Here is a 144,179-nt window from a genome sequence, read left to right as displayed (position 1 = left end):
ATAACATATGCACAGACAATTATTACATATGTATATATTATAAAACGTAACAACAGGGCTGGAGGGATAGCTTAGTGGTTAAGACACTTGCCTGCAAAATCAAAGGACCTTGATTGGCTTCCCCAGGACCCATGTAAGCCAAATGCACAAGGTGCTGCATACATCTGGAGTTAATTTTCAACAACTAAATCCCTGATTTGCCCTTTGATCTCTATCTGACTCTTTCTCTATCTCTTTCAAATAATTAAATAAAGTATTAGAAAAAGAAAAATTAAATGTAACAACAAACATGTATAATTTGGTGTATCAATAAATTATGCATTTTCTCACAGCTAAATTGACATTTCTAGGGAGTATAAAATTCTGGCGAAATTACAGCAGCCATCCCAGAAGGAGAAACCCATTGTTTGTTGGAGGAATTATTAAGAATGATCTGATACCATAAAATAGGATTTTTCTGTTTCTATTGTAAACTATAAAGAAATTTATGAACAGAACAAATTAAAGATATGAGAAAGGAGCTAAATTCAGAGATTATCTGATTCAGGGCCTCGACCTTTCTAGCTCTTAACTCTGAGTAACTTGTAATAGAAACTTGAAACTTTTTCTCATTTTATTTTTATTATTTTTATTTATTTACTATTTGAGAGAGAGAGAGAGAGAGAGAGAGAGAGAGAGAGAGAGAGAGGAAGGTAGATATATAGAGAGAATGGACACACCAGGGCCTCTAGCCACTGCAAACAAACTCCAGACACATGTGCCATCTTGCACATCTGGCTAATGTGGATCCTGGGGAATAGAACACAAATCCTTTGGCTTTGTATGCAAGCGCTTTAACCACTAAGCCATTTCTATAGCCCTCTTCATTTTTATTTTTATCTTTTTGAAAGAAAGAAACAACATTGTTTTTACTTAGCCTTTGAAACAATAGCCTGGGACTTTACTCTTCTTCATAGATGTATTTTATTGGTGCTGTTGCCATTAGCTGACTTTATACTGTTAACACCCTGTGCTTTACATAGGGACTTTCTATGGAATTATGTGATTTTAGTTAACACCAATGTTATCGTGTCTGTCTAGAAGTCCCATGGGAGTCAATCTATGACATATGACTTTAGAGAACTTATTATTAGCTTCATGATTGTGTTGGTTTACAGAACTGGAGACCTCATCAGGTTCAGTTGTTCACTTACCTCAGTTATTACGACATAGTGTTTTCTAATCCCACAGGGCTGACTTTGTGTGTGTGTGTTAGAACCATGGTGTCTGTCTTTTATCACCAGAGTACATCTGCCTACTTCTTTTACCATTGGCCTGATTTCTTGCCTAGGATTCATCTTTCATTTCCTGAAGATATGATTAGTTAGCTGGCCCCATGCTCATCTCTATCGTATCTGTCTCCCTAGTCCTTAGTTTCATACATGTTCACACATATCAACATCATGTTAATCTGACCTTATTTTAGCAGTTTTGACCTTGATTCTGACTTCTTACTTCACTGGTATCATATTACTCCATTCCATCTATAATTCTGCCCTGCATTCATCAGCAGCAGTCATTTTTACTCTAGCACACATATTTCCATCTTTCGTTTTATTCAGTGACCTTTTGTTTTTTGATTTAAACTATTTTTGTTGTCACAGTGCATGCAATGTATCACTTCCATATCCATAATTTTTTTTGCTTTTTTTTTTTGCTATCCCACTTTGGTATGTAAATGACTATAATTTCAAGCACATTGGTGTTCTTTTCATTCCTTCTTTACCAGTGAAGCTCCAGCATTCAGAAACGAATAAAAAAATATATTCAAGTTATTATGACTCTTGGACTACTCCATCCTAGATGAATGTGACTAGGAAAACATCTCATAAAGATATGACTATTCTTTCTTTATACAATGATCAATAACTTCAAATGGGCTTCGTCCAGTTATTTTCTTAGTTGCCTAAAAGACAATTCATAATAGTTTCCTTTCCCCTCTCCTCTTAGTCTTCCAAAGTCCTCAAACCTCCCATATTGCCTAGCTGCCACTTCATCTTTACATGCACCCATTTCAAACTTACAGTACACACAACTTTCCACCATAATATCCACTGTGTCACCTTCCATATGCTCTTTCTGTGATCTTACACTCCATCAATCTGCTTGTGCATCTAACACCAACAGTGTCTTTGTGCACATCTCACATCTATTTCAAGGACATCTTACCATCAACTGTTACCATTACTTCAATTAAATTAGCATATAAATATTGTTTGATTTATCCTCTCTCCACATCTTCATCAGGAAATTACTCCATTATTTAGTTTCCTTCACAAGGAAAATCTTCTATTTCATCGCTTTTATACTTTCTTGAACCCACTTTAATCAGGACACCATTCGTATGATGCTACTCTTGTCAAGCTCCATGATGCTTGACCCCATGGTCAATCTTATATCGTTATTTATTTGTCTTAATCTGTTATAGGGCATCCACCAACAAAGCACCAGGGTGGAAAATACAGTGGTTGAAGGAGGCAGGAGATACAAGGAGGACCTCTGTATGGATTTTTTTTTTCCTTCATCTGAACAGGAATAAATTGCATACTTTTATGTTGCCTTTCTAGCCCTGATTTACCCACTTTTCAGGTAAATGTTACACACTAGCAACCACCTATCATGAGAGAACATGAGGATTGGGGATTTAAAAGCTGGGATGACATCGCTTAATTTATGAAATTTTCCCGAGGTTTTGATCCACGGGTGTCCATGCCAGTGCGCTGCAGCTTGCTTCCATTGTTTGCCAGTGAGAGGGCAGCATCGGCACTCCAGTGAACCCAAACTGTGAGTGTCGAGGATCGCAACTAGTCACAATTCAGCCTTGTGTCTGCGGGGGCCAGGTGAGAGCACCCCGGCAGACCCAGATCCTATATCCTAAATACATAAATGCAATACTACTCTAAAGTCGACAGATAGAGCTTTGTAACACTGGGAAGTTCAGCTGTAAATGTAAATGGTCAGACTCTTGATGGTCTCCCATTGAACTATGAGGGCACAGTGATAACTTGTTTCCTGCTTATGGGATACTCCTCTTTCCCAGCTCCTAACTTCACGTTGACCATGGCACACACATCCATGCCCACATGCCATGGGAGGGCTACCTTTCCTGTACACACAGCAGCTGTCAGTGCTCAAATATGTAGCTATTCCTTGAATGCTTAGTGTTTGTCACACTGGGAGTAGGAAACTCTGGAAGCAGATTGGGGTCATTTGAAAAGCAGTTTTAGTAGACTAAATGCCAAGAACCTTCTCTAGATAGTGAAGGTCTTCAATGTTGCTGAACATGTTCCTTGGCTTTTCAGTTTCTTCCTTCCAGGGGGTGGGAGCTTCCAGAACTAGATCAGAGTATGTACCTTGGACATCCACCCATACTCAAGGTTAACATTGCACACATCTATCGTTTAGGACATTTCTAAAGAAGGAACATATTGCTTGGCCTGGGATCAGGTTAACACGAATAAAATTACATTAATTATAAACTCTGAATTCTAAGTATTTGAAGATTGGTAAATTATACTATTGTACTCCTCCTTACCAGTATGCCATTACTACCACCACAGCATGATTAATACTGTCATAAGTCAGTTTAGTGCACTGGAAATTTGCTACTACTCCTGTATTAATCAGTATGACAACAGTGCCTTTTCAACTTATGTGTGTGGTACATATGGAAATGTCTGAGACAGTATCCATATGATCCATCTTATACATGAGCGATACATAAGATAGGTAATCAACGTCGAACCTCTTGATTATTACTCATCTTTTATCCTCTCCTTTACTATAGGTGTCAACTTGTCTCCTGTATAAAGGACATTGAGTGAGAGTTATAAGGAAGATAGTCCTGATATAAAACATTTACATATTTCCCAATAGCAAAATTTAATTCACACATTTGGTTGACCTAGTAAAGCAATATAATAGCTTCTAGCATGAGGTCTTTTTTTTTTTTTTCTTACACCAGGGATGAAGTTGGTTACAGCACATAATAGAATGTGTAAAGACAATATTCATGATCATTATACTAAGTAGCCTTAAAAATCTAAATGGACTCACAGCTAATCCAGTTGATTGATGGCATATCCCACATTATTGTTACTACCCACAAAGCAAAGGTGCATTTAATTCAAACTTCAGTCTATAGTAGTAATCTTTTGTAAAATCCAGTGATCTGGCATCTTGACCAATGCAAATATCCATGGGCTGCTGATATACCGCAACACAAAATATCAACCCGGTCTCAGGGCAGAGCAGAGCGGTCTGGTTGCTTAGAGCTAGAGTTTCTGTGTTCTTGTTTCATGAAGGAGAAGAGAAGCCGAAGTTTCCCTTCAAGGCCACTGCCAGCAAATACGAATGCATGCCCTTTCACTGCTTATAGACCAGGATGTTGGACACAGGTCTGACTTAAACTGCGAGCAGAATTTCCCCTGTAACATATTCAACCTACCAATTGTTTATAGGATGCAATGAAAATGGAGTTGGAAAGATGCTGAAAAAAAAAAAAAAAAGTAAAAACTTGTAGCTGATCTTGGAAGAGAAAGAAATCAGAACCTTACGTACTGCATGTAAAGTTTAGCTGTAACGTACCCTAAACCACTGCTGTCTCGTCACATAAGCATTGACACGTGTACTGAGAAAGCACTCTGAACTATTTTTGTAATTAAATACCTGGTCTTTTTGTACAAACTACAGAGCACTACTATCTTTGACTTGCCTAGTTTCTTGCCCACAGTGATTATAGAAAACCCTCAGTAGAACTGAGGTGAGAATGGGGAATAAAAGAGGATAACCCCATGGTAATACAACCAACTTTCAGGATGTTCATATATTAAAGTTGCCAATAAAATTATTCCTTCAAATGCCAATGCTTAAGTTCAAATGAAAAAAACTTAATTTGGCATTTATTTTTAAATATTATTTAATTTATTTGATAGAGAAAGACAAAGATAAAAAGACAGACAGAGAGTACATGTGTACTAGAGCCTCCTGACTGCAAATAAACTCCAGATGCATGTGCTGCTCTGTGCACCTGGCTTTATGTGGGTGCTGGGGAATAGAATCAGGGCCATCAGGATTTCAAGCTTTGTAAGAAAGTGGCTTTTACTGCTGAGCCCTCTCTCCAGCCTTAATTTGGCTCTTAGTGTATACATGAAATTTTACTTGAATTTAAAGATCATTAGTAGCCAATATTAAGCAGCATTGACTAAATGTGACATAAAATGGGTAGGAAAGTGACGCTGTGAGAGGACTGAAAGTCTTTAAATAAATAGAAAATGTAGATGTTACCACGCTGTGACTAGCCAATCCACTATAGTTCACCCATTTCCAAAGTAGAATATGAATTCATTTATTTTTACATGTAAAACAAGAGTATTTTGAAAGTATCTGTTTTAGGTAAAGTGTTTTATTGCCTTAATTTTAGTCACAGTGGTTTCTTAATAAATGCCATTTTAGAATATTTGACACATTACTTTTAAGAAATAAAATTGACTTACCAGCATGAGATAACCCTGACTTTAACATTTGATCAGAATATCCCTGTAACTAAACCCATGGGAAGGACGCCAAGCTTACACTGTTATCTGTAGGAAATGATCTCATTTTCTCAGGCAGAGGATGATCAGACTGCCTGCTTCTCTTTAATAGCTGCTGGCCCAATCCTCACATCTGCTCATTAAACCAAGTCTGCTCTCCACTTCTTGAATGCTCAATCCTTTTGATACTCACAGAATATTTTAACAAGCGAAGGTGTTTGATGAAACACCACCTTCCTTTACCCAGGGCAGTTATGAGGATGTTAGGCAAGCCAGGCAGAAAGCTGTGTCGGAAGGCCATGAAGGCCACTGAATTTGGTCTCATATCAACTTGGGTTCAAGTGTAAATATCTCTAACTGTACAATAATAAATATCACCTGCATCACTCACAGGCCCTAGATAACATTATTCATCTAGTTTCATTTGTGTGTTTTATAGGCAATACAATATAAGCTTCATGATAAAGAGAACTTTTTTCTTCTTAAATATATGACTACATCCCCAGTGCTTCAAATGTCTGCCTAGGGCTGGGAGAAGGCTTAGCAGTTAAGCGCTTGCCAGTGAAGCCTAAGGAACCCGGTTCGAGGTTCGATTCCCCACAAGGAGGCACACCTGTCTGGAGTTTTTGTTTGCAGTGGCTGGAAGCCTTGGTGCCCTCTCTCTCTCTCTCTTTCTCTCTGCCTCTTTCTCTCTCTGTAGCTCTCAAATAAATAAATAAAAATAAACAAAAAAATGTCTGTCTAAAATAGGCTCATGGAGAATACTGAAAATTATTTAAGGGGTTCATAACTGGTATCCTAGTGACACTTACACTCTTAGTAACTTATTTAAAGTCACAGTCAGTAATTGCAGAAACTGGATTAGAAAAATAGTTTCATGAACCCAACTTGCATGTGTGTCTTTTTTTGAAAGCTACAAGGCAGGAATGTTTCTTGAAACCTTTGCACTCACTTCTCCTTAAGCCTGAAATGCTTCCGGGGCAGGAGACAACAGAAGAACGGTAGTTTCTTTAGCTCTCTAGGAAGTACATCACTACTCAGGACTGGCATGAGTCCTGCAGTGTGTGAATCCATGTTTTGTTTTGTTTTTTTCTCTAAGTGATATGGAAAAGGGCTGGACATTTTTCGAGAAAAGAATGGCATTACCTAGCTTGAATTTTAATAGAAGTGCTCTAGTTAAACTATTGGGATGGGGTTCAAAAGCAGAAAACTGTTGAAAACATGCTGGGAATTTCTGAATTAACTCATGAGAAAGAAAATGGTAACTTAAACAAGCGTACTTGAATAAGTGTGAAGAGGTGAAGGATGACTATCTGTTGACTCGATAGCCAATGAGTTCTAATGCAGGAATGAGTGTATTACAAAAGTTAAGAGATGGGCTGGAGAGATGGCTTAGTGGTTAAGGCACTTGCCTGCGAAGCCTAAGGACCCAGGTTGGACACCCCAGTATCCTCATAAGCCAGATGCACATAGTGGTACCTGCATCTGGAGTTTGTTGGCAGTGGCTATAGGTCAGGCTTGCTCTCTCTTCCTCTCTCTGTGTGTGTGTGTTTTTCTCTGTCACAAATAAATAAATAAAAAATAAAATATGTTTTTAAAAATCAAGAGAGGCATCATGGGAAAGATGTTCTTTCAACCACTCCCTCTATGCTATATCAATAACAGGAACAGGACCATTTTCAAGGCCAATTATATATGTACATGCATACATACATACATATATATATTATATATATCCACATAAGCTCACTCCCTAATAAGAGCTTACCATGTGCAAACTCATTTGTTTTATCTTTCTCTCATAGGGAATAAGAACATATGATAGGTTTATGCTATTTCTTCTGTTAGATATGAAAGATTTTTACTTCTTTTTGAACTAAATATCTGGTGTTCCTTCTGGCACATAAAATTGCAGGCTTGTACTATATTTTATCTATTTCAATAACTGATTTCTTCCTATTTGGACATATAAATTATAATCATTAAGAGAGCTCCTAACTTTTCTATGTGGTCTACCTTGCTTATACTTGAGTTTCTAGTTTACAGAATTTCTGGAAGGTAGATAATATTGCTCTTAACAACTTGTAAGCCAGCATTAACAATGCTGCCTAATAAACAAACTAAGAGAAGATAAGTCTGGCGGAGTGAAGCCCCCTATTCAAGCTACATAAGCAATGTGTGATGACTCCAATATAGGTTTGCTTAATTAAAAAAAAAAAAAGTGTATGTTGGGCCGGGGCGTGGTGGATCACGCTTTAATCCCAGCACTCGGGAGGCAGAGGTAGGAGAATTGCTGTGATTTCGAAGCCATCCTGAGACTCCATAGTGAATTGCAGGTCAGCCTGGGCCAGAGTGAGACCCTACCTCGGAAAAAAAAAAAAAAAAGAATAGTATATTGGGCTGGAGAGATGTCTCAACAGTTAAGGTGCTTTCCTGTGAAGCTTAGGACCCAAGTTTGATTCCCCCAGGACCCATGTAAATCAGATGTATAAGGTGGTACACGAGTCTGGAATTTGTTTGCATTGACTAGAGGCCCTGGTGCTCCATTATCTCCCTATATGCTTTGCTCTCCCTCAAAATAAATAAATGAATAATTTTAAAGATGTATGTTTCCTCATCTCAATACATGCAGGTTATTTTTATGTTCCCCTCTGTTCCTGAAACTCCCTCATTTAATTCCTTATGTGTCAGGATGATGTGGGATGGGCCTCTAATCTGTGCTGTGGCATACAAGAGTGACAGGCGATTGTACAGCACTGGGGGAAAGTTTGGGAATGATTCTTACCTTTAGTGCTAGTAACAGCTTAACAACTGGGTGCCTAAGCCCATTTTCTGTTGTGGAATATCAATGGATAAATTTTAAAGTTAAATATTAGTCACATGTCTAAGTTAAATATTAGACTTCAGTAATTTTCAAAGAATGTGTGTCTCTTGAGGCTGGAGAGCCCAAGAACGTGCACAGTTTTGTTGTAGAATGTCTAAAATATCCAGATTGTATCCTATTGAAAAGAAATCACATAAGAGGTTTCGATTAAACACAAAAGAAAATAAGGCTGATTTTCAGATGAATAATATACTCAACTAGGGCTGGAGAGATGGCTTAGCAGTTAAGCGCTTGCTGATGAAGCCTAGGGACCCCAGTTCGAGGCTTGATTCCCCAGGACTCATTTTAGCCAGATGTACAAGGGGGCGCACATATCTGGAGTTCATTTGCAGTCGCTTGAGGCCCTGGCATGCTCATTCTTTCTCTCTATATATCTGTCTCTCTCTCTGTAACTCTTAATAAATAAATAAAAATGAACAAAAATATACTCAACTACTTGTTATATTAATGGCTATGTGGTTATTTTCAGTTGACATCACTAGTATTAAAATAGCAAAGTTCAAAATTTGTTGGGCTGGAGAGATGGCTTAGCGGTTAAGTGCTTGCCTGTGAAGCCTAAGGACCCCGATTCGAGGCTCAATTCCCCAGGTCCCACATTAGCCAGATGCACAAGGGGGCACATGCGTCTGGAGTTCGTTTGCAGAGGCTGGAAGCCCTGGCACGCCCATTCTCTCTCTCTCTCCCTCTATCTGTCTTTCTCTCTGTGTCTGTTGCTCTCAAATAAATAAATAATTAATTAAAAAGAATGTTAAACTGCATTGCACAAAGTAAATAGTATTGTAAATTATTTTAGTTTCAAACAGATTAGTCATTAATGGCTTTGGTTACTAGAAATGATTCTGAACATCAGTGAAATTTTATTAAACTAGGAATCATCAAATGAAACTAATTTAGCAATTCAATTTTAAGGACAACTTCAACTACAATGATTATCTGATTAATTATTATAAAAAAATCATATATAGAAAACTAGCCTACCTGAGAACAGAGGTAAATATAAATTGAACTATAAACAAAGAATAAATTCTGTGGAGATTCACTTCTAATATTAAAAAATAGTTTGTCATTCTAAATTTTCCATGAATAACAGTTATGCTCTGTGGGAATGCTGTGTTTGTATGAAGTGAAGAATTAACAAAAACAAATTGAAAGGGTACATGATACAAGTGACATAAAAAGATGCCATTGGATGGCTCAGAGGTTAAGGCAATTACCTACAAAGCCAAAACACCTAGGTTCAACTTCCCAGTGCTCACGTAAAGCTAGATGCACAAAGTTGTGCATGCATGTGGAGTTTCTTTGCAACCCTTACCTAATATTAGTCTCTATTTCTCCCTATCCATTTCTCTTTCTCCATTTCTCTCTTTTTTCTGTGTGTTTGTCTCTCTGCTTGCAAATAAATAAAATTTTTTAAGACAGAAGCTGTCACATGCGTCGTTTACTTTTACGTGAAATTTTCCTAAGAACATTCTTCAACAAACAAGCAATTGAGTAGCTAGGGTTATGTAGTAAACGAAACTCATGGGCTTGGTGTTTCAAATGATAAACTTTGAGGTTCCGTTGGTGGGAAATAAAAGGACAGGTGATCAGATATGTGGAGGATACTATAGAGATATACCTAAAAATTAATCTCAAGTTGTTGAATGATCCTTGAGGAATATAGGAATAGGTAACATTGCAAGGATACTAGTGGAAGAAAAATTAAGTTGGATGCAGAAAAGGGCAGTAATGCTATCATTTCTTTCTATTAGATGAGGCAAAGTGTGAAATGTGAGTTGTCTAATTAGAAGAAATATGTGAAATTTCTTTCTGTTTCTTATTGCTTGCAGCCTACATTTTAAACAGGAGGATTTTACATCAAAGTCATGCTTATATTTATAAGAATGATTCAGTTCCTATTTAACACTGAATGAATAAAAAAGAAAAATAAAGGAGTGGGACATAAATTTGAAAATTTTCTTTGAATCCAAGAAGTATTGATTAGTATTTCTGTTAGTAATTGAAGAGAAGGCACATTATGACACAGAAAGATAATATTCCAACACTCCAACAATTTATTTATACTTTAATTTCTTTGAAAACTGATTTTTTTTTTTTACCAGGTGTGGTGAATGGTGGATCATGCCTATGATACCAGCACCTGGGAGGTTGAGGCAGGAGGATCACCAGTAAAAGGCTAGCATGCACTGCTTAGCTAGTTTGATGTCAGACTAAACAACTTAACATGGCTCAGTCTCAACAATAATAACAAATCACACACACACACACACACACACACACACACACACACACATAAATTTATGTGTGGAAGAATAAAACCAACCTAAATGTAAATGTAGGCACATAAAGCAAAAACCAAGAGCTTATATATTCTTTTTTGTTGTTGATTTTCTAGGTAGGGTCTCACTTTAGCTCAGGCTGACCTGGAATTCTCTATGTAGTCTCAGGGTGGCCTCAAACACACAGTGATACTCCTACATCTGCCTCCCAAGTACTGGGGTTAATGGTGTGTGCCACCACACCGGCTGAACTTATATATGCTTTTTTTTTTTTCTCTATTTTCACTGCTTTCACTTCTGCAAAGATAGAAACCAAGAATCCTTGGGCAAATTTGTCCAAATGATATATTCTATAAATCATGAAGGGGGACCAAGGACTCTGTCTGGATGCCTGCATCTCTAAGATAGATCTGGCTTCATTGAAGATGGCCACCATACTGAAACACCTTGGGACAGACCACTTTCTATGTTTTCCATAAGTATAAGCATAGTTATCATAGTAACCATTACATTCCAGATGAGAAGACCTTTCCACGTACTTCTTCCTCTTATCATAGCATTTTGTTCACATTAGTATTAATGCTATGAATAAATAATATTTTGTACCACTGAGTCACTGAGCTGACAATTAGGGATACAGGAATAAACGATGGTCTATTTACTAAAAGGTTTATATTTTGATGGTATTGGAGAGCAGAGAAGAAATCTGATGTTTATGATATTTGCTCCTAAAAATGCATGTGCTGTTTTCTACAAGGATATGCTGGACATGCGCATGAACAACAGAGAAGGAAAACATGAAAACAAAAAAATTTAAAAAATTAATTTTATTAATAATTAAAATAAAAATATGCTCTTATTGGTATCATTTTAATAGCTAGAGAGGAAGGATTTCCATATAACCATAAATTATATATTCGAGTTAAAATTCAATAGCTTTAGGGCTGGAGAGATGGCTAAGCGGTTAAGCGCTCGCCTGTGAAGCCTATGGACCCTGGTTCGAGGCTCGGTTCCCCAGGTCCCACGTTAGCCAGATGCACAAGGGGGCGCACGCGTCTGGAGTTTGTTTGCAGAGGCTGGAGGCCCTGGCGCGCCCATTCTCTCTCTCTCCCTCTATCTGTCTTTCTCTCTGTGTCTGTCGCTCTCAAATAAATAAATAAATAATTTAAAAAAAATTCAATAGCTTTAGTGAAAATTAAATAATCCTTAACAATGTAAACAATCTATAACACTTTAAAACACATGAAAATTTCAGTTTTTGATAATTAGGAATATTAACATAATTCTGCTACTTAAATTTATCCAAGGAAAATCACATGCTCTCAGCCCCATGTTGCTGAGATGGACATCTAACCAGACACAGTTAATGGGAGGAATGGGTTTAGTTCAAGCTTACAGCTTCAGGGGAAGTTCTATCTGTAAGGTTCAGGAGTGACCAAGGACCACAGAGACTACATTGAGGCAAAGATGGAAGTTTTAATTCAGGAAAAACATGAGCTTCCAGGACTGACTCTCAAGAGTGGAGCAGTCAGTCTGGGTTACAGATAGTGGCTTTATAGGTTTTTACAATTGAGGGAAGGTGAAAAAGGGAAAAGAATTTTCTTGTTAGGGCAGCAAATCTCTGTTCTTTTACATTAGCCCTATGGAGAGTCCAGGAGTGACCTGATGAGAGATAGGGGACAGTAAATCTCTGCTCTCAGGGTGAGATTAGAATTGATCTGGTGAGAGATAAGGAGTGGGGGTAAATCCTGTTCTTGAGGAATGGGGATGATCCATTTCCTTATATCTCCCTGTAGCCATCCTGTTTTTCTTTTGGTGACTCCCTTTTGGGAATCCCATTTCAACCTAACACTACCCATAGCAGAAACTGGTTCCCTTTTGTAGATCCAAGCCGAGAGAAACAACTGCAGTGAGGAAACAGCAATAATGAACATCCAGAGTATATTACGGCATGCTTCCTAGTTGTGTGTATGTGAGAGCAGGTTGTGGAGAAATTATCACTGAAATTATGTTCAGAGACATGAAAGAGATATTAGAGAGGGTTGCTGTTTAAAAAAAAAATTCAACTATGTGCAAGCGTAACACTTTGTACATAAATAACATTACTAACTTTACTAACCAAATTCTATACTATAAGAAAACCCCTGGGGAAGTCATCTAAAAGATTTACTGTGGCTCAAATTTTCAGAAATTTCAATGAATGGTCCCTATAATCATATTTTAAAGTTCGCAATACTACTTAAGTGTGGGAAAAGTGACCCACTTTTCCTCAACTGATAATAACTCACATACAATTTATAAGAATTTTTTAAAGTGTTGGAGGTATTATTTTTTATATAGGCATGTTTTAAAATACTTATTTAAATTTGTGGTCGATAGCATTAAAATAATTATTTATCAACTCCCAATGTTTACAATAGTGGAAAATGAAGCAACAGATATCATTCAGTTCCACTACGGTGTCTAAGTTGCTCATGAATTTAGTACTTTGATTGATGTGAAGATAAGTGGCTCTACTGGTATCCAAATCCAATAGCACTTCTTAGGCTGAAAGCATCCTTTCTTCAGACACAAAAATGATGGGTGGAATTCAGAACCTGATAGCTGCTCTCATGATAGCATAAAATTCAGAAATATGCGTTTGCCTTCTGCATAAAAGCTACACAATATGCCATGGAAACCCCAATGTGCACAGATGTTTGATCATCTAATCTACCCTGGGCCTTCATTCCATTACCGTGTGCTGGGCATCGTCATCTGCAGACAGTTACAGGTCTCCAGACAGCTCAGCTAAAGAAGATGAAAGGACAAGGTGAACTCGCATTTGCCCTCTCATTAAATTTCCCAAGCTGCTATGTTTAAGTTCCTATTTTATGGATCACTTAGGCAACTATTAACCTTTAAAAATACATTAGCATTTTTATTTCAGACTTTCAGGTAGACACAGCCTAAATCATAAATAAATGATGGTTGGAAGTCCTGACTTACAAATTGATATTCATGTGTTCAGAACACATCATTCCTATTTCCACATTAATGGTATACTCCAAACAATCTTTCTATTGTTTGCTATTGGCTGGTAGAGATTATAGTATGTTACTCATAAACACAATGCAGCTAGTTGAAGTGCAGTGGTAGAGAATTATTGATTTTCTCTTCCTTTCATATTGAAGCATGACAATGAGTTAAATGAGCAGAGATTAATTTGAAAGTAAAATTGAACCCAGTTGTCTTAGAATATCATAATTAAATACATAATAATAGAGCTTTAAAATTTCATGTTTATATCTTGTATTTATTTATTTATTTTTGATAAAGGGAGAGAGGCAGAAAGAGAGAGAAAGAGAGAAAGAGAGAAAGAGAATGGACGCACCAGTTCCTCCAGCCACTGGAAACGAACTCCAGACACATGTGCCCCTTGAGCATCTGGCTTAAATGGACCCCGGGGAATCGAACCAAGATCCCTTGGCTTTGCAGGCAAGCTCCTTATCTGCTAAGCCATTTCTCCAGCCCTAATGTTTCTTTTTTAATTTTTACTAGCTATAAAATATATTTCCCAATCATGGATTCTTTTTTGTTGATAATCACAAAAATATAAAATAATCTTAACATCATCTTAACATCATTTAAATAGCTATCAAACAGCTTCCTTTCATTACCCTTCTGAAAATACATTGTAATATTAAATTTGTGACATTATTTTAGATAAATAAATATTATTCTTATTTTATTTTTTGTTACTTTTATTTATGTATTTGAGAGTGACAGATAGAGAAAGAGGCATAGAGAGATAGAGAGAGAGAGAGAGAGAGAGAGAGAGAGAGAGAGAGAGAGAGAGAAAGAATGGGCAACACAGGGCTTCCAGCCACTGCAAATGAACTCCAGACACGTGTGCCCCCTTGTGCACCTGGCTAAAGTGGGTCCTGGGGAATTGAGCCTCGAACCAGGTCCTTAGGCTTCACAGGCAAGCACTTAACTGCTAAGCCGTCTCTCCAGCCCCATAAATATTATTCTTAAAGATATGCTGTGGTCTAATAATCATCTACTTTATTTTTTTTTAATTTTAAAAGGAGAGTTTTTATTTAGGCCAGCCAGCATCTCTCTCTCCACAGCTGGATACTGAGGAAGAGAACAGCAACAGCCTATCTCTACAGTGAGGATTTACTTTTTTATTTATTAGTTTTGTACTCTGCAAATACAATCAATTTGGCACCATTACTTGGCTCACCCATTACCTACCCCCTCCCCTTTACCCCTCCTTGTTGAGCTATATGGGTAATGCATTGTGGAGTTAGCCCACAGTTATGGGTAGGATAAATGTCTCTGCATATCTTGACCCAACATGTGGCTCTGACATTTTTCCCCCCACTCATATGCAAAATTTCACTGATCCATGTTGGGTTCATTTTTGGTCTGCTTCAGTGTTGAGGTGTTGGGGACCTCCAGGTCTCTGAATCTCTGATTTGGTTGGAGTTGATTTTTCTCTGTGTTGGTCTCCTGCACCCTTGTGCTGGTATCTGGCTCAACAAGAAAACAGCACCCTTGTTGTTTCGCCAATTTTTCTTAGTTTCAGCCGGGGCCCTATTGAGGTATGTTGGGGTGGGTCTCTCCTTAGGATCTACATGTATCTGAAAAAGAGAAGCAGGTTCTCCAACGAAGAGTAATTTAGCACCAGAGAAATGAGATAACCCTTACTTTTTTTTTTTATATAGAGAATTTAATAGGTGTAGGCCTTCTAGTTGCCCACGATTGGTGGTAGCTCATTTACTTTATTTTTGAAGAATGTGTCAATCACTTAGAGTTTGGGCACTAAAACAATCATTCATGGGATACAAAGATGCCCTTGCAGGTTTTTGAAATACTGCCTGGAAGATTCACAGCCCAGGTTCAGTGCACGGGGAGCAAGGCTAGTCATGTTGTTCTCAGAGTTCTTTCACCCAGAACTTCTATGCAGTTTATAATGGACATCCATCCCAACTTCAGACATAAACACAGAATCCCTAAACATGCCTAATTGTCTTCAATGAATATGCTTTCCTATGTGGTTGGGGTATGATGATGACAAAAATAATGTCCAAATAAGCTGAAAGGTTGAGAATAGAGCAATGAAATTTAACAGTCTTATTTCCATTAGCAGCATATGTATGCAGATAAACTGTGAAGAACTGAGCAGGTATCAGGGGGAAGAAAGGAGTTAACATTCGCACCCAGTGAAGGATAAGTATTGTATTGGTGTAAATGTACACTTTTCAAATGAGTTTTTCTTTAGGAAATTTAATGGCAAAAAATTGAGGCCTTGATTCATCACAGTTGAAGCAAGGAAAGATGGATTCAAAAGTGACTCCCAGGTAGTATGTGAGTGGGGAAATAACTTACTGAAATGTGAGGAGGTATCATGAAATTTAAACTAGTTCTTCCAGTAAAAGTTACATTTTCTGTGAGGGATCCTATATTACAAAGTGGAGAATCTGAAAGAACACTGGGTTTTTAAATTATGCTTCCTAGATACAGTATCAGAAGACAAAGAGAGTTTCTTTCTACTCAAACAGTCATTTTTGCAACCCATTGCAGTTAAGAACTTGCAATATGGTGGTGTAAACATGGCTACAGCCATTTTAGTATTGAAAGACAGGGGATGACTATGATGTCCTGAGAAACACTCAGTGAAATTTGGCAATGTGCGCCATGATGATAGGTTATTATTGGTGGGAAAAGATGGACATGATATTTTGGGTTAACACATGAGACAACTCAATTCATTTCTTAAAACAAATGTTAGGACTATTACTTAATTTAGGAAATGGATACCAGTTTCCAGTAATGACATCTTTACATTTGTATATTTTCATATAGGAATAATTTTTCTGATTATTTAATTACATGAAATGTAGAGGAATGTTTTGTTATAACAAAGAAAAAAGTCAAGAGGTTTTCTCTTTTAAAAATAATGTTATTTAATTTATTGAATGAGTTGAAAATATAATTTTCAGGGATGGGAAAGCTTCTCAGTGGTTAAAGGCACTTGATTACAATGCCTGCTGATAGAGGTTCAATTCTCCAATACCCATATAATGTCTGATGTGAAATGTCTGGAGTTCATTTGCAGCCTAACAAGCAAACCTGATTTGCCTCTTCTTTCTCTTGTCAAAAAATTAATAAATATATGAAAAAAAATTAGTGTGATGAAAGAAAAGATTGTTAAAACATACAACTTTCTTTTGTTTAGAATCTTTTAAAATAATTGAATTTTTTTTCTAATTTTTATATTTTTGACTTTAGGTCTACAGCGTGTTTCTAGTGTTTTCGTTGTGTGGATGCTGTCATACTGGAGAACAAAACCAGGCCCTAGTAGGTTCATGAGGTGAAGTCTTTTCTCCTTGGAAACTTTTAAACCTTGAACACAAAAACATTCTGAAAATTCATCACTGTTTAGTCTGGGTTCACACCATTCAATATGGCTTTAATTAGCTTTCAAAGTCCCCAGAACAAAATAGAGCAGTGGCAGAAATAAATGGTCTAAAGGAAAAGTACAGACTGTGCTGAAATGCAGAGCTGATTGTTCAAGAAGTACTGTGTTCTCAGCACAACCCAGTACTGGCTTGTCGCCTTTAGTTCAAGTTGACTTAAGAGATATGTTCCTTCTATTTTCTAAAGAGCAGAAGTAAGCTAGGTATAAATTTAACTTTGAAAAACTGCAGCCCATAAAGCTTTTTTTTTTTTCCGTGCAAGAGTTTATTATGTAAAAGGAAACTAAGCTTTTAAAAATCATTATTTTTATATCTTTTCAGAGTCATCCATTTGTGATTAATCTACTAGTCATTGAAAAAGTTGGTACCATCACTTCCGTCCACCCCTACGTCCTATCCCCATTCCACTGAGGGCCCACATCAGTGGGATTGCTGGTATTCACCATGGGGTTGTGCGTCATGAGTTTTAAGAGTAGCAGTCAGAATTTGTGTGTGGGAGCAATGCCTCTGTATCCTCCCACCCTGTGACTCTAACCGTCTTTGCACCCCTCCTCCACAAAACTCACTGAGCCTTGGTGGGTGTGTTTTAAGTCTGCTTCAGTGTTGAGCTCTCAGCAGATTCTGGATTCCTGCTTTGGCACATTTTGTGTATCCTCAGTGTCTGTGTACATCCATCTGGCCCAGGACGTCAGGTTCACCATGGAAGCAGAACTCTTCCTCCTCTCACTAATTCCTATGTGGTTTCATCTGAGACATAGCTGATGTCCACGTGGTGTTCATCTCCTGCCAGGGAGCCAGCTATCTTTTCTCGTGTTGTTGATAGACTTTGTTTGTCCTTGGTTCAGGGTACCTTATGAGAAAGAACAGATTTCCCAAAATAGAGTAAGATCAGTATAGGTTAAATGGGATAAGCATTGTTAATTTGCAGAGATTTTAATGGAGTTAGTCTCTCTTTTGGCCAGACTAGTGGGAGTGTCTCACTGCCGTCTGTAATCTTTGCTTCCATAGGATTCTGACTTGCTTCCCATTTCCAGTATGGGTTCCTTTCCACTGAGCACATCTCTTAGCTAATCATAAAGCTATTGGTTACCCACCTAGGCTGAGTGCCACTATTGCACAGGAAATCAAGTCTTGTAAGGCTGGTTGCTTTCATATAGCAGTGTCCCCTCCTTGCTCACAATGTTATTGGCCATTTTCCCCCAACAGCTGACTAACTATCTGGGGACTAGCTTCCTTCCAGATTCCAGCTGGATATCTTGGTATTCTTTGTCAGCAGCAAGTGATGTCTTCAGCAATAGGGCCTTGCCTTTTACTTCAGGTGAGTAATCAAGTGCTTTGACAGAAGCATATTTTGTTTTGGGGACCTCATAGTCCTCACTGATTAATAGTTCAATGTGTGTTGTAGCCAGTTTCTGGAACTGGGAGTTGCAAGCCACAGTCAAATGTTTTAAGATTAGGGTGTATCCCAACCTCTCCAGGACCTTTCTTTCCAGATGATACCTCCACACTCCACACATTGAGGAACAGTTAATAATGAGCTACCTCATACAAGCACAGAAAGACAAATGGCACATGTTCTCCCTCATATGTGGTTCCTAATCTGGTACAGATTGGGTGACCAATATACCTGGCAGGTAACACAAGACACAGATAATAGGGATGAAAGGATTTGGGGTAGGGGAATGGGATGGTAGGCACATAGATATACACAAAATTAAATCCCAAATGAATTGGTAACATAGATATCTCCCTCCTGGATAGCAGACTAAACGCATGTTTATTGACTTGTCTGCATTCAGTTCATTTAGAATTCCTGGGGTTGGAATTCTTGTTAGATTATCACAGAGCTTGATTCCATCTGCCCAATTTGCTAACTGATGGGTCCCCTAATTATCGATCTACATGAATTGTAGTGATTACAGTCTCTGCGCTCAGAATTCTCATTCTTAATTAAGTTGTAAGGGTCATAAATTTTGGACCATGACTTGTTCAGCAAGACACAGTTTAGAGTTATCGTTAACCAATCTGATCCATAAATTATCTTTCTTACATTTTGAAAGGAAAGGAGGCTGCTATGTCATTTTAAATGTGCCAGATATAGTGTTTATTAGCTTAGCTGCCTTTGTTTTTGTATGCACTAATATTTTGGAAGATAAATAGATGCTTCACTTACTTTGATTGTTTTTAATTTCAAGACACTTTGGAAAAATTATCTTGCTATAAAGTTTGAGTTAGCTATAGCTTTTCTGTTCTGATACAAATAAGCTTCAGTCATCAAAAATCCAGTAATTCAAAAACACCATGTCATAGTTATAGCAACAAAATCATTTCAGAATGAAACTAATTATCGATTATCCCCAGGGCTTCTGAGATCAAGTAGGCCTCTAACTCATTAATTATGTCCTCAGCTTTTCAGAGTTTTTGCAATGGCAAGTTCAATTCGCTTAGGAGAGGTATTGCTTTGTAAGATTTGCAGATGAGTCAATTAGACAGTCATTAATTGGGTGGCCATTGGAACCATGATATTGCTCAGTTGGGAAATCATCTACTCCAGTGACTAATGTCTACTAATGCCAGTATTAATGACCTTTGAGTCTTTTCTCATGCATCAAAGGGAAAACAAATTACAGAACCATTCAGGGAAGAATAGATTTTGCTGAACTGGTATGTTTTCCTCAGCAGAAATAAAGAAATTTCTCATAGAAATTATATTTTGAGTACACCAGTAGTTATATTTAATCTATCTATCTATCTGTCTATCTATCTATCTACATATATATCACAATAAACTTTAATTATAATATATTAAATATTGGCATTATGCATCTGATAAACAAGTATACTTCAGAGTCCGCATGCAATTATAAAACATAAAAAGCTATTACTTCTGTCTCTATTTCTTTATGTATTCTTAAATATATTTTTTTATTTTTATTTTTCAAGTGGAGAGAGAATGAAAGAGAGGATGAGAGAAAGAGAAATAGAAATAATGGATTTGCCATGACCTCCTGCCCCTGCAAACGAACTCCAGACTTATATACTACATTGTACATCTGGCTTTAGTTTTAGGGGATCCAAACACCATCACCATCTTTGCAATGAGTGTCTTTAATAGCTGAGCCATCTTTCCATCCCTATCTATTATTATTTATATCAATAGTACTATGTTTACTAAAAAAAAAATCTTCTTATTTTTCCTTTTAGCCTTATCTTTTGTTTCACATATCACATGAATGCATCTATATAAAGTGAAAAAAAAAAACAAATGAAATGACATGATGGATGCAATGCAATTTGGTTAACAGAAATGGTTTCCATGACCCTCATAATAGGAGGAAAAGGTGATGCCTTTTCTTTGTAATTATTAAATTATATTAACTTTATGTTTGATAGTGGTGGCTCACACCATGACGTTTCCATGGAGCTAGAGAGATGGTTTAGTGGTTAAGTGTACTTTCTGTGCAAACACATAAACCTTAAGGTACATCAAACCATCCAAGTTCAGATCTTCTGAATCCACATACAACCTGGGCATGACTATGTAATATCACTCTTGTGGGGACTAGAGACCAGAGTATTGTTGGCGCTCACAAAGAGCAAGCGCAAGAATCACTAAGGCATCTCACTGGAAGGAGAGAATATCATAGAGAGAGAGAGAGAGAGAGAGAGAGAGAGAGAGAGAGAGGAAAAGAGAGAGAATAAAAAGAGAGAACAGAACAAAAATGCCCATGTGGAAACAGAAGTATAATCAAGTTCATGGAAATAATTTAACAGCCCTTTTCAAATATGATTTACATCTTTTATAGAAGTATAAGTTTAAGAATAAGAAAGATGGGCTGGAGAGATGGCTTAGTGGTTAAGCACTTGCCTGTGAAGCCTAAGGACCCTGGTTCGAGGCTCGGTTCCCCAGGACCCACGCTAGCCAGATGCACAAGGGGGCGCACGCGTCTGGAGTTCGTTTGCAGAGGCTGGAAGCCCTGGCACGCCCATTCTCTCTCTCTCCCTCTATCTGTCTTTCTCCCTGTGTCTGTCACTCTCAAAAAAAAAAAAAAAAGAATAAGAAAGATGATATTTAATGTGTTTAACCTTTTATGGATTTTCTTTCATATTTTACAGCTGTTTAAAATTTCCCCAAAACAAACATAGGATTATTTTTCTTCAAGATGCTGTTGTTATTTCCCTCCACTTTTCCCTGTCTGTAGAAGATATTTCACAAAGAAGCTAGGAGCAGTCATTTTACTGCTGCCTAATTCATAAACATCGTTGGCTGCACTGCCCGGCCATGTGTCCACATCAGCAAAACTGAATGGCTTCGTATTTCACCCCCCTCTTTATTTACCAGTTTGTCTGGATAGTCTTAAACTCTACAGCCAACCCAGAACACAATTAATTTGGGGGAGATAAAAAGTCACTCTTCCTATGGATTTTTGGCAGTTTAAAAAAAAAAAAGGAAAAAGAGGGAGACGTACAGCAGTGATAATTGGTGTGCAGGAGGGGATGTGATGTGACTTTAAGTAGAAGGATCCATGTGATTCCAATGAGTAGGATTTTAAGACGTACTTGAAGGAGTCAAAGAACTGCCCAAGTCATGCAGACAGAGTCTGGATACTCTAACAAGACAGAACCTGTGCCAACGATCTGAAACTAGTGTTCATCTGTGCAAGCCAGGCCTGTTTGGCCACAAAAGGGGGACTCGCAGATCAGTAGATAAGGCCCCTGAGGTCACGAGGGAGGACGACATGGGTACTTCTAAATGGAAACGTGGGTTATATGGAAGGTTACAGCAAGGCTATGGCATTAGGTAGTATTTTAGTGGGATACCCCTGCTGCAATTTTGGAACATTATGTAATGGAAAAAGGTGACACCAGAATCAATCTTACAGCATTCAGGTTAGATGTGTAGGTATAACAAGTCATAGAGATAGCAAGGAGAAAAATGAGTCATGGTTAGAGTCTGAGAAGGTTTTTCATGTACCATAATGAATCCATTGTTCTCTTAGCTGACATAAATTATATAATTAGTGTGTACTCTATAATTAGCATTTTCCCCATTTCCAAGGCTTAACATAAGGACTGAGAATTTTATAATTGTCTATATCACGTGGCATTGTTTATATTATTGCAAGTATGTACTTTAGATTCACATATTATTTTTATTTGTTGTTTTATTATTTTTATTTGTTTGAGAAAGAGAAGGATGAAGAAAGAAGCAGATAGATAGAGAAAGAATGGGCATGCCAGGACCTTCAGTAGCTGCAAACAAAATCCAGACCTATGCATAAACTTGTGCAACTGGTTTACGTGGGTTCTAGGGACTCAGATCTTAATCTCAGACTTTTTTTGGCTTTTTAGGCAAGTGTCTTTACCACTAAGCCATCTCTCCAGCCCTAAATTTCCACATATTTTAAACATCTCAAAATATTACTAGTTTCTTTATTATGTTTACCTCCTAGTTACCCATATATCTTTTTTCTGCTATTCTTCTGTTCTTCTTGTATTGTTATATTTTTCCTGTGGATAATATTATGTCTAAGAAATGCAGTAAATAACCCCCACCCAAACCTTGCTCAGGCAAACAACCCCAGTGTAACTCACTGGATCTAAATAATGACATGAAAATAAGAGATTAGGTGGGAAGCAGGGATTTGTGGAAAGGAGATAAAAGGTGGTAAGTTGGGTGAATACAACCAAACGTGTATGTATGTATATGTGTGTGTGTGTGTGTGTGTGTGTGTGTGTGTGTGTGTGTGTGTGTGTGTATGTATATATAACTAAAATTGAAAACTGGAAAAATATTTTAAAATTCCCTTTGAAGGCAAGGGACAATGGTTCAGCCTTTACAGTGCTAGCCACTTAAGCAAAATGACTACAGTCAGACCCTGGGCATCAACAAGATACCAAGAGGACATGGCGTCCCAACCATAATATGAGTCCTTGAGACAGAGAGATGGGATCCTGAGGCAAGCCGGCTAGCTAGACTAGCCAAATCAGCAAGTTCTAAGATCAAGTATTTTTGATAATAATGCTCCATTATATTCTCTTGCACTCACTCCACAGCCCAATTCTGCTTAACACCTTCTTACCAACCACTTTCTCTTTTACCTTTTAAACATAATCATTCATTTTGTTAGTTAATTACTTACTTACTTAGTTAGTTAGTTAGTTAGCTAGACAGAGAGTGAAAGAAAGAAAGAGGCAGAGAGAGAATGAGAGAGCATGGGTGTATCAGGGCCTCCTGTCACAGCCAATGAACTCTGAACATATGTGCCATTTTGTGCATTTGTCTTTTTGTGGGCACAGGAGAATTGAAATTTGGGCTGCAAGGGTTTGCAAACGAGTGCCTTTAGCGACTGAGCCACTGTTCTCAACATTTCAGCAAATTTTGACTTTGCTCAGCATTCATCACAGTCTGAAAAGAATAGATTCTCTGCCCAATCTAAAAAATATTTGAGGATAAAACCAAAGGGGTGGGCTTAAATGCAATTCTATCTGTGGTTGTCTATGGTTTTAAAAGCATAGCATGTCCACCCTTCCTAACCATCAATGATTTCGTCATATGCTTGTATTTACAGCCATTTTCCATCCAGCGGATAGCCTGCACCCTAAAGCAAGGGGCGCAGGTACTATTCATGTATCACCTGACAGCACACTCAGAGTATACCTGCAGAATTTTATTTAAGTCATATTTTATAGTGTAATGCTTTCTTTTTCTCTAATAACTTTAGTTCACCAACATTCCAGTAATATATTTCTCAAAGTCAAATTATCCCATATCCTAAATCTTCAGCCAAAGATGATGTTTATAATGCCTTTTGCTGGTTTCACATTTCCGTATAGATGCACTGGGCTTCCTAGTCATTCTTGTCTCTGCTATCACCTCCTAAAATATAAAAATAAAAACTGTCTACGTCAAGGCTAAAGGACTAATAATACCATATCTATTCTTCTCTCGGAGGTATCAAAAGTCAATATAGACCTTGTTCCTGTTGTTAGCCAGCCCAATCCGGGACCATTGTACTCTTGCCAGACATTTGTGCAAGGCCTGACCAGTAAATTTTATTGTTTGAGAAGGGCTACATTTTTTACAGTGCCTAATGCCTTTTCTTGATTAAAAAAAAAAAAATTAATTGGTCATAAAGAACTGGCTTAAGAACCGAAAGGAGAAAATCAGTTAATTTCCTCTGTGCTGACATTTTTATTTTGCTTTACTGAACTATGAAACAGGATAGGAAAGGGAGTGGGATTGGTAAGATGAATTGAAAACTGTACTTAAGGCTGTGAATTATGACATTTTCTTTGGAGGTCCAGACATGAGCTCTCTAACTGCACGTTTTTGGAAGGTGGGATGATGTGTGTGCAGTCCATGAGTGATGGGGAAATGGCTTCGAGGAAATCTTCTGGAGAAGCAGCAATTTTTATACCTCTTCTCATGGTGCATGGTGTAGTGGTTTATTTTTTAGGGCAGTGTGCTTACAGTGCACTGGCCTGAAATAGTCCAGCTTCTCTTCTCTCCTCATGTCCCTTTTCTCCATAGCATAGGGACGTAATTACAAGTCTCAGTTTTCAAAGGATTTCTGTTTTTTGTCGAGCTGACTTACGGCACATCTGACTTTGCATTTTTTTTTTTAATTTAACAGTTACACATTTACATTTTAAATAAAATTCTTATTTAGGGTTGTATAACATGACAAAGGGTTAGATGAAATTTGGCTATGTCTAATTTTAAGATGCTTTCATGGTAATTCATTTGCCTTTTTAGTTTGTTTCAACCTGGTTTCATAACAGGAAAAGGTGCCCGTGAATGAGCAAACAGGCACATTTATGCACATGCATCCCCGAAACAAAGCTTTGCATGGCATCCACACTCACACTGTGTTACCTTCATTTGGATAGGTTTGGCTGTTGGCATGGTATGTCACATTGCAATTTAGAAGCAATTAAAAGGTAATGAATGTGTTGACCTGAAAATGCTTCCTAGAAGGCATTTCCCTGTCCCTGGAGAAAGTGGATAGATTTGTGCATCTCTGCAGTCCTCTGCAGTAATATCTTCAATCCCTTCTGCTACGTTTACACAGAGAGTTATGAATACTTCATTGGTGCAACGAGAACACACACACAGATTACAAAACACTTATTTATAAAGCTTGGGCTACTTTAAAAGCCAAATTGATCTCTCCTTCTCTTTCTCTGACTATCTCTATCTCTCTCAAATAAATGATTTAAAAAATGGACTAGAGAGATGGCTTAGCAGTTAAGGTGCTTACCTGCAAATTTCTAAAACCTCATGTTCAAATCTCTAGTTCTCACCCAAGCCAGACGCAGTATCATAAGCCACAGTGTCGCACATGCGCACAAGTGGGCACATGCATCTGGAGTCTGTTTGTAGTGGCTGAAGGCCTTGGCATAACCATTCTCTCTCCCTCTCTCTCTCTCTCTCTCTCTCTCCTTTCTCTTTCTCTCTCTTTCTTCTTATGCCCCCCCTCTCTCTCATAAATTGTGTAGATATACCACATAATAAAACCATAATTGCCACTGTGAATTCCTTCAGACATACAACTGGCATTATGTTTCATAGCTTTGCGCAATGGCAGAGTTCTGTGAAGAAGCGCAGGAGCAGGGTGCTCTGATCACCTGTCCATTGTTCACAGGTGTCTCTGTGCACTGCAGATGGTGAATATTCAAAGGGTGTACGCAGAATAAGATGGGAACCTAATTAATAGGAAGCTGCTATCAAAACCAACAACAAAGCAATGGACATCAATCAAGACAAGGAAGCATCAAAGTTTTGTTAAATGCCATTGGTACAATGGTATATTAACATCATACTATTTGATCAAAATGATTGTATTGTCTTCTAAAGATCATTTTATGACCTATCCTGTCATTTTCTGGGTATATAGTTCTTAGTAGGGTGTACTTTAGTGACTTTACCATGATAGCATACAGATTTTGAACATTATTAAAAGTTTAATTCTAATTTGAAAACCATCAGCATAAAATCATGTCTATGCTTCTCATAGTCTCCTTCTAAGTATCTCATTTTCCTTGTTGCTTCAGAATTAGAAACCACAACTAAGAACATTTTGGTCTAGAAAAGCTAGGTTTTTCTTGAGAAAACTTGATGAGGCTTCTGAATTTTTTGTTTAAAAATACAATTAAGAAATTAACATGAAACACTCATTTAAAAGTGTTCAATAATATAGATACTTTATATTGAGGCACAATTGACAGATTGTCTACACTTAGGGGAACTTTGTGATGATTTGATATACACAAATGCAGACTAAAAAAGAGTCACAATCAAATCAGTTGGCACATCCATCACTATTGATAATCTGTGTCTAAATATGAATGCCCAAAGGATACTTAAGCTATACTCATCAAATATCAAACCATCCAGTCTCATTGACAACTACCAGCCTGTTCTACTCATTCACACTTGCTCATTTTATAAGTAGGTGGTTAGTATTACCCTGCTTTGTTACTATACCAAAATATTTCACATCATGTCCTTGATAAAATAAAGAGGCTTGAAAGTCCAAATAGCGTGGAACATTCTCTTCTTGAGGACCACATGCAGAAGTGTGTATGAGTGTAAGTTGGTTGCATGAGGAGTCATGAAGACAGTGCAGCCAGTGTCTCCTGAAAACTGAGCTAAAATAGTTCCTTCCGGGTTGGGGAGATGGCTTAGTGTTTAAGTGCTTGCCTGTGAAGGCTAAGGACTCCGGTTCGAGGCTCGATTCCTCAGGACCCAGGTTAGCCAGATGCACAAGGGGGTGCACACATCTGGAGTTCATTTGCAGTGGCTGGAAGCCCTGGCGCACCCATTCTCTATCTATCTGCCTCTTTTTCTCTCTCTGTCACTCTCAAAAAAATAAATAAAAATGAACCAAAAATATTAAATAACAAATAATCCCTTCCTAACATGTATTTTCCAGGGCGTGATAAGATATCATCCCTCTAGGCTCTATCACTTCTTTTTTATAAGTATTTTCTTAAATTTTTTATTTATTTATTTGAGAGCGACAGACACAGAGAGAAAGAAAGGTAGAGGGAGAGAGAGAGAATGGGCACGCCAGGGCTTCCAGCCACTGCAAACGAACTCCAGACACATGCGCCCCCTTGTGCATCTGGCTAACGTGGGACCTGGGGAACCGAGCCTCGAACCGGGGTCCTTAGGCTTCACAGGCAAGCGCTTAACCACTAAGCCATCTCTCCAAGCCCTCTATAACTTCTTGATGTCATGGGAAGACCTTTCTGGCTCATGAACTGTTGTAGTCAGTTTGCATTGCTGGTAGAAATCATCTATTCAAGTGCAGCTTGTGTGAAAAATAGGTTCATTTTTTTTCTTACAGGATCAAGGGGGAAGCTCCATGATGGCAGGGAAAATGTTGGCATGAGCAGAGGCTGGACACCACCTCCTGGCCAACATCAGGTGGACAACAGGGACAGGAGAGTGTGTCAAACACTGGCAAGGGCAAACTGGCTGTAACACCCATAAGCAACAATACACTACCATGAGGAAGTGTTAATTCCCAAATCTCAATCAGCTGGGAACCTAACACTCAGAACACCAAAGTTTATGGGGGACATCTGAATCAAACCACCACACAAACCGTGTGTGTGTGTGTGTGTGTGTGTGTGTGTGTGTGTGTGTGTGTGTGTAACTTGGGGAAGAGCTAAACCTGACCTAGAACTCACTCTGTAGTTTCTGGCTTACCTCGGACTCACAATGGAACTCCTACATCAGTCTCCCAAGTGCTGATATAGAAGGTTTGTGCAACTATGCCTGGTACATTTAAAATGGGGCTAGAGAGATGGCTTAGCAGTTCAGGCACTTGCCAACAAAACCAAAAGACCCAGATTCAACTCCCTAGTACCCACGTTAAGCCAGAAAAATGCAAATTGCTTTCCAGAACAAATATGCTTAACTTTTCTCTTTGGGATCTGTAACCTTTATATACTTTTTGGTTATTCTTTCAAATATTGTTCACAAATGTTTGTTTTTACGACTGAAGTGTGTTTCAGCAAATAGTAGATTTTATAGGAAACCTAATTATTAATGCTGGAGCTACAAGTGGAAGCAGAAGACATGTATGGTTTTGAATAGCAATAGCAGACAAAATGTAAGCACTATGTTAAACTATCTGTACTTTTTTTTATCTTGAATAAAAACTATCGTAAATGTAATCACCTTAATCTGCTGATTAACTTTGAGGAGTCAATTTGTTTGTTTAAAAAAAAAACCTCCTGGCTGTTGAATATCAAACAAATACATTCTGAATCTCATTGTAAGAATTTCCTTTAATGATCTGAGAAGTAGAAAGGAAGATCTGCATTCATCAGTGTTAGATTGTATGCAATGATTTGTCTATAAAGACTAAGTAAATAACTCTTTAAGTGTGAATTAGCTTTAAAGTATAGCAGCTGGACAGAAGGTCTTTTTAAATTTTTATATATCACTTAAGGAAGAGCAGCAAGATGAGAGAGAAAAAGGGAGAGAGAGAGAGAGAGAGAGAGAGAGAGAGAGAGAGAGAGAGAGAGAATAAATGTGAATATGGGCCAGAGAATATTTGCACCAGAGCCTCTTGCAGGTGCAGATGAACTCCAAATACATGTACCACTTTGTGTGTTGGACTTCACATAGGTACTGGAGATTTTAACCTGGGAAATCAGAATACAAAAGGGGTAAAAGTAAATAAAAAAGCCATTGAGGGTTACAAACAACTTTTACCCCCAAATGCTTCTACACCCAGTCCTCAAGAAGCAAAGGTGCCATACACTCTGGACTTTCAAACCTCTCTATTTTACCAACGACCTAATCTCAGATATTTTGGTTTCATAACAAAGAACACGCCTTAAACCACTGAGCCGCATCCCCAGCCCTAGGAGTTCTCTGTAAGGTTCTGTTTTGAATCAAGTCCAATGATGTAATATTAACATAGCTGCTGTACATGACAGTAGGCAATTTTCTTCCACTACTTCCAACTCGTCCGTCTAGTATGGGCTCATGGTTGACCTCACCTTGCTTTATCAAAGTTGGGTCCATTTCCTTTGGGCACACCTACGTGGATCCACATTTAGTGTGCCTAGACTTATACTTCTGAATACTTGCAAAGTGTATTTATTGTAAAGATATTTCAAAAATGAATCTGCCAAAGTAAAACTCATTCCGTATCCTGAAAGAGTGGAGTAATTAAAGGCCGAGAAGAATGTAAAGAAAAGTAAATAGGAAAGCCACAGAAGGCTACAAAAGAAAAGTCATAGAGTAGACATCAATATCTAAATGTGTATTTTTATATGTGTTTGTAAAAGAGAAGTGATGCTACATTGTATAGACAGATGATAGAAATAAGGATATATAGGTAGATAGGTGTTTAATAAAGTGAATATGATAATAAATTTCTGAATTTAAATATTAAAAGAAATATTTTGAGGGAACCTGCTTTTTTTCCATGTTAAAATTTATTCCATTGGGACTAGAGAGATGGCTTAGTGGTTAAGGCACTTGCCTGCGAAACCTAAGGACTCAGGTTCAATTCCCCAGTACCCATGTAAGCTAGATGCGCAAGGTGATACATGTGTATGGAAATTGCAGTGACTAGAGACCTTGGAGTGTCCATTCTCTGTGTCTTTCTCTCTCTGCTGCTTTCTTTAACTTTCTCTAAAATAAATAAATAAAATATAAAAGTAAAGTTTAAAAAAATGTACCTTTGGACATGTACATGTCTATACAGTGGGTGAAAGTGCAGTTTGCTTCTATCTGATAAAAATGAGCAGAGTAGAGTGATTGAGAGAATTAGCTAATTGGGACAAGAAATAATTTATATTAATCTCTCAAAATTGAGTTTATTCATGTGACGATAGGTACAACCCTATTTGTACCTCATAAGAGTCCTGAGAGATCAAACAAGAAAGAAGTCAGCACTTGGCTTCTCCTGATAACCATTCACTTCTTTGTTCTTATTACTTTCCACCTGAGGCTATTTCCATGCCCATGCTATGCTTTCCTCCTATACAAACAGTATTCCTCCATCTGAGGAGGCACTTGCTAACTGTCCAGGGCACAGACTTCAATTCAGTGACTGAATTAGTCAATTTCCACATGACTATTCTTTGAATTGTGCTTGTCTTCAAAATTACCTTTTATTTATTTATCTTTTTCATTTATAACCCAGACTGTGAAGATGTCTTCGCAGAGATTCCTAATTAAGATAGAAGTCTCTGTTCAACTAAATTTGCAAATACCTTAGAGTCTATTCCCACTTCAGAGCTCTGAAAAGCCAGCTGCAATGCGGAACAATCCCGAACTAAACTGCTCTAAACACAATATCCTCTTTGGCTGATACTGTTTTTGAGATTACTGTTGTATAGTGTATCTCAAATTGCTGAGTTGCTCCTAAAACGATACCAAATCCCCTCAAATGGTGCCATTTACTGCCGTCCCCATCATTACTAGCCGTTAGCCAAGGTGCTAGGATTCTTGCAGATATTTCTTGAAATGCAAATACCTATTTCAAAATGTTCTTTTGGTAAGCATTTTTTAAAAGAGAGCAAAGCCACCTGAGAATAAAATGCAAGCATAAAAGATGGGAGCATCCTGCCTTCCACAACAGAAAGCCAGACTCTAACTCATAGACCTTCTGTCCCTGCTGTCCACTGTGTCCTTCCAGGCATCACTTACTGATGGCGCCTCGGCATCATCGGGAGCAGTGCCGAGGCTGCCGGGTAGTAGCTCCGGAGGGCTGGCTGCACATCTCTTTCCAGTTCTTTCTCAGAGACGAAACACTGGCAGCTTGACACTGACCTTCGTTGGCAGGGAATTTACGTGCCGCAGGAGACGGTAAGCGGTACCAGTCCTATCGCGTCTCTTTATTTTGGGGCAGTTGCAGACACTGACATGCACACCACCCGAAGTGTTCACGCTAACGCTTTCAATTCTTACATCTTGGCGCGAGTTCCTCGCTTCCCACCTGGAAGGATGCAAGGTCCTCCTCAACAGCGCCGTGGGCTGTCATGTGTACTTCATTAGGATAGAATAGTGAGCGTATAAATGGAACCTGTCTTCGGAGTTTTATTAGTTCACTCTTTCAGTCTCTTTCTTGTCTACAGGAAAATGTAAATGTTTTAAAAGTCCCTTATAGCCTTGTAATTCCTCCATTTCCAGGTTTATAATTTTCTTTTTAACCTTACTCATCTCTTTATTCCTGAGGTGGTCCAGCTTTGTCAGTTAAAATGTTCTTTCATCACCTAGATGCAAATAGCAGTATTGTCACCTTCCACGTCACTTAAAATAATATTTCACTGTTTAGTAGAACTTGGGTACCCTGCCTTAAATAAAATCTATTTTCTCTTTTACTTTATAAAATCATATATAACTTTCTCCTTCATACAGAATAAACTGTTGTGAGTTCTAATTATTCGTTGATAATGCTGGGCAGTTTTCTATACCCTGAATATCAGATTATTAATGGGTTGTTCCAAAAATATTCTTGTTATTGATGATAGTACCCTGGGAGAATGGAATGAAATATTGGAGGTAAGTGTTCCAGAAATCTCTATAACTTTTGGCCACTAATCAACTTTTCCTAATATTTGATGAAACACAGAAAGTTTGGAGCATTGGAAAAATGTAGGAATCTCATTTAAGAGCATAGGCATTTTAACTGAGTTTATGAGAGATTGTGCAGTGAGAGTTATTAATGCAGAACCAAATTGCTTTAGAGCAGGCAAAATAGTGGACGCTTATAATGGATTCCTCTAGTCATATGTCATCTGAAAAGCTCATATTTTCATGAAGTGAAGGAAATGTGGGTAGGAGGGAAGCTCAGGAAAGGATTTCTCATTTTAATCCCGGATTAATTCCACTGCATGGTCAGAGTGTGCATCGTAGCATATGCTGGCTGTTGATTCACAGCCTATTTAATGTGATATGACACACATGTTTAAAAGCAATTTATTTCAGCTGCTTCCAAAAGCTGCCAGCAATCTTATTAAGACAGTGATCTCTGAAGAAATACATCTTACTTTCTCTACAGGGTTTACAAATATAGGTATCTCAGTAATCCTGCCCCTACAACGAATGTTATCTTTAATGCAATGTTATGCTGAGCAATCATAAACCTCTTTATCTCCAACTCTACACAAAATATATATCAGGGGGCATATACTATTGCTGTGCCTGTGTTACTGAGGACTAAATACAGAATTGGGTGTGAAAAGATGGAATATTATCATGTATAATGCAATATTTATTCATCTAGCAAATGTTTACTTGCTGCCTGTGGTAAGCAAGTTATGGCTTCAAGGCCTTACGGTAAATAGGGAAGTGGTAAAGGCGTAGAATCCTTCACTCTGGAATGCAAAAATTAAATTATAGCAATAATGGCACACTGTGAAGTAAAGCAGTGATTCTTGATGGTATGAATAGATGCAGATAGAGGTCAAAATATTCTAGAGTTTGTCAGCTGTTTGGGAAAAAGAATACAGCATGCAACCAAAGGCTAAAGGCAAAGAGATTGGAAAAGTACCAGAAACAGGGATCTCAGAAGCAAAAATTCACACACATATCTATCTAAAAAAACAACTGCATTTGGAGAGCAGTACTCTATAGTATCAGGTACAATTAGCTCGCGGTCAAAATTGTATGTGAACAGCAAAACAAATATTATGCCTAATTATTAACTATGGATAAGGAGGGGATGGAATGAGAGGACATGCCCATCGCAGAATATATTGCTCTTTCAAAATATAATAGCATTTGAGGTAATAATATTTTCTGGTGGCTGATTGGACAATTTGAGCAGATCATATGAAATAGAGAGATAATGAGACCCTCAAACCTGAATTTAGGTTTTTACATGTTTTTTGCTGTGTTTGGCACCATTTCTTCTGTTCTATCCTATCCCCAGTAATGACATTTTTATTCTGCTTTCATTATGATTATTATCAGAATTACTTAAACTATGTATATTTTGTTCTAGTTTCTTAATATTTTTATTTTACTTATTTGATAGAGAGAAAGAGACAGAGTAAAGCAGATAGAGAGAGAATGGGCACTTAGGCATTGCAAACTAACTCCCGATGCAGGAGCCCCCTTGTGCATCTGACATATGTGGGTCCTGGGGAATCGAACCTGGTTATTTTGGCTTTGCAGGCAAGAACCTTAACTGCTAAGCCATCTCTCCACCTCTGTTTAACCAGATTTTAATTTTGGGGTTTAATAGCTAGCAAATCTCAAAGAAGTTTTTATAAGGGATATTGTAACTACTCATGCAGTCATTTGGTATTGCAAACATATACGTCCTCTTTATTTTTTGCATTACTTTGAAGAAAGTACAGCAAATTATCAAAAACATGTTGTAAGATGATAAAAATTTTTGTCTTAAATTAAAAAAAGTAACAAAACAATTACCCTGAATTCATCAACCTTGAATACATATGGACAACAGAGCTTAACTTTGGACTGAGTGTGTGTCGTGTGCTCTGTCGTCCCATCACTGAAGTGGCTGAGGCCTTGGCTATGTCGGGAGGCCCTACCTCAAACGAAAACAATACACGACAGTGCAACTCATAAATGTATATGAATATCACGTGTCTTTCAAAATAAATCAGATAATGAAAAAAACAATTCCTAATAATGCACCATTGTACACGATTTTTGGTTTGTTGGTTTTGAGGTAGTGTCTTGCTCTAGCCCAGACTGACCTGGAATTTTCTATTAGTTTCAATGTGGCCTTGAACTGGCAGCAACTCTCCTACCTCAGCCTCCTGAGTGCTGAGATTAAAGGCGTGTGCCACTATGTCCAGGTGAACATGACATTTTATTTGAAAACAATGACCAAAATGAACAGTAGATGGCCATAAAAGCGATATTTTTAAAAACAATCAATACATAAGATTGGAAAACATATCTAACATACCCAGAACACTAAAACAGAATGATTGTTGCCAAGTAGCATTCAAAAGGGATTAAAAGAGAGATCAGGATGCATTTTTGAACCATAAAATATTATATTTCAGGCATAATTAACCTAGAATGGCAGCATACCTTAGTAAACTAATTATATTCCAGTGGGGGGGGAACTGTTCTTGCTTACTAAGTTAAAAATGCAAGTTATATTATGTAGAATAACCCAGGAATTTGCTGATTTCTACTGAAAAACAATCTGAGTTTAGCTACTTTAAATATCAAAGGAATATGCTTTGGAATGAGTTGTAAAATCAAGTTGTTATAACATTTCCCACCACTTTTGATGTTTGTTGACGACAGTGACCTAGTTCTAAGAAGTTTATCAGAGAGTCACCATCTGTTTCGTGTTCAGGTGAGCTTCCTACTAGTACGTAGGGACCACAACTCATTCTGATGTTTCAAGGACTCAGAGACGCTCTGTACTTACTATGTTCACTAATCTCATCCGTTTCCCAGACCTCGTTCAGCAGAGCAATGCCTGCAGGCCAGTTGTCTGCTTGGTGAGAAGCACTTATGAGAATACCTAGTTGTACATCATCTGGGGCATTTCTGGATGACAGCTTCAGACTCACATTCATTTCTGAAAACTTATACTAAACAAGGACAAAATATTTACTGCCTAGCTTTTACAGAAAATACTTGCAAACTCCTAGCCTATATTAATATGTCAAAACCAGAATTTTGCAATAGAGAGAGAGAGAGTGTGTGTGTGTGTGTGTGTGTGTGTGTGTGTGTGTGTTGTATGCACATATATGAGCCCATGTGGACCACCATGAACTTGCCTACAGAGGTGTAGTCGAAGAGCAGACACACATTTCTGTTGTTTTCCAGCCTGTTCTCACTTGAGTCAGGTCTTTAATTGATTCCAGAACTTCCTGTTTTCCATGGGTCTTTGCTCCCCTAAAGGGCTGCCACTATAGATGGATGTGGCCATGACCACCTCTTCCTGAGGTCCTGAGGACTGAACTCTAGCAGAGTCACAAGCCTCCTCAGGTTCTTATGCTTACACAGGAAGAGCCCTTAACCACTGAGCCATGTCCCAAGACCCAATTTTGCTATTGTTGAAGCGAGTACAGAATAATCCTTGGAGATGTACTTACCAAATGACTTCATTACTAATAATTTTGAATAACAAACATATTACGTTCCAAAACATAACTTCTGTTATACTGTTTAAGATCCTGCAGAACATATTAATGTGTTCTCTTAATATGATGTAACTAATCACAGCAAATTGCTATTTAATATGGAAATTTGCATTTTGCCACAATCTGACATGATGGAATGAGCTCCACTGGACTAACAGCTATGATCAATGACAGAGAGAAATGAAGAAAAGACTAAGAGAAAAATTTCTACAGCAGTCACCAAGGGGTCTTACCAGTAAATATTATATTTAGATAAATCTCTCTTAGCTCAGCATGATGACATAAGCATGATGAGCCAGCTCTAAAAACACAAATATTTTTATTTTTTTTTCATTATTTATTTATTTATTTATTTACTTATTTATTTATTTGAGAGTGACAGACAGAGAGAAGCAGGCAGAGAGAGATAATGAGAATGGGAGCATCAGGGCCTCCAGCCACCTCAAACAAACTCGACACGTGCGTCCCCTTGTGCATCTGGCTACAGTGGGTCCTGGGGAATTGAGCTTTGAACTTGGGTCCTTAGGCTTCACAAGCAAGCACTTAACTGCCAACCCATCTCTCCAGCCCACAAATTAATTTTTTATCACCTGTAAATTATCTCAGGAATACTGCTTGAGTATTAATTATAACAAAACTTCATTTTTTTCACATTTATGTGTAGCTATAGATTAAGAGAATATCCACTCTTGAAAAACATAGTAGTCATTTTAATATATTTTTCTACATTTGACTTTAATAAATATGACCAATAAAATATATTCTGGTTTGGAGCTGTTATGTTCCCCAAAGCATATGGATTAAAAGTTTGTTTTCAGCTGGGTATGGTGGTGCACACCTTTAATATCAGCACTCAGGAGGTAGTGGCAAGAGGATCACCATGAGTTCAAGGCACCCTGAGATTACATAGAAAATTCCCAGGTTAGCCTGGGCTAGAATGAGACCCTACCTCAAAAAACCAAAACCAAAAAAAAAAAAAAAAAAAAAGAAAGAAAAAAAGTTTGTTCCTAAATGCAGTGATGTTCAGAGGTATTATGCACATGTTACCCCAGAGCTGAAAGCACAGAGGGGAAGTTCCCTGAGATTCACTAGCTGGCCAGTCTAGCTATAGCCATTGTCTGTTCGTTGCTGGGACCAAACACCTGACCAGGAGCACCTTATGGAAGAACAGGTTTATTTCAGGCTTACAGTTTCATCATGGTGAATAAGGTGGCTCACTTCCTCACATATCCACAACAGAAAGAGAAGAGCAAGCACCTTTGGGATCTGAACACACAGGAGGATTGGACTCTTCACCCCAAGGTAAACCCTCAGCAATAAGCCTCCTCCAGCAAGGCTACACTTCCCAAAGATTCTACCAGCTGAAGCCCAAGGAGAAAGATTAACTAAAAAAATACCTGGGAAACATTTACATTCAAACCACCACACCAGTCAATCCAGTGAGCTCCAATCTAACGAGAAATCCTCTTTCAAAAATGACTTGGGTGCTGCATCTGAGAATGGAACTCAAGATTTTCCTCTGGCACGTGCATGTGTGCACATGCACACACACACATATGGACGCGTGTATGCAGACTTGTGTCTATACACATATGAACACACATTCACCTACCTAACCACATAGCACACACACATACACCAGAGCCTCAGAGGCCCCCAACACCTCAGCACTGAAGCAGACGAAAAATGAACCCAACATGGCTCAGGGAAATTTTGCGGAAGAGTCACATGTTGGGTCATGATTTGCAGAGACATTTATCATACCAATAACTGTGGGCTAACTCCACAATGCACGACCCATTTACATCAACAAGGAGGGTCCAATGGGAGGGGGTAGATCATAGATGAGTCTAAACAATGGTACCAAACTGCCTGTATTTGCTGAAAAGAAAATGAATAAATTAAATTAAAAAAAAAAACCTGAGCAGTATATTCTGTATTTTTTAATTAAATATTTTATTTATTTAGTTGAGAGAGGAAGAGGCAGATAGAATAAGAGAGAGAAAGAGGAAGAGAAGGAAAGAGAGAATAGAATGTGTGTTCTAGGGCCTCTATCCACTGCAATTGAGCTCCAGATGCATGAGCCACCTGGTGCATCTGGCTTATGTGAATACTGGGGAATCAAGCCTGTGTCCTTAGGCTTCACAGGCAAGTATCTTAACCACTAAGCCATCTCTCCAGCCCAAATTCATTATTTTTATTCAATAAAGGTAGTTCATTATTTTCTAACATGATTATCTTCTGGTTAAATCAAATAAATTTTCACATGGGGTTAGGCTAGTCAGTAACATGTAATATAATAATTTTCTATTAGAAATAACGGAGAAACTGGGCATGCTATCTCATGCCTGTAATCCCAGCACTTTGGAGGGTGAGGCAGGAGGACAACAGGCTAGAGGCTTGCCTCAGTAAATTGCAGGATAGTGTGGGCTAGACAGTGAAGCTGTGTCTTAAAATTAGTTACCCTTTCCATGTAGAATAGGGAATTTCTGGAAGACACGCCTTCTGTTTAAGTGAATGGTCCTTTGTCAATACCTTGTGTTATTTCTACACTGAATAATAACTTGTGATTAAAGGTCTTTACACTGCTAGGGAAATGCTGGGTTTTTTTTTGTTGTTTGTTTGTTTGTTTTGTTTTGTTTTTTTAATAAAACTAGGTTTTTCCTGCCAAGGAAATTGAATTTAGTTTTCACAATTGATGAAGGTTGCTTTGAAAACAAACAGAGAAATAAAATGACTTAAACATGAAGTCACTAATGTGATTCTAGCCTTGTGACCCCTTGAACCACTCCATTAGAAATCCCACTTGGCTGTGGCTCTTTCCCCATCGCAGTTTCTTGAGGTCAAATCAAATTCTACTGTAATCCTGGATAATGTCTTCCAATTTCTTGTTCTGTGTGAATGTGGAAAAAAAATGTATTTGTTAATTAACTGAAAGGCCATAGGAAGGGAATGCTCATTTATCTGAAAATGGAGGTGATTACAATTGTGGCTGTTTAAAATCTCAAGTAAGAACTGAGTATCTCACCCTTGAGTGGAGGATGCAAGTCACTTTCACAGTCAAAGGCTCGATGTCCAGACTGAATTTAGAGGTTCGGAAAATGAGTTTCTAGATATGGTACTTCACAGCAATCTCTGTACTTGCTGTCAAGTTTCCTACTGAGTGTACTTTTCAGCAGAGGTCCAATTGTAATCCCTTTTTTCATAGCCCAGTTTGCACCTATCACAACACCGCTTTATTTTCATCTTACCTGAACTTGCTCTTCACCCAAAATCTTACAATCAGATGATAATTTCTTTTGTCAGAAGCAACACCTGACTTGATTGTAACTGGCTATTTATTGTAGGATGAAATTCTTTGGCAGGTTTACTAATTTTTTCACTACCTGACTGAGTTCAAACAGCTTTATTGTGACTTTTGTATTTATTTTATCTTTGTTTTCTTTCTTTTTACTTTTTTTTAACATATTTTCTGGAAATCCCATGGTGCTTATCAATATTTAAATTGCATTTAATTGAAGTATAAAGTACTTCTTATTTGTGTCCTAAAGCTGCTTATGCTCATTGAGAGTCTTGAGCAATGAATTTAAAATATTATTTTACCAAATGTCAATATATATTTGGACCAGCTTCAATTTGAAAATATGAATAAATATTGTGTGGATTTATAATAAATTTTGTCCATTGGATGACTCAAGTTCTTTTTATTTTCTTTCTTTTCTTTAAACTTTTTAGAGAAAATGAGAGAGCGAGAGAGAGTGAGAAGGGAGGGAGGGAGGAGAGAGAGATTAGCAGTCCTCAGCCACTGCAATCTCACTACAGATGCTTGCACCTCCTAGTGGGCATGTGAGACCTTGTGCTTGCCTCACCTAGCTTACATGGGATCTGGAGAGAGAGCCAACATGGGTCTTTAGGCTTCACAGGCAAGTGCCTTAACCACTAGGACATCTCTCCAGCCCTTACTTTCTTTTTTGAAAAAAATAAAAAATAATAATAGGAAGCTAAGTATCAAAGAAAGATATTTAAATGCAAATTCCTACTAAACTGTGGGGTTTTCTTATAGAATAAAAACTGGTATCTGGAAAAATGACATTCCAACTCACCCATTTATAGTGAGTAATGCACAGGCACACCTGAGTTCTTAGCATGGATGTTCTCAGAAAAACTGTTTTCAGTCTTTGTATCCTGTAAATCATTAGTGCAAATTACTGTGCTAATAAACTAGATTTTTTGTTCATTTCACCATTAAATAATTTTTTTAAAATTTTTATTTATTTATTTGAGCATGATAGACACAGAGAGAAAGACAGAGAGAGGGAGAGAGAGAATGGGCGCGCCAGGGCTTCCAGCCTCTGCAAACGAACTCCAGATGCGTGCGCCCCCTTGTGCATCTGGCTAACGTGGGACCTGGGGAACCGAGCCTTGAACCGGGGTCCTTAGGCTTCACAGGCAAGCGCTTAACCGCTAAGCCATCTCTCCAGCCCACCATTAAATAATTTAAGTAGTTTTATTTTTTTCACTGTGCTTAAGGTAAAACCCAGAACCTTGTGTTTTCTAGGCAAGCATTCTACCAATGTGCCCACAAGCTTGGTCTCATTCTTGTTTCTTATTAAAAACAAAACAAACAAACAAACAAACAAAAAAACACTTTATTTATTTGTTTGAGAGAGACAGAAAGAATGGGTGCACCAGAGCCACCAGCCACCACAAAGACACTCCAAACAAATGTGGTGTCACTTTGTGCATCTGGCTTAGGTGGGTACTGGGGAATTAAATGTGGGGAATTAAATGTAGGCTTAGCAGGCAAGTGCCTTTTTGTCTTAGTTTTTAGACAAGGTTTCATTCAGACAGTCTGAAACTCATGATTCTCTTGCTTCAGTCTCCCAAGTATGGGCTGACAGGCATGCATGGTAACTGCTGGCTTTCTTAGAGTTTACAAATGACTTTTTGATGAAAAAGAAATTATTCTATTCTTATTTAAGCATACTCATTAGTAAATTACCAGCTAGACCCCTAAGAAATTTAATTGTGGACATTTCTAAAACATAATAATAATTTATGATTATTTCTTTATGCATGTTTTGTGTAGCACTGTCGGATACCTGAGTCATTATCATTTTATCTTATTATAGTCAAATGCCATGTTACAGATAGGAATCTTTGTTATTAGACAAAAGAGCTGAGCTGATGTTCGTATTATAGCTGTAAGAGATTGTTTCACGTAGACCACTCCAGGCTGCCAAGCCCTCAGCTCGCTGGAGTTAGAATGCTTCAGAAGTGTGGTGGGCTTTTTGATCACCAGATACCTTTTGCCTGTGTGTAACACAGAGGGTCTGTTTTAATATATTCTTGAGGTGCACTGTGAACTCTAGATACCTATAATGACAAACCTCTTAAGATATAGCTGTAATGTTGAGGTGAGAGGTTTTATAAAAAAGTTATTGTAGGGCTGGAGAGATGGCTTAGCGGTTAAGCGCTTGCCTGTGAAGCCTAAGGACCCCGGTTCGAGGCTCGGTTCCCCAGGCCCCACGTTAGCCAAATGCACAAGGGGGCGCACATGTCTGGAGTTCGTTTGCAGAGGCTGGAAGCCCTGGCTCGCCCATTCTCTCTCTCTCCCTCTATCTGTCTTTCTCTCTGTGTCTGTCACTCTCAAATAAATAAATAATAAAAAAATTTTAAAAAAAAGTTATTGTAGAAATCTCTGCATTCCGATTTCTGCCAATCTTAGGAAAGGAAGTTAATTGTATTTAAGCCTCTTGAGTTACTCTTACAAGATGATCATCCTAAGAGGTAAAGAGACATGTAACTTGGGAGATACCAGAAGTTGCTTTTGCCTTTCTTGGCTCTAAATTAATGTTCAAGACTTTTTTTTTTAAATCAGAACTAGGAAAACATCAGTAAGGTATCATTGGTTAAATATTGTTATGCCAAGTACCTGAATATATTTTTCTGATTAATTTTTGAAAAGTGACAATACTTTTCCTAATTTCAATGATTCTTGTTGAAAGCTAAGATGAACACAACATAGTTATCATTCAAACACTTAGCTTAATAAGATTATCACTTCTGTTCAGTGGGGTTTCAGCTCCAAGCAGCTCTTCTGAGGGCTTGCTTGTGTCTGGCACATGCTTTCCCTAGAACATAACAACTCTGTAAAAGCTGTGAACAACCAATTATATGAAAAACAAATTATGATGTACCATGAATGGCTTCAGACTATACTATGAGTGAACATGAACCTTAAACATCTTTATACTAGAATTATGCCTTAAAGGCACAAGATTCTGTTATAATGTCATAAATATTATTTGTAGATACTGATTGAGAGAAAGAAAAGGGTTTGCTTGGAATTTCTACGCTTGGGTGGATTTTGAGAATTAGAAGTATCTTACTTGGTTCATAATTATAAACAGTAAATTTTCATGGACTATTTTAAGAATGTTCTATTTGATATGTTTAGACAAAACTGAAAATAATGGAAAATGCTAACAAATTATAGGGATGCATGGGAGCTTCCAGGCTGGAAAATGCAACCAGAAACCAGGAGAATGATAGATCCCAGATCCATTGTGAAGGGGGATTCTGGGCTTATGATTCTTCTAGAATTGTCCCTATGTAACTCTTCATTGCTCATTTATTTATGGTAGTAACACCAGTGAGCCTGGAAAAGACAATTTATGATTTTGATTGAAAGGGGTAGGAGGGACTTTAATATCATAATTTATACTTGTCTTCATAACTATCAATATTTACTCTTTATTATAGATTACTCATAATAAGAGGAATTTTAATAGGCAAAAATGAAATATTTACTTTGTTTGGAGTTGAGTTGAACTTTTCAACATTATTAGGAGGAAAAAAGAAGAGAAATAGCAAATATAAATAAAATATTTGTGCAGCTTGGAAGATGGCTCAAGGCTTAAAGGTATTTGGCTACAAAGTCTGCTGGCCTGGGTTGTTTCGTTTGCCAGCCACACATGTAAAGCTGGTCACAAAAAAGAAAAATAAAATAAAACAAAGAAACAACAACAACAAAAACATAGGAGAAGTATCTGGCATTCATTTGTAGCATCCAGAGACCCCAGCGCTCACAAAAGCATGCACGCGCACACACACACACGCGCGCACGCACACACACATACACACACACACACACACACACACACACACACACACACACACACACACAGGCAAATAAATAAATAAAAAAGACAGTAGACACTGAGGTTTCTCAAAACTCAGCAAAACAGAAAATAAGTGGCTGCTTAGAGCTCAACACAAAAGATTTCTAATCCATAGTCCAAGGCTCAGGAAACATTGTAGAAGAAGGAACAGAAAAAAAAAAAAAATATACAAAAGCCATAGGATGAGAAAGCTTATTGTGAGGCATTCCCCTATATAAAACTCACCTGGGTGGTCATATTCCCACAGTGCTTGCATCCTCACAGAGCAGGCCTTTGGTGGAATGACGGGGTGGCTAGGGAAGATAAACCTATGGGAATATGACCATTTTGCAATATGTTCCCAATAAAAACCACAACATTGACATAGCTCAGCCTCAAATTTTGTCCTCTGGACCTGTGATTTCTCTCTTGGAGTGGTGAGTGATGAATGCATCCACATCTTCTTTCAAGACCCTCTTGCCAGAAGCATGTTTTCATTTTTCTTGCCCAAAGCACTGAGGCAAGCTATACCACTAGAATTCCTGGAGGCAAAGAATAAAGCAACTAGGTGCTGTGGGATCCAGAGAAGGTCCAAGACAAAGAAACTTCTCCAAAGGGGGGGGGGGAGTAAAACATTTTTGTGAATTTTTCTAACAAAACAAGATTGAGAGAAGGCACTCCTTCTTCAGAAGTGAGGGATAAACTGAGTTTGTCAAATGCCCTGGTATCACGGGCATTGTGCTATGGACAAAAGGATAGCTGACTCTCTGTAACTGGTGACTCTCTGGCAGGTAAGAGAATGACTAATACAATCCTTATAGCCTCACATTTCAGGCACTGCTATAAAATAAGAGGCGGATTAAGATGGCCACATATCAATAAAAATTGAGAAGTGTTGGATGGCCTGGACAATCTTCCCCATGAAAGAAAGATAGAAGAGAAGTTGGTGTGGAGCAGCCAAACCTATTAATCAGTGTTTTTTTTTTTTTTTCTGGGGTTAATTAGGGCTATTTATGATGACTGTCAACCTGGCTTTATCCTGTCAGAACCACTACAGGAGGCAATTTTCTGAGAGAGACATAAAGAGAGAGTGAGGAAGTTCTCAAGGGTAGAGAGACATAGAAAACTTGTAGCTTTTACTGTGATTATAAACTGGTAGAGCAACTATGGAAAATAATATTGATTTACCATATATTCTCAATTCCATTTATTGTTACAAATTGAAAATTGAAATCAGAATCTTAAGACATGGCTATACTCCATGTCTACGTCAGTGTCATTAAGAATACCAAACAGAGGGCTGGAGAGATGGCTTAGTGGTTAAGCGCTTGCCTGTGAAGCCTAAGGACCCCGGTTCGAGGCTCGGTTCCCCAGGTCCCACGTTAGCCAGATGCACAAGGGGGTGCACGCATCTGGAGTTTGTTTGCAGAGGCTGGAAGCCCTGGCGTGCCCATTCTCTCTCTCTCTCTCTCTCTCTCTCTCTCTCTCTCTCTCTCCATCTGTCTTTCTCTCTGTGTCTGTCACTCTCAAATAAATAAATAAAAAATTTAAAAAAGAATACCAAACAGAAATGACCCAGATTTTTAATTGCTAAATTAATGAACAAAAAGAGTGTGGTTTAAGACATAATGAAATAGTGTACTATGCCACAGTAAAAAAAAAAAAAAAAATGTATTAAGCATACAACCATGGAAAACATTCTGATAAGTGGCATATCCCAGTTAAAAAAAAAAAATAAAAAGATTTGTAATGTAAAATTCTATTCATGGGAGGTTCTATGATATTCATACTCACAGAAACCACCACATATTTGTGGTTTCCAAGGACTACGGGTAGAAATAGGAAGCAATTTATTGACTACAAAGTTTTCCGTTATGAATAAAGATTAATTTCTACAGTTCTGTTTTATAATGTGATACCTAGCGTGACAACATATGCTATCTTCTTCAACGTTTACTAAGAAGGTAAAACTTACAGTCATAGCATAAACGCAAAAGTAAAACTAGGCCCAGAGAACAGCCACGAATAAGGACATCTGGTGAAATGTTATACTCGTCTTTCTCTTTGATTGTGGTAAGGATGTCACAGATACCTATATTTGCCAAATTCACCAAGTTGGGTACATTAAAAGCACATAATTCTTTGTGCATTGATTATGTTTAGTAAATCTGCAAAAAATGCCAAGTGAATGATTTATAAAACAAACAAAGCATAATTCCAATTAAAATCTGTTCAATTTCCCATATTGATAACTTCAGCGCGTGCTGTTCTCTATCCTTCACTTTTCACCAGTCATGTCACCCATCACTCTCTCCCTATCCCAGTGCTGAGTTTTGAGTCAGCTGTAATATTATTTCCCATCAGACATCCCTACATCATAATAACATAATAGGAAAATATTATATGATGGCTCTTTTGAAGGTGTTATCTATGCAGGGGTCTGAATGTACATTAAAGTACAGAAACCCCAAAGTATCAAAACATTTTTATGATTCTGTTGGTGTTATTCTCAGCTTACATATGGATAAGAAGAGAAATTAGTAAACTTCACTGATTAATTAGTCAATGACTTTAACAACAGATATAAATTAGAAATATTTTTTATTTATTTCAAAAGGTATGTTCTCTGTAGTACTGTTGGTAGTGGGAATACACTACATGGATATATTTCACAGTTTACCATGGGCAAATTTTTTTAAAGTTTTAAGTCTGTGTGTGTGTGTATGTATGTCACGTGCGGTGTATGAATGTGTCAGTGTAATGTGCAGACGCACATGATCCTTTAGTACACAGCTTTGGAATCAAGAGGAGAGTACTGGGTGTCCTGTATTTGTGTTCTGTGATATTTCCATGAGACAGAGACTCTCGCTGAATGTGGAGCTCTCTGTTTCTCACACTGGCTGAGCGGCAAGCTCCAATGGTTCTCGTTTCTAAACTCCTCAGCACTGGGGATGCAGGCATGTTCTGTAATGTCTGGCATTTTACTGTATCCAGTTACCAAATCATGTCCCTCAGAATGCTGGTTCACTGAATGCCTATATTTCTGAAATGCCTGTGGCATCCTACATTTCTGCCTCTCCCTTGCTGTCAGTTACAACAGTTACCATAGTAGTTGGGCTGCCATCGGCCTGATTATTTTTCTGGCATTGACCATGCATCCACAACACCAAGATGTTCTCCTCTTTATGTAAATATGTCCGGTTTCACACACACACACACACACACACACACACACACACACACACACAAAATCCCGCTGATTTCTCTTCTTGTAATTACTATAATTAATTCATATCACCAAGTGTTAATTTTTTAATGTACATCAGTTTACATACAATAAAGCAGATAAGGGAATTGGGGCAAAGATGGATAGGGGGAGAAAGATCGTAGAGAAAAAGCAAAAAAAAAATTGTACTTCAAAATGCAAGAATAAATACTACCTAAATCTCTGTATGCTAAAGAAATAAATAAGTAAATAAAAAGCTCACTATTTACTATACACACATCAGAGCCTTTTGCCTTTCAACATAATTATAAAATGATAAACTTTGGGATAGCTTGAGTACCTTGCTTTTAAATTGGGCCGTTATTTAACATAATAAACTTGTTAAAGCATTCTAGACACCTTAGTTTCAATAGCCTATATCAAAATAATATAGCATAATGTATATTACCTTTTTTATAAATTAAATAAATATCCAATTTATTTATTGTGTATTGTTACTAATTGTGATCAAAGTAATAGGATAATAAAAGTGGATGTAAAGTCAATCTATTTTTTAAGGTTAACTTCCAGAAAACATAATAGTAGAAGGGACACTCACACAAGATAGTGTTACAGGATTTTGGGTTATAGAGAAGCCCTGGTCTGTGTAGAGAAATTTTTGGATTATTACCCATTTCAAAGAATTGAGGAAATAGACTCCAGAAAGGTCAAATTATTAATTATAAAAATTACTTAAGGAAAATGGTTATACACGTATTCAGGAATTAGGCTGGAATGGTTACACACATGTGGAAGGCAGGGTCAGCCAGCCCATGGGATTAAAAAAAAAAAAAAACAAAATTAAAAGGAACACACACACACACACACACACACACACACACACACACTCACTCACTCACTCATGGGAAGTTGCGCAGGTGAGCATGTGAATGTAACCCGTCAGCCTAACAATCACGCGGGGATCAGAGTTGACTAAAGAAATGAGACAGTGAAGAATTCGGACCTCAAAGAAAGGTAAGAAGTAATCAGAGGGAACTCCAGACAAATGAGAAATCTCGCTCCTTCCCACGTAGGCCGAGAAGGGAAAAGAGCTTACCCACAGGGGAGCAGGAGGTTCAGAGTCCAAAGAGAGACAGGTTGCACCAAGAACAAGCCCTTTTATACTTAATTCAAATGGCCTTTTGTCGTCAGAGTCAGGTGTGTAAGGGAGACCTGAATGGGTTTTGGACTCAAGAGGCTGATCCAACCTGGGTCAGCCCAACTAGGTATGCCAGATTGGGGAAGACATAGAGGGTACGGTTGCTAAGAAATTGACCCTAGTCATTTTTGGTGAAAGTGAATTAGATGGTGAGTTCTAATTTTAACAGGGCTGTTGGGATGGCCTTCTTTTTCTTTGGGCCTTTGTTTCTGACTGCCTATAAAAGAAAAAAAAAAAAATCTGCCTTCCTTCCATTGTTTTCTTTAATAGCATGCCAGTTTTTCTTTCTTTCTTTTTATAACATGCATTGCAGCTCTCATTGTAAACTGGTGAACTTCTATGCCTTGACTGTAGTATATGTGACATTGTCCGACAAAAAGGACAAAGATATTTCTGTTTTGCCTTGACTAGCCTATGATTATAAATACACACAAATATGAGCCAGATTCTCTGACACTTGCAATAACATAAAAAAAATTAGTCTTTAGTAAATGTCAGTCAGTTTTCAACTCCGTCATGTCATAAAATATTAAGCATTTTAAAATTTCTAGGAAACAAACACTATAATCTCATTTTACTAATGAAGAAAGAAATGCTCACAAAATCACAGGGTTAATGACCAGTGTAGACAGACTCTAAGTTTCAAATGGACAATTTCCATTTCCATAGATCACACTGTGAGGGAAAGTAATTGGTTTTCTTGTACAAATGTCACCTACATTAAGAGCCAAAGGGTAAGGAGCATATGACTAGGTGAGAAGGATGTTCCAAGGGGAGGGGAAGCTTTCAGGGAAAACAGTGTCACAGGTACTGTTAGTGAGTGGAAATCCAACTTTGTATCACTGGGGACACAGAGAATATCTAAGGAGCTTGGGGATAGAAAACAAGTGCATACATATCAAGAGATGGAATGCGAAAAAATCATATACAGGCAGATAATATTGAGTCCTATATTATGTGTAAATAACTAGATGAGAGATCCCCTTGGATGTTCAAGTTGGCCTAAATGATAGTTTAACTGTAGCTCAGGTATGTAGAATGAATGAGTGTACACCAAAGAAGCTGCTAAGTCTCATCATTCCTTACATGTCATTATTGGCTTGGGGAGATGACACTTAAAATACAGGAGAAATATGTCTGGGGAGAATGTAGAACCTTGAGAGAAATCGCCCTATTCATTCTCTCAACAAAATTGTAGTTTCCAGGGACCGGAGAGATGGCTTAATGGTTAAGTGCTTGCCTGTGAAGCTTAAAGACTCTGGTTCGAGGTTCAGTTCCCCAGGACCCTTGTAAGCCATATGCACAAGGTGGCACATGAGTCTGGAGTTCGTTTGCAGTGGCTGGAGGCCTTGGTGTACCCATTCTCTGTCCGTTGCTCTCAAATAAATAAATAAAAATAAACAAAAAATTGAAATAAAGGAAAAAATGCATTTTCCTCTTTGAATGTCTAGCATACTGCCTGGATCATGGCACGTTCTCAAGACTAGTTTAACCCAAGTCATAGAGCAGCAGCCAGAGATCAGCAGAGGAACACTCCATATCGCAGAATCACAGTTGGAATGACCACAAATTAAGACAGAAATACACTAGGGACAGCTTGTAAGATTTTAAGATTATTGTGATTAGAATCTTCATTAAAGTCTTTGTTTGACTCAAACTTTGAGTTTTAGGAATTGAAAAAAAAAATCTACTATTCCTAACCTGTTAGGATATGAACAAAAATAATAGTGAATCCCAAGTAAAGTCTGCACTCTGTTCAAAGTAGATAGGAAAGTTATTTTCACTTAATCTGAATGTTGGGAAATAACATTTGTTGGCTAGCAGATTTAGAATAGTTCCTCTAACTCTTCAGACAGGGTATTCCGTAATATGAACCCATCACAAATTTTTCTAATCACTTTTTCATATAACATAAATCAAGTCTGTTAGATATAATATTGTTTTTAAGGCTGTTAAACACAGCAATAAAATTAAATAATAAAAACAAAAAAATTTAAAGTGTTGACATTTTTACAAATTCTGTTACATTGTTTATGGCACAACTAAAACACATTTGTGCACAAGAAATTCAACCTCAATTTGTAGGAGGATGAAAGAATCAAATACACACTGAGATTGATTCCTTAACTTTTCAGATTCATCCCACATAATGGTGGATTTGTTTTTGTTTTTGTTTTTGTTTTTAAAGGTAGGGTCTCATTCTAGCCCAGGCTGACCTGGAATTCACTATGTAGTCTCAGGATGGCCTTGAACTCATGGTGATCCTCCTACCTCTGCATCCCAAGTGCTGGGATTAAAGGTGTGCGTCACTACACCCAGCTTAATGGTGCAAATAATTTTAAGTCAAAGTCAAAATTTCTCATTTTTAAATTTATTTAAAGTGTAACAATGAGGCTCCTTGTTTCCCTTTAAAAATTGAGTGCACTTGGAAAACTATAACCAATATTTTTACTCATTAGATGGCAATAACCTCAACACTCACTTTTAAAAATGGCACATTATAGCACACACTACTCCCTCTGACCAAAAAAAAAAGGAAGTTTGCTGTGAGTAAGGCACTGTACTCTTGAGAGTGAATGCATGGTTTCTGTAGCGAACAGTTCAGTGCGGGAACAGGTGCAAGCCAATCGTTAGAGCACGGTGTCAAGAAGCAATAGTAGAAATGCCCTTGCTGGTGCTGGAGAGATGGCTTAGTGGTTAAGTACTTGCCTGTGAAGCCTAAGGACCCCAGTGTGAGGCTCGGTTTCCCAATTCCCACATAAAACAGATGCACAAGTTGGTACATGCATCTGGAGTTCATTTGTAATGGCTGGAGGCCCTGGCGTGCCCATAGTCTCTCTCTCTCTCTCTCTGCCTCTTTCTCTCTCTTTCTGTCTGTTGTTCTGAAATAAATAAATAAAAATGAAAGTAACAACAACATAAAGAAATGTCCTTGCTTGTTCTTTCCTAGTAATCTTCTAAAATCTGTCACGGAATCAGTCACTTGGTTATTACTTTTCATAGACAACCCATCACAAACAGAATTTACATTTTAAGGAAATTATACACCTCTTAGTCTACTAAACAGTTACAGAAAAAGAAACTGGCATGACTGAGCCAAACTATTTCCATCATCACTGATTTCTGCCACAGTTTAAGGGACAGAAACAGCTCCATGTCAGTGCCCCCGGGGCAGCATGGAGCACATATATGGGAGACAACATTATCTCGTCATCCTAAGTGTTGACAGTGGGTCTGGGAGAAGCTGTTCCATCCACGTATATCAAATCTGACAGGAAGCATCAATGTTTCATTCTGTTAAGAAGTTGTCATGGACATCACTTGTGTGAGGCATAATGAAATCAGCCAGAGAAGTTAATGCACTCTAACCTCACTAGCGTTACAGTAAGTGCAGACTTCATCATCTTGGAAGTAAATGTAATATCTTCATTGATTTAACCAAATCCTGTTCATGTCTTGTACTATCCCCTTGAAAATTGTCATACATGCATGTATGCATCATCTGTCTATCATCATTATGTATCTACCTGTCTTTTATCTAAGAGTGACTGAGAAAAGATTTGAAATATAATTGGGAGACAAGAAAAGCCTTAATCTCATAATTTACTTTCTTATGTTTACTAGTTCATATTTTATTACATATGACAAAAGTAATGTCTTCAGGGGATATAGATTACATATGTGTGTGTGTGTGTGTGTGTGTGTGTGTGTGTGTGTGTGTGTGTGTAAAGAGAGAGAGTATATCTGTTCAAAAGGTTATGAAACTATTTACTAAAATTTAGGGTTTGGTTTTGTGTTTTGATTTTAAATATATCTTTATATTTAAGTAATATTTTCCCAACAATTCTTTCCTTGAGTTTTTCATGAAAATAATACTTTTACTTAAGGGTCTGTACAGTGAGCAAATTCAAAATAAAACTGAATAAGAAATGAACCTATGGAATTGAATGAAACATCAGTTCCTTTGCTATGGGTACACTTGCCTAATAAAAATAAAATGCCAGGAAGGCTTTGAAGAACAACTTCATTATTGAATGGGAAGAGAAAATTCAGTTTTAGGAGTCTAAAATTATTTTCAGAGCTGCAGGTGTCCATCAAACTGTGGTATGCATAATTTTCTTCAGGATTCTTCATTCCATTAGAGATCTCTCAATATAAATAGTTATTTCCTGGATAATAGCTTATCTATTTGTAAATTTAATAATAATATTTTGAACTTATTTACTTGATTTTTGCCTCACTGGATATATACTAATTATGTTTATACAACATAATATATGTGTGCAACATATTTCTAATGTTTAAATTCTGTTTTGAAGGTGTTGTTTTCCTTCTTGGAAGAAGGAAATATGATGAGGTTTATTCTCAATTTTTGTGTTTCTTCAAATGGTGCTCAGGTGCATTTTATTTTTAAGCACACTTTGTGACTTTTATCTTCTTCATGCAGAATATCAGAGGGATGGCTTAGTAGTTAAGGCACTTGCCTGCAAAGCCAAAGGATCCAGATTCAATTGCCCAGGATACACGTAAACCAGAACCACAAGATGTAGCATGTCTCTCTCTCTCTCTCTCTCTCTCTCTCTCTCTCTCTTTCTCTCTCTTTCTCTCACCAATAAATAAAATGATTTAAAGAAAGCAATGAACAGGTCAAATTGGCACTGGTGTGTCTCTATCTTTTCACTTTAGTAAATTTACACTTGTTTTCAAATCAGTGCAATCAAGTCAAAATACATTGCTGGTATAATCATAGGTATAGATAATGCACATAAATTTATTGGCTTTGAAGCCTAACATGAAATTTTTATTTTTCTAAAAAATATTTTCATGCCCTAAATATATTTAGTCCATTATTTTCACCTCTTATTGTTTTTTAAAAACAGAACAGTTCCCAGCATTAAGGCAAAATAATTTATTTATTTATTTTATTTTATTTTTTGGTTTTTCAAGGTAGGGTCTCACTGTAGCCCAGGCTGACCTGGAATTCACTATGGAGTCTCAGGGTGGCCTCGAACTCACGGTGATCCTCCTACCTCTGCCTCCCAAGTGCTGGGATTAAAGGCATGAACCACCATGCCTGACAAAAGTAATTTATTTTTAAAGTAACTATGGAAACAGTAAGAATAGAGTAAAATCAATTACATTATAGTTTCAAGTTACTGTTGTGTTAATATGATATTTGAATTTATTTTCAATTTTTTAAAAACATAATGAAGTAAAGAATTTTCCACTATCATTTTTTTTTATTTTTATAGTTACTTTTCCACATATTTTCCAATATATAATGTACTCATACAAAATTTTCTTTCAGTATTACTATTGGGATTCACAAATATCTGGGTTCTCTTCAAAAAAATGTAACACTTCATGTTTGCATAGGGCAGTGGGGATTGACAAAATTGTGAGCTAATATTTACACTTTTAGGATTTTACACTTTAGATCATATACCTAAAATTCTTAATGCTGACTTTGTAATTTATAATTACACAATTATATAGTAAGATATTTAGGAGGAGCTAATCATTCATTCAAAATTTAAATTTGTTGTTTTCAAAATTGTGTGATCATCAAATATGTATTTTGAAATTTTAATTTATAGCTATTTTATTCATTGTAACAAAACACTTGCTTTTGAGTCTTAATTTGAAAAGTTTATTATTTTTATTTTTTACACTTTCACAAATGTACATAATACATATTAACCCACTCCTCCCACATCCCTCTCTCATCCTCCTCCCTGTCCCATCAAAATCCCTTTTATTCCTATTTAATCTCTTTCCCACTCTCTTGCCTTTTTCATGCAGTGAGTAATATTAGAGTCACTTGCATTATTATGATGGGTGGGTGGTTACTTACTGGAGAATGGACACTCCTTCAGTGACTACGCCACTGAAGGACACAGCTCTCCTCTTCCAGCAATGATTAGTTTCTGAGAGCTTCTCTGGGAGACAGGGGAACTCATGGACCACTTCAACATCCATGATGAGCTGTTTGACATATTTAATTTTCATGCAATAATAACACATATGTGGTACATTCACGAAGTATGTCTGAGTTTTATCTTGATAATTGTATATTAGTTTTCTTAATTAGAGTTTTTCAAGTTGTATAAATTTCTTTCCCTACTGTTCTCTGTCTGTGCCTAGGTACGGTGCTTATAACTTATAACTGATACGGTCAATACCAACAGGCAGATAAAACATTTTTTAACTTCTGCAGGAAATCTACGTTGAGACTTTTGTTTTCATTATTTCTGGTGTCAGGGAAAGAAATGCATCTGAAATCTAAGTGCTTTGCGGCTCTTTGCTCTCATGTGCCTCTTCCCCTTGCAAGTTAGAAGCATGACTGTTATTACCGCTACTTTCTCTGTCTTGCAATTCAAACTTCAGTCTCTATAGTGCCTGAACTTGATTTTCTGTCCATCTTCAGGAAGAGGATCAGGAATGTAATTCACTAGGACAGTACTGACTTGAAGGTGAGGAATGCCTTGAGGGGAACTCTTGCTTTCTCAAAGTAATGAATGAGGTTGGAGAGATGGCTTTGCAGTAAAGGCACTTGTCAGAGAAGTCTAAGGAACCATGCTCAACTGTTCAGATTCTAAGTAAGCCAGTAACACGAGGTGACACAAGCAAAAGATTAAACATGCACATAAGGTGATGCACACATCTGGGGTTCAGTTCAGCCGTGACTGGAGACCTGGCATGTCAATTCACATAAAATAAAAATGTCAGTCTGATGAGCTTGTCTCAAAAACAAATTATCCAAAGTAATGAACGATGCCAACTCAAAAAATAGCTGAGAACATGTAAGGTTCACTGCTAACACAAGGTTGCTTCCAAACCACTTAGCTTCAAAATGCAGGGCTGTGCCCACCAATGGAACGTCATTAAGCAGTTAATGCTGGAATACATGTCTTCAACCTCAGTCTTCTGAAATGTATCAGTGGATGAACTAAGCTTCTGCATAGATAAGGTGCTTCACAAAGCACGAGAGAGGCAGCATGTCCCAGCGGTCTCTGTCCTTGCTGGTCTAAGAGTGTCCTCCTCAGCCCATGAATCTATGTGCTTTTTAAACTCTGACACCAGGACCTCGCCTAGGTGTGCCCTAAACATTGGCTCCTGCTTGTTCCAGTGATAATTGGTATTTTAAATTGCCTCACTTCATAATATTCACTGTAAAGCTACTATTCACAGGTACTGAGCAAGAAAATGGTTGCCATATTTTTCTTAGTTCTTTTTTAAAAATTTTTGTTCATTTTTATTTATTTATTTAAGAGAGAGAGGGAGAGAGAATGGACGCACCAGGGCTTCCAGCCACTGCAAAGGAACTCCAAATTCGTGTGCCCCCTTGTGCATCTGGCTTACGTGGGTCCTGGGGAACTGAGCCTCGAACCGGGCTCCTTAGGCTTCACAGGCAAGTGCTTAACTGCTAAGTCATCTCTCCAGCACCTACTTTTTTTAGTTCTTTACACCAATTTTGCAAAGGGCAGAATTCTAACACCAAACTATCTATGCTGAAATTCTGTCAGTATCTCTGAGCCTGTTCCTATTTGGAGGGATAGGGCTGTCTTAAACACAAAGTTAAAATAGGGTGATAGTGAAGAGGGTGGATTCTCAATTCAATGAGATCTATACCTTTGCCGGAAAAGACAGGGAAGTAAACACAATGAAGGAAAACACCATGTAATATGAGTGACCAAGTTTGGAGTCATTCAGTCTCTAGCCAAGGATACAAAATGTCAACACCAGAAGCTGAGAGAAGACAGACCGAATGCCTCATTACATGTTTCAGAGGGTGTGTGGCATGGCTAAAAACTCGCCTTCTAATTCTAGCATCTTAAATCTCCCAATCAAACTTCCCTACCTTCATGTCACCTGTCTTGTGGTCCCCACAAAAAGCAATGCAAACTTTCATGTTTGGACTGAGTTATCAGGATCTTTCACAAATGCCAAGTAAATTACCCAAATTTACTATATTGCTGGTTAATGGTCCTATCTAGCATCAAACTGAGTATTCTTTTCAATAAAACTGTCCTTATCATTTTAAAATAATCAAAGTTGGGCTGGAGAGATGGCTTAGTGGTTAAGAGCTTGCCTGTGAAGCCTAAGGACCCCGGTTCGAGGCTCGGTTCCCCAGGTCCCACGTAAGCCAGATGCACAAGGGGGCGCATGCGTCTGGAGTTCGTTTGCAGAGGCTGGAAGCCCTGGCGCGCCCACTCTCTCTCTCTCCCTCTATCTGTCTTTCTCTCTGTGTCTGTCGCTCTCAAATAAATAAATAAATAATTTAAAAAATAAAATAATCAAAGTTATGTAGGATGTACTGTGATAAAATATGATGAGCAGACACATGCCAAAAAAAAAAAAAAAAGAAAGAAAGAAAGAAATTGGGCTGAGCAATTAAGGCACTGGCTGGCAAGACCAGAAGACCCAGGTTCCATTCCCCAGTAAAGCCAGATGTGCATTGTGGCCCATGCATCTGGAGTTTGTTTGCAGTGGCTGGAGAGCCTGGCATGCTCATTCTCTGTCTCTCTCTCTCTCTCTCCCTTCTTCTTTCTCTTTCTCTCAAATAAATAAATAAAATATTTTTTTAAGTGAAATTGAGGGCTGGAGAGATTGCTTAGTGTTACGGCACTTGCCTACAGATCAGAAGGCCCCAGGTAAAGCAAGATGCGCAAGGTGGTGCACGTGTCTGGAGTTCATCTGCAGTAGCTACAGGCCCTGGTGTGTCAGTTCTCCCTCTCTCTCTTAAATAAAAAATTAAAATTAAAATAGTTTTTAAAAGTGGAATTCAAGGTTAAAAAGATTGCCCAGTGGTTAAGGTACTTGTCTGTAAAGCCTAAGGACCCAAGTTCAATTCCACAGTACCCACATAAAATCATATGCACAAGGTAGCGCATGTGTCTAGAATTCATCTGCAGTGGCTAGAGGACCTGGTATGCCCTTTCTCTTTTATTTCTCTTTCTCATTCTCTCTCTCATCAATAAATGAATGAGTAAGTTAGATAAAAATAAGGCATTTATGCATATTTGCCCACATTTCATAAGAAAACAAATGCAGGCTGTATATTAGATTCTAACTGCTTCTCTAGCTCAGGTTTGACAGCCGTGCTGCAGCTCTCAGTGCCTTTTGGCGAGCGGTGGTGGCTCTGGGCTTCCCACACACTGGAAATTGTTGAAACACAGATTCAATAAGCTTGAGAGTCCCAATAGGTTGAGTCCTGGCTTTGCTCCAGTCCCCTGCTGGGATCCTCTTGATGGCAGTTGAATTGCTTCTCTGGAGTCACTGTCACTTATTCTAAATGGAGCCCCCTCCTGTGTGGTCCATGGCCTTGCCCCATCCTCATACACACTAGTTTCTATTGCCTAGATTTTATCACATCTTCATTCTCTCTCCTTAGGCTAATAAATAATACTGGTTTCTTTATTATTTTTCAATTGCCTTTTCTATGAACAGAGAGCTGGGGAATTTTATTGAGTCTTTTTCATAAACCAGGAGCTGTACCAGGTAGAGGGGCTTAATGCTATAGCTAGCCATACTCTCCTTGGCTCATTATGTTCATTTTACTTTGAGGAGAGAGAGAGAGAGAGAGAGAGAGAGAGAGAGAGAGAGAGAGAGAGAGAGAGAGAGAGAGAGAGAGAGAGAGAGCCCCCCATATATTTAGGAATCTTCTGAACAACATGAAAATGCTTTTGGAAACATCAGATATGCACATCTAATGTATGGAAATGACAATGAGATTAACTTCGGACATACTGGTAAATACTGATGAGGACACTGTTTTCCTTCTGTGAGTGATCCAAGAAGCTGATAACTAGTAAAGGGGCAGTGGCTATGGGCCAGAGGGAAATGTTGCACTAACTGCACCTACACTGAGTACAATAGCTTTACCACGACGGTAAAGCAAACCTTCATTTTCCTATTCAAAAATGCAGTCTATGTGACAGCTGTCATAGAATTAAAGATGCTAATATTTTTCACCTATTTTATAAACCTAAGTAAAAAAACAATCGTTAAAGAAACTAAAATGTGTATGTTGCGATATGACCTAAGTTAGCCCAAATTGATGTCTAGGTTCAAGATACTTGACAATAAATGATAAGGCACCCATAAGGGATGCTTTGAGTTAGTATGAGAGCTCCAAAATGCAAAAGATAAGGATATGATAAGGATATATTTCAGCATGTATGAATCAAAGCTTTGTGGGAAAATGTTCCATGAAGCAACAGAGAATGAAGTAGATCTACAATCATAGCACATTCCAATAGCTTGCTATGGTGTGTGTAACTGATAGAAGATATGCCCCTTTCACTTGTTGTCTATATTTCACACGTTAGGTTTCTCCTATTATTTCATAGCCAACAATAGGAAGGGAAAATATGACTGAAAATTTAACCTGAATGATAGCTACAACTTACAGCTACATCTATGTCACTTCTCCAAAGCTCATGTAGTCCAGCACACATATATTTACTTGGGGCTTTGACCTGTCACATATCTTTTTACTTTTTATAGTCTACTACATGTAGGTTAAAATTTATTTTTAGAAGATGTACAGTTTTTTTTTTCTTTTTTTACTGAAAAGTCTTAGAAATACAGGAGGAACTGAAATTAACTTGATGAACTTGTATCTAAAATTTTCTTTTGATGATTGTGGTAGCATTGGTATTTTATTTTCTTCCAGTACATGATATGTAACCAAGACCTTAAATTAACTCAGATTGTTTTAGAAAATATTCCATATTAAAAAGACCACCAAAAATATAAATCATGAATATAGCTTAATTTTGAGGGTTTTATTCCATCAAATAGAGTAAAGGTTAAATAGATTAAAATAACAACAGAAGTATTCTATTTCCACTGCTAATTATATAAGTTATTTTTATATAAAGAAATTTTATTATAACACAGGTGATATCAATCCCAAGGTTCAAATCCCCATCCTTTTGTGGTCCTGGTGTTTTCTCCAAATTTGAATGCCTGCCGCAGATAACAAGTTCCTTCTGTAGGTCAGTAACTTATTCTTTTTTTTTTAATTAATTAATTAATTAATTTATTTGAGAGTGACAGACACAGAGAGAAAGACAGATAGAGGGAGAGAGAGAGAATGGGCGTGCCAGGGCTTCCAGCCTCTGCAAACGAACTCCAGACACGTGCGCCCCCTTGTGCATCTGGCTAACGTGGGACCTGGGGAACTGAGCCTTGAACCGGGGTCCTTAGGCTTCACAGGCAAGTGCTTAACCGCTAAGCCATCTCTCCAGCCCAGTAACGTATTCTTTGAAGTAAATAATTTTATTTAGCATCTACATTTGTGCTCAGTAATGTGATGAATAGCTTTAGTTCTTGCATAAATTAGGTGTCATCTTTAAACGTATTTAAAAGTCATCAGTCCAGACAAAATTATAATGTAGCAGCTACTTTTGAGAATTTGGATATTCTGTTTTGTATGTATAATATCATTATCTGGACCTCCTTTTTTTCCTGTGGAAAATATGTTAGTTGTCATAGTTTGATTCAGGTGGCCCCCATAAATGTAGCTGTTCTGAATGCCAGGTTCCCAGCTGATGGAGATTTGGGAATTAGAGCCTCCTGGAGGCAGTGTATTGTTGGGGGTGGGCTTATGGGTGATATAGCCACCTTCCTCCTGCCCGTGTCTGGCACACTCTCCTGTTGCTGTCCATATGATGTTGGCCAGACGGCGATGTCCACCCTCTGCTCATCACATCATTTCCCTCTGCCATCATGAAGCTTCCCCTCCAGTCTGTGAGCCAAAATAAAGCTTCTTCCTCCCCCCACCCCCCAACAAGCTGCTCTTGGCTGGGTGATTTCTGCCAGCAATGCAAACCTGACTGCAACATTAGTCTTCAGAATCACTCCTTTGAAAATAATTTATTATTGTCTTTGAAAATTTGTAAACTTTTGTCTAACTTTCAGTTTTAAGAAGTTATGCTTAATTTCCATCATGCCCCATCAAGAATATGTGTTACCTTGACATATCACTGGGTCTAGTAGGGTTTTTCCAGTTATCTTCTAGCCCTTTTCAGACTCATTCTTTAAGGAGAAATGACTGTAGATCCCATGCTGAGGAAGTGTAAAAAGATGTTCAACCTCTTTCAAGACATCATATATTATTTTTACACAGTATTTATTTAAGTTATTTTCCATATGGGAAAGCTGTCTCTCTGCCCTATTTATACATTCATTCATTTAATCATTTTGTTATACAAGGATGAATAACGTTAAAGGTTATGCTGTTGAGGATTACTAAAGGATCTGTGGTGTAATTTGTTATTTCAATGATTCTTTCCTTTAAAAAATATTATTTAATAGTTTTCATTCATGTATATAACATATTTTGGACATCATCACTTCCTGTTATGTTCTTATGTTCCTCATCCCCAATCTCCCCTGTCGCCCTTCCACTGAAGTCCTTTTTTCTAAATAGTCCCTCCTCTACTTAGATGTCTTCCTGTGTCTTGGTGGTTCTTCCCCATTCCCCATCCTTCATGGTTATATGATGCTGGGCCCAATATTACGCACGCATTGTGCATGTAAAAACAGTCCCTGTAAGGTTATAAATGCAATGGCCACTTCATGTCTGGAAGACAATGCTCTCCTCCCAATGCTCTCACTTTCATATTATTCCTGCCCCTTTCTCTGCCCTGTCTGCTTTGGTTTTCCCTTGTTCTAAAGATCTAACCTACCCCTCACTGGACTTGAACAATGTTCAGTACTCAGGTTCTTAGCTATATCCATAGCCCTACCTGGCTTTTGATGACATCCTTGCGTCTTATATAAATATGTACAAAGCTTATACCAAAAGATGCCTACTTTCTATACCTATTATAGAAACAGTCACCTCATCAATGTACAATAGTTTTATTTTACTGGATAATCAACTTGGAAGCTAAGATATGTATTTGTGGACCACACTTAAATTAGGCTCACTCAGACAATAAACACAGCACCCAGTATGCATCAAATTAAAGAGGGTAAATGAATGCGTATGTTTGATTATTTTAATCTGTCACTAATTAATCTATATTAAACTGAACAAAGATTTCTACTGACATCTGTGACTCCAGCACCGCCATCTGCTTCATTCCCCCACTCAGACTTTACTTCCAGCCACAGTCGGAAGACTTCTGCCACCTGCCACCTGTTTACCTAGTTGTTCAAATTCCACTTATGCATGCATGACAGCATTAGAATTCTTAATCCAATTCCTGTAGGAAACAACTGATAAGGTACAGTGCGGCGATGCCATTCAGAGTTATTTACCTTTGATTTTAAAGCTCTTCCCATTTCCAGTGTTACTTTTCCTGCAACCTTCTTCCTAGGGGTTTCACACATGGTTTCACAGTCAGATACTCTTATCCCATCCTGTATTTGTTTCTATCTTCATCAAACAGTTTTTTAATAATAACATTTTAAAAATTAGAATTCACTTCTGTTTGCTCTGTGCAATCAAGTTAAATGGATTTTGACAAATAAGTAGCTTTATATATCTATAATAAATGTATTTTATAAGCAATAAAAATAATCCTTGCTCTTATCCACTCTTCTCTATTCTCCAGAAGTCAGTGCATCATTATAGTAGACATGTTTTAAGTATTCCATAATATAACAATATCGGCTTTATGCATATAATCATTCAAATTTTGTGTACATTTAAGAATTCCCCCCATACTTATCACTTATTTTACTATCAAATATAATTCCTCTGTAGCTCTGTCGTATTTAGTTATTCTTGTCCTTATTAAGGATGCTTTAGGTGATACCTTATTTCAGTGATATGAATAAAGTTGTTATTATATTTGCTTTTATTTCCTTTTGAGTATAATATACTTTTAAAAAAAATTTATTTATTTATTTATTTGAGAGCGACAGACACAGAGAGAAAGACAGATAGAGGGAGAGAGAGAGAATGGGCGCGCCAGGGCTTCCAGCCTCTGCAAACGAACTCCAGATGCGTGCGCCCCCTTGTGCATCTGGCTAACGTGGGACCTGGGGAACTGAGCCTTGAACTGGGGTCCTTAGGCTTCACAGGCAAGCACTTAACCGCTAAGCCATCTCTCCAGCCCAATATACTTTTTCAATGTCACTAAATACACAAGATGATACTTGCTGTATCACTTGGGCGGTTATGTTTTATCACTTTAAGAAACTATAAAATTGTCTTCAGAGCTTGGCACGGTGTTGTGCTACTTTAATCCCAGAGGTAGGTGGGCTCCTATGACATAGTGAATTCCAGATCAACCTGGTCCAGAGAACAAGGTCCTGCCTCAGGAAAATAAACAGAATGAAAACGTTGTCTCTGTCATCTTCAGCATTTTAAATTACTGCTCTGAGGCTGCAGAGATGGTTTAGTGGTTAAGTTGCTTGCTTGCAAAGCCAGAGAATCTAGATTTGATTTCCCAGTCCCCATGGATGTCAGATAAACAAGGCGGCACATGTATCTGGAGTTCGTTTTTAGTGGCTAGAGGCCATTCTCTCTTTCTCACTCTTCAGCTATTTATCTGTCTGTCTATCTATCTATCTATCTATCTATCTATCTATCTATCTATCTATCTATCATCTATCTACCTATCATCTACCTGTCATCATCTATCTTAGTCTCCCTCTCTGCCTCTTTTTCTCAATTACAAATAAATAAATCTTTGAAAGGATTAAATTACTCCTTTTCCAAATTCATGCTACATGAATTATTCCAGTGAGTGTGGATTTTTTTTCTCATTTTAATATGAAGACCTTTGGGATTTCCTGGTGATAATCCTGTCAAGAGTATGTTAGCTGCTCTACTATTGAGCCTCAGAAGTTTCTTGTCATCAAGTTAATCTGAATTTAGAGAGCAGAATTTTATAAAAATTAATATCTGTATAGGCCAACAATTTTATGCATGCTGTCTTTTGACATTGTTAATCTATCATTGGTAAAAATCCCTATACTTCTGTATGTCTCTGATTTTAGAGTTGCAGTTTTCTCTGTGATGTCAATATACTAGTGAGTGTGTGTGTATGTGTGTGTGTGTGTTCACGTGTGCACGTGGATCCCATGGTGTACTTGTGAGGATCAGATGACAACTTTGGGAATTTGTCCTGGCCTTCTTGCCTCCTCCGAGGCAAGTCTCTTGTTCACCACTGTTCTCTCCAGGCTAGTTGTTTCAGGAGTATCAGGGGTATTCTAATTTCTCTGTCTCCTTTTTTAACCCTAAACGGGCTGAGATGACACTCTGCAGTGTAAAGCTTTATGTGGGATCTGACGATCTGAGCTCAGGTAATCATGTTTGCAGAGCAAGTACTGTAATAACTGAGCCACCTCCCCAGGCCTGCGATGTCAAATTCCGATTAAATCAAGTCATTGTTTCTTAGATTCACCTTGTTTTATTGTCTTGGATATATTATTTTGGATCTGTACCTACTTTTTCTTACCTTATCCTACTAATTTCCCCTTTATTTTTAACTGAGTTTCATTATGTATTTGATTTCATTGTCATTGAATATATTTAATGCATTTTGAAAATAGCTAATTATTAATGGATTCATGTCATTAATAAAAATTATATTTAAAATATTTAGCATTTTAACTGTTCTATATTCATTGTACTTGTAACTTGCTTTTCTATTTCTCCCAATTTTATGTACTTTCTTGTGTCGCTGAGCACTGTTATTGAGCATAGATTTTTATCTATTAGCATTTAAGTTTAAAAATTTAAAAACATTTTAGAGTTGGTAACATAGGAATAATACTAGGATTTCTTTTAATAACCCTATACCACCTAATATGAATATTCTTTTTCTGCCCTTTTGATATGAGTTTGCCTCTTCTGATCTTTCAGCTGTAATCTCCCACGTGGATACTGGAAACTTATGCTGTCATAAAATGTGAAGGGAGAAAATTGGAAAAACATAATGATTAGCTTGTTGTTTCTGGGTCAATTTTTACACTCTTGGCTGTGACTTTTGCATCTGACTCCCCTGTGCTACAGATAGAACATCTTCCAAGTGTGAAAGAAACTCTAAAGGTGCTAGACACTGATGAAATCACTCCCCCAATTACAATAAAGCTCCATTAAATCATTTTATATTTGGAGTGTTTGGTTTCAGATAGAATTTTGTGACAACATTTCACAACGATGCCTGTATAGTAGCTTGTAAGTACATCTTCACTGTAAAATGCGAGTGCTATTTCAGGAGAAAAAAAATCTAAGGTGCCATATGTCTGCTGCTTCTTCAAGTTTATCCTTCTTTCTCCAGTCTATATTCAAATTATAACAATTTACCAAATGGTCATTTTAATGTTTTTACCAATTTATGGCTCTTATACTTCAAGAAATATATCATGGTCATCACATTTTGATTTTTCCTACTCTCTACAGTGATCTTTCAGGGTTTTATTTTCCTGTGACTGCAATTCATGGGTAGGACATGAAAGACAATTGATTTTTAGTTTCTTTAATTCTCTATTTTTATATGGGTAGGATTGGAGCTTTCAAACTATTTATAAGTCAGATATTAAAAATCATAGTTTGTGGAGTATTATACCTAATATGTTTCATTTTGGAATTAACTATAAATTAGCTTATAATCTCATTCAATAATTATCTTCTTTACTTGTTGAGTCTATGATTTAAGTAGCATGTGTACCTTAACATAGCTTTTGATTACTGATTATATTACTATTTGATTCCTTGTTACTTTCTTTATTCCATTTTGTCACTTAACATGTTATACATGAAAATCACATTAATCAAAGTCCATATCTTATTATCATCCCAATATCAGAATAACCTTGCCTCCATTACTATCATCTGACTTTAATCTGTTTCTTGTTAATTCCTATTGTATATTTTGGTTTACATCAGACATTGAACTGGAAAATATGCCGAGATGATATGACTTCCCCTAATTACATTGTCATTCTCCAAAAGTAATTTAGTCTTTCACATAGACTATTCAGGACAGATAGCCTTCAATCAATCAAGGTTGGATATGACTGAAAGGTTAAATCCATCTCTAAAATCATGTACTAGTCAGATTTGCTTTGCCACTGAGGGCTGTGTCTTGCTGTTCCCTAACAATGTCAGACACAGTTGGTGCTTCAATGGCTTGGCCCCAACTCCACCAATTGGAGAGCCTCTCAGGGCCTTTGCAGACGGTCAACTATATTACGGGGAGTACGGGAGATAGCTTGATGGCTTCTGGCCCTGCTGTATCTTAGCCTTTTATATCTTCACTCTCTCTTTAGCTGTAGCCACATTTCTTCATGTTTTTTTCCCCTCCAAATATAATCTTTCTAGTTGTTCTCACTAGAATTGTGTTAGGATCATCTCTTCTTCACTTATGGGACCCACAAATTATATAGTTATTATCTGTATAGATAATATATCAATCTTATTCACTAAAACCAACATAAAATTATATTTTCAATGTAATTTATATTCATATGTATTTATATTTAAATGTATGCAATCTGAAAATTCAATAAATATAATAGATCTTAAATGTAAAAATTGATACAGTGTATCACTGGGAAAAAATATGAATATATTTTTAGGTTTTGAGACTTAAAGGCATATAGCAGATTAGCAATCTTCTGTCTTGACAAAGCTTGTCCTTTTGGCATGAGAACCCTTGAATATAGGACATGATTGCTGCCACAGAAGTTTAAAGTCTTTCCTCATGCTTTGCATGCAGCCTTTAAAAATGTCTCACCTATTATTATTATTATTATTATTATTATTATATTTTATAAGACATTGTAATTTTATTTTCAAATTACATTGTTCTTATAAATCTCTCATTGAAATAGTGATTCTAGGAAGCATTAGTAATACCTGAAGTAAAGTACATCGCCTTTATGCAAATGTGTATATGTGTCATGTTTTGGTTATTACATAAAATCTGTGTAATTTAGCCCAGTCAGCCTGTAACAATATGACCTGAAGAGCATCTGATTACCTCTTATTTTCCAGCAATGTAAATTATGTTAATTATAATGTGAATGACATAACTGTTGTTATTATTAAGATCAATGTTCTGTACTCGTGTTTTGAGGTTTTATTCCCCGGCACTGTTTAATGATTGTATGTACCTTGTTTGAAAACAAGGTTCATGTTTATTTCAGATAATAGTGAAATATTAAGTCACAAAGTAAGTATAGATGTTTTGTAAGAGCTGGTACTATATGAATAGTTTTCTTACATTTAAAAACCTTGGCCACAGCACTGATGTCTGTCCACTTATTTCAGTGACCACCAATCCTCCCATTCCAACAGCTCTTTTTCTTCCATTTGCTATGACAATAATTTGTTTTGTGTACTTTCAACAAAGATAGCATGAGTCATATTTATATATGTCTTTTTATTGACTAGTTGTGTTATCTTCTCCTTAATTAGATGAAACTCCTGACCAAAGCAGGCTATAAGAGGAAAGTATTTATGTCAGGGTTCTACTTTTTGAGGGGAAGTTTCCAAGTGGTGGGAAAAGGCTAGCATGAGCAGGAAGTGCCACGTATCTGCATGGAAGCATTCTCAATTTTGGGCTTGGTGCTAGCCTAGCAGACCTCAGCATCTACTTCTAGAAAAACACCTCCTGCAGTAAGTGTCCAAATTGGCATTATCAGGGGATTGCGAATGAGACTCACTCACAAACATTTGAGGTTATCAGACATCTCACATTGAAAATCACCACAGTCTTCCCCTGGTCTGTATGGATTTGTCATAATCTCATTATGGGAAATGCATTCAGACCAACTTTAAATGTCTAATAATCTTAATAAATCCCAAAACTCTACAAAAGACCAAAGTCTCCTCTGAGGCAGTCTTTTAACTGTGAGCCTGTAAACCAAAGCACCAGTTTAATGCTTGTAACGCATAAAAGCACAAGGTAAATATTCCTGTTGGAAAACAAAACAAACAAAAAAAAAAGGATAACAAAGAAAGATTGGAACTATACAAGATTTAAAAGAAGAAAAAGGAGGAAGGCGAAGAAGAAAGAAAAAAGCAAAAATAAAATAAAGTTTGTTAATATTGGTGGGGGGGGAGATTAAGCCAACTTTGAGAAGCAGGATACTCCTTCAGCATTCTTCCTTCAGGTTTCCTCCTTTCAAGGGCCATGTTCATCTTATCGCCTTAATATATAATGTCTGGCTTAATCTCAGTGACATAAATATCTCAAGAAATTGCAGCTGAAACTTGCAATCTCTGTGCTCAAATCAGTTTCTGCTCCTCAAATAATTTTGAATTCAATATTGATCAAGTTTTCAGGACATCAGAAGAATACAGCCAGAGAGGTGAATAAACTTTCTCAAGGCCAGTCCCAACAATTCCCTTTCTCTTCTCTTGTAACCTCATATACCAAGCCCCCACACTTCATAGTTCATTCTGTTAAGGTCCAATTTTGACTACAGTGGTACATCAACATCTGTTCATAGCACTGCAAAAGGTCTCTTAGTCCAAATTTCAAAACCCTTCTGTATTCCTCCTGAAAATCAAAAAGCCAAAAGACCAAAAAATGCATAGTTATTTCAGCAATGACTCTACTCCTAAATACCTATTTTCCATAGCAGTTACCTTCCATTGCTGGGACAAAACACCCAATCAGAAGCAGCTTATTTCAGGTTTATGCTTATCAGAGAAAGTTTCATCATGTCAGGGAAAGCATGTCACAAACAGGCAGTGGCCACATATTGTGTGAAAAAAGTCTGAGCACTGGGATTGGAGATACTGTAATAAGCCTCCCAGTGACACACCTTCTCCATTAAGCCTCCACCATGCAGATTGCCATGGGTATTGCATTTGAGACTTAAGCACTCGAGGCTATGGAGGACCTCTCCCATTCAAACCATCACACTCATCATCTGATATGTCTTTGTCCCAGAGAACTGGTATTCAAATAATGTCTCTAATTGTTGCTTTTTTTTTCCCATGAAAACTCACATAATTTGTATGTGGTAATTTATGGTTCTAATGGTCAATGAACTTACCACTTCTATTTTAGTGCATAACTTTTATGATTTCATACACATTGTAGATAATAAATTAAACAAAAATTCACTGTCTTATATCTCATTATCATGATTTGTTTTCTCTAATGTTATTTATAATTGAGTAAGAAAATAGAAATATAAGGTATGGAGAGATCTCTCAGCTGTTAAGATGCTTACCTGCCAAGCCTAACTAACCAGGTCCGATTCCCCAGTACCCACACAAAACCAAATACACAAAGTGATGCATGAATCTAGAGGTCATTTTCAATGGCTGGAGGCTCTGGTGTGTTTCCCCTCCCTCTCTCTCTCTTTTCTTTCTGTCTGTCGCTCTCTCTGATTATAAATAAATAAGGTAAATATTTTAGAAAACGTAGAAATATGAATACTTTGTAAAATTATATCAATGAAGACTGAAATTACATAAAAACAATTACATAACACAAATGTACATATAGTATAAATCAAAATGCTCAATAAACATTGCAAAGCAAAACAATTAAAAAGTAGAGAAAGGAAGGTAATAAAATACCAAGCTTGCTTCAATAACTATGCTGAAAGAAAAAAAAAAAAGTCCTAGATGTGAGTTCTGATTGCCATTGCAGTTAAATGCAAAAATAAAATAGAGCAAACAGTATAGCTTGTATTTTATGAGCAAGAAAGTGTACTTGTCTGTGGTAGGCTTGTTTTATGTGTCAACTCTGAATTCTCTGAGGAATGGGATGACGTGATCTTGTCCTCAGGATTTTCTACATAAAATTGATTCATGTCTGCTATTTTATTTACCTAACACATTGAAGTTTCATGTGTGTTACCCTTCCTAAGGAACCCATCAATAACACTTAAAAGGGAAACATTGTCATAATTCTGTATGGGTGATAATGTGAGTTAGAAGCTGATATATATCTTACCCAGCAGTGTAGGTGTGAGGTGAGTTAATATCATGGTGTGATAGTTAACTCTTCTCTAAGCACTGACATAATTATTTCTGCTAAGCTTCCCGGAGAAATTCATGACTGGCAATTCAGAACTACGGTAGCAAAGGACACTTGAGAGACAGATATTGTGCGTCCTCAGGTGGAAGAAGTGTATTAGGAGGATGTGCTATTTTCAAAATGTGTAAGCCTATGAATATTTCATGGGAAGTCACTTCATTAACTGAAGGTAGTATACTCATAGAAATAAACTGCGTTTCTTAATCCATTCATTCATTAGTGGATGTGATGAAGGTTGGTGTCATTCCTCAGCTACTGGCAACCTTGCTGCATAAAGAATGGAAACAAGATACATCATCAACCCACTTACTTAATCTCCTTTGGGCAAATAGCCAGCATGGGGTTGCTGGGTCACATAAGGCAGTTCTATTTTTAATTTTAATTATTGTTTATTTACTCTTTTTTACCTTTATTGTTTATGTCCATACTCAGTGTGTATACAGCGCATGTTGGTAACATTGTTAGCATCCTCCCTGTCCTCCCCCCACACCAAAGAGACCCTCCTCATTGGGGATCGTGGGTGGTGCATTGTGGGGGTAGCCATCAGTTATGGGGAATAGACAATGTCTGTGTGCATAATATCATTTTTAATTTTTAAAGAAACTTCCATGCTCCTTTTCATAATGATAGGACTAACTTAACAGTGTTGATATAAGGACCAACTCTTCTCCACACTATGGCTAGCACTCACTTTCTTTTGTCCCTGACTGACTGTCATTCTTGCTCTGATGTGGAGGTAGGTGATATTTCTTGTGGCTTACAGTTCTCTGATGATTACTTATGTTGCCCATTTTTTCCACATTATCTTTATCTAAATATATATCTTAAAAATAAATATTTATATAATTCTATTATCTAATTTTTATTTAGAGATTAGTTTTTTCCAACTTTATATACCCTAGATATTCATATTCTATAAACTGTATAGTATTAAATGTTATTTCATGTTGTAAGTTATCTCTGTAGTCAGTACAATACTACCTTTGCTTTGTGATAACTTTGTAGAACACAAAAATGGGTAAAGAATATGCACTATATAATTCCTAATTTACTGAATACTATTTTATTTATTCTATATCATAGCTGAATAAGATTATTTCTCGAACAGGATCATTTTCAGCCATCAAACAATTAATGCAATGCATATCCAAGCAGGGATCAGAGGGCAGGGTAAAGAGAAACAGAGAGCGATAAGAGGATGAAAAAGCCTTTATAGTTGATCAAAAATGGATTCTACATCAGATTTGGGTAGGAAAGGGTACGTTTGTAGATTTTAAGGCCAGCTCATCTAGGTAGTGTGTTAAACTACGGTAGCAGAGGGTACTGCAGCTATTGTGGGTGGATCTGAATCAAGCACTAGTTCCATTCTTGGCAAGGCAGGGTGGCATAGGTTCCCTTTTGAGCTTCTGTCCCTAACTGAAACTGCTAGATTTTCTCCTGAGTCTCCTACAATGGCAACGTTTATCAAATAATAATAACTTGTGTTTTATACTCTGAGAGACTATTTTATGATGGCCATGGTACTCTGAGCACTCCATTTAATGTAATACTTTATACTTTGGGTTATTTAAGACTTTTGGCTTTTAGGGAAGTACTGATTTTCATAGGTTTTCCTCCAATTTCTGTCCTCAAAGCACAATTGTTAGGAAACCATGAATTCCAGAATAGGTTTAACAGAAATTGAGTCTTCTGAATTTCTGCCAATAGTATTTTCATAAATTCTTAATGAAGGACTGGGTGTTCTAATTTCTCACAAGTGTGTGTTCAGCTTCCTATGATGGAAGGTTCTGGATTTTGGCTGCAACTTTAGTTCAGTGGAAATTCTCCAAGTAGTAAGAAAGAAACAGGAAGGAAAGCTTTGAGAGAGAGAAGTTTATACATGTCAAATTATTTAAAACTTGGACAAATGTTCTGTCCCACTTAGCCTCCAAGGCTGTGATTTAGAAGACTGGAATCTGTGAGCAAAACTAAAAGCAGAATTGCAGATAGAATGACATTTCTAAGACAGGCTAGGTTACCCGCAGGCTCCCTTGAGGTGGGGGGAGAAAAAATGGCCTCCAATCAGGAATGTTAAACTTATTACAGCAAACAGAAACCAGGGTCGTGGCGGAGGGGGATACATCCGCAGCAAGTTAAATTGACCAGATGGTAGGAGCTTTTTAAATTTTATTTATTTATTTATTTGAGAGAGAGGGGGGGGAAATGCATAGAGACAGAAAGAGAAAGAGAATTAGAGTGCCAGGGCCTCCAACCCACTGTCACCTTGTGAACTGGCTTACTTAGGTGCTGGGGAATGGACCTGGAGCCTTAGGTTTTGCAGGTGAGCACCTTAGCCACGAAGACATCTCTACAGCCTCAGGAGCTCTTCTTGATATGAGGTCAGAGAACTAAGATGATGGACACAGGGCATGGCATCTGGAGTTGACACATTAACCACCATACAGCCACTGTTATCTATCATCAGGAAGATGGTCCCCAAACATCCCAAACCGATTACTTGTCTGCTGCGATTCTAAAGTGTGTGTTTTAAGCTTTGAGTGTTTTCTGTTATTGGTCTCTATTAACATCTTATCTGGCTGGCATCTAAATTCTACATATGGTTATTTAATGAACTGTAATTTTTCACAGCTTCAGTCTTGTTTCTTGGCTATGTTTGTAGCAAATGGAGTGAGAGAGCTCTTATGGAATTTGTTTCCATTTTATAGGCCAAACCAATTGATTATATAGATTTTTTTTTTTCTGATTTGTTTTAGAACTTTTCCTTAATTTCCTTTTTCTGGATTTTAATTTAATTTAATTTTTATTGGCAATTTCCATAATTGTAGACAATAACCCTTGGTAATTCCCTCCTTCCCCCAATATTCCTCTTTGAACCTCCACTCTCCATCACATCCCATCCCCCTCTCAGTCAGTCTCTCTTTTATTTTGATGTCATGACCTTTTCCTCCTACTATGATGGTCTTGTGTAGGTAGTGTCAGACAATATGAGGTCATGGATATCCAGGCCATTTTGCATCTGGAGGAGCAACTTGTAAGCAGTCCTACCTTTCCTTTGCCTCTTGTGTTCTTTCTGCCACCTCTTCCTCAATGGACCCTGAGCCTTAGAAGACATGATAGAGATATTTCAGTGCTGTCACTTCTGCTCAGTACCATGGTGATTTCTCAGTCATCCCAAGATCACTGCCATCTGAAAAGAGAAGCTTCTCTAACCAAAAATGACAGCAGCATTAATATAGGGGTATGCACATTAAGAGAAGTGCTTACTGGGCAGTTTTGTGATAACAGTATATACATTTAGCCAGACACCAGCAGACGTTACATCCCTAGGGCTCATGACTAGCCCTGTTGTAGGCTTTCAGTATCAGGGATGCATTCCCTCCCATGGAGCGGGCCTCCATTCCAAATAGAGAGTGGTTGGTTTCTGCTATAATAAACATGCCACTATTGCACCCATCAGCTCATCTGGCCTGGCTTGCCATATTTAAACCTTGCAGTGTCCACTGTTGAGTATATCCACTGGCGATTTCTCTCTCTGTCATTGAACTGCATGTAGCATAGCTTTTTCCAGCTTTCTGTCAGCTGGTCTCCATAGAGACGGTTTTGAGCTCAGTTGCAGATGGATTTCTCAGTGACCTTGCAGCCCAAGTATGTGGAGTTTTCAGCAATAGGGTCTTACCATCTGTTCCTGGTGGGAGAAAACAAGAACCTTGTTAATGGCCTGGAATGTTGTAGGGGAATCAATGACCTCCCTGGCCAACATACTCACTGAAACCTATCCCATCTCTGGCACTGAAAATTTTCTAATAACAATCTATGGCCTCTGGGTGATCCATTGTCCAAAAAAGTAGGTTTCCATATGACTTATTTGTATCCTCTTAGATTTTGATTAGTACTCTCTTCACCTTTCCTTTCTCTTCCCCAGGCCTCACTTAGGCCTTTTTATCCCTATTAATCTATTCTTCTACTTAACATATATACAATACCATCCTATTAAGTACCCCTCTCTCCCTTTCTATTCCTTTTATATCCACTTTCTAGCTTACTGGCCTCTGATTTGTTTGAGAACTTTTTCCTTAATTTTCAATAACAGTCAATTCTGTTCTATTTTACATGGGTTTCAGCAAGGTTTTGGTAACTGGTGTCATTAATGCTATGCTGTTGATCACAGTTCTGTCCCCTCCCAGAACTCCACAGAGATGTGTGGGAGAATCTGCCCTGGTCATCAGCCATTTATACTGAGTGGTAGTAAAATGCTGAGACCAAGTCCTTTCTCCCTCTTCTTTACTATGGGAATCTTTGTGTAGCATTTGATAAAATCATACAGATAAGTGCTGCTCCTTTAACAAGGTGATGGCTTACAAATGAATACCACAAAAATTTACTTACTTAAATGCAACCATACTTCCTCTGCTTCCAAGGAATTCATCCTGCATCTCACCCTTGATTTTAAAATAATTACAGTATATTGGGCTGGAGGAGATGGCTTAGCGGTTAAGCGCTTGCCTGTGAAGCCTAAGGACCCCGGTTCGAGGCTCGGTTCCCCAGGTCCCACATTAGCCAGATGCACAAGGGGGCGCACGCATCTGGAGTTCGTTTGCAGAGGCTGGAAGCCCTGGCACGCCCATTCTCTCTCTCCCCCTCTATCTGTCTTTCTCTCTGTGTCTGTCGCTCTCAAATAAATAAATAAATAATTAAAAAAAATAATTACAGTATAATATGATCTGAAATCTATTTTTATGCTCATCTTTAAAAAATATTTTATTTATGAGAGAAAGAAAGAGAGAGAGAGAGGCAGATAGGATTGATAGAATGGGTGTACCAGGGCCTCTAGCCACTTCCAATGACCTCCAGATGCAAGCAGTATCTTGTGCATCTGGCTTATGTGAGTCCTGGAGAATCAAAACTTGAGTCCTTAAGCTTCACAGGCAATTTCCTTAACCAGTAAGCCATCTCATCAGTCCCTACACTCATCTTTTAAAACATATTTAGAAACAATAAACCTTGCCTTTATGGCATTATTATGGATTTGAATTTTTTTGTATTATGTATTTCACTGAAAGGCTTGAAAGTTTGGAGCTATGGTTAAAGTTGGTTGTTGAATTTTGAATTTTTATCTCTTCATGCAGAAAATAATTATTTTTCATCAGTTATATAACATGCATTGCTATTCCTTATCTCTGTGTCACCCTGATCTGTAGGAAAAAGGGGGCCTAATAATACCACTCAAAATCAGAATCTCCCTTTCTTAGAAATGAATATTTTTCCAAATAAAGTAAAAGAGTGATATTATCCCAATACTTAAAGTATTCCAGGTAGTCAGCTGTGGTGGGGTATGCCTTAATTCCAGCTCTTGAGAGGCAGAGGTATTGCTGTGAATTTGAGGTCACCCTGAGAAGACATAGTGAGTTCAAGGTCAGCTTGGGTTAGAGTGAGACAATACTGGAAAAAAAAAATAGTATTCCAGGTAGCCATCACTTTAAATATTATAGATGTAATTATTCTTTGTAATCTATGTAAATAATATTTACTCACTACTGCTTAAAAATATGTTGATAATTTTGGCAAAGTTCTTCTAATACTGTTTTTGCATTCACAAATGAAGTAACAAGCAAGATAGCTCTCATTTGGTGTGCGATGTTGGCAATTTACAAGAAATTGATGCCACTCCTAGTTACCCTGTCAATAGAATAGATGCCTGTGGCAATTTTCTCTTATATGTTTATGTGTACTCTGACTTTTTTGTTGGGTCAGCAGGGACAACATCAATGAGAGTTCTTGCATTTTTAACTCATTGAAATACTGCTAATGTGAGTGACCTTCAGAATTGATTTCCAATTACACTGCATCTTGTTTTAAAAATAACTGAAATGATTAATAAGCTACTAAGTAGTGTGTACCTGATGGCATGGAACTATTCAAGATGATTCAAACAAATTATTGTTTGGCATGAGATAATGAAGCAAATAAAAATGATATTTTTTAAAGCTTATCTTAGTTAGGTATAACAACACAATGCTTTTCATCCCAGCCATGGGCAGGTTGAGGTACAAGGATTGCCATGAGCTCAAGGCCAGTTGGTGGCTAAGGAGTGAATTCCATGTCATCCTATGCCAGAGTGAAATTATCCTAAAGAAACAATAGCTCCTCATTTTAATTAATATGCTAGGTCCCAAAACATGAATCTAACTGATGCTTGAAGAATGTCCTAGATTTGAATTTCATTGATTTCCACAAAACAATATTTTCCATGAACTGTGTTATCAACACTTGAAAACTTATGTGACTTTTTAATCAAAAAATAATTAGTCAGGGGTGGTGTGGCAACCTTTAATTCTAATTCTATTCTAGCCCTTGGGAGGCTGAAGTAGAAGGATCACTGTGAATTCGAGGCCAGGTTATGACTACACAGTGAATTCCAGGTCAGCTTGGGGTAGAGTGAGACCCCACCTTGAAACCCTTCCCCCAGAATTACATATTTCTTCTCAATGCACCCTCCCTTGGAGACACAGTACAGTCGCAAAGGAAAGTAGGGTGAGAAATGAGTCATATTATGTTACAATTTGAACTACTAAGATATATTTTAAATTAATTAATTACTATTATTATCAGTAATGGTGTTTTTCTAGGGGATTTCACAGTTCATCCTGGACTAGCCTGGAACACACTATGTGGCACAGGCTGGCCACAAACACCGCAATCCCCTTGTTTCTTCCTTCTATGTATTAAGGCTTAAAAGCATGTGCTAACATGCCAGCTTAAAAATATATTTAAAACTATTTAAAATTATGGTGTCATTCTAAGCTATGATTATGTTCATGACACTCCCAATATTTTGAAATTACTCTAATTATTTACTGTTTATACTAGCATGTGCAATGTATTATTCTTACAAACCTTTTTTGCCCTTTTGAGTAACACACTGTGGTTCACATTATCTTTCTTTCTTTAATATTTTTTTTTATTTGTATTTAATTGTTTGAAAGAGAGAAAGAGGGTGAGAGAGAGAATAAATGGGTGAGCCATGGCCTCCCGCTGCTGCTCCAGATGTTTGTACCACTTTGCGCCTCTAGTTCACGCGGGCCTCTCCAATCAAGCCTAGTCCTTTGGCTTTGCCAGAAAGCACCTTAGCTGCTAAGCCATCTCTCCAGCACCACACTATATTTATAATGGATGATGATATTTCCTGTTATAAACTTCAGCAGTTATCTTTATTCAAAAACTGAAGATTTTCTTTTTCTTTTTTCATTTTTTTTCTATAGATGCATCCTTGCTACATTCTCTACTTTTATTTCCAGTTTACTTTGTTTATTTTAAAATAGCTTAAGGCTCTAAATAAGAATTTTCTTCTACTGCCTTTGTTTCGTTTCATAGGTATCTTATACTCCACACAACTACAGAACCTGTTCCACACCCTTAGAATCTAGTAATGATGCAATGCGAGTGTATGCTATCACCAGCAGAAAACATAATGATTAGTAATATTTAATTCCCAAGTATGTCATTTCACATTGCAAAGCTTTCTGAAATTATTCAAATATATCTTGGTGAGGGTTTGGAAAAGCTCTGAGTTGGTAAAAATTGCTTGCCTTATGAATACAAAGGCCTGAGTTTGATCCCCAGTGCACATGGAGGTTCCCTGGCATGGAAGTACAGGACAGAGATCCTAGCTTGGTAGAGGCAAAAATGACAAAATTCCTCAGGTGGGGGTGGCCTTTGGACAGTGTATCCTTCACCATTGAGGTTCAGGCAAATGAGAGATGTTGTCTCAAAAAAGGTAGATGATGTTCCTAATGATGGCATCCAAGATGGTCTACTGGATTCCACATGCATAACACACACACACACACACACACACACACGCAGAAAATATATATATATATTTTTCTGGGGATTGACCAACTAACCAAGATAAATGAACATGAGATCAGAAATTGTCAAGATTTTAACTAAATTTAGTAGTTATTCTAAAATACTGGTAATAGGGCTGGAGAGATGGCTTAGCGGTTAAGCGCTTGCCTGTGAAGCCTAAGGACCCTGGTTCGAGGCTCGGTTCCCCAGCTCCCACATTAGCCAGATGCACAAGGGGGCGCACGTGTCTGGAGTTCGTTTGCAGAGGCTGGAAGCCCTGGCGCGCCCATTCTCTCTCTCTCCCTCTATCAGTCTTTCTGTGTCTGTCACTTTCAAATAAATAAATAGATAAATTTAAAAAAATACTGGTAATATAAATGACTTTGAGTTAGTCACTGCTTATTTCAAAACAGAATTGACAAATGCAGCAGTGACTGATATAAAGAAATATGTTAACATTGATTTTCCATGTTAAAAGATAAAATATGTGCTTAATAATGATAACAAATATATTAGGGTGTTAGAAAATGAGTTGAAGAATCAATACTGCTGTAAATTCCTAGAATAAATAGGCTCAGTAGGACATTTCTCATGGTACACTTAGAACACATGAGAAAGTCTGTAATATTTCACTCACAGTCTGTTAGTATGAGGTTTTATTATATATATATATATATGTGTGTGTGTGTGTGTGTGTATAATTCATATATATAAATTAATTTTATACTTAACCATATATTCCACAGTGATGATTTCTGCAAAGCTGAATGACAATGCCTTCCAAAATTGAGCTATCGCTACATAATTAAACTGTTCACAAATTTAAAGAAAAGAAAGAAGGGGACTAGGGAAATGGCTTAGCAATTATAACATTTGCCTGCGAAGCCTAAGGACCTGGGTTCGATTCCCCAGGACCCACATAAGCCAGATGCACAAGGAGGCACATATGTCGGGAGTTTATATGCAGTGGCTAGAGGTCCTGGTGTGCCCACTCTCTTTCTCTCTGTCTCTGTCAAAAATAAAAAAAAATGAAAATATCAAAGAAAGAAAGAAAGTAAGAAAGAAAGAAAGAAAGAAAGAAAGAAAGAAAGAAAGAAAGGAAGGAAGGAAGGAAGGAAGGAAGGAAGGAAGGAAGGAAGGAAGGAAGGAAGGAAGGAAGGAAGGAAGGAAGGAAAGAAGGAAGGAAGGAAGGAAGAAAGGAAGGAAGGAAGACAGGAAGGAATATTCACATACTATTCACTATAAGTTTGCTTTAAGTTTGGTTTTATTTAATGTAGGACAATTTGGACATGGTTTGATAGTAAAGATATATATGTTTTTAAACATCTTATTTTGATTTACGTATGCAAGAGGGAGAGAGAAAGAGGGAGAGAGAGAGAGAGAATGGGAAGGCCAGGGCTTCCAGCTGCTGCTAACCAACTCCAGAAGCATGTGCCCCCTTGTGCATCTGAGTGAATCATGGGTCTTTTGGCTTTGCTGGCATGTACCTTAACCACTAAGCTGTCTTTCCAACCCCAAAGATAGAATTATTTATGCACATAATTTTTTGGCTTAACAATTTTGAGATAAATAGATATACACACTTAGTGCAACCCAGGTTCATCTGTTTAATGAATCAACCTGTAAATCCTCTCACAGGTACTTTTTTTTTTTTACTGGGAAGACATGAACACCCATCTCCAGGCTGCTTGATGGGAGACTTTCTTCCTCTAAGAACTTGAGTTCCATTTATATAACCTTATGGTGGGATGTAACCTTTTCTCCAGGCTTGTTGACTTCCTGGTTTTCCTGATCTACTTCCCCTGCACCTAGGAGGGAATATTTCAATTGCTGCACAACATTGGTCAAAAACCAGCCCCCTCAACATTTCTTTATGGCTCACACAACCTTGGGGAGGTTTTAAGTTTCAGTTTTCACAGACTTGACCGCCTGGTCCTACAGAGCCTCTCTTCTCTCTTCAGGAGTGAAATTTTCCACTTGGAGGAATTCTTAAATAATTTCCAAAATTGGCTTTCTGTTTTGGGTCCTCCATCCCCACCCATGGCCCTTTTACTTGCTATCTTGGAATCAGAGAACGTCTCAACAAACAGGCCATTTGACAGCTTGATCACAAACTCCCAGACTACAGAAATGTGAGAAATATCTTTCTATTGCCTATAAAGAAGACAGTTTGTCATATTTTGTTACAGGAACACACTGTGGCTAAGGCATATATTTTAAAAGGAAAATGCATTGTCCTATCTACGTTGAAAGGTTGGCAAGGATAGAATCCTCAATACATGAACATGACGATAATTACAATGTCAAATTACCTTCAGTTTTTGCTCAGTTTTAGCACCATATACCAGAAATTATACATGACATATATTACCCTATTTTATTCTCACTTAGAGCTAGTTTGTGTAGCTTTGATTATTTGCATTTTATGTACAATTGAATTGCATGCATATTACATGATCTATGCCCTAATCAAATCAAAACATGACACAGTTTGTACTCCTAGTGGATTTACTTGACTCCAGTCCTTCTACCGTGAGGTTACAGACACTGTGGAAAGACATTAACTTGTATATCTTACTAGGGCTATTCTCTTAGATGTTCATAGGAGTAGAATTTAAGTCTCTGTTTCTTGGTATCTGAATAGGGTGTAGCAACATGTAAAACATGATTTAAACGAGTGAATCTGTATACTCTAGTTTGATATTGGGAATCAGATATTTTGGTTTAAGTCCTGACTTTATGATTGTGTTAATTATGAACACATTTCACAACTTCTCAGTCTCAGCTATTTACTGGGTGATGAATGAATGAATGTACTCTTCTGTGACAGAGCTATTTTTAGTCTTAGGAATCTGCTTTATATTGTATATAATAGATTGCATATTAATGACTTTAATATATGGTGCATGAAGCACCGAGAAAGAAATGTCTGCTATGAAAAATTGGGATGATATTTTATTGATGTGTAATGGTAATATCTCTGTAAGTCTGTGCATTTCTTGTTGGACATAGCCTGTCCTATATCGGTTGTATTTTGAAGCATTAAGAAAACTGATATGAATGTCGTAAAATATTCATCTTCAAGGCATGGTGGCACATTCCTATGATCCCAGGACTCTAGAAAGTGAGGCAAGATGTTTACAAGTTTGAGAGAGAATATACCATGCATTGAGACACCGTCTCAAAAAAAAAAAAAATCCCCAAAACACAGACAAAATAAATCAAAGGAAGTAACAAAACAATAAATCAGTCTATCCTTTATTTAGTTTAAAACTATTTCTTAGCCAGGCATAGTGGCACATGCCTTTAATCCCAGCACTCAGGAGGCAGAGGTAGGAGGATTGCTTTGAGTTCAAGGCCACCCTGAGACTATATAGTGAGTTCCAGGTCATCCTGAGCTAGAGTGAGACCCTACCTCAGCAAACCAAAAAAAAAAAAAAAAAAAAAAAAAAAATTTTTTTTTTTTTATTTGAGAGAGATGGAGTGGGGGGGGGGGAAATGGGTGTGACAGGGCCTCCAGCTACAGCAAACAAACTCCAGATGCGTGTGCCACATTGTGCATCTTGTTTAAGTGGGTCCTGGAGAATCAAACTGGGGTCCTTTGGCTTTGCAGGAAAACACCTTAGCCACTAAGCCATATCTCCAGCCTGATCCTTAATTATTATTATTATTTCTATTGGTCTGGAATTTTAATCATTTAAGTAATTTATGGCCTCCATTCCTAGTATGTTTTAACAGTAAACATTAACTTAGCTATACAATTCATTATTATATTTTCTCTTTTTACTTCCGTTAGAGAATGTTACTACACATTGCTTAAGGATTCAAAATTCAACTTATCATTCAATTATTTCCTTTATTTTATTTGCTTAAAATAACGTATATTCAAAGGCTAATATGCACTTCTAAAATTTTTCATGTTGAAGTTATGCCCAGATTTCAGGAACCCCAAGAGACCACGAGTCACTGAAGAGGCCGAGACATGCATACAACAACAAATAGCTTTATTTCAGGCTTAAATTTGGGCTCTAGACTTTACCAAGGCAGTGGTTCCATCCAAGAGCCCCAAGTAGTGAGGCAGCAAGGTTTTTATTGTAGTTTTAGGGTAGGGAAGGGATTTCCAAGTAGGTGTGAACATGATTGGTTAACATTTACAAAACATGAGATGCTTCATACTTATTGGTTGACAATCATCAAGGAAGCTTGACTCAAACTGCAGGAACATTAAGTACTTTTCCAGGGCCTCCTGATTGCTTAGATTTAAGGGTGGTTAGGGCCTCATGACTCTTTGTGCTTTAGGAGAAACTGGCTGCCCCAGTCAGGAAAACTGAAACCTAGACCCGTGCCTACTGCGAAAGCCTGTCATGGCAATCCTGTGGTCAATCTACAGAGTTTAACTCTTTGGCTCCTTCAAAGTCTATAGAAGAATATGGTATAAATAACACTTTTTTGTTGAAAATTTGAGTGTAAATAATCATAACGTCTTAACATAATTACTAGGCCAGTCCCTGACCCCCACAAGCATACTGTAGGTTGGAGAGGGACAGGCCTGTGGTAGGAATTTGTCTTCCTTGACTGTGAACTAGTCCTCACACTCAGTGGAGAAAACAATATTTCCACAGGGGCTACATGATCTGAAATGGGGATTTATACAACTTTAAACTTTGAAAAAAGGAACATTGATTACAAAAGCATCCTATTATTTATAAAATGGTATTGCTTAAGAGATAACAATAAAAGTATATAAACTATACAGAAAGTATAAGCATATATAATATATGGAAAAGTAAATTATGTGATAGTAAAGCTATCGTCATGAAAGAAAATATTGACTAAAACACATAATAAAATATTTTAAAAGTATTAATATATTGAGGTATAAAAACATCCATATATATAGCCGGGCGTGGTGGTACACACCTTTAATCCCAGCACTCGGGAGGCAGAGGTAGGAGGATTGCCATGAGTTCAAGGCCACCCTGAGATAACAGAGTTAATTCCAGGTCAGCCTGGACCAGAGTGAGACCCTACCTCGAAAGACCAAAAAAAAAAAAAAAAAAAAAATATACTGTATATGATGCACATATAACATATAACTGTTTTGCTCTATAACATAAAAACATTCATGTCAGTATTCTTGCATGCTAATATATATAGTAAGTTTTCCTTTCATTGTTTTCAATTTTGAGAGAGAGAGAGAGACAGAGAGGGAAAGAAGAGGCAGAGAGAGAGAAAGAGATAGAAAGAGATAGAGAGAGAGAGACAGAAAGAGGAAAAGAGACAATGAGCACTCCAGAGCCTTTAGCCACTGAGAATGAATGCCAGATGCATTGTGTCACTGTGTGTCTGGCTATGTGTAACTTGGAGATTCAAACAAGAGTGCTTAGGTTTCACAGGCAAGCGTCTTAACCATTAAGCCATCTCCTCAGCCCTATAATTGGGCCTATCACATATTTGGCTTATTTTAGTAAATGCAATCTTATTCTGATAGATTTTACAATAGGTATTATGATTATATATCTACATATTTATAAAATTTTGTTTCTATTTTATACTTTTATTATATAATAGCAAATATGATTGATACATTGCATCCTATAAAATACAAAAAGACTCATTTCTTATACTGAATATTATTCAGCTTTTGCATTTGTCAATAAAATGGAGCACTGATTTTATTTGTAGTATTTAATTCATTGCTCCATTTTATTACTCCATGCAGATTATCCCAGAAATAGAATCCTGTGCTGGTTTATGTGGTTACAGAAATGTGTGTCAAAACCCATCTGCCTGCATGTGTCCTGGAGATCAAGTTCAAATCGATCATCCTCCCTGGCCTCGCCACACCCTCCTGCTCACACAGAAAGGGCTTCTAACCACTGAGACAGCTCTCCAGGCCCTCATTCCATTCCATCATTAAGAAAAATGCTGCTGTACCTTACATTATTAACACTTTTATGTTCTCTTAGTTGAATTATTTACTCTTCCATAAGTTTGCTATCTAAATCTCTTGTTTGTTTTTTTTTATAGAAACCTTGCAACTTCTAGTTATATTTATCTCACCAGTACTTCAATGATTCCCTCTAATCTTCCTGTGATACTTGTTATTTGTAATTGTAGAAAAAATATTTTACCCTTACCACACACACATGAAGTTTATCAACGTATCCAGTGATCACACTCCAAAATGATTTTCTTCCACACTCACTAACATGACACATTCTCAGAAACTCCCTAATGATGGGCCTGATTTCATCCTTAGGAGCAGAGTGGGGTTGTGGAAACATTGGGTCATGGTATCTGCTCACTTTCCACAAGCACTCACCTCACCCTTCACATTTTGGTATTATGCATGTGTACATACATGTTTATGTGTGTGTGCACATGCACATGTGTATGCACAACCATGGAGACCAAAGGACAGTATCATGTGTCATCATTAGGAACGCTGATCCACCATGGTATTCAGACAGTGCCTTTCATTGGCCTCCGAATCACCAACTAGACTAGACTTGCTGGCAAGGAGACCCAGGGATATGCTTGTCGCTGCCTTTTCCCTACTGGGATTACAAGAGAAAGACACCATGCCACACATCTTTACATGGGCCTTGGAAATCAAATGAAGCCTTCCTGCTTAGAAGACAAACATTTTTCTCACTAGTTCACCTCCTGATTCCCCACTTTGCAGCAGTGTTTTCCCCCACTCCCTTCTCGCTTTGTCTCATTTCCCCATGCAGCCATGAGTTCCCCAGTTTCCTGCCTTTCTGCTCTTTCACGTGGGTCTCTGATTCACATCACCAGACACAATCCCTAAGCCAGTGTCTGCAATGCGGCTTTCACACCCCAATCGCCAACTGGGTAACATAGAAACCTGAGGGTTTCTCCTGTTCTTAACACTGTTTTATGGTATTTGAGCTGACTAATTTCATTCATTTTATTTTTTTTTCACTAAATAATCTCATTAATTTTACACATTTACTGTATCAAATAGCCCATTAATTTCACATTAATCTTGAGTGGGACATTTATTGTCTTACTTCATCTGTTTTTTTTTTTTTTCTCTCTCTCTCTATACAGACAAGTACAGGTTCCAAAAATTATGCATGAAGATGATAACATGTGCATTTTTCCTTTATTAAGTGAAAATATGTAGTACTTTTGGAATAGAGCCTCAGGCACAACTCACACATTCAAAAGTTGAAGTAAAATATATTAGAGAATAAAGATCCATTTCCTGTTTCCTTTTTTTTTTTTTTTTTTTTTCTAGAACTAAGTGTGGCTCCTCATGCTTTCTTGGTTTGGTTAATGGGTGTTTCCTCAATTTTTTTCGTTAATCCAATCATTCAAGGCCTCCTTTAGTTTACAAAGAAATTATGGCATACAATAGTAAAATCTTTTAAACAATTCTAAACAACATTATTTTTTCTCATGAATCTTAAGAACATTATGTTTCTTTCTCATGTCCCCACAAAATTCTTTCATGCACACACATAGGCTATATGATTGTTCAACCACTGACTGCATTTGTGATCTTGCAAATGAGTTAAATTTTGACGAGTATTCCTGGAGACAATGTCATTGTCCTTTAAAAATTATTTTGGCACTTATATGATTGAAGTATTAAGAAAAGATTTTCAGGGGTTTCTCTAAATAGAAGTTAATTCCTCTTTATAAAAATACTCTTATAGTCCCTTTGTTAATAACTTTGGAGCTAACTGTGAAGACATAAGGAATCTCAGGAGAGAATGGGAGGTGTGGTCTCACAAAGTCATAGCAATTTTACTGCAGAGAATGTTCAAGGGAGGAAAGCTGTTTAAGGGAGGAGAGTTGCTACAAGAGTCAGTTTGTAGCCATGCCACATACACCTTGAACAATGGGCACATGAAAGTACAGAGGCTCATTATGCATGCCCCTCAGGTAAGCAAATACCATAGCATAGAGTAAGACAGCTAGAAACAACAGTAACAAAGGTAGAGATACAAGGGGGACTTTGCTTATGGCAAGGTTTTCATCTTGACTGTGAAGATTGTCATATTATTTCTCAGTGGGTCCACTAGAGATATCTATTAGGCAACAAGTTCCATGTTCCAAATGTAAATTACAGAAGCTTCATATAGGGTTTATTAGAATGAAGTTTTTTTTTAATATTTTTTATTTATTTATTTGAGAGCAACAGACACAGAGAGAAAGACAGATAGAGGGAGAGAGAGAATGGGCGCGCCAGGGCTTCCAGCCTCTGCAAACGAACTCCAGATGCATGCGCCCCCTTGTGCATCTGGCTAACGTGGGACCTGGGGAACCGAGCCTCGAACCGGGGTCCTTAGGCTTCACAGGCAAGCGCTTAACCGCTAAGCCGTCTCTCCAGCCCTAGAATGAAGTTTTAATCATGGACAATATGTGTTTATTTTCTATCTATACTCCATATATGTTCACAGCTCTAAGCATACCACACCTAGATTGTTGAATTTAAAATGCCCTGAATGGGCTGGAGAGATGGCTTAGTGGATAAGACATTTGCCTGAGAAGCCAAAAGGACCCAGGTTCAATTCCCCAGGACCTAAGTAAGCCAGCTGCACAAGGTGCACATGCATCTGGAGTTTGTTTGTAGTGGCTAGAGGCTTTGGTTTGCCCATTCTCTCTCTTGTCTCTCTTTTCTGTATTTTTCCTCTGTGCTTACAAATAAATACATAAAATTTAAAAATAAAATAAAACAAAGTGCCTTGAATAAGCAAAATTATGGCAAGAAAAGATCAATTTTCTCTTTCAGTAAGAACTTTTATATTTGTAATAGCATGTGCTATGCAATCACAAAAAAATGGAGTGTGTAAAGGATTTTAGAAGATGTGACCTTGAGTTATTTTATACATAATTCATCAAGTACATATCAACAAATAAAATATTGCTGATTAAGACAGTTAACGTGTTTCCAACAATTGCTCATGTGTAGCCATTGTGGGGGAGAGCTCATCAGGTGGAATGGTCTGGTTCACATCAACACAAAGGCCTTAAAAAAATATAGGAGAGTAACAAAATCAGCATAATGCTTGTGTGGCAATGTTGGAGATGCTGTAAAGGGATCTTGGCTTTTGAATGCATTTAATTGGTTTCCTCAGAGCTTTAATTAGCTGGATATCCAAATAGTAGCTGACAGCTAGTAGAATCTCTGCTCTTGAGTTTAAGTCAAAGTAATTAAATTCCAGAAGGGAATCATCTTCCTTCCAGCAACCTTGATCAATCATTCCTTCTTAGCCAAAAAACAAACTTATAGCCTGATAATAATATAAAAAGGCAAATGTGTAGTTATTGAACAATGATGAACTCATTTTTAACTTCTCAGTCATCTTCCATAAGATATATAGAGTGTAAGAAATGAATAATCCAATAGAATTGATTGTGTTATTGGCAGAAGTTATTATACCAGAGTGATATTTCCATTATACCTTTCCTACTAAAACTTTTAGACATTTGTATTTGAAAGCATATATAGTATATAATATTTACAAGTTGTTAAGCCTTATACGTATAACACTCAGAAATAATACACTTTTAGGATTTGTTTTCAGATTCCACTATCCAATATGGTGCTTCATATTCATGGGCATTATAATATACAGGAAACAAAGCAAATGTTCAGTAAAAGTATATAACTATCTCATAAAATGGCAAAATACATGTTTGTAAACAATGAAGTTCATATTGTACCAAATGAATGTTACTTTAAAAGAATCAACTCTTTACACAAATGACATTTCATGGATTTATTATTATTATTAATTTTATTTCTTATTAGTTATGTACACAGTGTGTATACAGCCATGTTAGTACCATGTTAGCCTCTTTCCTGTCTTCCCCCCTCCAAAGGGACAATCTTCATTGGGGAATGTGGGTTGTGCATTGTGGGGGTAACCATCAGTTATGGGTAAGAGGTAATGTCTCTGTGCATAATGCCCAAACATGTGGCTCTAACAATATCTCTGCCCCCTCTTCTGCAAATTTCCCTGAGCTATGATGGGTTATGGTTAGGTCTACTTCACTGATGAGGTCTTGGGATCCTCTGTGTCTCTGGATATCTGGTTTGGTTGGAGTTGATTGTTCTTTATGTCTATCTCCTTTACCCTTGTGTTGGTACCAGACTCACCAAGAAAGCAGCACTCTTTCTCATATCCCCACTAACTCTTGTTTCAGCTGGGGCCATGGTAAGGTGTGATGGGCTGATTCTCTCCTCTGGATCTGGGCCCATCTGAAAAAGAGAAGCAAATTCTTCAAAAGAGAGTGAAGTTAGCCCCTGATAAATGGGATAACCATTATTACTTTGGGGAAATTTCATAGGTGTAGGTCCTCTTGTAGCCCATGATTGGTGGGAGCTTGATAATGGAGAGTGGGCTTATTTTTTTGGATATAGCTATGACTTGTTTTCCAGCTCCAGCTATGGGTTCTGTTCCACTGAGCAGATCAGTTAGCCAAATCAAGAGCAGTGGGTTACCCGCCATGGCCGTGTGCCACTATTGCATTGTGTGAGCATCACGTCAGGTTGTTTGCTGCTGAGTAGTGTAGGCCACAAGTTGCCTGGACAGATGTTGGTTATTTTCCCCCAGTTTCTCTTGTAGCACCTTCTGGTATTAAACAAGCTAACTGTCTGGGGACTGACTCTCTTCCAGATTCCAGCCAGGTCACTCCATGTTCCACACCAACACATAATTTCCTGCATATCAGATCACAATGCTATATTGCTAGAAATAAACAATGAAGGATGCACCAGGAATTCCATCAGCTCCTCAAAACTGAACAACACATTTCAAACAACTAATGTGTAGAGGACAAAATGAAAAATGAAATTGTAAAATTTCTAGAAATGAAGAACAATGAGAACACATCATATCAAAACTTATGGGACACAATAAAAGCAGTTCTCAGAGGAAAATTTATAGCACTAAATGCTTTCAAAACAAAGACTGAGACATACCAAATCAATAACCTAACTATCCACCTATAGGTACTGGAAAAGCAAGAAGAATCCAATCCAAAAAGCTCCAGACAGAAAGAAATAATATCAGAGCAGAAATTAATTAATTGGAAACTAAGAACACAATTAATAAAATTGATGAAACAAGGAGCTGCTTCTTTGAAAAAAAAAAGTAAGAGAGAGTGATTGATAAGTCTCTTGCCAATGTGATCAAACCAAAGGGAGAGAGAGAGAGAGAGAGAGAGAGAGAGAGAGAGAGAGAGGTGCTTCAAATTTACAAAATTAGAAATGAAAAAGGAGAATTCACCAAAGACATAAGTGAAGTTGGGAGAATCATCAGGACTTATTTCAAAAACCTCTACTCCACAAAACTTGATAATATGGAGGAAATGGATGAATTCCTAGGCCCATACCACCTATCAAAGCTAAACTCAGAGCATATCAATTTCCTAAACAAACGTATCACACTCATGGAGAATGAAAGATAATCAAAAACAGCCCCCAAAACAAGAGTTCGGGACCAGATAGCTTCTCAGCTGAAATCCAGTCTAAAGATATGCAATATACTTGAATTTTGCCTGGAGTTTACAAATGTGCTTGTTTGCTATTTGCTGTTGGTTTTTCTCTCAGCATGGGCCTGTTAAAGGGGGTCTGACTTCTTCTGCCGTTGTGGAACTTTCCCCAGATCTGTATGTTTCAAACAACTTTTCTTCCTTCCATAACTGTGTCTAGTCTGGAGGTTCACCTCAGCAACCTGTGGCTATCTGCTACAGAATTGGCCCTGCTCTTCACCGGGTACTAGCTATGATGATACCAGGCTTGAACTGCAGATGTTTGATGTTTGCCTGAAGGTTGTTGAGTTTCCATTGTTCCATTCTCTCCCTGTTATTCTTTCTAGTAGTTGGAAATGTTTACTCTGTGCCTTTATATGCTGAGAGTATATAACTTGCTTGGATTTTACAAGACTCATACTTAAGAGACAATGTTAAATCTCAAATGAGACTTAGGACTTTGGAACTATCTTAAGTGGTGAAGACAATGGGGCCCTGGGCTAAAGCAAATCTACGCTGTCTGACATGAAGGACCCAGGATGGAGGGGCTGCAGCAGCCTGAACCGGCACTGGTCATATCTCAGGGACTGGACCAGCAGGGGAACTCCTCCCCCCATTCTCCAGGGTTGCAATGAGCCAGGATCCTTCCCCCATTCTTGGAGGGTCGCAGTGAGCCCGGACCCCAGGACAAAATATTGAACCTGAGATCAGCGGGAAGTAAGGCCATTCCCTCTCCAAGCATGGAATACCTGGACATTCAGATAAGACTTAGGCTTTGCCCATAACCCTGTGGCCTTTGGACAGTTTCCTAGGAAACTCCTTATAGGGTATCAGCCAGCAAATTTGCACACCTTCCCTTACCATTGCCTACATGCTGGAACTAATGTCCTCATGTTAGGCACAGGCTAGCAACCTTGAAACCCACCAATCCCATTAGGACCCTCTTCCTGCCTTAAACTGCTTATAAACCAATTCCCTGACAATAAACCTAGTGTTGTTCAAAGAAACTGACTCCTCAGAGTGATTCTTTCTGTAGTCACCAGCACACTAGGATGGTTGCCTGGGATGCCTTTGGGGGCAGGGAACTGTGGCAGAGCCCTGGAGGACAGAGGAACTCACAAGGACCTTTTAATTTGGACTACATACAACTTACAATGTGAGATGGTTATATACTGGGGACCAGGGTCAGAATGTGGTAGTTTGAACTGACGGCCCCCTAACAGATTGGGAGTTCTATAATGCCTTATAGTTTGGATCTCTGGCTGCTTAGCTGGAGGAGGTGTCACTGTGGGCAGGTCTTGAGTCCAGCCCTAAGGTGTGAGGGAGGAATTTGAGTTCCAATATAAAGATTTTCAAAGTGCTTGAGCTCTGCCTGGAGTTTCTGAGGGGTGCTTGCTTGCATTTTGGTGCTGGTTTGTTTTTGTTTTTGTTTTTTTTTTTTTTCCTGTGGAAGGGGCCCAAGTTCTTCTGCTGTTATGTAACTTCCCCTGGATCTGTAAGCTCGACTTAAATTGCCTTCCCCCCATCACTGTGTCTAGTCTGGAAGTTCATCCCAGAAACCTGCGGCTACTACACAGGGTAATTACATCTCTCTGGATCTTGAAGTTTGGAAACATAGTCTCTCTACTTCTGTGGGCATAGTATATTCACCCTATGGATCTGTTATCCCAGACCATCTAGCTTTAGTACTGCAAACCCAACAACCCTGCTTGCCGACTAACAATCTCCACAAATAGAGCAAGAGAGACCACTCTTAGATAACGATGACAGATGTACTCTTGTCATTTTAAGGTGGGGATATTCCTGTATCAATTGAACCTTACGATGCCCCCAGTTGATGTCCCCTTCCCAGTGTTAAATTTTCAGTTTGTCCCAGAGTTTCCTTATTAGCTCATAAAGGGCAAAACTCATTGTGCTTCTTAAATACTGGAAATCAGTTTTGTGACTGTTCCGTTAAGGCTTGACTTGGATTAAAAAGGTGCTGTAGACTTAAGACTTTCTTCAGCACTTTAGACCATGTCAGTCCTCCTGAGGAACTTTCAGCAATGTAGCCATTAAGGCCACTCAATAAAGGGTTTGGGGGGTTGCTGGTTTGTGATGGGTGTTTTGTATTATCTATCTCAAGGTTGAGAACATCTTTCTAAGCTTCAAATATGTAATCTGTCTAGCTGCCTAAGGTTCACAACACATCTTGAATCCATCTATTTTTGGCAATATTATATGAAGTATATGAATGACACATAGAAGTAACCATAAACTGGTTATCTTACATTTCTCCATCCTGACCACTGCAAGTGCCAAAACTTGTATTAATGCATATACCTGAAGCTCTAGTACACTGTTAAAAGCGTGTGGTCATCTATACCCGGAGGTGTGAGCATGTAGTTCTAGCAACTTGAGCACAATAATAGTAGGAGAATCACAAGTATAAATCCTACCTTGGTTACAGAGCAAGTTCAAGGTCATCCTGGGCAAGTTAGTGAGCTTTTGTTACACAGTACGAGGCAAAACATGATTGTGGATATAGCTCAGTGTTCACATAGCTCTTTAACCGTTTGTGAGCGTCTGTGTTTCTACCTGGTTGCATATTCTCCTCAGCTGGAAAACCTTTTCTTGTTAATTTTCTATGTGTCTGAAAAAGTTTTTAACGTGTCTTTGCATTTGGCCTTTGTTCGATTCCCCAGTACTATATAAATCCAGATGCACAAAGTGGCACGTGTGTCTGGAGTTTATTTTCAATGGCAGGAGGTCCTGGCACACCCACACTTCTACTCTGTCTTCTCTCTCTCCCTCTCTCAAATAAATTAAATGTAAAAACCATATTTCTCTTTATATAGAATTATTCTTGAATCTTGTCTCTCCTTTTTATGTAGTGTAAATACTATAAATTTTCACTTATATTGTTGGTGATTAAAAAAATAGCATCTCACTAGGCATATATGTGCACAACTGTGATCCAAGAAGAGAAGAGAGAGGCAGGAGGATGAAGAGTTTGGCATAAGCCTGAAATACATAGCAACACTTTTATCCCTCCCCCCAAAAAAAATTCCAGTTTATCTCTAGTTTTATTCTTCTGTACATAAGTTCATCACTTTGCTTTTTCTGTAATATAGGTTTCTTCTTTTCCCTTGCCAAATTTAATTGTACATTTTTGGTTATCATGTGGTTTTTATTATAATGTTCTTTCCTGTTTCTCTTTTTTAAATTTATTTTTTTTGAAAGTGAGAGGTGGGGCGGGGAAGAGAATGGTTGCACCTGGGCCTCTGGCTGCTGAAAATGAAAATCCAGACACGTGTGTCACCCTGCGCATCTGGTTTACATGGGACCTGGAGTATTCAACCTGGGTCCTTAGGCTTCACAGGGAAACGTCTTTACCTTCAAACCATCTCTCCAGCCCTCTTTGATGTTTCTTGTTTGGTTCCATTACTAATTTCCTTGGATCTCTGAGACCTTAATTTTCATCAATTTAGTATAGCCTGACATTTAATTTACACTAGATTTTTTTTCCATCCTCCAATTCCTAACCTAAAAACAGATAAAAGATTCCATTGCTTATCAGGCTTTTTGAAGTGTTTTTTTTTTTTTTATTTTTTATTATGATCTTTTTTTTTTTTTTGCCTGGGAATTTCCATTGGAATCAGGCATGAAATCATTATCACTACCTTTCATTTTCTAGGCTTATTCAAATACTTATATGCCTTCATAATCTCCATGCTTTCAAAACAGTTAAGTTTCACAGAGAGAGAACTTTTATTCATTGTACACATGTGGCTTAAATATTGTGATATGGATATCATGACCCAACATGTGTGTCTGACATTCTTTCTGGCTCCTCTTCCACAAAATTTCCCTGAGCCATGTTGGGTTTATTTTAGGTCTGCTTCAGTGATGAGGTGTTGGGGACCTCTGGGTCTCTGGATCTCTGATTTGGTAGGAGTTGATTTTTCTCTGTGTTGATCTCCTTCACCCTTGTGCTGGCACCTGGTTCACCAAGAAAACAGCACCCTTGCTTGTTTTGCCAATTGTTCTTAGTTTCAGCATAACTGTGGGCTAACTCCAGAATGTATGGCCCATATACCTCAACAAGGAGCGGCTAGGGGGAGCGGATAGGTCATGGATGAGTCTAACGATGGTACCTAATTGACTGTATTCACTGAGTACAAAACTAATTAATAAATAAATCATGATATGGAATGAGGGTAGAGCTTAGGGTGAGGATAATCAGTCTTCATTCCTAGAAAAGATGGCCTTGAATTCCTCATAGAAGAATGAGATTTACAAGATTTTAAAAACTTGTTTGTGAGAACAGAACTGTTTCTGGTTAGATATATCACTATAGTGTCTTTGTCTTGAGGGAATTTTCTCCTAGCCATGACAGGATGACACCCACAAGAGGACAATGGAGGAGGACCCTCCTCCATAACCCAGGAAACTGTTTCAGTCTCTGCTTTTCAAACTCAAGTACAGTAAACTGAGGCATTTGGGGGTCTTCCTGTATTCATTTCCCTTCCCTCAAAGATCAGTGCCCTTACTGCTTTCAATATACATGCACCTAAAATATTGTTCTGTGGAAGTACTGTGGCTTCTGTACTTGCAGGAGTTTCGCACAGAAGGTGTGTGCTGTTCCTGTAATCCCATGATTGCCAAAAGACCAAATAGTTCTCTGCAATTTTTCTTTGTTTTGGGGTTTAGTGAGATTGGTATGAGTCACCTAAAAAAAAAGGTTTTCTTTTTTTCTGCCAAACTTAAAACCTGTTGATTAAATACATTAGTTTTGAGTTTACTTTCCATTTTTATGAGCTTCAGATACTTATTTTAAAATGTTAATTTCTGCCAGCATGGTAATGCATGCTTTTAATCCCAGCACTCCAGAGGCAGAGGTAAGAGGATCACTATGAGTTCCAGGCCACCCTGAGACTACATCTGGTATTCCAGGTCAGCCTACACTACAGCAAAACCGTACCTCAAAATAAAAATAAAAATAAATAAAACCTAAAATGTTAATTTTCCTGCACTTAGTCATTAAAGTACTTGTCTGTGAAGCCTAAGGATTTAGGATTGATTCCCCAGTACCCATATAAGCCAGGTACACAAAATGGCACATGCATCTGCCATTTGTATGCAGTGACTAGAGGCCCTGACACACCCATTCTCCACCACCCCATAAATAAATACATAAAATGTTAATTTTCCTCATCAGCCTTAATCATTATTTCCCCATCTGTCTCTCAATACCTGCCTTCTTTCTAAGAGTTCAACTAGATCTATTGAAAAATGTTAATTGTGTTTCATGTATTTCCCATTAGGACTATCAATTTACATATAGCCCATCTATAAAAGTTCTTCTCTATGTTTAATTATAGATATTTGAATCTTTTTCTTAAACTACTTTTAAATTCTTTCTTCTGACATATGAAATGTACTGTTTAAGTTCAACCATGAATACATAATTTTATCCAATTTTTCCTATTTGACTGTCTGGAGATCCCAGAAAATAACAGAATTTAAAGAATCTGCTGGTGAGAAATGAGAACCCATTTACTTTTCAAACTAATTCATGTATGACTTATGGGTTTGACACAATATGGCCATTATTCCCCACAGGTTAAATAATATGTTGTATATATGGATATTTTAATCATGAATTGGCTGATATATTCAGATAATTCCAATACAGTTTGTAATAGAAAATTATATGCTTGAGTTTCTACTGCAATTTCTCTGCTAATTCCACCCTATAATTCCTCTATGTTAATTAAAGAATTTCCTTTTTTAGCTTTAACTCCTTTACATATTGATATTCTTATTTCTCACCACTATAATATGACCCACTCAAATTGAATGTATATTAAAACATCCAAATACATAATGTACGTTTGTCTAATTTTGGGGTAAAAGTTATCATAACCTTAAGTATTTTATTATATTAAAACAAAATACCTTAAGTAAATAAATAAATCTGTTAATTATATTTTACCTTCAAATTATGCATTTGATAACTGACACAAATATTTATTTATATGTTTCTGTCATAAGAAATGAGGCAAAAATAACAGTGGATCAGCCAATTCTCACAATTTAGGATTAAGAATAGTTTTGGACTTCTGGCCAAGATGGCCACCGCCTAGCTGCCCTGCAAAATACCTTGGAAAGAAAGATAGATGCAGATCCAAAGGAAAGAGCCACCCCATCATACCTCAAAAAGGCTCCAACTGAAACTAAGGAAACTTGGCAAAACAAGTAAAGGTGCTGTTTTCCTGATGAACCAGATACCAGCACAAGGGGGAAGGAGACCAACACAGAAAAAAATCAACTCCTACTAAATCAGAAAGCCAGAGCCTCAGAGGCCCCCAACACCTCATCACTGAAGCAGAACAAAATGAACCCAACATAGTTCAGGAAAGTTTTGTGGAAGAGGGGAAGGAAAGAATGTCAGAGCCACATCTTGGGTCATGATATGCAGAGAAATTTATTGTACCAATAACTGTGGGCTAACTCCACAGTGCACGACCCATATACATCAACAAGGAGGGGCCATTGGGGAGGGGGTAGGTCACAGATGAGCCTAATAATGGTACCAAACTGCCTGTGTTTGTTGAATAGAAAACTAATAAATTTTTTTAAGTAGGTCTTTTCCACATGTATATTAATTTTAAAAGATAAATATTAGTAAAAAATAGCAAGCCTATTTTTTCTCAAAAAAAACTTCTATTTGTCTTTGGTTCTATGAAAAACTATGTATGAATGATGAAGTGAGAAATAAAATGTTCAACCGAGAACTTAAAAAAAAAGAATAGTTTTATCCACGCATTAATAAACCTGCTTCTATTGTACAATTCATCTGAACACTATTCATATATATTGCTTTTCTTAATTCTTAAGTCTCTTATGGAGAATATATATATGTAGTAATTTTCCTAGCCTAGCTTACTTTACAGTCACTGCCCTAGTGCCTTTAATTTATCTTGGTCATTTGTACTCAATGACATCTTAATTAATGAGCCTCACTTGTTTAATGGAATTCACTGGAACATGAATGATGAGATTCATTTAAGGTACCTAGCATTTCTAATACCAGTTGTATCAAGTAATTGCATTCTCTACCTTTTTCCTTTAGATCAGGTTATTAGCCAAACTTCCTTATCTGGGTAGAAATATGCTACATGCTTCTTTTCTGTATTTATGGTTTAGAAATATTCTACTACAGTAAGTAATTAATTTTTTATTTGATAAGTGTCTCTACATTATCATTTTTCTCATGTCATCAGGGGAAGTATTTATTTATTATATATTTAGAGAGAGAGAGAGAGAGAGAAAGGATGAACCAGGTCCTTTATCCACTGCAAACGAACTCCAGATACATGTGCTACCTTGTGCATCTGGTTTTACATATGTTCTGGAGAATGAATCTTGGGTCCTTAGGTTTTGCAAGCCAGCACCTTAACCCTGAGCAATCTCAACAGCCCCTTTTTAGGAGACTTTTAATAATTTTTTGTAACATATGATCTTTAATGCTAATTGCTAATTTAAAATTACTACTTTTTTCAGCTTTTGGATCTCTTACTTTGTCAGTAACAATGTTTTGTCACCTTTTAATGACAATTGAACAAAATTTTAGCTTAATATATTGGATTTCATAGTGAGGTGACACCAAAGTATTTTATTTTATTTATTTATTTTTTGGATAGGCTTTTAAACTTTATTAAGTTTTCACAAATACTGAAGTTACTGCTTTATTGTACCAATAGGAATTACACGGTGTGCTATAAAGTCAAAGTCCAAAATAGTTCAGGGATAAATTAGTGATAGTAAGAATATTTCATAATTGTCAAAACTAGCAACTTACAACTTCTGGAAATCTTTTAAGGGCTACATAATAGGAAGCCCAACTCACAGAGTTCATTTGTTTCCTTGATGTTTTTAGTTGTTTGGATCTCAAAAAAATCTTTTTTGAATGAAAATAAGTATAGGAAGCCTCCTTATACATTTCTGGCTTGATCCTACTTGATTAAATGGGATTCTAAAGTCCAACATATCCATTTGGAGGACATTAAAAAAAATCACATTATACCTATAATGGTGGTTCAATTCAGAATCTTCATCATCATCATCAATATCATCTTCACAGGAAAACATGTATTGAAACAATAAGAACAAAAGGTTGTTATAAATGAAATTAAGAGTGTTCTGTGTTCTGTGCATGTAAACTAGGGGAGAATGGTATAATCAATAAGAAGGAGGAGGAAATGTGTATTTAATTATCCAATGATTAAAGCTACTGAACAAAACACTCACACTACAGACTTCAAGCAGACCTCTAATTTCTGGGGATGATCATATACCAGTGTTTGCTCTTGGGTCTTCCCAATGAATCCATCTGCTCCTTGTGGGAAACCTACAATTGTTAACAAATTCAATGTTCTCTAAGTTTTCCATAAAGGGCTTCTATTAAACAAACCAGAACTTCAGAGTCTCAACGGTTTTTGAGACAGTACAGCATAGTTTGTGTTCTGTTACTTTCCCCACATGGCTACATGTTCCGAAGTCTTAATTAGAGCCACAGCAAAGTATCTTAAAAATACTTTTCTTTAATTGTTTGCAAGGGGGAGAGAATTGGAAGGAGTGAACACACAAGATTAGGTGTGCCAGGGCCTCTTACCAATACATACAAACTCCAGACACATGTACCACTTTGTACTTCTGGCTTTAGGGGATTGTGGGTAATTAAATCTGGGTCATGCTGTTTGTGCAAGCAAGCACCATTAACTGCTGAGCCATCTTCCAGCACTCACAGCAAGATCTATTTACTTTTTTTGGTATATACTGGAGAATTATGTCATTTGATTATTTTTATCTAAAAATTAATGGATGGACGCTTAGTATGTATGAGAGTTGATCATACATTTCATCTTTAGTGAATAACATAGTCCAGAGGCATTTGCCTAAGCAATCTCAGCTTGTCTGTGAGGGTGTGAGCCTTGGCAACTTTGGCTGGGGTAAAGCAGATCACCCTCCCTGACATGGTGTCTCATCCGATCAATCCCAGACCAAATTGGACATAAGCACCGACCATTAGAGAGTACCTTCTCCCTGACAGTCTGGAGAGGATATTTGTCTTTCATGCCTGCAGACTTTCATTGAAACACTCGCCATTTTTGCCGAGGGGTCAGCGGAGTGGGGGGGGGGCATCATTTAGGCTGCAGGTTCAGACACTGGAAGACAGACACTCCTCTAGATCTGTGTCATTTGGATTGAGACTTGACCTATTCATCAGCTCCCAGCAGATAGAAAATAGAGAAATAAATAATAGAAACAATAAGTGGCAAAAAGGTGAATGATAACAAAAGACAGGACACACACACACACACACACACACGTCAACAGAGACAGATGAGATACAGATACATATAGAGATACACACATTTATTTTCTACTGATGCCATTTCTCTGGAGAAACATAATGTCTACTATGTCGATTGACATAAATAACAAAGTATAACTTACTGTGGGATTGTTGAGCTATGTCCTATTGCTTAGAAATATTTTGTTGTTAAGTTTATTCTTTTTTTTTTCTCTTCTGTCTTCTGATTCCACCCACACTCCATGGCTTATTAATGTGTCCTTCGCTTTCTCATCACACTTTAAAATGAGTGCTTTGTAGTCACCACTTTTTCTTATGGTCGTTCTTCTGTTCCTGTCATATCTATAACTAACTTGTCTTCCTGGAGACTTCAATAAAAACCAAAGAGCCTGTGTTTCTTTACATTAAATGTTCAATTGAATAGAAATATTTACATGTTGATATTTCTCACTCATTTCAACTTTTTTATCTTTCCTTATTTCTTTTTTTTGTATCTTACTTTATTTCTTTTTAAAAATTTTCTTATTTGCCTATTTATTTATTTAGTTGTAAGGAGTTAGAGACAGGGGTGGGTGGGGAGAGACAGAGAGACAGAGAGTGAGAATGGTTGCACCAGGGCCTCTAGGCACTGCAAAGGAACTCCAGATGCATGTATCAATTTCTTCATCTGATACTGGAGAATTGAATCCAGATGATTAGGCTTTTTAGTCAAGTACCTTAACTAACTGCTGAGCCAACATTCTAGTCCTTCTCTCCTTATGCCTATGCTTTCAGTTTACAGAAAGAGACAAAAATTCTTATGCTGAAGTCTCTTGAATGACTAATAGAATTTTTATAACAGCAAACTATCACATTTTAAATTATAGGAAACCAGTGAAATTGTGGATAATTTAATCTAAAAAAATTGCTAGAATAATAAAAGAGTAACAACTGGAATTAATCTTTTCTCAAGAAAGAGAATAGTAATGCTCATTCTGAAGTATATTATTTTAATCAAAGACAATGAAATTTACTAAAAAAACATCATCTTAGTCTGTATTTCCCTAATAAATTTTCAGTTCTGGGTTGGAGAGATGGCTTAGTGGTTAAAATGCTTGCCTATTAAGTCTAAGTATCCAGGTTTGATTTCCCAGTGCCATGTAAGCCAGATGCACAAGGTAGCACATACATCTGGAGTTCATCTGCAGTGGCTAAAGGACCCGGCACGCCCATTTTCTCTTTCTCTATATCTCTCTCTCTCTCAAAAAAATAAAATGAAATAAAATAAATTTTCCATCTTTCCCTTCAACAATTATAGTGAAATAATTATGTTAAATAAAGGTTGTATAAATCTGAATTCTGAGTGCATAGAAATTTAATTCCACATAAATGTAGTAATAAGTATGTTTGTACTGTAAAGGAATAAATTACTGTTATAGTAAACAAATCATATTATTAAATTAAATGAATATTGTTACAGAAAATAAATTAGTATTACAGAATAAGTTGGGAGTGGAAAACTGTATAATGAATTATACAAGTGAGTATAACCAAGTAGACTTTTACAGAAGTAAAAATATGAGAAAATTGAACCAAATACTCAATATGTCTCAATATATTAACATTAATGATATGAATGTTCAAGATTTTTTCCTATAGGCTAAATTGAAATGAATGAATAAGTAAGTTTGCCTTAAGTTTTAACTACCTTTCCAAAATTGTAGGATTTGCAGACAGAAATAAATTTAAATGGCAAGGCCTCTTGGCCTTCATTATAACAGAACTGAGTAAATTAACAGGGAGTGCAGCAGGGTTGTATCATCAAGGAAGAAATTAGTTCAATGTCTTTTTAAACACCATTTTGAATCTGCAAGTTCACTGGAAGTTAAAGAACAAAATATACTTGACTGTCAAATGGAAGTGTTCATTAACTACTGTCTGTTCTCCAAGAGCTGCTTTCTTTCCTCCCTTCTTCCCTTGTCCTGCTTTTCTTTTACTCCCGAATGATACTGCTTTTTGGCAATACCTACTTAATGTGCAGAATAAAACTATGGTAACCCTGAAAAACTATGCCATGCTTATACTTAAGTACCTGTGTATAAGGGGTAAGTATTGGTGTCTTTTGGATTATATCCCAGTAGACCTACTATAAATGCCATAAGTAAAAAAAATCAAAATATAACTATAAAATCTCAGATTAATATATATAACCACCTGAATGTCACAGCTCCCCAAAACAGGTACACTATTATCGATTGCTGGCTGTTCACCTTTCTTTGATGTGGATGAAGGCAACCACTTCCCACTGCTGCTCTCCAACAGCATGCGAGTAGACACCGCATACTGCTTGCTACTCTAGGATAAGATCACAAGGCTTATGCTGGGGCTAGAGAAATGGCTTAACACTTGAGGCCCTTGCTTGGGAACCCAACTCCCAGGTTTCATTCCCAGTACCCACATAAGCCAGACGCATAAGGTGTTGCATGCTTCTAGAATTTATTTGCATTAGCTAGAGACCATGGCAATCCCATTCTTTCTTTCTCTCTCCCTCCTTTTCTCTCTCAAATAAATAAAATGTTAAAAAATAAAACTTATGCTAGAGTATGGTTTCTACTTTCTTCATATTTCTCCCATAACTTTATAGAGTCCAATTTTGTAAATCAGTTAGAGATAATCTGTACCTTATTTCTGAAATGATTATCAATCTTTTCCACATGTATTAATAACAAATTTCCTTTCTTTTTTGTAAACAGAATTATTTGGCTATTTCTATTATGGCTAGTTAATCTACAAACATGAGTAAGACAAATCAAGGTGCTCAAGATGCCTAGGTTAGCAAATGCAGCTATGAAGACAGAGTTGAAGGAGCACATGTAAAATTTTCAAAATACCATCTACACAGATTAAAGCAAAATCTCTGATAGTACAGTTCAGTACTCATATTTTATGAACCACTCATAATTTACTCCATTATGTAGCAAGGGAGGGCACTGATGACAACTGAAATCAAACCTTCGCAGTGTAATAACATTCCTGTTTAAAAACTCCTAATGGAAAATCTTGAACTTGAACCAAATACTAATTTAGCATTTTCTAAAGACAACCTGGTAAGCCTATTTCCATTAGAAATGGATTAATTTTACTTCAATAGCACTGCCATGGCCAATATACATGCATGGGACAACATAGAGCAAAAGCAACTGGAAGGTGATAAAAAGTCAAATTTTAACAAATACCACCTAGTTTTCCTATCCCTTCTTCCTTTCTTCTCTGTCCTCTTCCCTCCTCTCCTCTCTTCTATCCTGTTCCCTACCCCTAATTTATCATATATCTAATATCATTTTGGTATTGAGAAATCATGTGTGAACAATATATATGCTATATAAACACCCTGATTTGCAATGGAAATCTCTTAAAGGAAGAGAACATCTAAATATGTTTATTTATTTCTTTTCTTTTTTTTTTTTCAATTTCTGGAGGGAAGGAAGGTGAATATGTCCATATCAAATCCTGTAACTACTAATACAAAGACAAATGCATCATCATAGAAAATGGCTGAAGAGAAGGAAACTCTTTAATTAAGATCATCAGAATTTATAGTTTAATAGAACTAGACCAAGAAACGAAAAGAAAAAGATCCTCTGGGAAGATAGATAGCCATGTGATTTCAGCAGAAAAAATAAGCAGACACAAGGCCTCATGTCAGAAGGAAACATGATATATTCAAGTAACTAAAACAGAAAAGGCCCTTTCCTCAAATTTGTGCTAACTAGAACATATCAGGTATACACTTGATTGAGATATATATAAATGCTTTTTTATTATAGATTCAAACTATATATATATATATATATAGTATGACTGATAATGATACATAGATCAATAAAACATAAATAAGAGCTCTAAAAGCCTATTGATGCAGTCTAATATACATGTCATTGCAGTACCAAGAAAGAGAGACTGTGAGAAGGATGGAAGAAAGGAAAAGGAAAAAGAATAAGTGAAGAATAAAGAGAAAGAAGAAAACTTGAAGGTCACTACTGTTCTGTAATAAATGATTATTAAGAAGCCTGTTAAGGTGTTTACCATGGTTCTAATTCTGAGCAAGAAAACTATCTTCATTAACCATAATCAATTAATTTTAAAATGTTTCAAATTGCAGCTAATGAGCCCACAGGATTCATTACCAGTGAAGGTCACAAAATTAACCAGATTCCTGAATCTGTCTTTATCTGTGGTTGTCTCACTGACTGACTTTCTTGGGTATTATGAGGTCTGTCATGCAGCAATCAGTCAGACTGCCCACACCCAGGACTAACAGGACTTCAGCAGGACTCTGGGATGGGAATATCAGAACAGATTATGGAACTGGTGAATCACAATAGGTTCCAGTTTCAGTTTTTCTTTTGGCAATTCAATTTAAGAAGAATAAGGGCAGGAAAGTTGGCTCAGCAGATGAGAGTGCTTGCTTGCAATGCTTATCAGCCTGTTTTTAATACCCCGGTATTCATGTAAAGCCGGATGTACAAGATTTCCGTGCATCTGCAGTTACTTTGCAGTGGCAGGAGGCCTGAGCATTCCCATTTGGTCTCTTCCTTCTTGCTGTCTTCCTTCCCTCCTTTCTCCCTCCCTCTATTCTTCCCTCTTTCCCTCCCTTCCTGCCTCTTCCCCTTCTGCCCTCCATCTCTCCCTCTCTGCTTGCAAATAAAACATAAAATATTTTTAAAGCAAAGAAGAATGAAAACACCTTAATATTGAAAATAGAAAAAAATCAATTTTACTTCACCCACGTATAGGTTTTTATTAAAATAAATGGGGAAAATGTATTTTATTGTCAAAAGTCATGAAAGTACCAAAAGGAATTATAATCACAAATAGTACATATGGATGTGTCATACTGAAATTTGTGAAAAATGTGTAGTCACATTGACTGGCATTACATTGAGATGTGTTTTCTAATATTTATGTCATTTTCATTTAATGCTTGTATTTATTTGTTTGTACAGTATTTATTTTTGACAATGATTTGCTAAATAGCTGCAGGATTAAAATATTGAAGAAGACTGTGGTTATCAGAAATTTTTTAAAAAAAGCAAACAAACAAACAAACAAAATGATTTTTGCATTAAAGAAACAGAGCAATCTTTCCATGTATCATCATGTTCCATTATAGGTAGCTACAAGGAGAAAGAGCATTCCATAAGAATATTCTTGATAAATATAGCAATTTTATGCAAATATTTTAATATATTCTGCTGTTTACCAATATTTTTAAAATATTTTATTTTATAAGGAAAGAGAGAGAGAGAATGGGTATTCCAGGATCTCCAGCTGCTGCAAATGAACTTCAGATACTTGTGCCACTGCTTCTGGATTTACATGGGTACTGATGAATCAAACCCTGGCCATTAGGTTTTGATGGGAAGTGCTTTAACCACTGAGATATCTCCCCAGCATTCTGCCAATGTTTTAACTAAAGCATTGGCCCTAATAATACTTACCTGAATTTGCAAATCTACAAAATGTGTATACATGCTCAATCTTTGTTGGCATTGAGTATCATGATGTTAAGAAGTGCAAAATAGACATTAGAGGGCTGGAGAGATGGCTTGGTGGTTAAGTGCTTGCCTGTGAAGCCTAAGGACCCCAGTTCGAGGCTCAATTCCCCAGGACCCACATTAGCCAGATTCACAAGGAGACACATGCATCTGCAGTTCGTTTGCAGTAGCTGGAAGCCCTGGCGTGCCCATTCTCTCTCTGTCTGTTGCTCTCAAATAAATAAATAAAATAAACAAAAAAAATTTAAAAAATAGACGTTAGAGAACTAGCTTGGATCCTAATTAATACATGTAATCTGTTCTCTGCATCAGGATTTTCAAAAAGTCAATGTTATTGAAAGAATGTAGGCAATCAGAGATTTTGTTTATTGGATATTGGAGCTGAAGGAATAAAAATTTCTGTTTTGCACATTTAGCTTCTACCACTTAAAATAAGAAACATCACAAGTGTGAGGGAGAAACCAATAAGTAAAATTTAAAACACAATAAAGTTTCTATGACTGAATGATATAATGGAAAAGTCTAAGAAGACCAAGTGATATACTGGAATGAAGCCTATGAAAACACATTTGCTCTGCAGTTTTTATAGTTAATCATAGAAAATAAAACTTCCTTTACTGATCAGAGCAATTCATACTTATTTTTAAATCTAATAAGTATAAACTTGAAATTACATTTCTAATTTTTTTCTCTTAGTGTATAGTATACATACTTGTGAAATATGACAGATTAAAAATAAACAAGGAGTTAGAACTATTTCCTGATCAATATTAATTGAGAAATTATCAATGCTACAGCCAAGAAAGAAGATGAAAAGCCTACCAGACTTTGAACGTTTTTACACAGTCTAAGCAGGCAATGATTTTCAGTGCTTTAAGGTTCTAAGCATAACCAAGCTTTTCAGATTTGCATATCACATAAAAATGATAATGTGAGCACAGAGATGATCATAGACATGATTGGAAAACTTTAGAGTTCTAAAGATTAAGAGCTCAAGGATAAGAAACAGTTACATTGAGTTTTAGTACTTCAGTCTTTATATTTATAATGTGGTTCCCTATTTATAGGTTTATTTAGTAATAGATTTTAAGCATCTGTTATTTTCCAGGATGATAACAAGTGATATGGAAGAAGGAGTACAAGATTTCCAACATACAGAAGAAAAGAAGAAAGTGATTTTAGCAATGTCAGTATGAATGGAAATGAATAAGTGATGGTATGAAATAAAGAGACATAATAAATTAGAAGGAAATAAGATAGATTTGTAAGTCTACATGTAACAATTGCAAATATATTTTTAATTTTTATTTATTTGACAGAGAGAGAGAGAGAGAATGGGCATGACAGGGCCTCCAGCCACTGCAAATGAACTTCAGACGCATATGCCCCCTTCACATCTGGCTAACATGGGTCCCAAGGAATAGAACTGAGGTCCTTTGGCTTTGCAGGCAAACACCTTAACCACTAAGCTATCCCTCCAGTCCACAATTTTAAATATCTACTGTTAAAGAATTATATGTTAAATTTCCACTGGGGTGTTTTTTTTTTTTTAGTTATTTTATTTTATTTATATTTGAGGTAGGGTCTCACTCTAGCCCAGGCTGAAGTGAAACTCATTTTGTAGTAACAGTCTGGCTTCAAATTCATGTGAGACCCCTACCTTTAAATATATTTATTTTATCTTACTTATGAAAGAGAGAGATAGAGAGAGAGAAAGAGAGAGAGAGAGAGAGAGAGAGAGAGAGAGAGAGAGAGAGAGAATGTTTCTTCCAGGGCCTCTAATCACTGTAAACAAACTCCAGATGCATTTGCCACCTTGTGCTTATGGTTTACATGGTTATTGGTGCATCAAACCTGGAGCAAGCCACTTAACCACTAAGCAACCTCTCCAGCCCAAATTTCCACTTTTATTTGTATAGAATATCATGTGAAATTAGAATCATCAGGTTCAAATTTTAGTTTTTCATCCTAGCCGAAGGGTCTTAAAGCAAATAATATCTACTAATGTTAATTCTCACATTAATTAGACAGTAATTCATATCTTTATGCATGTGAATGATAAATTAATATGACAGCATTTGCAAAATTATTTAGCAGAACATGTTTTAAAATGAAAAGTCATAAGCAATGTTTGCTCTTCTGGTCAGATACACAATGGAACCATGGGCTTGTTTTTACACTTTTTAATTTTTAATTAATTAGATAATTAGATGAAGTACATTTTTAAACTTTAGTCATTAGGCATTTTTTTTTATTAAGTTGCTATTTTTTTATAAACAAACTCCTTCCCTCATAGCAACTCTTCCAGATAAGAGGACACCAATTTACATGAAATAATAGATGTGTTTTTAATTACTTATTTATTGTTCTATATCCTTGCCTGTGATGGATGATGCAACACAAGAATGCATTCTAAATCACATCTTAATTAATGCAGACATAAATTTTGTTGCATAAATATTTTATCTAGGGTGGTGTTGCAGGTATCTTCCCCCTTTTATTTTAGTTCTCTTACAGCAAGATTGACTTGAGCAAGGAAACCTACAGTGATGTTTTTGGACTGGACTTTCTAATTAGCAGTAATAAATAAAATTAAGGTTTTTAAAAAATATCTCCCATTTTAATTTCATACGCTTTATGGTCCTCTTATAAAGTTTAGAAATCTTATGCTTATTCTTCCCCAAAAATCCTTAAATTAAATTTTCCATGAAAAACACAACCTGTTGTGTTCCTACTTGATAGCCACTTCACAAAAATCCTATTGAGAAATATTTGGTTAGAGAAATGCTTTAAAATAAAAAAAATTAAAAGAATTATTATCTTTATTGTAATATTTATATATATTTACGAAAATTTTTATATAGTTGTGAAAAAAATTTGAAAATTCATGTAATTCTATATACATCTTAAAACATCATCGATACTATGTGACCCTTCTTGTCCTTGCATCCCACCAAAATAATAAAATACAGCTGTTTTAAGAAAGAGTTAAGAATCCTCTTCTTTAATGCCATATATTGGTCATGGTGATTTTTAGGCTTTGTAAGTAAACTTTCCTCTACCACCTAACAATGTGTTTGGATACTCAGAGCCCAGATATTAACCACATTCAATCAACTTGGGACATTTTGGAGTGTGTGGCCGGATAGAAGAGGACGGTCTCTGAGAAGGACAAGCTTTTAGGGTTATAGCCTAGCCTTAGTTCCTCCTCTATCCTCCCCTGTTCCACTGGGGCGTGCAAAGGTGAACACCTCCACGTGCATCATGCCTCTGCCATGGAGCCTCCTGGTAGCCACCAGCCTAGCAAGAATAGCCCAACCCCATAGCCCTAACCCAAACCAAACCTTTTTCTTTCTTAAATTGCTTCTCGTCATCTATTTTCTCCACAGCAATGAAAGCTGTGTCTAATATAGGACATTGGAAGTGGAGTCACAGCTGTGGTAAACCCGACTGTAAGGTAAACAAATAAGGCTTTGGAGTTTGTTTTGTGGCAGGAATGTGGAAGAGTTTGTAGTCACAGGCTAGAGAAGCCCTAGAGTGTTGTAAGCAGAGCTGCGATGGAGCATAACAATGGAGTTCAGAAGAGTATCATGCAGATAAAATGCTGGTTGATGAAGAGTGTGCACACAAGATTTTAGAGGAAAATAAGGACTCCAAGGACAATTAGATTTGAAGCCATTATGTAACATTCAGTCAAAGTGTCCTTCTGAGTTCTGCCTATGTCATGAAACTTTGAATGGGGTTAAATTCAAAGCAATGAACTAATTTGATTAGAGGAAGACATTTTAAAGGAGCATATGATTCGGGCTGTAATATGGCTAGTGTTCCCTGCATTTGCCCAGATGTATAGTGAGACAGAACAGAAGGTAGAGAAGAAACATATATATATATATATGTAGTTTAGCAAGGAAGGAAATGTTAACCTACAACAGTTGTGTATAAAAATATGCAGTTTGGCAGTTAAAGGGACCGGAACCTGATTAAAGTTTTGGACATGTTGGAAAGATGTTTTCAGGCAAGGTAGCTAATGATGAGTAAAAATAGTGCAGTGTTTGTGAACAACCTAAGACTTTGCCCTGTAACCACAGGAAGGATGTCCTGAGGGGAAGAATCTGTCCTTCTAGAGCTCTAAAATGTACAATAGAAACTGGTCTGAGAAGCGCTGTAGAAGAGATACGTTTGGGACAGGGCTGGCTAAGGAGGAGCTCAGTCTCAGAGGCCTACAGAGTCCACTGTAGCTATGGTTTAAAGGGCTCCTGCCTACGTCTGTAACTGGTATCCAATGGTAGCTTCATTCACGTAGAACTGCATTTTCAGGCTTGTAAGGTACATAAGCTCATGGAGATTTTTTCAAGGTTCCAGAAATCTGCTGAGGGCAGGTAATATGTCCTAGAGTTTGGTCATGGTTATGTTGACCACCCTATGTATAATACTGTGTAAGATGGGCTGGGTGGATGGCTTAGCAGTTCAGGCATTTGCCTACAAAGCCAAAGGATCCAGATTCCCCAGGACCCACATTAGCCACATGCACAAAGGGACACATGCATCTGGAATTAGTTCGTTTGCAGTGGCTGGAAGCCCTGGTGCACCCATTCTCTCTGTCTCTCTCTCTCTGTCTCTGTCTCTCTCTCTCTGTGTGTCAAATAAATAAATAAATAATATTTTTTTTAAAAAATAAAACTGTGTAAGAGTAGTCTGACTTGAGTGGAGACCCTGACATTGGAGGAATCAGAACTATGGAATCAGCAAAGATAGTTACAGCTCCTAAGTGCAGCAGCCAAAGAGAGAAGCCACGTGCACTATAGGCAGAGTCTGATAGAAAAGGATATGCAGGGCTAAGGTCCCCCAAAACTGGAGATACTGGGTATGGATCTGTGGGCGGTGGTATTTGACCTGCTGGTTTTCAGAAAGTCTTATTTGTTCTCATCTTTTCTCTGTTATCCCCTCACCCCTGTTTTGTCAAGGGAATGTTTACTCAGTACCACTATATATTGCAAATACATAACTTGTTTTTAGTATTTTCTGGGGCTCACAGCAAACGTTTGTCTTAACTCTTAGCAGAGACTTGTATTTAAAACTTTTAAACAATTTGGAGACTGCAACACTGGGTATTCTTTTGAAATCAGATTGAATTAATTTCTCTATATGTCCAACATCTTGTGGGGCCAGACTCAAAGTGTTATAGTTAACTAGCATTACATATGTGTGTGTGTGCGTGTGTGTGTGTACACATACAGTTAATATTAGTTATCTATAGTTAACTAACATTAACTATATTTTCCTCAAACTCCTGGGTTCAGACACTTGGTCTCTACCTGGTATCCCTGTTTGAGGATATTGTGAAACTTTTGGAAGGAAAAGCCTAATGAACATAGTAAATCTCATAAGGTGGTTGGACCTTGAGATATAAGGGATGACTCTATTTTTTGTCTTTTCTCTGCACCCTGTTTTGCTGAGATGTGTGAAAGTGAAGAGTCCCAGTCACATGTTCCCACCAGCACTGATCTGCCTAGACCTATAACTTCCTTAACCGGATAAACTGGACCCTCAAATTTTCAGCCATAATAAATCCTTCTTCCCTTGAATTATTTCCTCAGCCATGTTCTCAGAGAAATAATATGCAAATAACATAGTAACTTTATTTACACAGTTGCCTGCAACTTTCATTAATTTTCAGTGGCTTCCTTTTCTCAAAAATGCCCACTCCCTTCAAAATTAATGACTTCCGTGTCAAAAACTTAGCCTTGCTGATTGTATTTTTTTGAATTTTATTTTTATTATTTATTGGAGATTGGGAAAAAAAGAAAGAAAGAAAGAAGGAAAGAAAGAAAGAAAGAAAGAAAGAAAGAAAGAAAGAAAGAAAGAAAGAAAGAAAGGAAAAGGAAATAAGGAAGGGAGGGAGGGAAGAATGAAGAAAAGAAGTAAGGAAGGGAGAGACAGATAGAGAGAATGAGTGTGTCAGGGCCTCCTGCCACTGCAAAGGAACTGCACATGCATGAGCCACATTGTACATCTGGATTATATGGGTCTTGGAGAATCAAACTTGGGTCCTTAGGCTTAGCAGGCAAGCATCTTAACCATTAAGCCATGCCTCCAGTACTGATACTCAATTTTATAAACAAGTAAAGGATCGTTATTTTCCCCAATAGCATATTAGAAAATTCTGAGTTTTCATTGCTTATCTTACTATATCCTTCCTCTATCAAGGATAACTTATTGAAATCTTCTACTAATTCATGTGCTCAAATACCATGTAGTATATTAATATAACCTTTACAAAATAAGTTTTCATGGGTTATTATTAAGCAAAATACATATCTACTAACATGATATACTAGGGCAGTTATGCATGTTCCATTTTTTTCTTATCTAATATTTTTTTCCATGTTTCAAGGTAGGGTTTTGCTGTATCCCAGGCTGACCATGAATTCATTATATGGTCTCAGGGTTTCTTCGAACTCATGGTGATCCTCCTACCTCTGCCTCTCCAGTGCTGGGATTAAAGGCATGCGCCACCACGCTCAGCTTCTTAACTAATTTTTAACTTCACCTTTTTTTTTCCTTTTAACCTATGTACATTCCTCATCAGTTTAAAGACAATTTACTATTCTCCAAATTTGTTCTGATGTCTGCTCTCACCATTCCTTTGATTTCTAGTTCATGCTCTGAAAGCTCCACCACTGCATGCAGGCTTGTTCTCTAACCAAATCGGAGAAAATTGAAAATTTCCCAAAACAAGAAGTTTTATTACTCTTTCCCTTTATATATTTTTGACACTTTATACTTACTATTGAATTTTTACTGAGTGCATGAGTCAATGAAAATATGAGATGTACATACATCAAACACGCACTCACACACAGACAAACACACACTCACAAAAATAATTCTCGGGACTTGAGAGATTATTCAGTGGTTAAAATACTTTCTTGCAAAGCCTTATGGCTCAACTTCAATTCCCTAGTACCCATAGAAAGCCAAAAGAAAAAAAGAAATGGTGCATGCATGTAGAGTTTGTTTGCAGCAGCTGGAGGCCCTGTTGTGTCCATTCTCTCTGTCTTGTCTCTCTTATCTCTACCTCTCTCTTACTGAAATAAATAAATAAAAATATTTTTACTGTCCAAGTTTTGATACCTAAATCATATCACACCATACGAGTGATGGCAAATTATGTCAGTCAAGTTAATGAGACTCAGGTGGCTTCTGTATCTATGATGGTATGTCTGTAAAGATTAGCATTTGATTTGATGTAGTAAATCATATTTTTCTTTCGCTTACATAGGGGCATCTTATGGACTGTTGAAGCTTACTTCCTAAAACCAACCAACCAAACAAAAGTATACATGAAGAGAACTATATTTTCTCTTTGCCCTTTTCCCTGAAGACACTCTGCTCATTCACGTGGCCTGTTCAAATGTTAGATGGATCTTTTGTAATAGCAAGGTAAGGTTAACTAGGTGAGCATTCAAATAGAAGCCAGCCACTGTGTCACAAACAGGGTTAGTGCTTGAATAAATTAACATTGTTGATAACTGACATACAATTACTAAGCTCTCAGGTGCTTTTAGAGTAATATGTCCCTGTTGGTAAAGAATACCAGATATAGTTTATTTTTAGTGTCATACCTCAGGAAAAGTCAGTTGCATATCATTATGTAAAAATTTAATTAGAAGAGATGTGGATTCTCTTTAATTTGTTCATTTTCATATTTATTTACTTATTATTTGATAGTGACAGACAGAGAAAGAGGCAGAGAGAGAGAGAGAAAGAGAGAGAGAGAGGGAGAGAGAATAGGCACACCAGGGCCTCCAGCCACTTCAACTGTATTCCAGATGCATGCGCCACCTTGTGCATCTGGCTTACATGGGTACTGGAGAATGGAGCCTTGAACCAGGATCCTTAGGCTTCACAGAGAAGCGCTTAACCACTAAGTCATCATTCCAGCCCCGTTCTCTTTACTTTTTATCAAACACAATAGAAATCTATTAAATATTGACATGAGAAAGATAGATTCAGTAAGCAAGAAGTAGGATCTGCTGTGCATTTGATAATTTGAATTTCAGACCAAGAGAAGTAACTGAATTTTTAGAATCAGTTACTTCAGTGAGAAATCTTGGGCTTTCAGTGCTATTCTATATTGTAAATAAGTCTCCTTACATGTAGGATAAGTTTCAAATTTTGTCCTTCTTACAGCCAAAAATAATATATAATGTCTAGTACACAGCTTTGGTTTGGGAGAAAACTTACTTTTTCTTTCATGCTCTTACTCTGGTCCATTTACTCTAGGACATGAGAAGTTCTTAGTTTTGAGTGGGATTCAGAATCAGAAAGAGCTCTGTGGGGTGGAGAGATGGATGAGCAGTTAAGGCACTTGTCTGTGAAGCCTAAGGACTCATATTCAATTCTCCAGGTCCCACATAAGCCAGACACAGATACAGACACACAGTGACACACGTGCGTGCAAGGGGGTGCACAATTCTGGAGTTTGATTTCAGTGGCTGGAGATCCTGGTGTGACAGTCATCTCTCTCTTTCTTTCTCTCTCCCGTCTCTTTCTCTCACACACATAAAAAACAAAAGCAGTCTGTTGGGCTTGCTTCAAAAAAAAAAAAAAAAAATAGAAGAAAGAAGAAAAAATAAGAAGAAAGAGAAGAAATGGCTCTATACTCTGTAATTGGACTCATGCAATGTAAAAGCTGTTCTGCTCATTGGGCACATGATTCCACATATGCAAAGGTATTTCAAAACAAGTTTCACATTAGTAGCAGATAGGGATGCTTTGAGGGCACTAGGCAGGTCTCTCTATGGTGATTGATGGAATAATCATTAGAATTTTGGAAAAAACAAAATCCCCAGCTTTCCCTATATTTAAATACTGTCCTGGGGTAGGGAAATGGCTTACTGAATAAAGGTGCTTGTTTACAAAGCCTGCTTGCTTGTGTTCAATGCCTCAGTACCCACATAAAGCCAAATGCACAAAGTGGTACATACGTCTTTGCAGGGTCAACTTCATTTGCAGTAGCAAAAGGTCTTGGCATGCTCGTTCTCTCTTGCTTGCTCTTTCCAAAAGTAAGTAAATAAAAATATTAAAAATAATATCCCAAATAACTTTTGCTATGCTCTAAAACTTTCATAGAACATGATTATTTAATCATGCAATCAAGTTTCTATGTGATCATCATGACTTAGGTTAGCTGTTTACTGTACCATCCATCCAGTCATGAAGTAGGAAGTGTACTGAACTGCTCAATATTAAATGAAGAGATGCTAAGAATTCAGTAGTTGCTGAAATAAGAAGCCATTGTCAGTGAGGAATAATCTTGTCCACATACTCATGTACTAGTGTTTTGACATTGAGTACCCAGACTCCAGTACTAAATTCTTGTTTATAAACTATCCAATTTGTGTCAATTTCTAGTAGCCAAAATGGACTATGACATACATAGAGGAGAAAAGTATGCACCACATATATAGTTCATTCCTCTTTGTAGGAAAAAAAATATTTATTTTATTTATGCCTAAGATATTTCTATAATAATAGAATTAAGACATTGTTATTATATTTAGTTGGAGGTTAAATATACTATGAACTATGTATCCAGGTTCTAATTTGGCAAGTTGTGGACTTGTGATGGTTAATTTTACCTTAACTTGACCGTGTCATCAAAACTGCCTAGAAATCCAGGTTTTCGTGATCCAGAAATTAACATTTGAATTGATACAGATCAAATTTCTCACTGTGGCCTTGTATCACCCAACCTGTTCATGTTCAGTGTATATTTCCCTCGGCATTAAACTGACAATACAGGAATTCCTTTTCATAGACATATGGAATGTAATTACAATTGATGTCACTCACTGACTTTCCTGGGGATCCAGTTAGTTCACAGATGCAATTCGTGAGCCTTCTCAGCCTTCATCAATATGTATCAACCCCTATGTCTATACTATTTATCTTTTTAGTTTCCTTGGAAATCTCAGGGTAATAAGACAGGCTACTAGACTATTGTTTGGACATTGAATGACTAGATCAAGGAAACAGCATATTCTACCTGCATATCTCTACAAGTATGGTTTGTTCTCAGAACCCAAAACTTTACTCTAATTCTTTAGCTTTGAACTAGAATGAAGATTGCTGATTCTATTCCGCAGCTGCTTTTCTTCCTTGTCCCCAGCCTATTTCTTATCCATAGCAGTGTCAGCATCTAAAGTTATTATTATATGAATTATGTGAGTTTGTAGTACTGGAGGAGTGGGGGAGCCACTAGATTTCAGATTTCAGTATAATTCTTGGTACCGCCTCCAAATATATATCTGAATAATTTGCAATAAACCTAGTCTCAAATAATCAAACATTTATATTTCAGAAAAATAAACATTTGTATCACCTTAAAGTTAAAACAAATAAAAAGATAAGCTTCGTTTATACAACTTGAGTGTTTTTTTCAAAGTAATTATTTTGCTTCTTTCCAAAGTTAGTTAACATCCTATTACCTTGTCATTCAGCAGCATCTCCAAATTAACTAATAATAACTCCAAATGATAAACTAGAAGTTGGGTGCGTTATTAATTTTAGAAGCATAGAATATTCATGAGCTATCTCATTGCTATTCTCATGTATTTAAAACTGACTTAATAACTACTTTTGGAGAAATAATTGACTTGGTCATTCAATCTGATCATGCATTAGATGGTTATTAAACCCAGACACTTGTCCACAAAATTCAAATATCCAAATTCCATTAAAATTAACATGTGGGTAGGCATAGTGGTGCACACCTTTAATCCCAGCACTCAGGAAGCAGAGGTAGGTGGATCACCATGAGTTCGAGGCCACCCTGAGACTCCATAGTGAATTCCATGCCAGCCTAGGCCAGAGTGACACCCTACCTCAAAAAATCAAAAAATAAATGTGAAATCAGCCTCCTATTCATAGCATAATTGTGCTATTTTGATAAGTGTATCATAATATAAGTATCAGATGGGAATCTACAAATATGGGTTTTCATTATTAAGAAACATTTTTGTCATAAGATTACAGTTTTTTAATCCATAGTAAAAAAAATCCTCATAAATTCAGAAAACTCTTCAAATAATTTGACGGAGTCACAATATTGAATGTCCTATGATATTTAAAGGATTATTTTTTTTTCAATGGATCAAAATAGGGCCAGTAAATAGCTTAATGTCACATGAAATAACAAGCAATATATGTATGGGGTTTCCACTTTATAAGATAGCACCTTGCTGAGGAAATGATCATGTTCCTTTCATTATTAATAAAACTCCCATTTCCCAGTGAATAATTAACATAGAATTCATTCACTCATCATTACTTTTACAAGCACTTTCAGTGTCTACTACCTATAAAGCCTGTGGTACATTTTGTAAACATGAAAATGAATGAACTAAAAATGCTAACCATTTAAGTTTTATTTCAACTGGAAAGATACTTGAAATATTTATTACTAATTATGCTTAGGTTTTTCTTTTTAAAGTCCCATTCTGGTGGAACACTTGTAGGAAATATCTGAACTGTTGGAGACATAAAAATCAAGAGTTCAAAGCAATGAATTTGGGGCTGGGAAGATATCTCAGCACATAAAGACATTTGCTTGTAAAAGCATGAGTAAGCATGAGTGAAGTTCTCCAGCTACCCATATAAGGCCAGATGAATATCAGTTTGAAGAGAACCTGGAAAATACACACTCATAACTAAATAATAAAAAATAAACAAATAAATGAAATTAAAAAAAAAAAAACAGGAAAAAAAATACCACACTGTGACAACCTTGGAAAAATGCCCCAGGCCAGTCCACGGAGTCAGACATGGGTCCTCATGTATGTGACAGGTAGATAATAACTAAAGGGGAGCAGTGTAAGGAATAGAAGAAAGGTAGAGAAAATCACAGTTTATTAGACATGGCAAAGAAGGTCCCTGGGAGTTGAAGAGACCTGTGAAAAGTTTAGTTGAGGGTAAGAAAACTGTCTAAGTGTCCAGCTTATTGAGAATGAAGAAAATATATGCTGGAGTTTGAGTTCTGATCTAGGTAGCAGATAGATACGGCAGGTGATTATAGATTATTAAGAATTCTGAATTCCGGGCCTGGAGAGATGACTTAGCACCTAAGGCACTTGCTTGTGAATCTTAGGAATTCAAATCTCCACGTCCCATGTAAACCAGATGCAACAGCGATACGTGCACACAAGGGGACACGCGTGTTTGGAGTTCGTTTGTAGCGGCTCAAGGCCCTGATGCAGCCATTCTCTCTCCCTCTCTCTCCCCTTTCTGTCCCTCTCAAATAATTTTTTTAAAAAAATATTAAAAATAATCATTAAAGGAAAAAAATTCTGAATTCCACTTAAGATGGGTTTTAATATAACCCAACTATATCAGCGTATGAAATATATTAGACCACTCACTGCTTCTTTTTTCATTGTGGCCAGTTGAATTTTGTTTCCAGATGCAGTATTGTCTGACTGCTGGATGACTCACATGGTACCCAGGAAATTAAGGATGGAAAATCTTGAAAGACATGAAAGACAGTGAAGAGAAGTTGTCCCTATTCACACAAATAAACCCACATTTCTCCAGTGATGAAAGGAGTCTACTAAAGTCACCATCTCGTGGTGGATGACGGGGGTCTGATGATTCTAGAAGTGGTGAGTAGACGGTAATAGTTGTAAAGGGCATATTGTTGTGGCTGTGAAGTCTCCTGCATTCAGCCAGGGTCTCTTCATGTTGACCTAAGAGGAATGCTGACCCACTCACAAAACAGATGCCCGTGACACCGTGTCTTATTGCAAAGATAGTTCCCCTTTCTACCTTCGCATGTTGCTTTTGTCTCATGCATGCCTTCCAACGTATTCCTGTTGCAGTGTTTGCTTTCATCATAAGTCACTTACACTGGGGGTTTTATGTGTTTGTTTTCCACCTCTCTGATAAAATACCTGAGGAAAAGAAAGGAGGAAAAGCTCACGATCGCTGAGCATCTGCTCCATGGCACTGAGACCTGTGCTGGAGCAGGGAGGTTGTGGCAGAGGGTCAGGGAATAGGAAAGTCGCCTCCCTCCTGGCAACCTGGCGTCAGTGGTGGAGGGTTTGGAAACAAGATACAACCTTCAAAGCATACCTCCAGTGACCTGTTTTCTCCAACCATTCTAGCCCTTTGTGCATGGGGTTCAGAGCCATCCCCATCCAATCAATTCTCAAGTGTCAGCTGCTGGGAAGGGAGCCTTCAACATATGGACCGTTCTTGGGGGATTCTTCACATCCTAATCATAACTGATCCCTTCATCTAGAAAATGCATCTTTTGTTATTTATTTATTTTTTTATCAGTTATGTACACAGTATATGCAGTCAAGCCTCCTCCCTCTCTTACTCCCTCCACAGGGACCCTCCTCATTGGGGATTGTGGGTTGTGCACTGTGGGGGTAGCCATCAGTTATGGGGAAGAGGCAATGTCTCTGGGCACAATGTCCCAACATGTGGCTCTCACATTCTTTCTGCTCCCTCTTCCGCACATTTCCCTGAGCAATTTTGGGTTCATTTTAGGTCCGCTTCAGTGATGATGAGTTCTTGGGAGACTCTGTGTCTCTGGATCTCCGGTTTGGTAGGAGTTGAGTGTTCTCTGTGTCTCTCTCCTTCACCCTTGTTCTGGTACCAGGTTCACCAAGAAAGCACCACTCTTGCTTATTTCCCCAGTTACTCTTAGTTTCAGCAGGGGCCCTTTTGAGGTGTAATGGGCTGATTCTCTCCTTAGGACCTGCACCCATCTGAAAAATAGAAGCAAAGAGAGTAGTTATTTTGTACATTCAGCTTCATTGAGCTATACCATTACATGTAAATGCATGCCCCTTATGGAGGTTTACTTTTTTGTTGTTTTAACTTTTTATTGACAGCTTCCATAGTTATAGAAAATAAACCATGATTATGCCCTCTTCTCTCTTTCTATCCCTCTCAAAATCCACCCTCCATCATATCCCCTACCCCTCTCAATTAGTCTGTCTTTAATATTGATGGAGCTTTTTTTTACCCTACTATGTTTTTAATAACATATTTTAATAAGCATTAGAGTTGTTAAATTTCAATTTGGTAATTCCTATGCATGTGAAGTTCCAAGAGATTGCATATTCTTATTTATTTTTTTGTTTCATAGAGAGAAACAGAAAGAGGAAGCAGAAGATAGAAAGAGAGAATGGGTGCACCAGGGACTCAAATCACTGCAAACAAACTCCAGATACATGTGCTATCTTGTACATCTGGCTTATATGGGTTCTGTGGAATTGAACCTTGGTCCTTAGGCTTCACAGACAAATTCTTTAACCATTAAGCCATCTCTCCAGAACAAGATTGCAGATTTTAAAATAAATAATTATTTATATGCAATCAGAGAGAAAGAGAGAAAGGAGAGAGGTAGGAGAGAGAGAGAGACAGAGAGAATGGACACACCAGTGCCTCTAGCCACTGCAAACCAACTCCAGATGTATGTGCCACATTGTGCATCTGGCTTATGTGGGTACTGGGGAAATTGAACCTGGTTCCTTAGGCTTTGCAGGCAAGTGCCTTAACCACTGAGCCATCTCCCCAGTCCAAGATTACATATTATGCATAATACTTAGAATTTCTTGTGAAGTACTAAGTCAAATAAATTGAATAAAATTAATTAATTAATGAGCAAGGATTCACAATTCATAATATTTGTGTATATACATATGTATTCACATATTGGCCTTCTTCTGGGCACCTGACTATATGACTATAATAACACAATATCCACAGACTTCTCACAAACTTTTTTTTTTTTTTTTTTTTTTAGGTGTAAGGATGTAGGGTCTCACTCTAGCTCAGGTTGACCTGGAATTCACAATGTGTTCTCAGGGTGGCCTTGAACTCCCAGTGATCCTCCTACCTCTGCTCTCAAGTGCTAGGATTAAAGGTGTGTGCCACCACACCCAGCTCACAAACATTTTTGATAACATACTGAATTACCTACCATTTCAATGGCTTTATAAATCTACAAGAAATTACTTTATGTCCTAAACAACATCACAAATAGATGTTGAAATGTTAAATTAATGCACATTTATATGCATATATACATAGTCATAGAAAGCAAGTAAAGACAAAAAAGAACATCAAGCGTGGTCTGCATAAAAGCAGATGCTACCTATATGTTTAGAGATACCATTGAAGGAGTATTTTATAGTGTATTTTCATTTGATTTGTAGCATTAACTTAACAATGTAACATTTGTCATAGTGAACTTTTCTGTGTAAAGACTGTGTAGAATTGTAAATTTCATTTGGAAGCATTTTTCTTTTCATCCTATGCTGTGGGTGAGAAGCGCAGGAGTAAAACCGCCTTGACAGTCTAATATAAGAAATACAAAACCAAGCGATGTACAGAGGCAGCAAAAGAAAAGCCATCAGCAAAAACTTTCTGAACAAAATGGTATGTGGACCTTGAATTATAAGTAACAGTTGTTAAAACAGAGGTATAGATATGGTTGTTCTGAACAGCATAGGACACAAAGAAGACAAGGCTAAAAAAATAACATGTGAGAAGTGTATTGTATTGTGTGTCAGAGCCCCAGCTTGTGTAAGAGTTTTGTATAATAGGGTTAGGATAAATATGAAATATTTTGTGTAACACTTTAAAATTAGTTCTTTGCATTCAAACAAGTTTTTTATTGAAGCCTAATTATTACACACACACACACACACACACACACACACGCACCTCCATCTTGGACTAGAGAGATGAGACTGCTCAGTACTTAAAGGCACATACTTGTCAAATCTGCCAGCTAAGGTTTGATTTCCAGTACCCAGATGCAAAAAGTGGGGCATGCATTTGGAAGTTTGTTTGCAGTAGCAAGAGGTCCTGAAACTCCCATTTATTTTCTCCCCCTTATAGAAAAAAAAAATATTTTTAAAGTCCTTCATCTCAAAATAAACTCTGTGTAACATTTCATCATTGTTATCCATTTCAGCAACATAAAGAAAAAAATTGAGCCGGGTGTGGTGGCACACACTCCCAGCACTTGGGAGGCAGAGAGTTAGGAGGATTATCATGAGTTCAAGGCTACCCTGAGACTACATATTGAATTCCAACTCAGCTTGGGTTACAGCTAAACCCTACCTTGAAACCCAGACCTCCCCCCCTAAAAAAAAAAAAAAAAAAGTTTTAAGTGTCCTTTGCTTTATCATGTTTAATAAGTTAAACAACACTAAGAGACCAAACATTTTATTAATAGTATGCCTGTAAGGAGAAGTAAAATGTAAATTCCTTGTGAATCTCTAAAACTCTATGAGTTCAAATAAGATTCTGTTTTATTTTTGCAGGACTATGAATTCTTTACTAATATATTTAAAATGTCATTCAAAAGTAAAGTACATCATATTTCCTTAAAATCCAGTCATTCTTCACCTGAAACAATGTTTTACATTTAAAAGAAGTATAAGTGAATAAACTTTCTGCTTGATTCGAATTACAAGAGAAACAAGGAACCCTACAATATATGAAGAAACATAATTTACCTTGACACAACATCATTATTTGTTAAGATGAATTAATAAACAGCACCTTTGGGTGCACACAATCCATTCAATTGCTGTCACTGTTGATTACAATATCTGTCTAAGCTGCAATAAACTGTGAATGCATTAATATATGGTAGAGCCTATTGTTTATTTAATGTGCAGCAATTACCACTTACTCATTCCACCAATCATGGCTGTTCGAGAGGGACTCAGCCTCTCTCATGCAATGCTTAAATGAACAAGGCCATCAGTCACACTTTATAAGGCTGCTCAGAACTATTATTTACTGAGTGGAGAAGCAGTCCTGATTTACATAGGTAACATAGAACCTTATTTATGTGACTCGTTTAGGAAAAAAAGAAAAGGAAAGCCACATTAATTGAATCTCATGATTATATTGGCTACTCATATCAATAACCAATGACAACTTTGAATGTTTTTTGTCACAAATATAATGTTCCTCACTTATATGTGGATTCATAAGAAAATTTTTTCAGCAACTAAATTATGCTTATGTTACCAATATGTTGATCACGTTAAATCCATTAATATTTTTATTTAAATTATGAACTTTCATTATTTTCTCTCATGTTTTATTACTATGATTTTATTTTCTGAAAATTAGGTATGTATGTATATATCTTTTTCTTTCTTTCTTTCTTCCTTTTTTTTTGTTTTTGGAGGTAGGGTCTTGCTGTAGTCCAGGCTGACCTAGAATTCACTATGTAGTCTCAGGGTAGCCTCAAACTCACGGTGATCCTCCTACCTCCTGAGTGTGAGGATTAAAGGCACGTGTCATGACACCCAGCAGATATTGTATTTTTATTAAAAGTTATGCCTATTATATATTTTTATCTCACATACTTTTAATGGATTGATTTAAATTTATGCTTGCTTTACATGTGCATGAATTTAATTTGTTTTCCACTTAAAACAGATTGTGACAACTTTAAGATGGTTATTGTAAGTTTTTGTTTGTTTTTTTTTTTAATGTGATTTTCCCTTGGGAGATGTGAACAAATATCTATCCACTCGAGATAGGGTACCAAAGACAGAACAGATGGGACAGTGAGTGGATTTATTGGAGTTACTTGGAGGCGTGTAAGTGAGGAGTTACAGGTACGTGGATGAATCTCAGGCATTGGAATCACTGGAAATTCCACCCCAGATTGTGTGATGACTGAAGAGCTGTGTCTTTGAAACTCAATGTATAACTGTTCCTGCTTAAATAACCTTGGGGAGGACTTTGGGAATCTCCTAATTGTAGGAGCTTCCTGAGCCTTGGAAGTTTACATTTACTGGGCTTTGTATGGTTTATTTCTTGACTCATATCTATTCTCCCTTTGGGGTGGTGTTTCTATTTATACGAAGGACCTATGCACCATGATCAATATAAAGAATTTATCTGTACAACATGTAAACCTAGAAGTCAGATCAGGAACATAAAATGCAAGAGAGGAGCTGAGACAAATATAGCACAAGGCAGACAGAAACAATAAACACATTAAAAAGCAATTTCTTCCTTATAAGTAATTAAATTAAGTATAGACCCATGGAAGATATCAGTTAAAATGAATGAATACCCAATTAAAATTTTTAAAAGTACATGATTCAATCATATGCTATCAGACACAGATTCTTTTTAAATCTAAGGATAAAAGTTTTGTAAACATGAAAGAAAAATAGAAAAACATATTCTGTTCAAGAAACAGACAGGGCTGGAGAGATGGCTTAGCGGTTAAGCGCTTGCTTGTGAAGCCTAAGGACCCTGGTTCGAGGCTCGGTTCCCCAGGTCTCACGTTAGCCAGATGCACAAGGGGGCACACGTGTCTGGAGTTCGTTTGCAGAGGCTGGAAGCCCTGGCGCGCCCATTCTCTCTCTCTCCCTCTATCTGTCTTTCTCTCTGTGCCTGTCACTCTCAAATAAATAAATAAAAAATTAAAAAAAAAAAGAAACAGACATACATGGAGTGGAGTCAGAATATATGAAGGAATTATCTTATAGAAATTTCTGAAGCTTAAGAAACTGATGGATAACCATCACCCCCCTGTCTGGATAACTGAATTACTACAAACTTGCCAAAAATATTCTGGATGTATCTGTGATAAACCTGTTGGATGTGATTAAAATTGGATTGGTAGGTGAATGAAAAAGATGGACATTTTTAATAAACCTCAGCCAATGAACTGTAGACCTGAAACAGAGAAAAAACCCCTGAGGTGAAAGGAACTCTACCAACCTGATTATTTTAACTTGGGTATTTATCTTTTATAACATTAAGACTAAGGAGTTTAATTCTAATATCTACAAGGACCTCAAAACAAGTAATTTAATATTTAGTAATGCAAGCAGACTCATGAACTTTAGAATTTTTTTGTCTATGTATGTATTTGAATCTCTTATATTCCATATATCTCTAGATTAGCAATAATATATATCTATGTTGATATTACCCTTGCATTTGAGTAAAATACAGTTTATTTTGACAAATAAGATTATGAAATCATACTTTTATAATTACTTTGTTTTAGCTATAAGTACTTATTTAGTTAAATATTTATATGCTCTTTATGCTCTGAATAAGCCAAGAATGAAGGAATCCAAGCCTTGCACTCAAACTATAAGCAAAATAGAATGATTATTTGGGAGATTGCAAAGACTGTGCAGAAGCAAGTATGGAAAAGAAAAACCAAGGTTCCTTGGAGTTCTGTCAGTGTTGACACATTTTTAAGATTTTCAAGGTGGGAATATCAAGTAAGCATATGAATTTAAAATTTATATTTAGTACTGGGCTATAAGTATAAGCTCTTGACACATGCATTTATATATATTTTAAATTATGAGACTAAATCATATATATACATATATGATAAGATGTATATGAGATGGATAACATAAGCTTAGAAAAACCTTGTAGGGGCTGGAGGGATGGCTTACTGGTTAAGGCATTTGCCTGCAGAGCCAGAGGACCCAGGTTTGATTCTCCAGAACCCATGATAGCCAGATGCATAAAGGGGCATACACATCTAGAATTTGTTTGCAGTGGCTAGAAGCTCTGGTGCACCCATTCTCTCTCTCCCTGTTTCTCTGTTAAACATAAAAATAAAAATACTTAAAAAATTTTTAAAAGAAATAACTTGTAGGAATTAGAGAGCAAGTCTAAGGAAATGATATCTAAGAAATGTTAACATGCATAATGAGGACAGATTTTTGTAGATGTTCAAAAGTGCAAATAAGTATTGGAAATTGAACATGGATTTATCAACCTGCATATTCTTAGACCTGGAAATTTCAGTTTTGATACAATCATGCAGATACTTACAAGAGAATAGGAAATAAGGAAAGAAAATGGAGGTTTTAAAATTTAACTATATTAGATTCTGTAAAGATTATCTTGGAAAAAAGTAGAATTTGGATAAAAAGTTGCAGGAGAACATCTATAAGAAAAGTCATAGCCTAGTTCCTTGAATACAATAGTCAAATGAAGAATGTCATTTTAGTTATGATATTTCTTAAGTAGAAACAGCTTTAAATCAGATTTTAAAGTGCCAGTTGTTAACGCCAATCAGTGATATTATGTGTTCTTATTTTGAATAAAAATAAAGTAGATGGAAGAAAGAAATGGCTGGAAAAAATGGTGTGCCTAAAACACAAATGCATTGTTATAGATAAAAATAAATTTATTCAGCTGCTTTGATGGGATATAAATACTAACAGGAAGAATAGTGTAACTTCCCATCCCTTCCTAGACATTTTGAAATCGCATGAGGCCATAATATCACTTATCTCTCAATTTCAAGGAATTCAAAAGCAAGGATCTTACAAATGTGCTTTACCCTGGAACCTTTGAAGATATAGACCAGACGTGTGATAGGGGTCAGTTATAAACAGTGGAGGAAGAGGGTCCATGCTGTCAGATCATTATCTATTAAAACGTAATAATTAATCATTTTAGAAAAAACTACTTTCAAATAGCAAAAAAGTATAATCTACGATCAATAAAAGGCAATTGTGATCAAAATGGAGAGCGCTGAGGGATCTTAATCTGAGATTTCCAAATAGATCAAGTGGAGGTTAGTTCAATATTTTCCAATATTATATGTATAGCAGAAATGAATTCTTGTAGTAATAATATACCCAAGGATTATATGTTATATAGGCAGCACAGAAGAATGATTGTAAATCTCCTTGTAGACCTACAAACCCTACAAATCAGTCTTTACTTTAGGTACCTGAGGGAATAAGCATATGATAAATATTCTGAACTCACTTCCCAATGTCTTGATAAATGATGCCATTTATCACCACTAATGAGGCCTAACAGAATGAAATTAATTACCTTGCAATCATGATCTGAATTAAGGATCCAGGTCATGTGATTACATCCGTAGAACACTGACCAATTGTGATTATTTTTGATGAGACATTCAATTCTTAAGTCTTCAGCAGGACGTCTGCAGTGTCCTATAAACTAGTAGAGACTATAGAGCAGTTCACCTAAATGGTTATTCAGAGTTCCTTTGTGCTGCCTCTTTGAAGTGTAATATTGATGGGTTAGCAAATGACCCTCTATGGAATACTAAGCAGCTTATATATAATTATATTATATGTTCATCTGTATATTTAGTATTTATGTGTTTATGTTTGCAAAGGTACAACTTAATATTTGGAGAAAGAGAAACATCATTTATGCTGAACATTTGTAATTTATGTATTAATGAAATTCAATTGATATAAATGTTAGACAAAATTAAACTTATTTCTCATGTACATATGCTGAGATACCAGGAATTGTCGCTTTTTTCCAAGAAATAGTTTTTAGACATTGGAGATCCGAACATTTGAAAATGTTTACAGTTGAAAATATAAAAATATAAAAAATCCAAACACTTTTCACCCCAGTAAAAAGAATTCCACAAGCCAATTATGAATGGAAATATTTAAAATAATAATTTTTAACTCTGAGAAAATATAAAACTACATAAGGAAAATATCTAATGATTTGAATGAACTAGTGAAATATAAATACTATAACATGAGCACTTAATCTGTTTTTAATGACCTAGCATATCCTGCTTTCCTCAGAAAATGATTCATTTTTGTGTCATTGAGAGTGATATAAAATTTCTGCTCAATATGTTTTATTTTTTTAGAAAATAGGTGATTCAAATAGGATTTATGTGGAGTTAGAGCCTTTTCCTACTGGTGTTAGAACAAATTTGTTTTTATTTTATTTTTAAAAAAATTCATTTATTTGTATTTATTTATTTGAGAGCAACTGACAGAGAGAGAAAGAGGCAGATAGAGAGAGAGAGAATGGGTACACCAGGGCCTCCAGCCACTGCAAACAAACTCCAGATGTGTGTGCCCCCTTTTGCATCTGGCTAATGTGGGACCTGGGGAATTGAGCCTCAAACTGTTATCCTTAGGCTTCACAGGCAAGCACCTAACCACTAAGCCATTTCTCCAGCCTTTTATTTTATTTTCTTAAACTATTTTTATCTGTTTATTTGAAAAGGATACAGAAGGGGTCAGACAGAAAGGGAATGAGTATAGGCATGTCAGAGCCTCTTGTTACTGCCAATGAACACCAGACATATGGGTGTCTTTGTGCATCTGGCATTAAATGGGCACTGGAGAATTGAAGCAGACATGTCATGTTTTGCAAACAAGCACCTTTAAACACTGAGTCATCTTTCCAGCCCTCAAACTTATTATTGTTTATTTTCATTATTATTATTAGTTATGTACACAGTGTGTGCACAGCCATGTTGGTGCCATCATTAACCTCCTCCCTATGCTCCCCCTTCCGAAGGGACCCTCCTTGTTGGGTAATGTGGGTTGTGCATTGTGGGTTAGCTATAAGTTATAGGTAAAAGGCAATATCTCTGTGCATAATGTCCCACCACGTGGCTGTAACAATCTTCCCGCCCCCTCTGCCATGAATTTCCCTGAGCCATGTTGCGTTCTTCTTAGGTCTACTTCTGTGATAAGGTCTTAGGAGTCTCTGTGTCTCTGGATATCCGGTTTGGTAGTAGTTGAGTGTTCTCTGTGTCTATCGCCTTCACCTTTGGGCTGGTACCAGGTTCACCAAGAAAGCAGCACTATTGATCATTTCCCTAGTGGCTGATTCTCTCCTTGGGATCTGCGTCCACCTGAAGAAGAGAAGCAAATTCTGCAACGGAGAGTGAAGTCAGCACTAGATAACTCAAACTTATTTTTAATACTTCAAAAATATTATACCATTAGATTCAGGGCACTTAATAAATAATATTGGAAAATCATTTTGCACTGGGCTTGCTAGAGAGCATATTGGTCAGTCTAGTCCTGAAGAAACTGTAGAATGAGGATCACCATCTCAAGGCCAGCCTGGGTTGCATAGAGAGTTACAGAATCACCCAGCTTAGCTTTAATTACAGTTTCTTGCACAGACAAAAGAAGAAGAAAGAAAGAAAATAAAAATAATCATAAAAAGAAATAACACTAAAACTTACAAACCACAAATTTTAAACTTCTATTATTTAATAAAAATCTATTTTAAAAATGTTTATTATTTTTACTTTTGGTAGAAAACATTTATGCATAATATGAAGTGTTTAAATGGATAGTGGCCAAGTTAGGGTAATTAGAATATGCTTAAACTTCAATTTTTATCCTTTATTCACTGTCACTACATCTAAAACAGCCTTATCTATTTTTTGAGCTATTATTTAATTACACTCCTACAGCTGTGCCATAGAACCCCAGAACTACTTTTTCTATGTGAATGTCACATCTAACCTCATTGTCACAAGTGACCTCGTCAGAACTCTCTTGTGATTTTCCACCCTCCTCTCCTCAGACCTTGATGAACATTCCTTTTCTATAGATACTTATGAGATCAGATTTTAGGGTTCTATTAAAAATCCTATCCCACAGCCTTAGTTGTTACCCAACATAAAAACAGACTAGAGGAAATGAAGAGAAGTTTCTTAGAAAATGTAAAGTGACCAATACATACATGCAAAAAATGCTCAGTATCTCTAATCGCTAGGAAAATGCATAATCGCCAGGTGTGTTGATGCACACCTTTAATCCCAACACTCAGAAGGCAGATGTAGGAAGATTTCTGTGAGTTCCAGGCAAGGCAGGGACTACAGAGTAACTTCCAGTTCAGCCTGTGCTAGAGTTAGGCTCTACCTCAAAAATCCCCTCCCCCAAAAAGAAAAAAAAAAGGCGTAATAAAATGACAATAAAATCCATTATAGCCTGGTTAAAATAGCTGTTATCCCAAAATACCAAAGTAACAGATGATAGACAAGCTTCCATGAACACCAGCTGTTATCTCCCCCTAACTGACAAAAATATCACCACGGAATGCCAAACTTGAGAACTCTACATATTTCAAGTAGGATGGGTACAAACAGAACCACATCGAACCATAATAATAAGCACATAGAAATGTAAAATAAAACAAAAGTCTTCAAAACACTTACATGAAAAAAAAGAAACTGCACTCATGAATATTTGAGTACTCTGAGGTTTTTGGTAGACGTGTTATGCAATGGCAGTCAACTAAATATCTCACTGTAACTCAGAATACATTTGTAAACTAGATCTGAAACATAGTCAAATAAGAAGACAATGCCCAAATAGAAGTCAACTCACTGACCATAGATAGCAGCAATGAATAATCATAAAAATATGACAAATAGAAGTACAGACACATACCATGTGGTTTACAGACATATGACAGTTAAAAAGAGCAAATTATATAATAAAGCAATAAACTTAACCCGAACCTTGCAATGACTACAGCTGTTTGTGAGGGAAAATAAAAAATAAATAAGTAAATGAGAAATAAAGCTAAAGTAGCTCTTAGTGGAGCCTTCAATCTTAGAAATAACTTTCTAAACTTGAATGGGGTGACCCTCTTAGATTAGTTAAATTGTGCATATATGTTTTACAGACTGTGTATGTTACAGTTAAAAGTGAAAACATATTTTAAAAAAAAAAAACCAAAATATAACAAAACACTAATCTACGGCCTGGCAAGAGCTCAGCTGCTAAGACCACTTCATGGGCAATCATGAGGTCCTAAGGAGGCTTTAGACACCCCTTAACCTTTATTTCCAGGACCGACATAAACACCTGGCTTTGTCTTTATGTCTGTAAGTAACTGTACAGAGGAACACAGATTGGAGAATCCCTGGACCTAGAGAAAACATGTCAAGCTCCAGGATCAATAAGAGACGGTGGTTCAAATAGGAATGAGCAGAAGAGAGATGGAGCTGGACGCTCCATGCTCTGCTCTGGGCAATGCTGGTGAGCCCAGGGTGCGGCATGGGCACATGCATGAGTAAACATCACACGCACACCACACCACGCCACCCCACAACACCAAAGACAAAAAAAGTAAAAAGAAAAAGAAAAGAGAAACCTCCCTCAGTTTCATACTACTGTTACAAGAAGCTATCACAAAACATCCTCTTCATCTTAAATGAAACATGTTACCTTACATTTCTCTAGGGTTCAATTTCCAGACTACTTTTATTGAGCAACAATCTGGCAAGCACCTCCTGTTTCTTTATTGTGTCTCAACAATCTCCTCTGCAATTATTCTCATGTGCCACTTACGTTCTTTAATTCATAGCCCCCAGCTTCTTCAAAAACCAGAAACGGTGTGTGTATTTGACCATTCTTAGATCTTTACTCCTCCCTCTGACTGACCTGGGACGATATAGTCTTGAGTGTAAATTTCAATGGACCGAAAGGTGTTGAAGGGACTGGGAAACTCAGCCGTGGGCCTGGCTGCAGGGGCGACAGCAGAGATGAGCTGGAAGAGGAAGGCCGAATTTCAAGGTGTGCGATCTCGTCTCAAGACTTAGAGCACCCCTCGGGTCCAATGCAGGGGCAGTGAGAGGAGACCTGACGGTACAGTGAATGGGCTTCTGCTCCTGCTCCCTGGCTTCCGTGTGGCACCTTGGCTCATCCTGTCTTCTTTCTGCTGCGATCTTCCATTTCCCCACAGGTACGCAACAATGTGGAAGCTGACCATGGACTGGCCTTTCTAAAATTGTGACCCAAATCGTCTGTCTGCCTTTTACCTAGCTAGTCCTCTCAAGTACATGCCACTGCCACGACGTGAAGCCTGAGATTCTTCTTTTCTGCTACCTGTTACTACTTTATAGGACTCTTGGAACCACATGGTCTCAACAGGATAATCCTTTCAAATCCCCTTATTGTAAGGCCAGCTGATGAGCAAGGCCAATTCAGTTTGCAACAATAAGGTGCTCTTCCTGTAGAGCCTAACCTATTCATAGCTGGAATGTGAATGGAGTTAGGCTGTGAAAGTGCTCGGGACTCACTTTTCAACCTGAAGCACTTGGAATCGCTTGCCTGCCGACCATGTGTGAGGAGCTGATGCTGTCCTCAGCATGTGGTGTTGTTGCAAGCCTCCCTCTCAACAGGTGAGCCTTCTGAATACCGTTTTCAGGACCAAGGAAATTCCCACATCTTTGAACCATGTATTATAGATCAGGATGGTTTCCATTCAGTGTTCGATTCTCTGCTTGGCACCTTTTAACACTGTGAAAGCTGATGCAAATTTTATCAATATAAAACAGCTTAAAAACAAAGTGAGATGGGAAAGGACTTCCTGAACAAAACCCCAGTAGCTCAGGAAATTAAACATTTACTAAACCATTGGGATCTCAGGAAGCTGAAAAGCTTTTCACGGACAAACAAACAATAAGCAGAGGAAACAGATTTCCCACAGAACAGGAGAAAATCTTTTGCCGGATACACATGGGACAGAAGCCTAGTTTCTAGAATTGACAAAGAACTCAAAAACTTGAACGATAAAAAGTCAAACAACCCACTCAAAAATGGTGCAGAGAACTGCACTGGAAGTTCTCAGAGGTAGAAATACAAAAGGCAAACACACACTTAAGAAAATCTTTAACATCCCAAATCATAGGGGAAATGCAAATTAAAACAACAATGACATTCCACCTTACCCTAGTAAGAATAGCAAACATTAAAAAATCTAATGACAACAAATGCTGGTGAGGTTATGGAGAAATAAGAACCCTTCATTCATTGTTGGTGGGAATGCAAGCTGGTACAACCACTATGGAAAGAAATATGGAGACTCTGAAAAGGTTGACTATAGGTTTACCAACAGACCCAATTATTCCCTTACTGGGCATTTATCCTAAAAGCTCCACATCTCAGCTCAGAGAGATTTGCTCAGTCATGTTTATAGCTGCTTAATTCATAATAGCTAAGAGCTGGAATCAGCAAAGATGTCATCATTAGAAAAATGGATAACTAAGATGTGGTATATCTACATGATGGAATTCTACTCAGCAGTAAGGAAAAATGACACAATGAAATTTGAAGAAAAATGTTGAAACGTGGAGCAGATTATTCTCAGTGAATTCAGCCAATCACAGAAAGATAATCATTGCATGGTCGCACTCATCTGTGGCTCCTCACCTGAATCTGCCTGTGATGCTGACATACCTAGTAAACATCTACAGGACTGTACAACAGGGATGGTGGAGTGAGAGAGGAGGGTAAGGATGGGGGGAGCAAAAAACTGGACCCAAATGGAAATGGTGCCATAAAATCCTATATCCGGAAAGACATACTAAAGAGTTGAACCTTCATCAGCTGCTAAGAGAGAATATCTGAGTCACATGCAGTGACCTGGTTGGAATCTGGAAGAGAGTTAGTCCCCAGACAATTAGCTTATTTAGTGCCAGAAGGTGTTACATGAGCAACTGGGGGGAAATGACCAACATCTGTCGAAACAACTTGTAGCCTATCTACTCAACAGCAACCAAAGTGACGTGATGCTCACACAAGTGCACACAGCCATGGTGGGTTACCAGCTGCTCTTGATTTGGCTAACGGATTTGGTCAGTGGAACACAACCCATAGCTGGAGCTGGGAAACAGGTCATAACCATATCCAAAATCAATTCTGCTCTCCAATATCAAGCTCCTACCAATAGTGGGCTCCAAGAGGGCCTATACCTATTAAATTCTCTCTAAAATAAGAATAGGTATCCATGTATTTTGCACTGACTTCAGTCTCTGTCAGAGAATTTGTTTATCTTTCTTCATAGGAATGCAAAATGTAAGTTGAGAATCAGTCCATTGCACCCCACTTGGGCACCTGCTGAAGCCGTAGTTAGTGGGGCAATGAGCAAGAGCTGCTTTCTCTGCGAACCTGGTACCAGCACAAGGGTGAAGGAGACAGACACAGAGAACGCTCAACTCCTACCAAATCAGATATCCAGAGACACAGAGGATCGCAAGATTTCCTGTCGCTGACATAGACCTAAAATGAACCCAATATGGGTCAGGGAAATTCGTGGGGGGGGGGGGCAGAAAGATTGTTGGAGACATAATTTGGGTCTTTATGCACAGAGCCCTTGCCTCTCCCCCATAACTGTAGGCCACACCCACAATGCAACACCCACAGTCTGCAGGAGGGGGGGGACAAGTGGGAGAAAGCTAATGATGATAGCATCATTCATGGCTGTATACACACTATATACATAACTGAGAAATGAGAAAAAAAAAAGATTTAAACTTTAAAACAATGGTGTGTGGGAAAGAATGTAGCAAAGTCTGCAGCCAGCCAGCATGGCTTGCTTATTAAAAAGTTAACCCTTGCCCTACAAAAAATAAATAAATAAACGAATGAATAAGTGCGAGACAATTATTTTCCCCAAATAAAACAATTTGTCCTACATAATATTTAAAAAAAATACTTTTAGGGCTGCAGAGATGGCTTAGCAATTAAGGCGTTGCCTATAAAGCCAAAGGATCCTGGTTTGATTCTCCGGTACCCATGTAAGTGAGATGTACAAGGTGGCGCAGGCATCTGGAGTTCGTTTTCAGTGACTGGAGTCCCTGGTGTGCCCATTTTCTCTCTCTCTCTCCCTCAGATAAATAAATTAATTAATTTAAAAAATCAAAAACTATTTTTATTTCAGAGAAAGAGAGAGAGAGAGAGAGAGAGAGAGAGAGAGAGGCAGGTAGTGGGACAGCAAGAGAGAGAGAATGGGTGTTCCAGGGCCTCCAGCCACTGCAAAGGAACTCCAGATGCATGTGCCCCCTTGTGCATCTGGCTTACCTAGGTCCTGGGGACTTAAACCTGGGTCCTTTGGCTTTGTAGGGAAGCACCTTAACCACTAAGCCATCTCTTCATCTCCTACATATCTTTTGAACTCATGTAAGATATGGAGTAGGCCTGGCGTGGTGGTGCACGCCTTTAATCCCAGCACTTGGGAGGCAGAGGTAGGAAGATCGCCGTGAGTTCGAGGCCACCCTGAGACACCATAGTGAATTCCAGGTCAGCCTGAGCCAGAGTGAGACCCTACCTCGAAAAACCAAAAACAAAAAAAAAAAAAAAAAAAGATATGGAGTATCCCTTTTATTACTTCAAAAATTCTCCTAGGTTTATTTTAAAGTACAAATGTTAAAACAAAATTGTGGGGTTTTAAATCAAATGCCCTCCATAAAATTATGTGTTTTGAATGCATGATTCTCAGCTTATGACCATTTGGGAGATGGAACCTTGCTAGAGATGTTCTTTTAGAGGCAGACTTTGGGGTGTTATAGCCAGACCTTGGCTCAAGCTTCAGCTGCTATGTTATCTGGGCTGTCAGAGAGGTGTTACAGACCCTTGCTCATGCCACGCTTTCCTCTGCCACCAGGAAGCGCCCCTTCAAGAATGGAATCCAAAAGAAAACCTTTCTCTCATCTACTGCTTTTGGTCAGATATTTTGTGCCAGCAACACGAAGGTAACAACACATACATTACCCTTTCTTGGAGGACTAATTTTCTAGTAGAGTTAATAGAAGTTATTTGTTATTAGTTTGGAACTACCATACTATAAAAATATTTTTTACTTTAATTTTATAAGACTGATATCAGTGCTGCCTACTGCACTAAGGAGACAGGTTTTACTTTAAATATATATATATATATATATATATATATATATATATGTATATGTATATGTATATACATATATATATACATATATATATGTATATGTATATGTATATGTATATATTATACTTATTCAATCTTGAGACGGTGGAGGGGGAGACAATGGGCACACTAGGGCTTGTAGCCACTGCAAACAAACTCCAGACATATGTGCCACCTTGTACATCTGCCTTATGTGGATACTGGGGAATCAAACCGTAGTCCTCAGGCTTTGCAGGCAAGTACCTTAGCTGCTAAGCCACCTCGTCAGGCATAATATTTTAAAGAATAACTTTATATTTTCCCTTTGTTCATAATTTAGTTGAGAATATACATGAAAAGTCCATCATTCATATTAAAATTGTTTTCAGGAGCAAGAGAAGGTTATAATTCTGGGATAGTAACCTTGATGTTCCCACCTAGCGATCCTTGTTGAAGTTAGTTATTTCATAAATTTGAAATTCATGCAATATTTAAAATTTATTCCTTACTTGATAATTTTTACCAATTTATGAAAATATACTCTCTAAATAGTTTATTTTATATACTGTGCTTTATTTTGCTTCCATGGACATATTTACCTCTCAGAAAATACTTCTTTACAATCATTTCATTTTCTCTATTATTCTACTTACCTGTCATCCTATGAATGTTAGCCCTTTAAAAAAATATAGAAATAATTCTTTTCCTTTTCTTAATTATGCTAAAAGCAATACATTTCTGTAGCTCATCCTAGTAAAACTGCAAATGACCTCAAGCAGGTCATTTCAGATACATATTTCAAATTTCCAATGTTGATGCAAATTTTATCCTAATTATCCAAAAGTTTTAAAAAGGATAACCCTAGGAATGTGACCTTACTCAATAAACATCCTCCCATATTAATAGACTGTGAAAATGCTCTTTCTTCTTTCCCCAATGTGAAGGAAAAAAAAAAAGCTACACTTTTTTTGCACTTTAATGCTATTAAAATCAGACCCAGTGGGGAGCCTCAGTAGAGGTTTATGAAATGTTTCTGACCTGTTGACTAAGGTCAAGGACATGATAAACTCCATGTTTCCCCTCATGAATCTGTTTTTGGCATTATTCAGAGAATTTGGTTACCTCCAATTTACTTTTCTATCTCAAAAACGCACTCAAAAATATAAGATATTTTACAAAATAATATGCACATAACTAGGGTATAGGGACTTATAGTTCAAAATCAAATGCATTTGAGAGAAATTATGGTGATCTTTATACTCAGACAAATTAATTATTGATATACTTTACTATGGCAATGTGTTTTGCACAGCAAATTATGCAAAAGTACCTCTGTGATATACATTTTGTATTACGAAGAATTATAAGGGAAACATCACTGAAACTCACAGGCATGAATTAAATACTTTTCCCAAAGGAATATTTAATTATAATATGAAATGTGTCCAGAATATATTTGAACAAGTTATAGATGATAGTTTTATAGAATTATTTTTATTTCAAAAGTATGAAAGTACAATTAGCATCTAGGTTGGAGACTCAACAATTACTCAGCATTATACTTTTTTTAACAAAAAGCCTAGAGGTTGACATTGTTTATTACAGTGAATAAGTCATCTCCTTTACTGTTGTGTGACTGTAAACACACTACAAAAGCAAAATTAATGTCAATGACTTATCAGAATTTACCAGATTGATTAAAATTTTGACTTACATTATTTACCACTAACATATATTTTCAATATTGCTTACCAAATCAATTCTCTCATGCACTGAATTTGGGAAACATATTTATTTAAAAAGCATGAAGAAAAAAAAAACATTTTTATTGTTAGGGAAATTATCCTTCACAATGTCATCATGTAACAACCAATCATTTGATTTTATACCTTTGAACCTAAATTTAATAAATGAGTATAAAATTTTGTGAGTTTTCTTAAGAGTAGAAATTTAAAAACCCTCTATGGATGTATAAGTTGGAAATTTCCTGTTCCAAGAAATTTATGATTTTATTACAGCTGCATATTGACTGTTTATACCAACCCACAGGGAAAAAGTTACAGTTTATTTATTCAAGCAAATGAATTTGTGCAGGAAAAGTAATTAGCAAGCAACAACAACAAAAATGGAAAACCACCATAAAAGCAGTTTTGGATTTATATCGGTTTTCAGATTGCTAGAAAAATAACAATTCAACTTAAAAAGAAAATAAAAGTAAAAATAAATTAGTATATATGATGCATAAGTAGGCATGAAGCCTTAACTTCATAAACACATACAATTTTGAGTAAGTATGAGTAAATATTTTATTGCCTCAAAATTTTCAAATAATTTAAAATTATTCTTTTAAAATATTTTATTGGGCTGAAGAGATGGTTCAGTGGTTAAGCGCTTGCCTGTCAAGCCTTAGGACCCCGGTTCGAGGCTCGATTCCTCAGGACCCACGTTAGCCAGATGCACAAGGGGCACACACCTCTGGAGTTTCTTTGCAGTGGCTGGAGGCCCTGGCATGCCCATTCTCTATCTATCTATCTGCCTTTTTCTCTCTCTGTCTGTCTCTCTCAAATAAATAAATTTTAAAAACTATATTTTATTTATTTATCAGTAAGCAGAAAGTGACTGAGAGAAAGAAATGCACACGCACACAGGAGGGGTTATCTAGGACCTGTAGCCACTGCAAATCAACTCCAAATGTATGCGCCACTTTGTGCATCTGCTAATAAACAGCAATGGTCATGTTTGGTTAGTCAACATTTAAAATGTCAGCTATAAATTTTTGGTTATTGTTATAAATGAAACACTCTCAACTAATATTGCACAAACTACAAAGCTACTACCACTTGGATCTTAGTATCTAAAAACACACACCAAAACTAACACATCTATATTACTGTCATCCATAAGATAACAATGTGACTGTACTTTGAATAGCAGCATTTTGTGACCAGAATAATGTGTTTGAATCTTCTTAGAACTGTCACATATTATTATACAGACAACTGGTAAGCATTCCTGGACTATCAACACACAAGTGAGTTATTCATCTAAGCATGATTCTTAATATCCTATGTAATGAGGAAATCACCTGTTAAATTTAAAAGCCTTTAAAGATGGTTGTGACTCCAGAATTATAGACAAGACCATTTTAAAGGACAGCTTATTCCATGTCCTAAAGCTAATTTATGTATTCCTATTTTCATGAAATTCTGTGTAAACAAATCAATACTCTTATGAAAGCCTACAAGAAAATAGTTAAAGTTCCTGGCTAGAAAACTAATATTTCCCATGCTGATTTTTCCCCTTAAGCATAATGTGTGTCATACCCTTAAACAGAAACTCAAATTATGCTCAGTTTTTTGTTTTTTTGTTTTTTTTTTTCTGGCAGTTCTTAGATTTACCACACACTTCACATCTTTAAGTCTTCTCTTTTTATATGTCTGTTCATAGAAGAACAGGTTTTTTTTTAATTATTATTTTATCCCATAACCTATCACAAGAATTGGTACAGATTTCACACTTTTATGGTAGAATTTTCCTACTCAGTGACTTGAGGCTGTCTAATTAAATCCAATAGTGCATTGTCAATGCACAGTCTTTTGATAAGAGTAAACGAGTAAAATAAGATCTTCAGCTCAATATGAGCACAGGTGTGGAGCTGGTGTGAGGACAGAATCAGGCAAGCCCATCCATATCAAATTCATTCAAGTGGCATAAACAAAGCTTGAGCAATAATCTGGTAATGATCCTGATCATATATGGGCAAATATGTAGGCCTTGATTTCTGAGAGATGACTCTTGTAAGATATACAGAACACCTTCATTTACAGATATCGCCCTGCCTATTTTCCATCAATCAAAAGATTGCTTGGCTGAAATCCCTCTACATACTTATAGAATGAATCACAGCACAGTACATTATGGACACTATAGAATAATTTCCATGCGTATGTCTCAAGTAATTCAAGATTATCCAATTATCACTATGTTTATGATGTTGTTCTCTGCTTGCTGTCTCATAATTTAGAAGGGAGAACGATTTACTCATGTGAAAAGGACATTCTGAGGAGATAGTTCATTGTTTCAGCTCATGCCACACTTGTGTGGATGAATGATTTCCTGGCATAGGTGAGGCTCTGCAATTTCCTGAATGAAAAGAAATTGAGGATTTTTGCTTCTCTACGTTGAGTGCCTCCTCCTTTCTCAGTAGAGTCTGTCTTCAACATTTGTCTTCCTCCTCCCCCTGCTATGCTATTCATGTTGTCTTTTCCTATCCTTCGACCTTCATCTCTCTTGGTGAATTTATTTTAAAATTACCCTTTTTGGCTTGTTCTTCATACACGTGTGGTTGTCTGAGCTGGAACGGGATGCTTAATGGAGCTTGGACTTTCAGCTGGACACATATGAATTTATACTCTGTTAGATGTTAGAATTGGGGCTGTAGCTTTCTAAAAATATACTTTTTTTATTTATTTGAGAGAGAGAGAGGGATACATAAAGAGAGAGAATGGGCACATGCCAGCTTCTCTAGCCACTGAAAACAAACTCCGATTTCATGAGACACCTTGTGCATCTGGCTTCTGAGTGTACTGGGGAATCAGGCCTGGGTTCTTTGGCTTCACCGGCAAGGGCCTTAAATGCTGTGCCATCTCTCCAGCCCATGCAACTTCTTTATTATAAATTAATGTTTCCTTTGTGACATTTAAGCTGTTGTTAATTTTAGATAATTTCATTAATATATGTCAAACATGTATATCTCTAAGCAAGAAAGAAATAAAATATATAAATACTAAACATAATTATTTAACCCATAATAATTATACACATTAGTGGATCTCTATATTTCCAATAGCTTCCTCTATATTCCCTAATATTTTATCTTCATTTTAGATTAATATTTTAAGTCAGATTTCTTTTTTCTCTGAAATAATATATAACATGGATAAGTTACATGCAACATTCAGTTGTAGTTCAAATATGTTATAAATTAAATGATCTAAGTGTGTTAAAATAATGTTTTCTTAAGGAATGAGAAGCAAGCTAACTGGTGAAAGGCACTTGCTTACAAAGCCTGCTGGCCCAGGTTCAGTCCCCAGTACCCACATGAAGCCAGAAAACACATGTATCTGTATTTCATTTGCAACAGCAAGAGGCCCTGGTACACCAGTTCATTTTCTCCCTTTCTTTCTCTCTGTTCTTCTCTTTCTATCCCTTTCTCTCTCCTTTTTCTCTGTGTGCTTATAAGTACATAAGTATATATACATAGATATTTTTAAAACAAAATGTTTCCTTACTGCACACAGAAAAAAAAAAACTTGAAATATAATTCCTAATGAAACATAAATTTCTGTATGTTAAGTACAACTATTAGTCTAAAGTTTTTGGCATAGAATTTGTTTTCCTTTAATTATACTTTTGGATGATATATAAATAATATTAGTAATTGCATAAACATCTATGATTTAACTGTATGAAGACAATATATTACTCGTTAATTTTCCCAAACAGGATCCATAGCATGGATATAATACTAATCTTCAATAAGAATGCTTAAATTATATATTATTTCAGAAGCACTAATCATCTTGTAATGTGACAAGTGTCTTAACATATATTTGTGTGTGGATTGACTTGCATGTTGGCTAAGTTAATTTCAAAATGAAATGATCACATAAACCATAATTTGATAAATTTCTGTTCATGTGATAATTCTATGACATATATTGTATATGCAAGCTTGACATGACAGTGACAGAAGGCATTTGCTTTCATTTTTGATTAAATTTTGAATAGTGATATAACATGCTCTGACTTATTTCTATTTAGAGTAAGCATTATAACATCAGTTAGATATTTTTCATAGTGTAAATGGAGTAGTAATAGTATAAACAAACACGTAATCAATAAGTGAATTGCAAAAAGTAATTTATTGGCAAGTTATTGATGTTTATGAATGCTTTCCGGTATTAGCTATAATATATATATATATATTTTTTTTTTCTTTTCTTTTTTTTTTTTTTAATGTAGGGTCTTGCTCTAGCCCAGGCTGAACTAGAATTCACTATGTAGTCTCAGGCTGGCCTTGAACTCACAGTGATCCTACTACCCCTGCCTCCTGAGCTCTGGAATTAAAGGTGTATGCCACCATACCCTGGAGAGAGAGAGAGAGAGAGATAGAAATAAAGAGAGAGAAAATGAACACATAAGCAAATTCCAGTTGCACATGCCACCTTGTACATCTGGATTAATGTGGATACTGGGAAATCAAATCTGGTTCCTTTGGCTTCGTAGGCAATTGCCTTAACTGCTGAGTCATCTCTCCAATCCAGCTATTTAATTTTTAATATTCATTTTCACTGGAATATCAGCTTTATAGTTTATAATTTTGGAACAAAATAAGTATATTTATATCCTCCACTTAAATATATTAAAACTAGAGTTTTTAATTAACTGCTTTTCATATATTTAAAAATTTACGAATATTTATCACAAGGGAAAGTCATTGAAAAACTAGAAAAAAAAATGAAATCCCACCATTATGTTTTCTTAAGTCTCGAATTCTAATCATTTTCATTTACTATGTAATTTTGCCACAACTACCTCTAACTAGCATTGCTGATCTAATGAAGCTGACATTCTTTTTTTTTTAATATTGTAAAATATATTTTATTTATTGAGAAAGAGAGAGAATGAGCATGGCAAGACAACCAGCACCTACAAAGGACTCCATATGATTGTGGCCACCACATGTATCTGGCTTTCCTAGGGTCTGAGGAAGAATCACCCTGGGTCCTTAGGCTTCAAAAGCAAGGGCCTTAACCAGTAAGCCATCTCTCCAGCCCTGAAGCTGATATCTCTGTCATCACTTTTTACACGTTCCTGTTAGACTTTGTTAACACGGTATTTAGAGATATATAGTTACTGTAGAGGTAGAATTATATATTTCAAAGAATGAGTAAGCCATATGGATGCAGTGTAGAGAACATTCAAAAAACCAAAACTCTCCACATAGCCTCTCTCCATGTCTCATTTCACGTGTAATTCTGCTTCCATTTTCTTATCTTCTATTGCTTTCTTGACCTGGAAGGGATTGTGAGATTAACATACATTGCGATGGTCTCTCCTTCTCTCTTGCGCTTCTTTTCTCCTCAGGGTTCTCTCACCATCAGGAAGTTTGCCCAAGCACATGGAGCCAAAAGGTCATGGACTGCACTCACTGAGATCATAAAAATAACAACAGCAATTATAAGTAAATAAATAAAAAGAGCCCGTGGGGAGGGACGTTGGCAAGGGCGGGGGCGGGCCTGGCGGGTGGTTAGCGGCTGCGGGCCATGGTGGAGATGGTGGAGAACCAAGCTGCCCGCGGGGAATCAGCGAGCGGGAGGCGCAGGGTGACGGTGCTCAGGAGCGGCTCACAGCCTCCCTGCCGGCTGCTGCTCGTGGGCACAAAAGGACTTGGGGCCCGAAATTGCCAAGCGTGTCCTCCTGGCCGGAGTGAAAGGACTGACCATGCTGGATCTCAACCTCGTGGGGCGCGTGAAGATGGACACTGAGGATGTAGAGAAGACACATGAGTCATTCTTCACTCAGTTGGACTCATGTGCCTGACTTGCTGCTCTAGAGATGTCACAGTGAAAGTCTACCGGATCTGTCACACATATACAAAATGAATAATAATAAAAAAATAAAAATTTTTAAAAAGCCCCAAAGTTTTTCAAGGGCGATCTCTTTGTATACCATGGGTACCCCTTTGCAGATCTTGGAAAGCACGGATTTGTAAAAGAGGAAACCAAATTTGCCAAGGTCAGCCAAGGACTGGGTGGACCTGATGCAAAGAGAGCAAAGTTTGCTTCATCTGAAAACAGCCATGCTCAAAAAGAAAGCGGTTTTCTGTCCTGTGAAAGAGGCGCTGGAAGTGGACTGGAGAAGCGCGGAAGCCAAGGCCACCCTGAAGCGCAGGGTCCCGGACTAGTTTCTCCTGCCAGGGCTCCGAAAGTTGTGCAGCGATGAAGGTCGGGATCCTGCCCGGGACACCCCAATCGAAGACCCCGAGGGTGCTTGCGGAATCGGAATGATGCGCTTGAGCCTGTGGGCCTTAGACACGACCTTCTGCTTCCCTGGGATGCCCCGGTGCGTGCGGTCCTTGGAGGAACATTGGTACAGCGATTGTGAATGCCCTGTCTCAGCGGGACCCTCATCCCAACAACTTCTTCTCTGATGTCACGAAGGGCAGTGGGATCGGGGAGTGCCTGGGCCCCAAGAGAGGCCAAGGCAGGGCCACAGCACAGCCCTGTCTCCCTGTCCCCTCCCTGCCTGCATGATGACATTCCCAGACTCCCCACAAACAAGGAGGCCCTGCGGGTGTCTTGTGTCGCACAGGTGCTGTCCAGGACTCAGCCGCCCAGGCCGGTGGACTCCCCAGACTGGGATCGCCTCAAAGTGGCCCTCTGGCTTTGCTCCCCTGTGCTAGCTACCACGTGGTCCCGAGCCTTCTGGCAGACCCCAAGCTTGGGGCTTGGGGGCTTCTTGCCGTCTTCTGGGACTCATTCCCCACCTGAGGTGGTCCTCAGGGAAAGTGAAGCTCAACCCCGTTGGAACTACCGTGGAGGCTGAGCGTGGTGGTGCCCGCCTTTAACCCCAGCGCTGGGGAGGCAGAAGTGGGAGGATCCTCGGTTGGTGTTGCAGGTCAGCCTGGGCTTCAGCGAGACCCTACCTCAAAAAAAGAAAGAGAGAAAGAAAGGGAGAAAGAGGGACAGAGGGAGTGAGGGAGAGAGGTAGGGAGGGAGGGAGGGGAAAGAAAGAAAGAAAGAGAGAGAGAGAAAGAAAGAGAAATAAATAAGAAAGAGAGAAAAAGAGAAAGGAAGGAAGGAAGGAAGGAAGGAAGGAAGGAAGGAAGGAAGGAAGGAAGGAAGGAAGGAAGGAAGGAAGGAAGGAAGGAAGGAAGGAAAGAAGAAAGCAAAGAACTACAGTGGAAGTCCACTTTAGCATTCCCATGGGACCCCTTAGAGGTCTTCCCTTCAGGGCAGAGATGTCCTTCCTCTAGGGCTGCAGGGAGTGAGAATGGCAAGGACTACCAGCTGTGTAGCTCGGGTTTTATTGCCTCTTCAGCAGGTTTGGATGTTGGGAGAGAGAAAATATCAAGTTGTCTAAATGTTAATGGAATTACTTGTTCTGAAAACGCCTGTTCAGAGCCAGGTATGGTGGCACATGCCTCTCTGCAGTCTCAGTACTAGGGAGTCAGAGGCAGGAGGGTCACTGCAATTTTGAGGCCACCCAGGGCAATGTAGTGAGACACTTTCTCAAGGAAAATTAAAAACTCAAAGGCCATGGGCTGGAGAGATGGCTTAGCAGTTAAGCACATACCTGTGAAGCCTAAGGACCCTGGTTCGAGGCTCGATGTCCCAGGACTCACGTTAGCCTGATGCACAAGGGGGTGTGAGTGTGGAGTTCATTTGCAGTAGCTGGAGGTCCTGGCATGCCCATTCTGTCTCTCTGTTCCTCTGTCTCTCTTTCTCTCTGCCTCTTCCTCTCTCTGTCCCTCACTATCAAATAATAATAATAATAATAATAAAAAAAAAACTCAAAGGACACTTTCTAAGCCACAGGGAGGAGGCCAGCTGCCCTTCACAGATTTCTATCACTGGAGACTTAGGTTTGAGGTCTGGTTCATCCTTCAGTTACCCCAAGTTCTTGTTATTGTGCTTTACATATTTTCTAGATTTTCCGTGGCTCTTTATTACAGACTGACAATAAAGTTATTTGCCTATAAAAAGAAACTTTTATCATTTAAATTGTTCTTGCCAAGTATTTTGTTACAGTTACACAAAGTTTCTAATAGATGAATAGAATAAACACTTCTATGGCCCAGAGGACTTCAAAGTTCTTTCTTTTTTTCTTTCATTTCCCAAATATTTTGTTTGGAGATGTTTAATGTTATTTTTTCCCCTTACTAAATATCAATGTTCTCTCACACTAATCAACACATAGGTATGAATTGTAAGTGCGGCAATAGTTCTGGGCACTCAGAGCCTCGTCTCTAAGACATAGGAAAGTTTCAGCTTTATGACAGAAACTTATATAATAGGTGGTAGACAAATCAACAAAAACACAACCCCAAATAACTGTTGCCATTGAAGTTTGAGATTGAATTCCTTATAATACTGACCATGGCCAAAAGAGATTTTGAAGGAATATTTTTGGTCTAAGAGTTCAAATCGCAAAATAAGTGGTTTCTAACCAAACTCCTCCACAGTGGGCTTATCATATAATGGTCAAGGATTACAGCTGTTCTCCAAGATGAGCCAAAACACGCACGAAGAAGGTTGGGTTGTGCACCTATAGAAAAACCAGGAGGTACACTCAAGAAGTTCTATCTATACTCATTCTGATTATAGTGATGAGCCGTCCAATTAGGTTTATTACACACACACACACACACACACACACACACACACGTACAATTGAGCCTGTGGGGTTTTTCAATTAGCTCAAGATTCTCTCTGCAGTGTGATGGTCTCAAAATATATCAAGCCAGATCAGCTGGAAACTTTTCTTACATCGCATTACACTTTGTAGAACTCCAAGGTCATTCTTTTGAACAGTGTTAGGACAGAAAGACAGGAAACACAAAGAGGGACAATTTCAATGTTTTCTTTGATTTTTGTGGTTTTGAGGAAGAAAAAAAGGAAACAGGTCAAGGAAAGAAGAAATGTCATCTCGGGGTGATGCTGGTTTTTGACATGAGATAAAACTAGCTATTCCCCAAATGGCCTGGCTGCTTTACACTAAAATAAAATCTAAGCCACAGAGTATAGAATAGAGTCAAAGACACCAACAGATGTGAGAATTTTCTAGTTGGAAGTGCTGCTTGGTTTGGTCAGGTCATAGCAGTGGGCCTACGGGAAGCAATTTAAAATTAAAAAAAGAAAAAGAACTATGTGTTAAGGCTGCTTGCATTGTATCCTGATCAATGAAAACAAGACAGAAAAATGTCCTTGAGAGTTAAAGTTATTACTAACACTAATATATTTTCTAAAACATGAAAACAAAATCTTTATATCTTAACAATAGCAATATTCCCTCCTCCACTGTTTCATTGTGCTAGATTTCAACATTTCCCTACATACTTATCTACTATATTTTTGATTCGATTCTTGCTTCCCTCCCCTTAGATTGTATGAATTTCTCCTCATACCCCTGCCTTCAGTATTTTAGTTTCTTCTTTCTTTCTTCCTGTGAGTTGCATCTACCTTAAACATGTTGCTTTAGTTATTCCCCAGGTTTTATCATCTTCATTCTCACAATTTTTACTCTCGTGTAAATTTCTCCTCCTATCCATGTCTTTGGTATTTTACTTTCCTTTCCCTTTCTTCTTTTTCTTCCTATAAATTTTTCCTGCCTACTTCATGACTTTTTTTAGTTGTTTCTTGGGTTTATCATATTAATTATCAAACATTTTGCTCTGGTATCTTCGGCTCTCATTATCTACCCTCAAGTAGAATAATAGGATAATCCATGTCTTGTCTACAGAAGAAAAAAAAAATCCAAAACAAAGAAATGAGAGTTCAGGAAGGAAGCAAAGAGAGAAACTCACAGCATGTATATATGGAGGTCAGAGGCCAACTTTCAGAGGTCACTCCTCACTTCCCACCTCATTAGAGACAAGGTCTTTGTTTGCACTGTTGTTCACTGCTGATGGATGAGCTTCCGGAACATGCTCCCGTCTCTCTCCGCCTCCCATCTCCTTCTTAGTCTGCTGGAATTGAAGAAGCCCGCTACAGCTTCCAGGTTTTAAGTGGGTCAGGGAAACTGAACTTTGTTTCTCAGGATTGAGTGACAAGTACTTTACCCACTGAGCCGTCTGCTCAGTCCCAGTTGTTAATTTTACTGAGCCCTCAGTGGCAAGGAAATTAAAGTCCTTACAATCTTTCTTCCATGACATTGTAATGATGATGACTTGATAAAGTTTAGTAATTTCCAAGGTGTTGTTTCACTTAGAAATTTATCAAGGTGAAAAAATGATTATATAACACATTGCCAAAATGTGAGGTAGAAAATATAGTTATGACATTAAATGGAGTATCTCAATAATCAAAATGGTCCCATATTAATGCAAACAAAGTGTACTCTTATGCTTAAAGGAACATCTCTATTGCAGATGCACTAATAGGTAATAGAACTCAGTATTTGAAAACCTAAAAAGTAATCATATTTCACTTCTCATTAATAAAAGCATTGCTCTGATATATAATGTTATACTCATAATTTAAAATAATCTTTCATGGGTCTCAGCATTGTAAGTTCATCCAAAATCACATGCACCTACAGCATACTTTGTTTAAATTCAAATGACAATATTTTTAAATCTGGTCATATTCTATAATTGAGTAAATGCATATATATATACATATATATATATATACATACATACATACACATACATTGTTGAGATACATAAAGATCTCTGAAGTTCTTTTACCATATGTGAATAACTTTGTGAATATATGAAATTTATTACCTTA

The 144,179-nt window shown here is 37.3% G+C and overlaps 1 pseudogene; it reads left to right on the top strand.

Annotated features, from left to right (window-relative positions):
- The first annotated feature begins 25,787 nt into the window (after positions 1-25,787).
- Positions 25,788-139,979, top strand: LOC101612074 (annotated as a pseudogene).
- Positions 139,980-144,179: the final 4,200 nt, after the last annotated feature.

This window comes from Jaculus jaculus, chromosome 19 (genome assembly GCF_020740685.1).
Source record: "Jaculus jaculus isolate mJacJac1 chromosome 19, mJacJac1.mat.Y.cur, whole genome shotgun sequence".
Classification (NCBI taxonomy): Eukaryota; Metazoa; Chordata; class Mammalia; order Rodentia; family Dipodidae; genus Jaculus; species Jaculus jaculus.
This window is presented reverse-complemented; position numbering and strand designations above follow the sequence as displayed.